This window comes from Adiantum capillus-veneris, chromosome 23, assembly GCF_014529385.1.
Source record: "Adiantum capillus-veneris isolate H3 chromosome 23, ASM1452938v2, whole genome shotgun sequence".
Lineage (NCBI taxonomy): Eukaryota > Viridiplantae > Streptophyta > Polypodiopsida > Polypodiales > Pteridaceae > Adiantum > Adiantum capillus-veneris.
In genome coordinates, this window is record NC_140953.1 from 137,031,716 (window position 1) to 137,175,894 (window position 144,179).

Here is a 144,179-nt window from a genome sequence, read left to right on the forward strand (position 1 = left end):
ATAAGACAAAAACTTTGTTTATTTTTAACATTTTGTACATTTGCTTACTCTTGGGAAGCATTGTAAGCATTGACAAGGTTTAGGTTATCCTTTAATTGTATGCCTTGCATCCATCTAGCGTCTTCAAAAGGATAATTCTTAAACTTAATAAGATATCATCGGATAGTCTTACCGCCTCTTAATACCTTGTCTTCATGTCGGAGAATGGACTCGGGCTGCAGCACCTCCTCTTGGTCCTCGATCTCCGATGGGTCTTCAATAGTTGGTTCTTGAGGTGTCTCTCCTTTGTAAGGCTTTAATAGGCTCACATGAAAAGCATTGTGTATGAGCCAATGATTGGGCAACTTGAGTTGATAGGCCATCTCATTGATTGGCCTAAGAATCTGGAAGGGACCATAGTACCTTTTTGCTAGTTTAGCATAGTACTTTTGGTGGCCCGTAGGATTCTTGCCCGTCGTGTGCCTTAATCGAGCCTTGGGAAACTTTAATAAGACCCAATCATTTTCTTTAAAGGCTTGGGCTCTCTGTGCTTGTCAGCAGCAGCCTTTTGTCTTTGCTGTGAGATAGAGATAGCATCCCTAATCTTTTGAAAAGATTCTTGTAGGTCTTGACTATACTCATCTGCAGCGAAGATCTTCCCATGTACCTTAAGTAGCAAGGGAATTTTTGATTCCCCTCAATTACATCGAAAGGTGCTTTTCCGATGGAAGTATGTACAGTGTTATTGTAAGCATACTCCACTAAAGGTAAGTACTTCTCCCATTGGGATCTTTGATCTAGTTTCATTACATAGGCTTTTAGTAGATCGAGAATTGTTAGGTTAGCTATTTCACTTTGGCCATCCGTTTATGGATGATAGGCCGAAGAGAAGTTTAGCCTTGTCCCTAAATTCTCAAAGAGACCCTTCCAGAAATTACCGGTCATTCTAGGATCTCTATCTGACACTATGGACATTAGCAAGCCATGGTACTTGAAAATTTGTGAAATGAAGAGGGTTGCCATTTGATGGGCTTTGATAGTCTTTTTGACAGGTATAAAATGAGCTTGTTTACTGAACCTGTCTACTATCGTCCATATTCCCGTATTCCCATGGATAGACTTAGGCAATCCATGGATATGCTCTCCCATGGTGAATTAGGGATTGGCAAGGGTTGAAGCAATCCAAGTTGCTTCCCTTTATCAAATTTTGTCTTTTGGCATACCACACATTTAGAAACATACTCTTGTATGTTCACTTTCATGGTAGGCCAATAGAAATATGTTTCAATTCCCTTTAAGGTAGACTGAATCCCTCTATGCCCCGCATAAGGAGGAGCATGAGATTCATACATTACTTTCTCACGTAGTGAGTTAGTAACACATAGTCTGTTGCCATAGAGAAGATAACCATCTTGTAAAGTAAATGGTTCTTCTTTCTTCCCTAATGCAAGGGCTGAAATCACATCTCTAAAGTCGGGATCAATAGCATACTCATCTATCATTGAAGATAGATCATTGTGAGTTGCTAGCTATGGAAACCGCATTCACTCTCGGCCGTCTTGAGAGTGCATCAGCTACTTGATTATGCTTGCCAGCAATGTGAGCAATATGAAAATGAAATTGTGAAAGGAAATTTGCCCACCTCATTTGTTTGTCGGAGAGCTTGGTCTGCGTCATGAAGTACTCAAGAGTTTGGTGATCCGTTTGCTGAATGAAAGGAGTCCCCAATAAATAGTGCTTCCATGAGTCTAAGGCATGTAGAACTGCAAGGAGTTCCTTTTCATATATGCCTAAAGCTTGCTCAACAGGGTTGAGCCTTCGACTCTCATAGCCTATGGTGTGCCCTTCTTGGAGAAAAAAAAATCCAAGGCAATCACCACAAGCATCACATTGGACCTCAAATGGTTTTGAGAGATCCGTTAGTGTAAGCACAGGTTGAGAGATAAGCTTTTCTTTAAGCTTTTCAAAAGCATTGTTCTCTGTAGCAGACCATGTATACCTAACGCTTTTCTTTGTTAGGTCATGTAATGGTCCCGCAATTTGTGAGAACTTTTCTATGAAGCGTCTATAGTATGCACACATACCTATAAAGCTTCTTAGTTCATGAAGATTCCTTGGTTTAGGCCATCCTTTTATTACCTCTAACTTTGATGGATCCATTTGGATGCCATCTTGAGAGATAATGTGACCTAAATACTGAATCTCTTGCAAGAAAAATTCACTTTTCTTTCGATTAACATAAAGTTTATTCTCTCTTAAAACTTGAAATATTACCTGGAGGTGTTGCTTGTGTTCGTCTAATGAATTAGAGTAGATGATAATATCATCAAAGAACACTCCAGTGAAGGTTCGATGAGGCCTAAACAGCTTCTCCATCAAGCGGTTGAATGTGGCTGGTTCATTGGTCAAGCCAAAAGGCATGACAATGTATTCGTAAAGACCAAATGTGGTGCAAAATGCGGTCTTTACAATGTCTTGATAAACTATCCTTATTTGATGATAGCCACTTTTTAGGTTAATCCTACTGAAGTAGGTCGATCCTTGTAGCTTATCAAATAGGTCTTCTACCCGTGGAACGGGAAACCTATTCTTGATAGTGATCCTATTTAGTGCTCTATAGTCGACACACATATGATATGTGCCATCTTTCTTTTGTACTAATAGAACTGGTGAGCAAAATGGAGATGAGCTAGGCCTAACCATGCCCTTCTCAACTAACTCATGTACTTGCCGCATAATCTCCTCTTGTTGAGCTTGAGAAACTCTATAAGGAGGTTTGTTAGGCGGTGAACTTCCTGGAAGAAGTTCAATTGCATGGTCATCATTACCTCGTTTAGGAGGTAGCTCACAAGGGATGTCATCAATAAAAACATCTTGAAACCCCTTGAGAAAATTAGATAACTCTAATTCCTTTTGATTGCTTTTATTTTCTTTTGCTAAAGCATTAGGTTCATTTTGAGAATCTTTAACAAAAATCATGTACACGGAAATAGAGCTCTTTATTGACTTGTTGAAAGCTGGTGTATGTACAATGGGGATAGTGTTACCCATTTCCTTAGCATCTATATACATGTCTTTTTCCCTAAACTTAAAGGAGATTCTCCTTTCAGGGAATTTAACATTGGCAGCCAGGCGATCAAACCATGGTGCCCCTAGGATTACATCCTCATGCTTGAGAGGAGAGATAAAGAAGTCCTCTTTGTCCACATAGCTTTGAACATGAAGCCTCAATTTCCCGATTAAGGGAGCGACTGAAGCTTCTTGCTCCTTGAAAGCATTGTCTGCGGGTAGGACATCTCCCATCTCGTAGGCTTGTATGCCTAGCTTGGTGGCCAACTCTATAGATATAAAATTGTGAGTAGAACCAGGGTCAAAGAGAATAAAAGCATCATGTCCTCTTACCTTTCCCCAAGCATGGCATAGAGGAGATCCTTTGTGGTGAGTTTGGTGAGTCTCCTCCTCTTGGATTTCAGCCAAGGAAGCTCTAGGAGGATCTTGGCGGTTGTTCTTTTGGGGACAAGCGCGGTACGCATGCCCTTGTTCGCCACACTTGAAACACCGGTTATCCTTACGATAACGCTCAAGCTCTTCAGGAGAGAGTTTGTTTTTACCTTTGTAAACTCCCTTCTCTTTAGCTTTGTTGGAGATGCCCTTAGGAGACTTTTGGACATTGTCCTTCCCCTTAGGCTCGTTGGAACCCTTGTTTTCCGGGGGCTTATTATTTCTTTTATCCCCCGTTTGGAAATTGATTCGAGAGGACACCATAGTATGGTATATCACCGCCGATATGGTACGTGGCCTTTGGGAGTTGACATACTCCACCATTTCTTCCGTTAAGCCCGCACAAAATTGTTGCTTTTGCTCTCCAAAATCCAACTTTTTGAAGACAGTGGCTTTGAATTGTAGGTCCCAAAACTTGTCTACATATTTGTGGATGGATTCATAGAGAGAGACCTTTAAGCTTCGCCATTCGGTGAGTACTTTGTCTTTGGCATCGATGGCCAAAAACTGCTTCATAATGGAAGCTCTTAAAGCTTTCCATGTTTGTGGAGCTTCACGATTAGCTCGTAGGCTAGACCACCATTGTGTGGGGGACTTTTGAAAGTGCATAGCTACATGGTGTAGGTACATGGTGTAGCTTAGAGGACTCCGTGAAGCCCTCATCTCCAAACGCCGCATCGAACTGTTGGATAAAGGCCAAGACTTTGTCCGTGGCACCAAAGGTACCATCATAGGTAAGGAAAGAGATGCTCTTCCCTCCCTCTTTGAATTTCTTCAGCTTGGACGACCTCTTCCATGCGGCATAGGATTTCCTATGGCCTCTTCTTTTTGATGGTTCAAAGGTTGCACCATCACTTTCTTCAGAAGGTGAAGAATTTGAAGAGCGTGGAGAAGAGGGTGACCTCTTTCTCACCTTTTTCTTGTCTTGATCTTCGTCGTCTTCACCATCACTTTCATAAGAGGAAGAGGATGAAGAATATGGAGAAGAGGGTGTCCTCTTTCTCACCTTTTTCTTCTCTTGCTTTTTATCATCCCTCTTTGAATTATGACGTGGAGAAGAGTGCGATGGTCTTCTCCGCTTTGGTGGTGATGGAGAGCGTTTAGCCCGCCGTCTTCGTGGAGCCATCTCCACCGAGGTGGCGGGAGACTCACTTATTTCTCGTTCCTTCGGTGGAGGCTCTTGAATTCTCGTTTGGGAGGGAGATGCATCATCAAGAAGTAAATTCTTGAGCCCTTCGTACGGATTCTCTTCTTCTTCCCGAATCGGAGAGAGACCTCTTTTGGTAGTCTCACAAGGAGGCTTCATAGGTGTTCTCTCATCATGGTGATGAGCTTGGAGAATCTCGTGAGCACGGAGCTGCCGTTGCACTTCACTTTGGAGAGATGGATTGCCCATGGCTTGTTGAAGCCTAGAAACAAGATAGTTAGTAAGCATTGGAGCATCATCAGTAGCTTGCTCATGAGCAAAATCAAAGTTATCAACATTAATTTCACTCTCTTTACTATTGTCAGCCATTCTAACAACTTCTAGGTGTAAACGTTTTTAGGTGTACTTTGGCACTTCAAGCCTTAGTTGCTACTCCTCTTTACCCCTTTAGAAAAAGCACTCAAGCTACTGTACCCGCGGCTCGAATACCATTAATTGCAAGGAATAGAAGAGAGGGTCTTTCAACACCAAAACAGCACCGGCTCCTGTCAAGCTTCTCATAGCTCAATAGTGGTTAAGCCGTAGCAAGCCCCGTAGGACTCCACTATTAAGACCATAGCTCTTGACGGTGATGCCCCATTAACTGCACGAAGGCAGGAGCACTGCAAGGTTGAAAAATCCCTATTCTACTTACTCACAGGAAATTAATAATACCAACAATTTATAGCTAGCTTGAGGACCTCCCTTCTTGAGCAAGAAAAGAGAAACCTTGTGCTCTGATACCAATGTAACATTTAATGGCCTAAAAACTTATGTGTAGTAGAAATTAGCATGAACATAGTGGGCATTTCATTAGAATAGATTCCTAATGAGAATTACAAGAGTGCTTGGGTGGAGAGAGCAACAAAAAGCATAACACCTAGTTAGATAGTATCAACAATACTTTCAAAAGAGAGAGAAATTAAGCTATTGACAACAGTTGAGGACCAGATTTGCATGGAGCCGGTCCCCCCTCCAAAAGGCTTTGTATTATGGTTCCTCCCATCAAGAGAGACATTGTACAATACAATTCTTTGTGTTCCTTCAAGACTAGCTAGTGCAATGAAGATGAAAGCTTCATGCACTAAGCAAAACACTTAGTAAACATAACATCAATTATCCCCATTCTCAGACCCAAGACCTCACACACCTTCGCAAGCTAGGCTCACCCCCTCCTATGTAGGGATGTGTAAAGACTTTTGGGACACACACAAAGCATCCAATTACCCCTATGGTTGACCTTTGGACACAACCTTTGAATTTTGGAACCTTAGCATTTTGGAAGTCTTAATGGGATGAATTCACCTTAGGGTCTTTTTAGCCCATTGTTGCACATGGCTCTTTTGCAGATGGCCCCCCCTTTGGATCCCTATTTTCCCTCCTTTGGATCCCTACTGTGGCCGGTCTGCTAGCTTAACCAATATTCTAGCTTTTTCTCCCCTGGCACTTCCCCATATTAAATAATCAGTTTAACATGAGAAAATCATTTAGGAGAATTGATATTGATTATTATGACAGGATCAATTCCCTGAGTTGTAATGCTATCATGATATTTGTAAAGGTCCATGTGAGTCAGCCACTGGCCATTTAGAATGCCCTAGGTATAAAGGTCGATAACCTTAATGTTAAAAGAGGCTTATCTTTAAAGAAGAAGAGAGCTCGGTTGTACGTACGCTCAAGCTACGAGCTGCTCCACCTTCTAATCATCACAGCTACTGATTTGGTAATCCATTTTTGATTCAGAAACTTGCATTGTGTCCCTCTCTCTTTGCTCTTTAAATTAAGTGTGCGCATTGTCAGTTTTGCTGTGGTTCGCAACTACGTGTCTATGAGATGTAATTGCAGATTTGAGTGCTTAAATCATTGTTTTTAGTCGTTTTGACCATAGGAGAGTGTTCTTAGACCATAGGACGACATTTCTGGCATGTTCTCTTGCAGTTTTCATGACCTTTTTCATGATGAATCATGATTTTGGTACCTTGTCGGATTGCGACCAAACTTGCTAGGATAGTGCCCCTAGGTGTCCTAGACCTCCTCCTAAAGTTTCGTTGCATTTCGAGTCCCTTCGAGTGCCGAAATGGCGTGATGACCTAGAGTTGTGAGAAAGGACATAGGAAGATTTCCCTGATCATTTAGTGTTGGTTTGCTTATTGAGGTAGTGTGTTTGCTTGTTAAGGTTCACTTCTTGAGATTGATGATCTCAAAGAGTCTCCATGCCCCATCCGAGTCACTTTCCCTGAGTATTGACATTATGTTAGTGCCAGAAAGCTATGCTGCAGACGTCCGTCGCGGAGACCTGCTAATATTGGCGCCGTTGCCGGGGATATGATCCTTAGATGGTGAGTGACCTAGTGCGTATTTAGAGCGTTCTTTTCTAAGATTTGTCTTCCATTCCATTTTCACCTTAGCAGTGAAGCAGCGAGACATGGAGTTTAGTGCTTGATAGAGTCTAGAAGTCGAGGACATGCTAGATCTATTCTTGAGAAGTAAAGAGGGTTGTGAGTGAGATAGCCAAATGTATTTCATTCTCCGATTTTCTCTATGCTTTCAGAGTGCTGTACCATTTTCCATTTCGACTTAATTTTGTACCATTTTGTTTGTTTTTATTTTATGTTTCATTTCAGTACTTAGGAGTAGGATAAGTAAAAACTACCACCATCGAATTTGGGCTAAAAGATTCAGGGAAAAAAAGGGTGAAAACCATATTTTGGTTGAAATGACCATAACTCTGAAATTCTGAAAATTTGATGGTAGAGACCTCAAAGTGATCCAAATTCAAAAATTTGTGGATCAAAGGCATCAACAAACTCTCTAGAAGCAATCTGGAAAGTTTGGCCAGAATCTGTGGAGGAACATGGATCGCGATCCTTGTACCCCAGAGACCATTTTTGGTGAAAATTGATAAGTGACATTGAGCATCAGTGGGATACTGCTCTGATCAAGTTTGCTTCAAAGAAAAATTCAAAAATCACATCAGAATTGACTGTTAGGGCAAAAATAACAAAAACAGGGAATCAGACACAAAATTGGGCAACTCTTGAGATATGGGATCCAAATTCAAAAAGGGGTGAGATTTGGCATATACAGGACATAGAGAACCTGCAGAAAAAAAATCATGAAAAATTGTTGTCAAACATGGATCGCGATCCATGTACCTTTTGGCATTTGGGACTAAGATTTGACAAGTACATCCCTGATATAATTTGAAACAACTTTGCCAAAAGGGACCATGTCAAAAAATTGGAAAAAGTTGGTCAAAATAGCCAAATACAGAAACTAGTCAAAAATCGCAGGACAGACATAAAAACTTGCTTTTGAATGAAAAAAACTAGTCCAAATCCAAAACTTTTGATACCATAGCATCTAGTAAACATGTTGATCCTAATGGTACCAAGAAATGCCAGTTTGGCTTCCAAACATGGATCGCGATCCATGTACCTCATGAAAAAATTTTGAATTTTTTTGGCTGAGATTTGAGCAGTAGGTAGTTGAGACATAGACAAACACTTTTCCTAAAAGAACCAAATGCAAAAATGTTGTATAAAGTGTTCAAAAGAGCCAGAAACAGTTCATTGTCAAGACAGACTGCCACAGCAGCCAGTAGAAGTCAGTTTTGGTTAGGCAAAACTAATCCAAATTGAAAATTTTTTGTGGAGCAGGCTACAAACATCATAAGCTATCAACACACCAAAAATTCAGATCCAAAAGTGATGGAACATGGATCGCAATCCATGTACCTTTGAGAAATTTTTGGACAGAAACTTTTCCATCCTGTAGCAGAGACCATTGTGAACAAAAGTCCGCAAAGAAATTTTGTCAAAAAAGTTCAAAAAGTGGGTGAAAAGAGTCAAAAACTGTTCAAAGATGAAGACCCTAAAACAGACCTAGGGATTGAGTTTTGTCTGGCCTAAACAAGTCCAAATCACACAAAAAGCACATAGCTAGCATTAGGAGACCGAGGTCAATCTGTGTGCCAAGTTTCAGTTGCAATCTGACACAAAGGTACATGGATCGCGATCCATGTTCCTTTGTCACAGAGTGATACTAAACTTGTGTCATGGTTAGAGGACATCACAAGGGGTCTAGTGATCTTTTCAAAAGTGAATTTGGATATAAAAAACCAAACCAAAAGCCCAGAACTGCCAAGTACTCTGAGCAAGTGCGAGAATTGACCTAACTTTCAATCTAGAGGTCCATTTTCAAAAACATTGATACCATAGGACTTCCTAATCATGCTGAATTGGATGGTACCAAAAAAACTCAATTTGGGCTCCAAACATGGATCACGATCCATGTACCCATAGTGACAGGTTGACCTACAACTTTTCAGATCAGTAGTGCATACACAAGGAAACATATCCCCAAGTATAATTTTGGAAAAAATTGAGCAAATTTGGGTCAAAAGGGAGCAAAACAGGTGACAGAGCCTAAACCATAGTGCAGACCTAGTATTGTCTATTTGACCTATTAAACCAAGCCCAAATCCAAAAAGATTTGAGATTTAGCTTGTGGACATAGTCAGCAACAAACTCCTAAGAGATCAAGTCCATATGTGCTTGAACATGGCTCGCGATCCATGTACCTCAACCTCAGAATTTGATGAAGATTGGTATATAGCGTGATTATGACCTTTTCTACACACAGTCAAAATTTGGGAAAATTTGGAAAAAAAATTAAAAAAATTGACAGGGAACATGGATCGCAATCCATGTACCTCTCAGCATAGTGGGGGTATCTGACTTGGTGATCTTGTAGACATACTTAAGTACATTCCAAATCTCAAGTTTGAGCTAAAAATACCTTGTAGACGCCAAGATACAAGCCATAGTTCCTGTGTTCTTGTCATAAAACTGTTTTGAGTGTTGTAAATAGTGTAGTTCACTAAAAGTGTTCTAACTTTTGATAGACAACACCAAATTGAGTCAGGTACATAGCTAGGAAGAAAGCTTGTGGGCAATAACACACACCTAGAGCTGCATTTTTCCAGGTTTCCTAATTCCAAACTTTTATGGTACCCAAGACTAGTTTCCAAAAAGCAAAAAGTCACAAATTCCTGACTTTTGAGAGACCTTACCAAGGGCAGAAAGGGATAAGTTGCACTCAGCCAAAGTGGGCTTGTAAGAGACTATCTTGAGAGGTTTGAGCGAGCCTTGACCATGACAAATCACCCATCACCAGGGTTTTCTACTCCACTCAGAGACATGAAAAATGCTACAATGCCAACAACAGGGGATTGAGAGAATACATAGAGGAGGGGCATCCTCTAATCAACAAACCAAAAGTGAGAATCATCAAAGCCAATGAATCCATGAGATTTCTTACGAATTACGCTCATGAGGGCTTGTATAGGTTCACAAACAAAGATCCACATATCTTCTACAGGTGTGTAGTGTCCTATGCTGGAGAGTTGACTACCCATAAGAACCTCTATGCATTCACATATACAGATGCCCACGGAGTGCAAGTTTTGATGGTAGATAAGTATGGACGTGAATACAAACTTGTCGATCCAATTGACTTAGAACGATACACATACAAGGGTACTGCGATCTCTACTTACTTTCAGATAGAAATGCCAGAGTACACATCAGAGAGGATTCCACCGGGATTTTCTCCAAGACTAGAGGAGAGAGCGACAAACATCTTTCCAAGAGACCACAAATTGGTTAGATTAGTGACTGGACCACAACGATTAAGACCATATCAAGTGGCCCAATGTGTCAAGACAAAATATGATGGGTTGAAGGATCCATATGCTCATGTCTCACTCTTCAAACAAGTTTTGAGAGGTGAACAAATTGTCGATTTTCATACTCAATATGAGGGATTTGGCTTGACATTAGAAGGGACGGCCTTGAGTTGGTTCCAACCACTAAATAGAGATGATTTTCCCAACATAGAAAAACTCTTACAAGAGTTCGTAGAGGAGTTCTCAAAAAGGGGAATCAAATACAACACAGTGTCCCAAATCTACGCTTTCAAATAGGAAAAGAACGAAAGAGTGAAGGAAGCTTTGCTTCGCTTCAAACAATACATAGACAGATTTCCTGTGAGAGAGCTAAGATGAGAGATTATTAGTTCTCTTCATAGAGGGATTGAGGAATGAAACTCTAAAAAAGGACCTACATCTGAAAGGATGCACAACGTTTGAGCAAGTTACTAGAGAAGCTCTATATCTAGTTGACAATTGTAAGACCTACGGAGAGGTGACAAACAATGCGACTAGTAGTGCCTCATCTTGAAGAGCAAATCAATAACAAAGAGAGATGTTCAAACTCCTTGGGAGCCAATCATTGATCAATTGGTCGAGGGGGTGATTAGAAGAATAAACGATGGCTACAAACAGACCATCAATGTACGACAACCTCAATTGAGGAGATGTAATACTTGTGGAGGGGATCACCCCACTCCATGGTGTAGCACTCAGCCAAAGCCATAGTGTGTGCTAGGGCAACAAACACGTATGTTGAATGATGGTAGAGTAGTAGTCAACTACGCTCAACCAAAGTATGTTCCACAACCCATGAGAAATCAATACTCCAAGGATGCAAATACGCTCATGTACATAGACAATCATCAGGAGTATGGTTTGAAGAACATTCTCACCAGGCTAGACCAACCATTGGCTAGATCACCAGTTGTGAAACAAGAAGGTCCATGCTATGAATGTGGAGGTGATCATTGGGCACGAAGTTGTCCAAACAAGGGTCCACAAATCAAATTATTTGTATTTTATGAACATTGTGGGATAGACCATCTACGCCAACACTGTGCTAAAAATCCAAACTATAGGGGGAAAGCAACAATGAACGTTGTAGGCATAATGCCTTCTTCAAGCGGATCCGAGGTAGAACCCGCCATTCCTTTAAACGTGATGACTCAAGCTCAAGCTCAAGAAGCTGCTAAAAACACAATTGTTGAGGAGGAAGCCATATTGCCTGTTCAAGCAGAAATTGAAAACTTATCGGTGTGAACACGAAGAAAATCATGGAAATCCAAATGAGACAAAATGAAAGAGAAGAGGCTACAAGAGAAAGCTGCTTTGGAAACTAAATTGAATAAAACAAGAGAGCAGCTTAGACAAGAGAAAGAAAGGAAGAAAAACGCAAAGGGACCTAAAGAGTCAAAGACTAACTCGGGAGGTTCAGTCTTGGTCGACAAAGTCTTTGAACCTTTAGATGGAATTTTGAAGGCCTATGAAGCCAGGTTAAAACCCAATCAAACCCAAGAGGATAGATGGCTGACGTATCCTCATCCAGGGTATGAAAAAGAGAGGTTGCAAATGTGCAAGGAGCTCATCCAGAAGGCCCAAGCTCTTATGGAACCAGTTCTAGATGCTCCAAAAATGGAGGTGCTAGCCCGTGAAAAAATCCAGGAATTGGAAAGTCGTGGTATTGTAAACAAAGAGGAAGAGCCAGTAGTTGAGGCACCTTTAGATACAAGGGAGGTAGAAAATATCACACATGGGGTGGGTTCACAAGCAGTGATGCCAATTCCGGAGGTAGAAGAACCGTGGCCACAATCCTTATGGGAATCAATCAGAAACCGAAAAGATGGTAGTGCTACTTTACAGTCAGCACCTGTCCCTGAGATAAACATGGATCACGAATTCTTACCAGGGGATATAAGATCTTTATATGGGGATGCCGGGCCTGTCGCATTTGAAGAGAGTGAACCACGCTCTGTACAGACTTTTCCATCTTTCATAGGAGAACTTGAAACCAAATCGGAGTAAACCACGCTCTCTACAGACTTTGCCATCTTTCATAGGAGAGCTTGAAACCAAATCGGAGGTTAAAATGGTACCTTCTCAGTGGAAAGCCACACCAAAAATGATGGATACCAAGAGCTTGCATGAATTGATTTCTTCTCCTATACAATGCACACTTTATCTCTCAGAGCTATTGAAAATTAGACCACATCTATGGAGCCAAATGGGCCAAAACCTGGAAAATATGGGGTTGAAAATCCCTTCACATAACCAGCTTGCGATCAAAAACATGGATGACACCTTGCCTAAGAAGCCACAGACAAAGCCAGTACTAGTAAATAAGGTGGGTGACTATTGCGAAGGCGAAGAAGGAAACACCACCTTACCACTTGAGTATAAAGGAGTAAAGATGGTTGCTATATTAGATAGTAGGGCAGGAATTGCCGTTGCAGCCAAAGAGATATGGGAAAAATGGGGAAAGCCTGCTCTTAGGAAAACTCGAATGAAACTGCAATTAGCGGATGGATACACGGAGAAACCAATTAGAATATTAGAATAAATAATTGTATCCTCGTGTGGCATCTAGTATGAGCACACCTTTTCCATAATGAATTTTGACGAGAGCAGCAACTTTGATATCATATTGGGCAGACCATTTATGCGTCAGCTCAAAATGGTACAAGATTGGGGCTATGACTATATCTACCTGAGAAACAAGGATGGCACTACAAAAATCAGTGTCAAAGATCATAGTTATAGAGATGTAGTGCGAACCGTGGGGGAAGCTTAAACTCCACAATTGATTTGGAAAGCAAAGTGCATATTTGGATATACGGAGCTCCTGAAAGTGTAAGTCTTAGAAGGAAGATTGCGTCCTAGAGCGTTCAGTAGAAGATGAGGCATACATTCCAAAGCCATTTCTAGAGGATTTATTTGAGCCCTTTGGATGGGATCAGATACTGGCGACTCTTGATGTTTGTATAAATGAGGTAACATACACCAAATTTTGTGATGAATATGGCTTTGAAATAACTCCCATATTTACGATAAAGGTGTTGAAGGAAGCTAATGAAGTTTGTGAGTGTGAAAGCAGAAATGGTGAAACAGATAGCTACGTTGTGGAGCATGAGGTAAAATTGAAATCAAAGAAAACAGAGCAACCACGAGAATATGTCATCATTGACATACCTGAAGAATTGACAAAAGTTGTTTCAAAGAAGCCGACTACAGAAAAAGTGCAAATGAAAGCAGATGAAGTAGAAAAGTTTCCAAGTTCAACGGAAAATCTTCAACAAACGCAAGATCAAAAGAAGAACAGGGACAAGAAAGAAGATATCGTCTGTCTCCTACGATAATCAAATTTAGCATATGCGCAGAAACAAGACTTAAAATCACATGCTCTATGAGAACAAGGGGATGTCTGACATGCTATTCTCCACCCAACCATCTCCTCTTATAGCATTCTAGCTATCTCTAGGAGCCCCTGAACTTGCATGTAGACTGGTGGCAGAGCCTTGATCTATCTAGCCACCGTAGGACCTTTGTCCTGACACTATTCTCCCCTTAAGGAAGAATGTTCGTCCTCGAACATTAAGTGAGAAAGTGTGTGTCCTCACATAAAGATCGTAGGACTCTGACTGGACTATATACTAATAGCCATGAGAAGGATAGAAATTCCTTCCTGAAGACAGTCTCAAAAGCTACCCAAGTCTGTGGTAGCATGCCCTTCTCCTTGAGAGACATCCACCATTCGTAGGCCTTGCCGTCCAAAGTCAGACTTGTCTGCAGCGCCTTGGCTGCCAGTCGAAGCTGTTTGTGACCTTTGAAAATTCCTTGCATGCCCCTCTAGAACTCTTGCATGGCGTTGCATGTGCCATGCACAAGAAGCTCTTGCACATACAATTGCTCCCACTCTTGATTCCTTCAGGTAACTAGCAATATTCAGCAGTGCCCATGAAAATGCAGGTCAGCGGCCGTTAAACTTCCTAGCCAGGCTTTGTTGTCCCTTGGAATAATGATGATGGTGTACAAATAGCCATGTCATACCTGTGTGCTCTTTCACTAGTCTCTTACTAGTGCATTATGCACATCTCGTAATGTACATCTTTCACTACTCTCTAACTAGCGCTTTATGCATATCGTATCCAGCGATGCTCCTAGCATGCCGATCATCTCATAGACGATGCACATAGCATGTCTATAAGAGTCCATACTCCCTTCATGAGCGCACACGGCTGTGTGTACCGCACTTCACAAGTGCACACGTCTTTGTGTACAGCTTGTATGTTGGGTCACTGATCACTCCCTTCTTGGAGAGACGTTTTTGTCCTCGAAAACATAGGTCAGATACCTCTTCTGAAGAGTAGACACCGCTTCGTAAGAGTGGAGACATTCTCCCAAGTTGCCCGTCTTTGGGACGAACTTTCCAACCAAACACGCACGCTACAACTTGTGCGTAACTCATGAGAGTCCAGAATACGTTCACGTTCAGGTGGTAGAACAGGAGGTTCAATGCAATCAACCAAACACCTTGGTCAACCATTGTTGTCCTGGATAAAGCGTTATCACAAACGTCTTACTTAGAAACCGTTTGAAGGCAAGAACTTTCAGGAAGCTCAAGCTTATACGCCATTGACCCTATACGTCCATGAGTATCGTTAAGGGTCGTCAAACTTGGCGAACTTAGGTACTAACTTGAGCATGCAAATACACACAAGTGCGTTGCTCAAAAGCGACTTGTTTGCAATGTTTACCGGCATATAAACCTATACCGAACTTGTACTTGCTTAACACTTTGTTTAGAAAACCTCCACATGATCGTGGAGACAGTCCTTAACATGTTTACCATACATGAACTAAGGACTCAACATAGTGCTCCCCAACTTGGCACTATTGTAAGCAAATTGTAAGCTTGGAGTAAAAACTCCCAGTTAGCCTGTCACCCATATGCGCATAGCACATCGTTGGATATGACTATCAAGCGCAGATGTTCCACACTGCGAAGATTGAGTGATATGCCCAATCTTGCCTTAGCAGCACGGCAAAACCCGATCATTGCAAACCGTACAAACTGTAAAGATCATCCAACTCTGGAGTCTTAGGTTACTACAACCCACGCACAGTCTTCCATCTCAACTGCTCAACACTCAACGGAGGAGAGAAGGACATGGAGAGACTTACGCTACCTTCATGTAGTAGAATGAGAAGAATCTCTCGCTGGAACATGTCTCCACAATTTTGAGTACACGTCAAAATTACAGAGACCCTTAGTGAGTCTGGCACTTCACTCTTTATCTCTACGAATGCCAAAAGATTGATTTTGGACACTTGACTTAGCGTATCAGCCACAACGTCAAAACATCCTTTGTTGTTTGCTATTTTACTTCCCCGTGGAAAAAGGGTACGTGCAGGTTCAATGCGATTACCACCTTGAAGATTCTATGCTCTTCGCGCCACTCCAAGAGTGTGTACTCTTTAGCACAACTTACAGGTTATGCTTGGGGCAAAACCTTAATCTATGCTCTTAGCACCACTCCAAGAGTGTGTACTCTTTAGCACAAGTGACAGGTTATGCTTGTGGCAAAACCTTAACTTAGGCTATGCGTCCTGCATACCTAACCCAAATGGTAAAAACTATTTGTGATCTGCTCATAGCATATCTCTTCATGCACATCCCAATGTACACGACTTAGGGGAGACGTCTCTCACCCACATCTAAAAAGATTTTGAGCTTACTCTTGAATCATCAAGTCATAGAACTAATGTATTCGCATGCCACCTCAAACAAGAGCTTGTCAACCACTAGGGCACATGCATCTAATGTGCATGCATCAACAAACTCTATCCTAGCCTGAAGAATACAAAAGTGCGACTACAACCATCCGTGTAAAGTTGTGTCGACTCCCTTGTTACCTTAACAAGGCTGTGTATCTGACCAATCCTTGGCTCGGGAATTGGATACCAGATACTGTGCTATAGGGTCACATAGACAATGGATTGACCAACACAAAGACTTTGTCACGACACATCATATATGAATGATTGGTACCAGTGTCAGTCCTGGAGTCTCACATATTCATCCTATGAACATGTCTCCATAAGGATGGCATACTTGCAACATCCTTGAGTACACTCAAGTACTCACATGTGGAGGATATTGGCACTCTGTGACAAGACTGAGAGGACCTCATTCTTACTCCACACCCGAATTCCCTGAATTCGTGTAACTGGGACAACCTTTGCCCCTCCAAATTCACTGAATTCGGTAAACTTCGTGAGACAATGTTTGCATCACACTATAGTGAAACAATAGTTGTTCACAACTTGATTGGAAAACTTTTGCCAATCAAGAATTGCCGAGTATACACCCTGTGTCCACTGCCTGACGAGAATGTGACATCAAAGTCAATCATTCAAACTTGCTTAGAATGTGACATCATAGTCAATCATTCAATCTTGCTTGGCGTTGCTATGTAAAGTGTGGGTTGGAGAACTCTCCACATACCCAAGCTTCACACATGAACCAACTCTCCAACATAAGGAGTAAGAGACATAGCACCTAGCCTAGTCTCATCCAACATAAGGAGTAAGAGACTTAGCGCCGAGCCTAGCCTCACATTGGACAAGCCTTATGTGTCTAACCTTACTCATGCCCTGCACAAGTAGGTAGCACAAGCTAGTGTCCTTGCATCGTACATGCCATCACCATGCCATGCATGTGATGCATGCTTTGACGCCTTGCATACCTCAAGCTCTACTTGATAACTGCCTTTGAGACATGTGTGTATGCCCTGCACACCTTCATGGTCTCCTAGGCATGCTTACTGCCTCTTAGGCAAACATGGTGCCTACTAGGCACACTTTTTTCCTCGTAGGGATGCCCTAGTACCTCCGAGACATAGGGGTTACCTCGAGGATAGCCCTATCACCGGTTAGGCATAAGGGTACCTCTTAGGCTTACCCTAGCGCGTCCCAGGCATAAGGGTTACAACTTGCCTCAAGCAAGTCAACAACATGCTCTACAGATATGACACATGCATTGATCGAGTATACCAGAGTATATGCAACTACTAAGGACATCTCCGCATCATGCTACCAAAGCCATACCCTCCTCAAGCACATATGGTTATGCCCCCTCCTCGAGAGCCATGTCCATGTCGTACATGTAGGGTAGAAGCCGTGACACACATGCAGTGTATTCCGAAGTAATTTTTCACACACATCCATCTACTACGACTCAACCAAGTGTTCCGCCGTAAGCATACCATATCAAGCAATAAGGTCGTATGCCTTCTCTAAGGGCATTCCTTGTCATGCATGATATCAAAACATCTAATGTACACTATACTTGCAGTCTTGTGCAAAGTTTGTGTACATGTACGTTGCACTCATGGAGAGATATAAATGTATATAACACAATCAAGTTACAACGCTATACTTGCCTCTGGCAAATAACATGCTCTACACATGCATGAACACATCACATAGCTCAAGCCTTGCTTGACTTATCATGCATTAGGCTCACAACTTTGTTTCAATACATGAGCTCTAGAACATGACCGAGGAGACCATTGTAATTGTGTTACTATGAGCGACATCTCTGCATCATGCTACCAAAGCGTACCCTTCCTTAAGCACACAGTGTTACCCAAACTTTATGGGCCATGTCCTTGTGATGCCCGTGGAGTAGAGGCTATAGCAAGAAGAGAGAGTACCCCAAGCAACACATAACCGTCTCTATGACTACTCAAGCATAACTGCTTGTGTCAAATGCATACGTGAAAGAAGAAAACATAACTTTAAAAAGTTACCTTGGCTTCCAGTCCCTTAGCTTCGGGTTTCCTCCAGCAATCAAGCATGTCAGAGCGTGTCCATATGAGCTGACCCAAGCCTAACCAGACATGTGCCACCTTTGGATGCTGCCATTGCCCCATGCATGCATCTATGCATGGCAATATCCTTGACGCTCCATCTTTGCATGCGACATCTCGGCATGTGAACTCGTCCCTCAATGCAAACAGTCCGCTCGAAGAGCCTACAACGCCTCCGGCCCCGCTCCCAGAGCCTGCGAGGCCTCCCAGCCGCCCTCTAACTATACCCAAGAGAGCTTTAGACCAGCTGGCTCGTTCATATGCACCCCATTTAATGCATGCAAACGTTTCCAAAGAACACGGGATGGCGAAGCCTTAAGAGCGGTGCTGCCGTGGATCAAATGCTACAGCTGCTCCGTAAACACACTGCAGGTCAAATGCCGCAACTTAAGCAACACTTGGCCATCCTCAATTGGAGTCTCTTGTGCGGCCCTTGCATGCCACCTGCAGCCCATAGAAATAGTCGACCCCTGTCCTTGGGCTCGCACGCATGCAAAGCCCCCTTTCTTTCAACAGTGGTCGTGGCCGTTAAGTTCCTTTCAACAGTGGTCGTGGCCGTTAAACTTCCCAGCCAGGCTTTGTTGTTCCTTGGAATAATGATGATGGAGCGTTGCATGATGGCGGAGGTGGAACGAGGGAGGCACAACAGCGATACCTACTTGAGAGTGGCAATCATGCGGGAGCGCTAGCCATAGGAAACCAGGCCAAGAATGTGGCTCAGCACTATTGGGCTCCCTGCTGTAGCCCGCGTCAGCATTCCCAAGAAGCTTTCACGTCGTTAACAAATGCAGGTTGATGCTGCCATGCATGCCTCCCGAGAAGCTTTCACGACGACATGTTCATGGGACTACCCACGTGCCGAGCCCTCCCCACCATCCACGCCTTCATGCGGAGCTACTCAGCCTTCGGCCATACATGCCTCAATCGAAGGAGTGCCGCTCTTAGTCCGTCATTCCAGCCTTTGAAATGGGCACTTTGCAGGCAAATTTCTCAAGGTCCTTCTGAGGAGAGGCGTGAGCGAGCCCCAGGCCTGTGAGTGTGTACACCGCTTTTCCAAGTTGCTAGATCGCCTCCTCTCAGCGAAGAAGGCACCCTCGGCTCTACGGTTCTCTTTGTAGCCACATTGCTGGTGGTAGCCATGCATACAACACGACCTGCATGGTCTATCGGTTTCCTGCATGCAGACGCTTGGGCTCCTTGATTTTGCAGGTTGCTTCACCTTCCACGTCCATGGCTCTTTTGATACTTAGAGCAGGCAACGCCCTTCATCAGTAGTCGCACGCGAGCTCTTAGTGAGACCTGCAACAGAGCATCTGATTCCCGATTAGGGCCGCACATACTGATGAGGGTGGCCTTGAAGAATTTCTGCCACCCACTGCTGTTTCGTTTTCAGTTTCTTGGCTACCCCTTCAAAGGTCGCTTCCTCCTCTTCTCTAGAGACCATGCTATGGTCACTTGCAGCAACTTGATCTCCTTGTTGTGACCGCTCCATCAAATCAGTCGAAGCTGTTTGTGACCTTTGAAAATTCCTTGCATGCCCCTCTAGAACTTTTGCATGGCGTTGCATGTGCCATGCACAAGCAGCTCTCGCACATACAATTGCTCCCACTCTTGATTCCTTCATGGTAACTAGCAATATTTAGCAACGCCCATGAAAATGCAGGTCAGCAGCCCTTCTTCTCTACATGTTTGGTCACTCTTGATCCTCTTGTGTTCCCCTTGTAGAGAAAGAGACAAGCAAACAAAAACTCGTCATAGCCTAGATAATAGAGGGGCAGACGTGCTCCATGCATTGAAGAGGAAGGGAAAGAGAGAGGCATGCTTCTCCTCCATACCCAAGAGATCTCCTAAGCTCTGATACCAATATGAGAACAAGAGGATGTCTGACATGCTATTCTCCACCCAACCATCTCCTCTTACAGCATTCTAGCTATCTCTAGGAGCCCCTGAACTTGCATGTAGACTGGTGGCAGAGCCTTGCTCTATCTAGCCACCGTAGGACGTTTGTCCTGACATGGTCAGCTGTGATAGATCTAGAAGCAACAAAGAATCTAATGACATATGGAAATTGGATCATGATGGGAAAGCCACCAATCACGAAGCTAGAGGAGATCGTGTACACAAATTCAAAAATTCTAATTCCTAGCTTCGAAGTGGCAGAAGCCATACTCAAGTTGAGTACCAGGGAGTATGAGGATACTTTCCACATAATTGACTCCCATCATATCAAAGAGAGTCTGGTCTTGACAGAAAGCTGGAGGAACATCTTCTTTCAACCACAAGGAAAATCTTCATCAATAACACCATCAAAAACCCCAAAAGCACCTCAAGTCCTTGCAAAAAAGGAGCAACCAACCCTCGCGGAAAAGGTAAAGCAAAGGTAACCATTGAAGTATATCGATATCACAAGACGACTTTACCTTCAACGCACCTACATCAAACTTCCAATGAAGCTTCTACATTAAGAGCCAAACCATCAACCATGCAATGGAAACCAAAGAAAAAAGTTTATCAACCAAAGTTTCCATCACATCAAAGCATTACGAAGAAGCCGAAGAATGTCAACCAAGTGCTAGTATCCAAAGACCACATCCAAGTCAAAGACCCAGTTTGGATACCTGAAGCACAAGTTCAACCACAACAACAAAAAGTGACAGGGTGGGTAGCATCAAATGAGTCATTCGCTGCTCAGGGCTACTTCCAAGGAAACACTAATGTTTGGGCCAAAAAGCCTAAACTAACAGCCTGGATGTACTCACCTCAAGAAAGAAGATCTACAAGGAGCGAGCCAAGCTATCAACATAATACAAACAACTCACGCAAGAGAAATAACAACAACAAAAGATAGACAAAAAGACCTTCCAAGTGGGAAACACGACCAGTTTGGGTACCAAAGTTTGACCTCCGCGAAGCTACCCAACACAAACAAGTGAAGCAATGGATGATTCCAGTGAAACTACTCAAAGCAGAAGGATTTTATGAAGGTAACAATCAAATATGGTTACCAAAAATTGTAGCTCACTCTGGAACAACCAAGAAAAAGCATGCAGTACAAGCTTCTACCCCAAAGCAAGCAAAGACAACCAAAAGCCAACAGAAGCCAATTGCAACCAGGGCTGCTGCAATCTCTAGATGGATACCTCGTCATTAATTGCAAAAGAAAGGCTTTTAGAACGGAAATCATCAGGTTTAGATACTGAAGCCTAGTGTCAATCAAGAAAAAGCAGAAGAGCGGTCACACGAGGACTAAAAAGAAGATGGGTTCTGAAGTTGCTCATGGAAACTCAATCACAAAGAACCCACATACATCAACAATCGCTTCTCATGGGAAATAAAGCAAAGGCTCCATCAGTCTCTATAGCAGCTGAAGAGCTTGTTTCACAAAGTAGTGACAACATACAACAAGCAAGTCAAGAGGAGCCAAAGTATGCCAACCTACTCGACAAAATGGTGGCATCCAAAGATAAACACCATGGAAAAGGCCTAAATTTCCAGAACTTATGGAATTGGGTTTCTGGCCTTGAACAGGTAAGTCCAAGTCGCCATTAAAAATACATGGCATAAAAGTCAGAGTCAGGCAGCTAAGCCACTAAATGAGAGAGATGTTAGTCCCAAAACTTCATGTAATATTCTCTGTGGTCTAAGCGTCTTAGTTATTCTAGGTACCGCTCGAGCTGGAAGAGTTGAGCATAATTACGTTGTGTCGCTCATGCTAGTATAGGTGAGTGTAAGAGTCAAAGCCATTGTAGTATTGTGGTAAGTGAAGGAGGAAGTCCCAAAGACACTCACGCACTCAACACATTGAGGTATGAGTGGACAAGCTTCTACATCAAAAACCCTTCTTGGAAATGTGGAAGCTATTGAGACGTCCTTTGATGTCACATGTGCTACATTTGTTCCTTGAAGCACCCATCAACTCCATCTCCTACACTACATGCTTTTGTTTGATAAATTTCTTATATGCATATAGAGTGTCCCATAATTGGCACTTGCATTAGGCACTCTTCCTTTGTTCCTCCCAAGCACTCACCTTGCATGACAAGTACTTCAAGTCCAAATGCTCAACTCCAATAAGAGCGTATACCAAAGGCCCTTTTTTCCCACCGGGTTTTGGTCCTCCAAGTTTTAGCCCCTAATGTAGAATCACATCATCTTCATGTATATATTCCTTCTACATCAGCAATAAAAAAATGGCTACCCAAATCAATTGACAGTGACTTGGAGTAAACACAACAGGTCTCCATATTCTTATCAAGAGCATATTTTATCTTCAAGGGCGAAAACAAAGCTCCATCAAAAAATGGCAAGTTAAAGAATGGCCTACAACGACACGCAATGACAAATTCTGCAAGCGAGCTATCCACAACAATCATACGTAGCTCACACAGTGCTTCAATATTGGTGACCTATTGCAGACAACTCAAATTACAGTGGACATGGAAAGCATACCTGTCATAAATTCCACGTGGCAAAAAAGGATAGTGTGCATTGCAAAGAAAAGTTGTCTCGATAATCAAAGATCAAGTTACATATCAACAACATGGCAGATATGAAGCAACCAAGGAAGGGGGGAGTGTCATCAACGCCAAAACTCTTCCAAAGCTAATGACCAACCTTGAAGACAAAGATTCAACGATCAATGGAAAGAGGAAGAATGCCATACAAAGTCAACGGACAAACAATGATAACTTCAGCAAAAAATCTCTCAACGACAAAACATAAAGAGTTCCATAATGCTGAAGCTAGTGAAGTATTACAAGTCAATGACAAAGACAGAAACATCAAAGGAACTATTCACGATAGATATGAATCACTCCTCAGGGAAAGTGACTCGGATGGGGCACAAAGACTCTTTAAAATCATCAATTTCAAGAAGTGAACCTTAACAAGCAAACACACTAGCTCAACAAGCAAACCAACACTCAATGATCGGGGAAATTTGCCTATGTCCTTTCTCACAGCTCTAGGTCATCACGCCATTTCGGCACTCGAATGGACTCGAAATGCAACGAAACTTTAGGAGGAGGTCTAGGACACCTAGGGGCACTATACTAGCAAGTCTGGTCGCAATCCAACAAGGTACCAAAATCACAATCCATCATGGAAAAGGTCATGAAAACTGCAACAAAACATGCCAAAAATATCGTCCTATAGTCTAAAAACACTCTCCTATGGTCAAAACGACTAAAAACAATGATTTAAGCACTCAAATCTGCAATTACAACTCACAGACATGTAGTCGCGAACCACATCAAAACTGATAATTCTTACACTTAATTTAAAGAGCAAAGAGAGAGGAACACAATGCAAGTTTCTGAATAAAAAATGGATTACCAAATCATTAGCTGCGATGATTACAAGGTGGAGCAGCTCATAGCTTGCACATACGTACATCAGAGCTCTCTTCTTCTCTAAAGATAAGCCTCTTTTCACATTAAGGTTATTGACCTTTATACCTAGGGAATTCTAAATGGCCAGTGGCCGACTCACATGGACCTTTACAAATATCATGACAGCATTACAACTCAGGGAATTGATCCACTACTCTGGAATCAAGATTTACACAGAGTATTACTACACTAACTCGAACAATTAATAGAGGAAAATGTGGTGTCCGGCTACGTGTCCGGCCAGATGGACGCCCGATTGATCTATCGTCAAAGAGTTGATGTCAAACTTTGCTGCTTTTTTTTCTTTGTGCGTATGGTGTGTGTGTGTACTGCATGTTTGAATGTGTGAGTGCACGCATGCGTGCTCGTGTATGTATGTGCATGTGTGTGTGTATGTAATTGTGTGAGTGTGTAAGTGTGCGTGTGTGGGAACGATATCATAGGGAATTTTATATATATATATATATATATATATATATATATATATATATATATATATATATACATGCTGCTTACGTGCAGGCATACAGAGAACGGGTGGGGGGGATGGCAACGGGCTAAGAGTGTGTGGGTGTGTGTCTGTGTAGATGTAGGATTGTGTGTGTGTGTGTGTGTGTGTATAGAGAGAGAGAGAGAGAGAGAGAGAGAGAGAGAGAGAGAGAGAGAGAGAGAGAGAGAGAGAGAGAGAGAGAGAGAGAGAGAGAGAGAGCAAAAGATTCATGTGCTGGTCCGCGTTACAGAAAGGAGGGAGAGAGTGAGCGTGAGTGAGCGAGGGGAGGGAGAAGGTGAGGGAGTTGGGGAGAGAGGGAGTGAGTGTGTGTGTGTGTGTGGGAGTGTATGTGTGTGGGTGTGTGTACATAGAGAGAGAGAGAATCGGTTCTTGCTGGCTGGTCGACGTTATAGAAAAGAGGGAGAGAGTGAGAGTCAACGAGCGAGAGGGGATGAGAGAGAGGCGGTCCAGGGAGAGAGAATGTAAGGTTCAGGGAAGGGATGAGGGGGGGTGTGTGAGTGTATGTGTTTATAGAGAGAGAGAGAGAGAGAGAGAGAGAGAGAGAGAGAGAGAGAGAGAGAGAGAGAGAGAGAGAGAGAGAGAGAGAGAGAGAGAGAGAGAGAGAGAGAGAAAGATTCCTTGCACTATATGGCGGCCGAGGAAGAGACAAGTGAGCGAGGGGAGATCAAGGGGTGGTGAGAGAGAGTGAGAGTAGGGGCTAAACGAGAGAGAGAGAGAGAGAGAGAGAGAGAGAGAGAGAGAGAGAGAGAGAGAGAGAGAGAGATTTTATTACCGTCCTTGGAGGTCAAATATGACCTATGGGACCAAAGTTACATGTGATGTAGTATGTGTATGTATGATGAGTGACTCTCGATGCTCCAAGATTGTGGTGATGAGAGTCGCAATCGAGAGCCCACACCGTGGCTGGGAGAGGAAAGTGTGTAGGTCTAAGTTATGGCTGAAAATGTGAGAGAAGCAAGTTCGGATGTGACCAAAAGCTGAGCACTCTAGTAGTGTGTGGTACTCAGACTCTCGAACTTGTAGTGAGCATAATGTGCACAATCGATTTGACTCTTCTCCATTGCCCCAACACCCTATCTCGCATCGAAGCAAATGGAAGCTAAGTCGAATGGCTGCGATAGTGCGTATTGCGGACAAGGGAATAGGCTCAAGCATGTAAGTGTGAGTACGGTTTCCTCTCTCAGCGAAGAACATGGTTTTGTAGTTGGGGGAAATATGGGTAGTGTAATGTATGAAGCTTGACCCACCGGATTTCTCCCAAGACGTAATACATTGGCGTTGTAGAAAAGCTTCATTCACTTGAGATTCAATTGAAGCATTATGTAGCAAGTGTAATGCATCCCATCTCCCTAACCACTTCTTTATGTCTTGCATCCATCCCGTGCTCAAGATCTTGCTTTTATGCGTCTTTTGAACTTTTCTGCTTGCTTCCCATGCAATTGTAGGAAGTCGATGTGAGGGGTTTTGACGCATCTTTATCATGTACTCCACAACCCTTTCCATGCCCATAACCTCAATTGGAAGAGATCCCGACTCAAGAAGTAGAAGCATATATGGTGTTTGTGTCTTAACTTGGAGAAAGTTTGTAAGAAAACGCTTTTGGACATTCTCAAACTCTTTCCAAGTAGACTTTGAGATGCTCCCGCCCCACACTTCAACTCCATAAAGAAGAACCGGTGTCACCAATGCATCAAAAAGATACTTCTTGAGAACTCATAGCACATTCATGCACACTTGTGATTGGATGGAACCTCAAGGCCAAGGTACTTAAAGCTCTCAACAACTTCAAGTGTCTCATTGTTGTACACAATGCATGGCTTCTCCTTATGGTTGGTTTTCACAAGCATAACCTTTGATTTGGATTCATTTACAATCAGCCCACTATGCAAGCAAAATTTCTCAAGGACAACCATAAGCTTTTGTGCATCTTCTAAAGTGTGTGCTAGAAGCACTGTACATTATCCGCATACAACAAAAACATGATTACCGCATTGCAAATAGTGACCTCTTCAATGCCTTCTTCTTGCATAAATTTAAGTACCATTTGTTCCAATTGATTGATGCATAGACCAAAGAGAGTTGGTGACAATGGACATCCTTGTTTAACCCCAATAGTGCTTACAAAAATTTCTGAAATTTCTCTTCCCATGCGCAATTGACAGATCACCTTCTCATAGATTCGAGAAACCGTAAGCATAAACTCACTTGGCTCTTGGAGTTCTTCCATCCTTCTCCACAAATTGTTACGTGGAATCATATCAAAGGCTTTCTTAAAGTCCACAAAACAACAATACAATCGCTTGCCTTTCAACCGAATTTCCTCGATGAGAACACGAAGAGTGACAAGATGATCAATGGTGCTATGGCATTGACAAAAACCCGCTTGTCCCTTTGCACGCTTGTCATTCTCTTCAACCCAATCACTCAATTTCATCTCCATTATGCACCCAAACAACTTTGCCATAAGAGACCCAATCATTATAGTCCGGTAGTTGGTTACATTCTTTCCATCTCCTCCTTTATGCAAAGGCTTAACCCAATTAGTACTCCAATCACAAGGCATACAATGTTGAAGTGCAAGGTTGAACATATCACACATCCACTCATGGGTAAAATCTCCCGTCCATTTGATCATCTCCGGCTTGATACCTTGAAGATCTCTTGCTTTGCAAGTGGCCAACTTTTCAAGCCCACCGCATACATTCTCAATAGTAAAAAAAGAGAGCATACATGGGAGTGAACCATAGAATGGCATTTTTTTAGCATTTTCTTGCTCATATAATTGCCTACAATGTGTGTACATATCCACTAGATTCAAGTTACCAAAATTCTCAACCCGCTTGCCACTCAAGTTTCTCCAAAATCTTCCACATGCATGTGCCTTTTCTTGGACTTGAAAAACTTGTTGCTTTACTTCCCATCTTCTTCTCTTCTTTTGAATCAATGCCTTGTATGTATGCAAATGACTTTGATAGTTGTCTTTGTCCATAGTTGCATCAATCTTTATCAAGGACTTTCGAGCATCTTGACATTCTTTATCAAACCACCTTTTGCATTATCTATCTTTGTTGTTGATACCATGGAGATGCTTTATGGCGAAGAATTCTTCCGTACAAAAAAAAAAAGCTTTCTTGAAAGCTTTCCATTTAGTTTCCAATGGTGCATCATATTGAAGCTTTGTCATCCATAATTTTTTCTCAACCATTTCAATGTACATTGGTGCCCGTTTGAAATCCATACATAGTGATAACTTCTCTTTCCTTTGGCTGAGATTATCATGCTTAGTTCCTTCTCCACATGAAAGGTCAATACATAAGGTGCGATGGTTGGATTCCGGGGTCCATTGACCAAACATAAAAATCTTTATGCGATACATGATGGCTTCAGAGAGTAGCATATCACACTATCCCCATTATGTCTCCTACATGTAAATCCATTGGTTCCACTCCACAAAGATACACCATTGGCAATGAGCATACCCGTGCTATTACACATGTGTAAAAGTAACTTTCCATAGTGATCCGGCTCTTTCTCATCCATTGAAGTACGATCATACAAGTGAACTTCCTCCAACTCCCTTGAAATGTATGGCATATCAACTTGTTGAGTATCATGTTGCAATGTTTTTGTGCGACATTATGTTAGTGCCAGAAAGCTATGTTGTAGACGTCCGTTTGATCTGTCCTCAAACATTCCCCCCTTCCTAATTTGTGCCGTCCCTTGACACGACCTTGTGTAGTGTTGTCATAGGGTTGTCTTCCGCTTTGTCTTCAAGGTTGGTCTTAGCTTCAAAAGTGCTTTGTCGTTGATGACACTCCCCCCTTCCCCAAATACAATAACATCACCTTCACCTTTGAAATAAGCAATGTCCTCTTCTAAATCAGAAAATGGTTGATCCCTATCCATGCAAGCATAAAAGGGAGAATCATTATGAGGAATGTAGCAACCGGCTACAAAAATGGGTGCTCTTTTTTGTGTCATAATTTTCAGCCATACATAACGTTTGTACTTGTCATCTTTCACAATTGATACAAAATCTTCCAATCCTTTCTTAACCATACATGCTACCCCTCCTTGTCCTCTTCGTTGCTTGAGATTCTTTGACCACATCAATGAATGTACATTGTAATCCTCCAAGCCATTAATCCTTTGTGTATCATGCTCCCAAGTTTCAACAAGAAGTACAACATCGGCTTTGCTTGTTAGTTCATCAATGCCAACTCCCACATTCCATGGGTATCCATTACAATTCCAAAAGCATATTTTCAATTGTAACTCGGTCTCATAGGTCACGCATCCCTATTTGCTTGAGGGACTTGCCTCCTCCTTGGGCACATTTTCTTCAAGAGAGATCTCCAAATGGAAATTGTTTGGAGCCCATCATATTCAACCGGAATTGTTGTGTTGCTATCTTCTCCTTCATAGTAGTCACCTACTTTGTTCAGAGGTATAGGCTCAAATTTCTTCTTGACTGAAGTGTTTTGCAATATTGGAACTTGGTTGGATATGGGCACGTTAATTCCCAAATGTTTTAGATATTCTCAAACTTCTTTCTAGGCTTCAGGTATGTATTTAAGTACTTCTGTCAAAGGTATTGTACATCTCATTGGCGTAGATAATATTGCTAATAGATTAGAGATATCTAACGCAGGAGGCAAAGGAAACTTTTGAGAAGGAAGGCATCAAATTTCCAAATTGGCCTCATACTCTCCCTGATAAGAAGGTAAAGTTTTCATGGTATTAGCCTTACTTTCTACAGATTTTTCAGATCCTGCATCCCCATACTCAGACCATATCTCCAAGTCTAGCATTTTCTGATCAAAATCAATCTCTTCGAGAGGTGGATCAACAAGATCACTCTCTTGATTTTCACGTAACTGCTTCGCAGTTTCCCATAGCCTGTTTCCCCAATCTTCATCCACTTTTGGAATGCTTGTATTTGGTATCATGCACCAAATGTTTTATACCACAATCAGCACAATACTTATTTAATGGAGGGATGATTGGTCCTGCAGGTCTGTCTTCCTTAGGATAAGGGCAATCAAGTATCCAATTATCCCCCCCACACCTATAACATGGTCCTGATGGTGCTCCTTGAGGTGCAGCTTTATATGGTCTTGGCTCAAGCCCTACTGGACGTCGACCACCATTAGCTATGAACCACAGAGTATTATGATCCATTTGGTAGTGTCCTTCTAGTAGATTTGGTGTCAACTCCATGTTTCCCATGACGGAGGACATGGAGCCCGTAGTCATTTCACTAGATTCCTCTCCATAGAGATTAACGGGAACCATAACCCCATCACTAGCATAGTCCTCTGGCTGTACATACCTCACTACTGCTGCACCTGGTAATGGTGGTTGGTTGCCTAGTGTACATGTTGTGCTCGTTTGACTGATATTGCCCCATATTTGGGATTCACTGGTCTTGGCATATATTGAGGAGCGTTTTGAACCCTTCCCACTTGCTGTGCATTGGCTTGTTCTCTTACGAATTGAATTCGGTGGTAACACACAGGAGTTTCATAATTTGTCCATTTTTGACAAAAGTCACACCACTTATCCGTTCTAGTCACTCTCTATTCTTGAAGATTTTGTTTTGGAAAACATTATGATGTCGGATGGTCCCCTCCACAGACCTCACATCGTATTAGACATTGAGGTGGTCAGAATAGTTGGTTCATCTTCTTCATGACCATCTCCATAATATCCTCAGCTTCATTGCTACGATATTTACCCGTTTCATTAGAGCTTCTGGTGCTAATTGAATCTGTTCCTGAGATTGGTTTATCCTTACCATATATGTCACGGTTATCATCAAGATCAATTGCCTCATAGATGCAATTGTTAAGAAGTTTGTACTTCTTTTTGTAGAGGTCCGCATGCAGAGATTTGTCCATTAATCCTTCCAAAAAAAATGAGACTTGTTTCTCTTACGAGGGAAGCTCTTTCTCTAGACATATTGGCGTAGCCTGTTTGCACAATCTCTAACTGATTCCTTGGTGATTAATGTGCTTACACTATGCTTAATTCCTATCTTGGTAAAGGCTCCAATGAAATCCCTTTCCAAGGTTTCAAAATTGTAATAAGCACATGTGTCTAGGGTTTGAAACCACGATAGCGCTTTCCCTTCTAAAGTAAATCCAAATCCCTCTTTAAGAACATGAAGATCAGTGACCTCCTCCGCTCTTACCACTTGTTTAAAATATGCCAGGTGATTGTAAGGATCTCCCGAGCCATTAAATTTATTGCCCACTTTTGAAAATGTTTTGGTCTCATCTTGCTTCATGTGGGTACCCCCATGGATCCTCCCAGCCTAAAACCTGAGATCATCAATGGAGTGTGTACTGAGGTCATGGGTAGTGGTCTTAATGGCACTCTGGTTGTTGCCGGATGACCACTCGATGCATGCATAGTTTCCGATCCCGCTAGTCTTAATCCACTTGTCCCAACTGGTGGATTCCTCATATCTACAAATGAGACTATGTGAGCACTGGCTGTGGGTCTAGGAATGGGAAAAGGAGGTGCACTTGGGGTAGGCATATGGATCTCCCCAGCAGTTCTATATACAAAATGAGAGGTTCCTACTTCCTCTTCTCCTACCCTTGTTATGGGGTGCTCCCTAATAAGTAAATTTTCTTACCTCACTAGACAACATTAAGTCCCACTCCAATCCATACTTGTGTAGGAAAATGGTGTCTCTGTAAGCTCCTACGGTGGTATCTACAAATACATATAGCAACTTATCTTTTGTGATGTACTGGTCTGGAGGGTGATTCCTTAAATAGAAGAATTTCGATCCTATGTCTTCTCGTCTGTACAAAACTTTGGAGGTATCATCTATGAGAACTCATCGAGCCCAAATAGTACTCACCATCCGTAGTAGTGGGTTTTCTGGTACAAACAATTTTTCTTCTATCATCCTTGTTTCATTAGGTATGGGATTGCCCAAGCTATCTACCTCATCTAGGTTTGCTACAAGAATATACATACTCCCATCTCTCCCCATGTAATGATCACCCTGAAAATTCACCCATGGTGCGTGAAGAGAAGGAAGATCCTCTACTTTGACCACAAATCGATTGATAAAGTCTTTGTAAATTTTTGCACCATATGTGTTTTCAGAGTGATAGCGTAGATGACTATCATACTCTAAGTCAATTGCTATTCCTAAAGATTGATGAGAAGAGGTAGCATCCATGCTTGAATCAAAAAATATATCTTGATTCTGACCCTCTTCCAAGTGTGTACCTAAGCTCGGAGTTCTGGCTATGCTCTCCTGTGTAGACCCCCCACTCCTAAGGTTAGGAGCTATTGGATTTCCTGATCTATATAATGTTCCTAATCTAAGGTTCATAAAGCCTTTAAGTACAACTAGAAAAGGGAACTTGTACCTTGTTTATTGCCAAGCCGCTCAATCTGTCGTGATCTGTTTGTCATCTCAATACGTTCAATCTGCAATCAAGAACTAAATTCTAAGCAGTGTTTGGCTTCTTCCTCAAGTTGAATGTGTGCATCTACTACTATATTGGTACTTTAGTTGTTGCATCAAAGAATGTGTGTGTCTAAATTTACTGAAAACTGTTTGTGCTGTCAAACTGACTAGCTTCACTAAACTGATGATATCTTGCGATCCGAGAGGAAATTTTCAGACCCGCAAAGACCGTCAGACTCTTGAGATCAAGCTCTACAGCCCTAGCATGTTAGATGACCTTGTTATGTAGGATGGCAAGAGATCGTGATCTCTTACCCTGTGAGAACAGTGATATGTTTTGATGAGCCTACCTTGTACTTCTTGATGCTAAAGGCACTGTGAGTATGTCCTTTTCCACAAAAATAACTCCATGAGCCTGATTAATGCTAAACAGTGTCTATTTTAGAAGTTTTGAAGCTGTTTGCAAGCAATTTAATGACTTTCTTTAATTTGATTCATTCCCCACTTAGCAAGAGTATCTTTTAAGCCTAGAATAACAACATAACCACTTCAAAGTCTGGCAGTATGAAGACTGACAAGAGATCGGGATCTCTTGCTCTATACACAGTGACCTATTGTGGCTTGACAGAGTGGTTGTCCACATGCAATTGAGTATGTTAAGTGTGTTTTCAATCAAGGATGGGCTTAATGAGCATGCTAAATCCAGTAATTTCAGTTGAATAGCAGTCAGAGGTTCTAATATGCAGATCACACACAAATTATGAGTTTCTTTTCAGAGTTAACATGACCAGTATGCTTAATAGACCTACCCCAACACATTCATGCAGATAAAAGGTATCAGTATGATGAATGGTAAGAAATCGCGATCTCTTATTTTAGGCCAAAATTACAGCTGTCAGATCCTGCTTTTTACCATGGCTCAATCATGCAAAAATAAGTTGTTCTATCATGTCATAATCATTCTCAACAGTTTTTAGCTCAATCAAACAAGCCGAACACCATATACGAATACTTTTCTAGTTTTATGGTTGAGACTCTCCTTTTATGGTTTTGGACCCTTTTTGCAGGATCGGTGAGACCTACCCTACCTACTCCTAATGCGGAAATAAATGTAAAATGACCGAAAGGACTAAACAACAAAATAACTATGGCACTCTTGGCTACAATGCGGAAATTCCACATTTTGTACACCAAATCAAGTATTCAAAACAATTCAAATCACATGATTCAATCAAATAGCTACATGGACAAACAAACAAAATTCACACTATGCAAACTTTGCACACATGTAACAAATCTTATAGCTTACTCTTGACAAGTTAGAACCTATGCTTGATCTCTTGGGAAGCTTGTTGGCACCTGTACAAAGTAAGCATAGGTGGGTAACTCAAAGGAAAAAGGGGCATTGTAAAGTGAACATTACCATATGGTTCTCTCTCTTGGGAAGCAGAATTTGCCTTGATCTTGCCCAAACTTTTGGAAGTCAACACAAACCGCTTTAATGTGTTGTGCACCAATGTTGCAAGTAAGATGAATCATGGTCAAATTCATGCATGAGTCAGCACAAACTTCTTTAACAAACTAAGCATAGGTGGGTAAAGCTTGTTGGCACCTGTACAAAGTAAGCATAGGTGGGTAACTTGAAGGAAAAAGGGGCATTGTAAAGTGAACATTACCATAGGATTCTCTCTCTTGGGAAGCACAATTTGCCTTGATCTTGCCCAAACTTTTGGAAGTCAGCACAAACCTATGTTGCAAGTAAGATGAATCATGGTCAAATGCATGCATGAGTCAACACAAATTTCTTTAACATATTGTGCACCTACACTGCCGGTAAGATGAATCATGGTTAGATTTACATGTGAGATTCACAAGCTTCAATGTCCATCCAAAACGATGCTCTAAGTTAGCATGGATATATAAAAAACAAAAATAGAAATATTTTTTAGCTTGATTATGAACAGGAAATATAGGAAAATCTTAGAATTTCTAATAAAATTAACCCATCAATGGGTTTAAAAACTAGCTATGTGTGTAGATAAGATGAATCATGGAAGATACTTATAGGATGGGTATATTAATAAAACCAAAAATAAAGCAACTCAATCATGACTTGAAAATACACAAAAAGCTTGGCATTTCTAATAAAATTGACCCGCTCTCAAGTTGTGTTTGCTCAAAGCAATTTCACTTGACTTTTTATGTATCTCAAAAGACAGCATCTTGAGAAGAAGCCCTTCAAGTACTTGTTGTGTCTTCAAACTAATACTCGACATGGCATATATATTCATAAGAGCATTGCTTACCACAATATTGTTTTGCAGCAACCCGTGCTTTGAAATCTTGTGTTTTCCCTTGTCAGCTCCTATTGTAGAATTTGCTTTCAAGATGCACCTGCTTTGCTGTGCAGGTACTTCACAGGGAAGGATATTCTCATGTTGTATTTGTTCAGTGTAGTTCAGAGTTTGCTCATCTTGTCCTTGTAATTAGTGCATTCAAAGATACAATATTTCAAGAAGATGGTCCTTCAAGCAATTATTATGCTTTTGTAACATTAATGGAACGTGATTTAAGACGCTCCAAAAGACTATATCTTGCAATAAGTGCATTTCAAGATACAAGATTCCAAAAAGATAGCTCCTCAAGTGATTGTTATGCCATTGCAATAGCAGTGAGACGTGCTTTGAAATTGTCTTTAAAGAGAATATTTGACAACATAATATGCCTATAAATAGTAGCACAAGTCAATTACATTAAAGTATATCTTTTAACAAGCTCTTAATATCACAATACTAATGTTCTTAAGAAAACATGTTATTTTATAGATGATCTTAGGTAATTTATGGTAGGCTATTGAATTAGAGATTAGATTCAATTTACAAGGTGACAAGGTTGTTGTATGATAAATCATTGTATCTCTTGCTGAATTGTAAGTTTTTGTTCTTGTTTGAGCAATAGAAAATTGTAAATCAATTGTTCTAGATTATCAACAACTGAATTTCTCATTAAAAAATGCTCAAGAAATTTCCTCTTTTTTTCTGGCTTTTGCAATATATCATATGAGAACTATTGTGGCAAAACTTGTCTCAAAGAAGAATTATCTTGAAAAAATTAGTATGAGTTTTTTGTCATCTTAAGTTTAATATGCTAGTACAACTGCAACATGATCTAACTAATAAATGGGTATATTATTAATTAAAGGTTTTTCAATGAAAGTATTTGTCCATATATGGTTTATTAAAGTTTCTGCTTTTGTTGTTAGTATGAGTTTTTTATCACAAATCCTTTTGTGGCCATGATTGAAGATAAGTTTATGTGTGTTTTATCTTTTTTTTAGCATATCTATATTGAAATCACCTAAGATGAATATTGGTATTGTCGATGGTATCTCATATTACAAGTTTTGAATTTTAGTAAAAAACCAATCTATATTTCCATTAGGTGGAGAGTACATGCCAATTATATAAAGCGTTTTTTGCTTGTGTACTTTCAATAGTAACTTTAATTATATTGTAGTCATTTTTGCACTTCAATAGTAACTTTAATTATATCATAGTCATTTGTGCAAAATATTCTCATCTCTCAAAAATTGAAATACTTATTAAATATGATTGATGTATAGTATTTGCTATTAGTAGTAATAATATTCTTATTTTTGAAGTACGTGTGAATATCATATGTATATAGTTCTGCCATGCAACACACACACACACACACACACACACATCACAATCATGAAATAGCAAATCCAATAGAGAGAAGAAGTGATCCCTTGCATTAAAATGAAATATCTATACATAGCTATAAAAAGTTCAAGGGTCTTCGTGATCTCCTTTACTAAGCACTCCAAAGAATGCACTCAAAGAATAAAGTTCACACATTACATGTTAGCTTTTATACCTAGTATATGATCTTCATTTGCTACTAATAAAAGCTACAAGTTAGGGCTAATAAGAGCCCCTCAATGAACCTTTTATGATTTAGAGTTTAGACTTCATGAAGCACATCAAGATAGAGACCAAAATTTTAGAGCATAATATATGTTATGGGAACACATTAGTACATTAGGTGGGAAAAGGGAATTGCCCTTAGGGGATAACTCCACAAGCTCAATGACAAAGATCCAATATTACAAAACTATGGCCAGTTTGGGTCTCTAGATTTTAGGAATGCGCTTCTTTAACAAGGTAGTAAAGGAACTATCCAAAACTAGATAAAAGATGTCAACTACATATTATCCACAATGTTGTGGCCAAGGAAAATCCAACAATAAAAGACTATTGTAGACCTTAAAAAAGATATACTAAAATAAATAAGAGTAGTGTGGTTACCATAGAATTTATGGTGGCTAGCATCAAAGTTGCACTAAAGGAAAGGGTACCCATGAAAGAGAGAAGGAAGGAGAGATTGCAATGCCTTATTTAACTCAAAGAGGTTAGACTAAAAAAGCAATATATTATCAAACAAAGTGCAAATCCCAATGGGTTGATAGGAACAAGAAACAATGAATTTTCTCTCACTAGAATTTGAATCAAATAGAAAGACAAGGAAAACACTGGAATAATGGAGATAATAAAGAGAACACACACACAATGTCAAAGCAACATAGAGGAAAATTCAGATGATGGTCTTGCAAGAATCCATGTCATCAATGATGAAACATCAATTAAAGCAACCATTATCAAATACAAGCTTATAATTATGGAGAATGCATTGACAATCACATCAGCACCTAGAACATGCTTGTAGCTAACAAGAAAAAACACAAGAAAGAGTGCACCTAGAAAATGCTTGTAGTGGTAACCAACAAAAAAAGCACAAGACAGAATGCACACACTCTTATTTTTGAAGCACATATTAATTAGCTCATAGGCAACCCATACAAGCACAATGCTGCAAAGAAAGGCATTCAAAGGCTTGCATCCATAACCTTCTGCCCTCTAATTAACCTCCTCAACCATCAAAATCCCAAAGGTAAGAAGTGGCTAGAAGGTCACTTGCTTAGAAGGAGCTTGCCAGATGCAATAATGATTGAGTGTAGACAACAAACAGGTGCGATAGAGCAACTAGTTTCACTAGCCTTTGTGTTCAAACAATATGATTGCTCAAATTTGTAAAATGCATAAATCCAAGGATGCACTAAACCTTAAGACAAGAGACATAATTGATTAACTTGAAGAAGAGGACAGCGCACATCATTGCAACAAAGACCAAATAGCTCTCTAAGTGCTCCTCTAGGCTTTGACCAACAAACAAACGCAGGTGGAGAGGTTGAGGCCTTAAAATCCCTTAACACCCATACAAGAGAATAAAAGACCGAGAAATGGAGGTAAAGAGAAAGTACGATTGACAATTCCCATTGAAAGGCAAGATAGGGGAGGCTAAGAAGAACTTGGTAAATGGAAGAAATCCAATGACCATCCTTGGCTTGGATAAGAAGTTGGATTTCTTATCTCTCTATCTCTCAAGAGGAGTGAAGTTGGAACAATGCAAAGCCAATCCTCCAAGGAAAACCCCACTACAAAAGTAACAATCTCCACCAAGGACACAATAGGAAAAGGAAAAAGAGGCAAATCTTTATTAGTATTTTTTTCTAAACAAGGGGTTAGTAAGAATGAGAAATTTGGTGTTAGCACCATATTAGGATATGGCTAGTCCACACATAGACCTCCAAGAGCCAAAAATAATCAATGTAGTTTTTGATCGTCTGCCATCTAGATGTCTAGTCTTATTTATACTTAACTATGTAGAGGAATCAAAACACTTAGTCCTCAAGAGGCCAAGGCCAAGGATGTTCAAGGAAAAACATAAAAATATAAGAACTCCTACAAGGTGGAGAAAGCACACAAAATAAAGCTCTTGGAAAAAGGAGAAGCAAGTTGTAAGTCCTCTATTGACTTTGTAAGAAGACTTAGAGCTCGATTTTTTTGTGTTGCCATCCTCTTGGATATGTGCAATACTAAATAGGCTCTGTACTGCAACTCAAGGACAAAGAGAGAGCTGACAATGGGGAGGATAACTAGGAATATTTAGACCCTATTTCTTTAATGCTTCTTTTCATCGTGTTCTCTCTCTCTCTCTCTCTCTCTCTCTCTCTCTCTCTCTCCCCATCAACTATGTATCAACTATTTTACCCACATTATGGCACTAGATGGAGCTAGCTAGATTTGCATTACATATTTGTATATTACCATACACATATAGATTGCATATTGAGCCCCTAGTAGTAGTGCTCCATCCCTTACATCATTCCCAAGAGTTCAGTCTTACATAGTTTTCCACCCCATCTTCAGGATATTGGTTGTTGATATTGTTGTTGTTATTTTGTCCTTTTTTTAATGGATATCTAGAGGAAATAGATAGTTTGTACTTTGATTTGTCTCATAGGTGGAGTTCGGCCTCTACTACACATTAATAAAGCTTTCTTGCTTGCTTTCTTTCTCTCTCTATGGTGGCAGTAAAAAAGGGCATTGTTATGTTTATATCAAGCTCACAAGATAAAGACTTGTGGCTTCGGTCTAGTGGTAATGTCTTGGATGTTCAATTGTTATGTCATGGGTTTGAGACCCCTCTGGTCTCTTTGAGAGGGACTCTATGGTTTTTGTGGTGGTTGTGGCAACTTGTCCTTTCCAAGCCCCCTCTACTCTCTTTGTTGAGAGGACCTCAGGTTTTTGTGGTGCTGGTGGCACTTTGCCCTTTCCGTAGGAGTACTCCCTTGAGTAACTCGGGCTCATAGCACCATCGCAATAACTTCATTGATAATTGTTGAGCACAGTCATCATGACTCTTGATTCCGTAGTTTAAAGATGAGTGGATAAAGAAATCAGCCCCCTAGAACTACGTTTTGGTTATGCTCCAACCATGTTTGACAATAGCTTGTCGAACTTGGGTCGTTGCCTCCAGGTTATCGTTGAGAGGAGGATAGCTCCAGCTTTCACTTATCTGCAACAAGAAATTTCCCATTAGCATATTAACCATCACCAACATTAGAGCAAGAGAAAAGTTCTAAGCACAAGCAATGTACATCTTTTGTGCCAATAAATGATCGAACAACCCCCTGAAGATGTAGGCTTTTGTGGAATGCAGCAAACTTCCACTTGCATTTCTCTGCTCCAATGACATACACAATTTTGTTGAGCAAATTAGGTACAAATTAGTTTCTATTTACATCAGCATTTTCTAAACTCCAACTGTACCCTGGGTTGCATGTTGATTGAATCTGCTATGACAACAAAAGCATATGCCTAGGCTAAATGCCTAAGGTGAGGTTTGGGACGTGCATAATTAAAATATATTTTTTTAAACGTGAAAATACTTCAAGGCAGGCCTTTGATCTTAACTTCAAATATAAACCGATAAAGTTACCTTAATCATCCCTATAGACCTTCGAGTATGGACTCAATTCAGAACGTACATAGTAGGCAGCAATCTATGACGTAAATGCATGTTCTTCATTAATTACCATTAGCATAAACATCACACTAACTAAAAGGCACACTTTTGATGCTTTGAATCTTGCAAGTGTGAGGACCCTGCACAACGCACCACCATCCCTTTATGCATTTTCAATTATTAAGTATACAAGTGATGGCATTGTTTGAACAAAGAAGTGATGGCATTGTTTGAACAAAGGCATCTTCCAAATATTTCTTACAACAAATGAAACCAATTGATAGTTGAATAAAAATAATTATGCTAACTGTTGCAAAGTTCAAATCAATGTGTGTGCTTCAAATTAGCTCAAGCCCTCCCAGGGACAATTAGTATATGGTATGAGCAACCTTTGGTTTGAATCTCATGTGCCACACAAGGAGAACACACTAAAATTACAATCAGAAAAATCGAGCAGTGCACCAGTTTCAACCATTCTTGACCCTCTCTTTCACATCAAGGAGGTCCATGCTATAAAGGCAATGCAAAACGCCCCATCATTTGTTTGATTAATGAGGTCAATTTTGGCCTCCATTTTTAGATGATTCTAATCACCATCTTAGGAACTAATCACAGCAATTAATCATTCATTCGTCCGATTAGTGTGTATGGAATTCAAGGTTGATGAATTTGAGTTAAATGTGGATAGATCAAACCTATCAATCCTATGGTTGGGTGGTGATGAGGATGTCGTTTTGGCATTTAACTTAAGAATAATGAGATTGTCTATGACCTGATTACCACGTTAGTAGTGCATCTGCCACAGTAATGTCTATCACATACTCAATGTACAATACCACAGGATGTGCAAACTTTGCTACCTAGAGACATCAATAACTGCTCAAGACAACATCACTGATAGTGTCATCAAAATTATATTTTGATGCACTTCACAGGTTTTCTCTCTCTAAAAAGTAGCTATCTAGAGAGAGAATACAAAGGTAAGCATATGAAAAAGCAATGTGTTGCAAAAAGGTATATTTTGACTCTAGTTGATGTCAATCAAAAGAATAAACATTTAAAAGTGCAAAACAAATACTCTCTCACTAGAATTCTAGAAAGAGAATATTAAAATAAGATAATGATATGATGTGTAGGAAGTGTATTCGGGCAATGGAAAGTGCCTACAAGTGAATGCTTCTCCAAAAGTGCAAAGGACAAGTTTCCAGGATCTTAACATGATTTACGGGACGTCAAACGGACTCCCAGGATGCCCAAAATGTGCAAAATACGACTTACGGGAAGATAGTTAAGCTGGGACCATGGATAGATGGACAACAAGGTGTGAATCAGGGCTTCCACTTGTCAAAAATTGGTTCTTGCCTGCCAAAAGGGGGGGGGGGGGGGGGGAATGCACCATTTTTTTCTTGCTCTCCAAGCCAGCCAACCACCACTTTCTCTCTCTAACTACTAAAAATAGCATATGTGTGCATGATGCCGAAAACATGAGCTTCATGGAGGCATATCTCATGCTTTCTTGCTCAGTTTTTAGCATTGAGGGACTCTAGAGAAGGCTCTCAACGAGATCTACACTCCTCTACTCTCTCTTTCATCTATTTTCATCTTGTTTATGTTGCCTCTCTTGGTAGCTATCTATGTACTTAGTGTATGAAGCTCATCTTACAAGCTTCCATCTTTATTTACATACACTCTAGTCCTTTTCTCTAGCAGCTCTCCTTGACTACGTGGTATTTGAGGGCTTGAGAAGAGGAAGACGGAAGAGATAAGCTTCATGTTGCTTGGGCTATGGCGATTCTATGCTACAAGGTCCTTATGTTGTATTTTAGCTCAAGCGATAACTATTTACGAGCTTTGAGCATAAGTAATACAAATGCCTTTTGAGGGGGGGCCGGCCCCCGGGGAGGTCACCTAATAAAATTGTAACCTATCACGTGAGTTCAAAAGAAGGGTATTTAAAGTTCTTGAAACTTACAGAAATATCTATACAGAAGAGCATTATTTTTTCAAATTTGAAAAAAACTTATAGATTTTAAACGAAAAGGGTACATTATATTCTTAACAAAACTCACAGATAAGGGGTTTTACAAACATGTCTTGAACGCACGTGATATGGTAGTTTTACCCATAGTGAACCCCCCGAGGGCCGGCCTCATAGACTCAGTCCTCAATGTGGTGTTTTGATTGTCTCTTTCTATGTTTCATAAGTCTCAATTCAATTGTTATGCTATTCATGTTGCCATTGTTGCTAAACATGCAAACTAAGTAAATCAAATTAGCCATACGCTTAATATTAGTATCAGAGCCATAGGTTTTTTCATCTTGCTAAAAAGGAAACGGTCTAAGGTACACTATGAATGGTTAAGTCTGCCTAAAATTTAGTGTAAGAAGACAGTGGGAGCTATTAATTGTTTCCTATTGCACTAGGGAGAGTAGGGGGAGCCATTGACTTAATAATAAACCTCTCCGAAGGGTGCCTACAGTTTTGGTATTATTGAGCATGTGGAAAGTCTCCAAAAGCTAGTCATCTAGGAGATAGCACTGTTACGCCTCACTCTTCTACTCTAATTTATAGGTGGAACTCTCACCGCGGGTGTGGGGTACTTCAAGACTCTTCTTGATTCTCAAGACATGGCTGAAAATCAGGAACATGATTTAAATGAATGGCAACCAATTGAATTACTTAATGATGAAGCCACTAAAAGGCATGAGAGCCATAAGGTATTTTGCTTACATGTTGCATGAAGCACAAAGTAATTTGCATCTGTAAGTTACCATGCAAGCGTAGTTGCAAAGCAACAATTTGATTCCTCATGCTCAAGAAGAGATAACTCCTTCTCTAGAGCAATAAGGATCACCACCAAAGGGTGGAAGAATTTCTACTCAAGAAGGGCAGAAGGCCAAGTGCTGATTTTGACAACAACAATGATGAGTGAGAAAAAAGGAGTGAATTAGACCCTCGTAGGCTCTCTGACAAAGAGATACCACCAAGATAATGCCATCTAAAGCGCTCTCCTACTCGTTCTATAAAGCGACATTGTGCTAGCTTGTAGTATGACACTTCTTCTTCAAGTGATGTAAGTAGCGATCTAAGACACCCAAGGCAAAGAAGAAGGAGATCACCTTCTCCTCCTTCTTCATCACCTACTTCTTCAAGGTATGATGCCAGTGCACAAGAAGCTAGCTCCTCTCCACCACCCCTCAAGGGGAGAGGACATAGACGTGCACATTTTGGCTTGGAAAAGATCACGTTGCCTTCAAAAGCTCAAAGGAGGAGGAAAGAACATCACCTTTCTTTCTTTTGATGGAACATATGGAAATACGAATAAGATGCTTCACTTTATTCAGCAATTTGATGCGGCTTTTGGAGGTGAGCACTTCATAGAAGGCTCTAAGCTTCGCCATGTTGCTATGTACTTCCAGAAGACATTGGTGGGCTACTCTAAGAGCTCAACAACTAGCACCAAGGACTTGGAAGGAGTGTAGATCCACCATCATGAAGCAATTCCTTCCAAAGGGAGCTAAAGATGAAGGATTGACCGCATGGAGAAGCTTCAAGTTGGAAGAAGGAGAATCTATCCAAAAGTACATAGACAAGTTTTGGGATTTACATCTCAAAGCCACTGTCTTTGTAAGGTAGATTTATATGAGCAAAAGCAGCAATTTGTTGTTGGACTTCCTAAAGATATGCGAGCATATGTTAATGCTCAAAGCCCCAAATCTATCTCCGCTATGATACACCACTCCATCGTAGCTGCTAAGATCTTTCTTCTAACTACAAATACAGTGGTAAGATCCAATGAAAGAAGAGAAAGATCTCCAATTGGGGAGAGGCCTCTCAATAACACTAATCGGGTCAAGGTTGACAAAAATAAAGACAAAGGCCTCTACAAAGGCAAGAATCATCTTTCTCTTGAAGAGATGGAGCACTACCGCAAAGAGAACCCATGCAACAAGTGTGGTGAACAAGGTCATGACTATAGAGCTTATCCTTTACGAACGGCTAAGAATAACAAGCCAGAAGCATCTATGGTCACTACCCAAGACAAGAAACAAGAAGATGATATATCACGCCCATGTTATGCATGGGGTAAGTACGTGACCAAGATTGTCTTATCTTGTTTGACCCAGGCTCCAATCATAATTTCATCTCTAAGGAGTTGTCTAGCAAGTTGGGCATTCATGAAAATGAAATGGGACTTGCAATTGAAGCTGATGATACTTTCAATACACTAGCAGTTCCAGTCACTCCTTTGATTAGAAAGCTTCGCATACATGTGCAAGGATACGTAAATCAAGAGGATTTCTTTATTTCTCCTCTTAAGTATCATGATGTTTTGTTGGGTGCACCATGGTTTCACCATATGCCCACTACTCTTCAATTTCTAAATAGAGTTATTACTTTTAAACATAGAGGTAGAGACATTAAGTTAGAGATTAATGATAAGGGACACACTATCCCCATTGTATCTCTAGATTCTTTGCATAAATCAATAAAGTCTGCTCTTTCTGTGTACTTGATTTTTGTCAAAGCCTCTATGCAATAAGTTAATTCTCTACCATCTGAATTAAATGTCTCGTCTAAAGAAGAATCAAATCTAAAGTTGTTCCTTGATGAGTATTCTGATTGCTTTACTGACTCTATCCTAGGGGAGTTACTTCCTTAAAGAGGGGAAGATGACCATAAGGTTGAGCTTATACCAGGAAGCTCGCTACCCAACAAGCCACCATATAGAGTCTCTCTTGCTCAACAAGAGGAGATTATGACTCAAGTGAATGAGCTAGTGGAAAAATGGATGGTAAGACATAGCTCATGTCCTTTTTTCTCACCCGTGTTATTAGTGCAAAAGAAGGATGGTTCATACCACATGTGTGTGGACTATCGTGTGTTAAATAAGAACACTATCAAGACACTTTTCGGTTCCAAGGATTAAGGATCTCTTTGATAAGCTTCAAGGGTCTTCCTACTTTAGTGGGATAGATCTCAAGAGTGGTTATCATCAGATTCGCATCATACCAGAAGACATTCATAAGAGCGCATTTCGTACTATTTTCGGTCTTTATGAGTTTCTTGTGATGCATTTTGGACTCACAAATGCACCGGCCACATTCAATCGAATGATGGACCGCATCTTTCATAGGCATCGTGTTTAAACATGATTATTTTTTGACGACATCATAATCTACTCCAAGAGCCTAGAGGAACATAAGTCCCATCTCAAGGCAGTTTTCCAAGAACTAGGAGATAATAAGCTTTATGTTAATGGCAAGAAGAGTGAGTTCTTTCTACAAGAGATTCGCTATCTAGGTCACATTGTCTCCAAAGATGGATCCGTATGGATCCACAAAAGTTGAAGATAATAGAAGAGTGGCCTCAACCACGGAATCTTCATGAACTCTAAAGCTTCATTGGGATGTGCTCTTAATATATGCGATTTATTGAGAAATTCTCCATCATAACGGGACCACTCCACGATTTGACTAAGAAAAAGGCATTACGGGAAGTTTGAGATCTATTGTGGCCCTTTAAGATGCCATGAGATCAAGAAAGCTATTAAGAAATAGGCCAATAGAGTGATGCCATGTTTACAAAAATGTTGGGTTCTTAAAAGAGGTCAAAAGATTCTCTAAAAGATGCCTTTTGTACTTTTTCTCCCTAAGTAGGGGAGAAGTTTTTCAAAAATTCAGACCTCCATAACTTTTGCATACAAGCTCAAAATTTGTCAAAGAACATAGATTTGGAATCTACTCATCAAGATCTTTCCAATGATATGTTAAATGATATGGTTTTGCCCAACCGATTTGAAATTCATTTTGGAGGGAAAATTCAAATTTTGAATTTCTAGCCGTTTGAAGTAAAAGAGGGTATCTAAAGTCAAAGAAATTAAGCAAGATAATTCAAAGTGATTAAATTTTTAATATGGTAGCTTAAAGGGCTCCTCTAAACCGGTGCTAGTACTTCTTGATCTCACAAAGCCATTTGAGGTCGAATGTGATGCTTGCGGTGGTGATTGCTTAGGAGCGGTTCATTTACAAGGACATGCTATAACATATGAAAGGCACCGTTTACACAAGCGAGTGTGTACTAGGAAGAAGGAATTACTTACGGTAATTCATGCTCTAGATTCTTAGAAACACTACTTACTTGCTAATCCTTTCATTATAAGGACAGAGCATTAAAGCATCAAGTACTTCATGACTCAAATGAAGCTGTCTGACAAGCAAATGAGGTGGACAAATTTCTTATCCCAATTTCATTTTCATATTGGTCACATTCCAAGTAAGCATAGCTGAGTGGCATATGCTCTCTCATGATGACCACGAGCAAATGTTATTTCAGGAGCATACCATAACGATCTAACCAACATGGTAGATGTGTATGCTACGGATTCAAATTTTGCTAATGTTATGTCTTCTTTAAGTTTGGGGAAGACACAAGATCCATATTCTCCTCCTTGTGTGGGACATCGGGGCAGTCAAACCACTACCAAGACTATTGAGACGTACTTTTACTGGCCATCAATTAAACATGATATTAAAGCTTATGTTTCGCAATGCATGATGTGCCAAAAGGTAAAATACGATAGAGGTAAACAAGCAGGGTTATTATAGTCTTTACCAATCCCAGATGCTCCTTGGGAAAGTATTTCCATGGATTTCATTTTTGGTCTTCCAAAATCGATTATGGGAATACGAGTGTTTGGACGATAGTTGATAGGTGTAGTAAACAAGCTCACTTTAGTTAATGTCATCAAAATTATATTTTGATGTGCTTCACACATTTTCTCTCTGAAAAGTAGCTATCTAGAGAGAGAATACAAAGGTAAGAATATGAAAAAGACAATGTATTGTAAAAATGTATATTTTGACTCTAGTTGATGTCAATCAAAAGAATTAACCTTTAAAAGTGCAAAATAGATACTCTCTCACTAGAATTCTAGAGAGAGTGTTAAAATAAGCTAATGATATGATGTGTAAGAAGTGCATTTAGGCAATGGAAAGTGCTTGTAGGTGAATGCTACTTCAAAAGTGCAAAGGACAAGTTTCCAGGGTCTTAACAAGAAACATACATGGAGGAGCCGCCATGGTATTCTCCAAGGCATCAATAAATGGCAATCCATGGCTTGAAGCACGCCACTAAAATGTCAGTGCCTTAAACTTTATCGATTCCTCCTCACAAACATGCATATACAGAGAATGTATCGATTTGTTAACAGTCATGAAGGTACACTTTCAACTTCGAAAGTCTTGTCACATAGAACATTATCTTACTACCTAGGGATAAACATCTCCTACAATCAAGAAAAACATGGGCTGCGACACTGAGGCCGAGTCAAGGCATCCAAGAGGTATTTCTCCTCAATGACACCTGCATAGAGATAGCCATGAATTCATTTATTGTTGCAACAACCAAGGGAAATAAATCTAGCCTCCAAAATAGCAACAACCAAGAGAACAAAATGTATAGATACAATCAAACGGATTATGTTATGAAAGAAAAATACCTTCCAGTCCATTAAGCTTGCATTCCTCAATTCATCCACATAAGGTTATTTTGTGCTTATAATTCCCTGCAGTAGCAAGTAGAAGCATGTGGTCCCTGCTCATAGCTTACAATAATTCCACTTCAAAAAAACTATTTCAACCTTTACTGCCACAATTCTTGTATGTTGTTACCAAGGTGTCTTAGCACTATCCAAGCGTTAAATTACGCCACTGCGGGAAGAGATTGCAAGCTTGAGACTAAATTATGTCAAATTCACCTTTTAAAGACCTTGCAATTCTTTCCTACAATAGTTGGAAGCATATGGTCCCTTCCCGACTGTCAGGCATAGCTAGAATTATAATGGTCTGGGCACCATATCCAAACTCGAAATCAAGCGATTGCCAAAAGAAATCGGAAGCTTGATAGGCATTGGATTTACAAGCCACAAGTTTTGACTTTTTTAGACATGGCACTGCGGGAAGAGCAAGATTGAGACTAAGTTCTACCAGGTTCACCTTTTAAAGACCTTGCAATTCTTTCCTGCAAGTTGGAAGCATATGGTCCCTTCCCGACTCTCAGGCATAGCCAGAATTATAATGGTCTGGGCACCATATCCAAACTCAAAATCAAGCGATTGCCAGAAGAGATTGGAAGCTTGATAGGCGTTGGATTTACAAGCCACAAGTTCTTACTTTTTCTAACCTGTCAAGCTTGTGATTCCTTCAAGCAAGGGCTTGAAATATGTGATCCATTCCACTATTTCGAAAGAGAACAAAAGGAATATTTTATACATGATCTATCCAACTGTAAAATATTTTCTCTGGTAATTTCTTGATTTTCTCTAGCAAGGGAGATCACAAGCTCAATCTTGTGAGCACTTAAGCTTAGAGACTTAAAAAAAGATCATGTGTGCATAAACTACATTAGAAATAATTACCTTCCAAGCACAATAGACAACTGTTGTAGGCTAAACATTCCAAAAGAGCTTGAATAATCCTTCAACGTTCCCATAAGATCCTGGTAGCAATTCTTGGCCAAAGTGAATCCTGCTATGGCATAAGCATGGTAAAAAACATGTCTTTTTTGTTCTCTGGTGCGTCGATGAGTGAAAGCAACGTTGTGACATTGAAGACCAAAGAAAACTCTTGCACACATAACTTAAATTAGTTAGACTAGAAGCACATTGCCTCTGGATATGTTATGTATGAAAATTATTGGTAAAGATAACCCCAACAAGTCAAGCTAGGGTGTAGGTTAGGTACACCTTGCCAAAAAAATGGTAGTATTGGGTGGGAGTTCAAAGATTTACACCATTGAAAGACAATTTTAACTCAAAATTTTGTATTGAATTAAGAGTCCAAAATTGACATTTGTTACTCGATACATAAAATGCTCAAATTTCAAGTGCTTTAGCCAACCATTGATTGACACCTATAACCATTGATTGACACCTATAACCGTTGATTGACACTGGATTCTAGGCACATTCCAAATAAAGTAGACTAAAACTCGGGTGGGTAATGAACTGCCATTAGGGGATGCATTTTCATTGGCTTCTCTCCACTAGCTAATGTGATAAAGCATCGCCCTTAATAGATCTGATCAAGGCCAAGTACACATTCACAACATATTTTTGGGACGGAGACGGTCATGCATCAGGCAATCATATTTTGCCCCCTCAATATGGCCATGAGATGGCCATGCAGCAAGCAATCATATTTTGTCCCCTCAATATGGCCATGAGATGGCCATGTAGCAGGCAATCATATTTTGCCCCTCAATATGCCCAGCAGCCTTTGACAGTTATTTGTGCAAGCTTGTGATTATGAAGGGAACAAAGTAGCTAATGTATTCATTATTTCTCGATATTGTTTAGGCAATAAGTACTAATCGAGAATTTTTAGATTCAGCCTAGCATTCTCTTGAGTAAGCAGGGCTTTATCGATACATGCACTTTGGGGCATTCACAATAGCCATACATGAAAATTGTAGAACGTGAATAGAAGGATTACAAGAGGAAAGACCCGCAAATCATCACTCCACCTCTTGGAAGCTTTACAAGAGCCCCATGTGAGGGCTTCTTTCCCTCAAGCAAGGCATCACCGTGTCCTGAGTTGACACATTCAACAATGGAGGTCGATCGCATGAGAAGCCTAGGCACAACTCAAATGTCTGCATTAATGGGTCCTCCGTTAAAAGGTCAACTATGGAGCTTGTTTGAATGAGAGGTGTAGATGTGAGTAAGCTATGTGACAGAAAGGACCAACAACTCAAAGAGAAGGCTCTAGATTCTTCTCTTGGTGACCAAGAAACCAACTTAGGCATAGCAACACATCAAATATGCTTGTTGAAAGTGACATTTCTAATGGAAGTGCTTATATTGCAGTGGAAACTTGTGATAGTCATGGTATAGATGGCAACGAAAATCAAGAGATGTTTAGCTTGGAAGATCATGATTATGCTAGATTTTTTAGGGATGGCGATGATGATGGCGAAGCCAAAAACCTCCTTCCAGGATCTTATGAGCTTGTAGAGATGGATGCCACTAGGATTCTTACTGACCAATCTCATTTTTGTGAGATATGTAGGAAATGATTTAAGCGGGATGCCAATCTGAGGATGCACATGCGCGGTCACGGTGATGAATATAAGACTCTTGCTGTCCTAGCAAGGTGGGGCAAATCTTCGCATAGTCCTTCCATGGTCAAGCTGAGACGGTACTCATGCCCTTATGTAGGATGCAAAAGGAACCAGAAGCACAGAAAGTTCCTACCCTTGAAAACCACTCTGTGTGAAGAATCACTATAGGTGAAGCCACTGCCTTGATGGGTGAAACTGCTGATCGGGTTGACATTCCTAACCTAACTATCATGGGTAAATAAGTCCTTACAAGTGATAAAAGCCACTGCCTTGATGGACAAAACTACTGATCGGGTTCACATTCCTAACCTAACTATCATGGGTAAAGAAGTCCTTACAAGTGATAAAAGTGGCTAGCAGCGTCCTATCTATCCAGGTAAGCTTTTCTTGAAGGTAGGAGGATGACATTAGCAGAAGAATTTTCTTTCCTTCATCTTTGCAATTCATGCACGTTGAAACAAAGCATAGAAATTAGTAAGCAGGGACAAGGTGGCCAAACGTGAAGACAAGAATTGCAAAGCCCATTACTAAATGAAAGAGAATAACTATTAAATTGAATTCTAGAACACTTGCACATAAAGAATGTAGACACACACACGCACACACACACACACACACACACACACACACGAACAACTGTTGTTGCAAATCAAGTGGTAATAGCACTCACTATGTAATTTTGTCTCTGTCTCTCCTCTTGTCAGCAGCAACAAGGTTTTTCTCTCCTCTTGTCAGCAACAACACGATTTCATAGCTCTCTCTCTCTCTCTCTCTCTCTCTCTCTCTCTCTCTCTCTCTCTCTCTCTCTCTCTCTCTCTCTCTCTCTCTCTCTCTCTCTCTCTCTCTCTCTCTCTCTCTCTCTCTCTCTCTCTCTCTCTCTCTCTCTCTCTCTCTCTCTCTCTCTCTCTCTCTCTCTCTCTCTCTCTCTCTCTCTCTCGTGCAGATGAACGCTTGTTGCTCACACTATCGTTTAAAAGACTTCTTTTTTAGAAAGCCCGCACGACCCTAAGAAAATAAAATACACTACCCAATCTTGAATCGAAATACTACCATTTTCAAATAGAAAGAAAACAGAAAAAAAGGAGGCCTCCCTCTAAAAATTCACACACTCTAATGAAAGCTCTACAAGTGGAAAGGTCAATTTTTTTGAACTCACTCGGCCCTATGTACATAGGGCAGTGCCAACAAAGCAAACTAGTCTTGCTTGGTGGGCCTTTGCGGTACATACTCTAATAGATTTTGGAGCGCAGCTGGTTAATTGGTTATTTGGTTCTGATTGCTGTCGCCTTGGGTTTTGTTGTGGTGACACGAGAAAATGAGTAGAACCAATTGATAGGCACCAATAATAGCTCAGCTTGAGACTTGATAATCATTGGGAAGAAGCAAGTTGTTTCCCATAGTGCTCCATATACGACAAATGGCTACTAAAGAGGGTAATTGAATCGAGCAAAAGGGTTGCAACTTAACCTACTTGGGTAGTTTTTTGCAGATTGCACCATTCAATCTAGTAATATCAACCATTTAGTATTTAAATCGTGGAACCATCTTTGAGACACCCATCTTATTCTCAATCAAGCATAGTCAATTTTCCTTTATTTCAACATATAGGTTGAATTGCCACATTGTGAGAAAAGAAATGCCTGTCTATTTGATATAGAGATACAATGATCAAACTGAGCATGCACTCATGAGCAAAACATATGGCTAAACTAAACTTAAGGAAGCTTTGACAAACTCCAAAATACAAAAAAGCATAAACAGAGTATAAGTATTGAACCACACTTCGTAAATCGATAACAGATTGGATTTACACATTTGCTGGTTCTGCTATTTCTTGGAGATTAGTTCTTCAAGACTGTGCATCCATTTCTACCACAGAGGCAGAGTATGTTGCATTGAGTGAGGCATGCAAAGAAGCTATTTGGCTTGCTCGCCTAGTGAAAGATCTTGGATTAGAGCAGTGTATACCAATTTTTCATTTTGATAGTTAGAGGGCTATTGCCTTGGCTAACAATCCTGTGTTTCATTGAAGAGTGAAACACATTGATGTGCATTATCACTTCAGTCATGAATGCCTGGCAAACAAGAGCCTTGATTTAGTGAAGATTCCTACGTCAGAGAACACAGTGGATGCACTCACTAAAAGTCTCTCCAGCCATCAGTTCCAGCATTGTCATGAGTTGATGGGCATTGGGTGAAGAGTGGTTCTCTTCCATTCTTATAGTATCTCACATTGGCCATCAAGTGGGAGAATGTTAGGTTTAATGGCCATGTGGCCGACCACCCATCACTAACTGCTACTAACCCTAAGTGTACAACATACACTTGTGTGAGCCACTAACACTAAGTACAATGTGTATTGTGCATTAGTGCATAATATAGAGAAGAAAGAAAGGGGACACACAGTATGTGTTGGCTCTCCACCTCCAACCTGTGTGTGTGGCTATGGTGGTGAGTGTGTGTGCGCGCGTATTCCTCTTTTGTTGTGCTCTCGGCTCCTCCCCTTCACATACGATGGGCCAAAAAAAGCCAAATGTATAGACCTAGCAAAACCAAGAGAGGAACCTAAGTTGGCATACATTGCATTGACCTATTGGGAGAAGAGGAGCTATTGATAGCAACACTCCAAAAATATAAAGATGTGTTTTCATGGTCATACAAGGATCTAAAGGGAATAGATCCAAAAATCTATCAACACATGATACTCCTTAAGAGTGATGCCAACCCTCATAGACAACGTCCTTATACATACAATGAGACATTTGCCAAAAAGATTAAGGAGGAGATAGACAAACTCAAGGACGCTAAGTTTATCTATGAGATTGGACACACTGATTGGGTATCCCCGATTGTGGTAGTGTCCAAAAAGAATGGAAAGATACCGGTCTGTATATATCTCAAACAGGTAAATTTTGCTACCATTAGAGACAATTATCCCCTACCAATAATAGATCATGTGATCAAGAGAGTTGCACGGAAAGAGGCTTATAGTTTCTTAGACCGATTCTCAGGCTACAACCAATTGACCATAAAACCAGAAGATCAACATAAGACGGATTTTACAACAAAGTGGGACATATGTGCATACAAGGTGATGCCTTTTGGTTTGACCAATGCACCTGCCACCTTTCAAAGACTAATGAGTCATGCATTCAAGGAGTATCTTAGGCAATTTTTGGAAATATACATGGATGATCTATCTGTGCATTCTAAGTTGAGGAGGGAGCACATAACACACTTGGAGAAAGTCTTTGAGAAGTGTGCAAATCTTATCGTATTTTCTTAAACCCTGAGAAATGTGTCTTCATAGTAAGGCAAGGTAAAATCTTGGGACATCTTTTAGGAAAACCTAAACATACACCTTCGCGTTCAACCAAGGCAATCAAAAAGGTTTGGGTCAAGAAGACCGTGATGCAATCAAATCCTAAACAACAATGGATTCCCAAAAGAAATTTTACCCACTTTCAAACACTACTAATTGGATCTACTTCTTCAAACACAAAGCCTGCTCATCCCAAAGAACACAAATCTTCGATGCCCAATCAGTCACTTCTCCTTGGATATCAAAGCCAATCCGACAAAACCAAAAGCAACCAGCACCAACAACATGGCAATGGAGACCAAAACAACTCTTTTAGGCATAATACTAAGTTGTATTGCAAATACATGAGAAGGGAGATGCTAGATTGAGAGTATGTATATATGAGTGAACATAATAATTTTGGCAAAAAAAATTGCCAAATAATAATAATTAGAGGTAATTTTCTTTTAATTTCAAGCTAAAAGACAGCTTAAAAAGTAATAAGTTGAGCCAGGACAACCGAAATTGACTTCTGAAAGCAAACGCCAAATCTACAAAGCAAGGGCTTCAGACATGGAAAATGTGAAAAGGTGGGCACCTATCAAATTTTGGGCCAACCTGTGAGGGATCAAAACTACAGATTAAAAGTAATTTAGTGACCGAATGTCCAAATGATGAACTGTTCAAACCGCAGGTGGTTTGATAGAAGAATATGAGCAATCAAGGTAAGTATGCATAATCATTTATAGGTAGGTCGGGAACGTATAGTCAAAATGGGGTATATCAAGCTCATTTGCATTCAAAGAGAGAGAGAGAGAGAGAGAGAGAGAGAGAGAGAGAGAGAGAGAGAGAGAGAGAGAGAGAGAGAGAGAGAGAGAGAGAGAGAGAGAGAGAGAGTTGGGAAACCTAGAGTTCTCTGCCGCAGTTTTACATGTTGTGACCACCACAATAGCTCTTATTGCACCACACTTGTCAGGTATGATCATAACCCAGTAAGAACAATTATACATATGCTACACTGCACCAAAAACATCAAATCAATAGAGCAGATCAAATCAAAGAAGGAAAATCTGAAAAATATTGCAAGACCCATTTGAGGCATCTACACATGTCAGAACCACAAAACTTTTCACCAGTAGACTCCTGACACTTGGCAAAATCAGCCCAACTAATCACAGTTACAAAAGGTTGAGGAACATGGATGTTCCCAAAACCCTAATCAAAAAAAATTTGGGCAGCAGACTCCCCATAAATTCAAAAATACAATGTGCTACTCAGATTTGCAAACCATGCTCCAACATGGATCGCGATTCATGTACCCTAAAGACAGATTCATTATAAAAACTCAGCCTATGGTTAGAGGTAGCAAGGAGGAGCATGCCATGAAATTTGGGAACAAAATGGATCACCAAATCACCAGGAACCAAGAGATCTAGTGGTTTCAGTCTGCAAATGGTCATTTTAGGTATAACCTGTGCTAAGATGATCATAAATCCAAAATTCTATCACAAATGTCTTAGAATATGTGTCAAAAACAAACCCACCAATTTTGGTAGCATTTGACCTCAAAACATGGGTTGCGATCCATGTATCTCTCAACAAATTTCTAACAGAATTCAAATTTACAATCAGTAGTTCTATACAAGAGAAATAATGAGCAAATGATGTTAGTATAGTACATAAAAGTTGATTTTGAAGCTCAAAGCAGATGTATGAGAAACCAAAGTGCCAAAGAGAAGCATTCAAACTTCAAAGATTGTGAAATCTATCTAAAAGTGATTTCAAAGTCTTTGAACTTACTGAGCTAGATCTCCAACCTCAAATGGAATCAGAGAGTATTGAAAATTATTAGGCAATTGGACAGCAAGGTGATCCTTGGACACAAATCACCAGAAGGCAAGGAAACATCAAATGCTAGCCAAGGGAATTGATCAAAAAGGAAGTCAAGAAAATAGATATGGTCAAAGTCAGAAAAATATGGCCATAAATTGAGAAATGAAGTAAACTTAGGAAAAACATGTACAAACTTGAAAAATTTTCACGAGTGTGCTAGGATGGACTATAGGAGCATGTGTGCCAAATGGCATTCCAAAACCCTGCCAAACATGGATCACGATCCATGTACTTTTTTCACCCAACCAAGAATGGACATCATGCGATCCATGTACTTTTTTCACCCAACCAAGAAGTATCAAGTCATTTGGATCTCAAAATCCCAACCAAAGAGCTCAAATTCTCTAAGTCTATATTTTTCAAAATTTGACCTAAAATCTTAACCAATGATCCAAACCCCAAAATGTTTTGACCAAAGAATCACCTTGATGTACCCAACCAGGTGGTATAATCAAATCATCAAAATGTGCTCCAACATGGATCGTGATCCATGTACCTCAGAGCCAGATTTCATATGTGATCTCTTGCCCTTGTGACTATAGTTGCCCTAGATGCATTGGTGAATTTTGGTCAAATTTGGAATAGTTTTGATAGAGTTATGCTCGTTTCTCATTTTATGGTCAAAGTTTGTGTTTTTTCCATTTCTTGAGAAACTTTTGGTCATCTCCTAACTCTAAAATCAGCTTAAACTTGGTCACAGGATGCCCCGCGGGAAAGTCGAGAAGGAATGAAGAGTGGCACCTTATGAGATCACAGATATCTCATCAAATGAGAAAGCTCACATCATCAATTAGGAGCTATAAGCAATACCCGCAAACATCTTCATCGAAAAGTTCCAAGCTGTCGATGGAATGGTAGTCAAGACCACCATATTCTCCAAGGAATTATGGACAATACACCAAAAATCTAAATTACTAGAAGGGGCCATATGCTTACATTTGGATAGCTTCTTCAGATTACTGCCATGGGGAACATATTTTCAGAGATCCCATGAACTGATCAGCTCCATTCAATACAATGGGGAAACAACACTAACAAAAAAAGATGGGGCTACATTCAAAGTAAAGATCACCACAGAGATCATCATTGAAGCTCTCCACTTGCAGCAAGGAAACTGCAACCTATTGTGCAAGACCAAGGAAATAGATAATGACAAGGCCTTCCTGAAGCAGAGGGGCCACAAATTGACATATCAAGATCTAATCTACTCCGAGATGGAGCTTCCTCTACGGTTAATATCACAACACTTCAAAGTGCAAAAGCCATCTTGTTACACTGAACCAATGTTGCATATGGCAGTAGTCATAGCCATGGGGTTGATAGAAAGAAGGGTGGTCAGCTACGACTTTGAACTTACATCCTTGAAAATTTAGTGCAAGCAAACATCAAAGGGAGTGATAAAATAAAATCATATATGAATGTTGGACCAGTGCTGACCAAAATTGCCTACGAAGCCTTAGGTGTGATTGATGAATTATCACCTATAAAAACACAGTTGGATATAATTCATAAATCCAAAAGAGCAATGAAGCTGATGGCAGGACCATCTATAGTACAACCATTAAAAAAAAAAGCAAACTAGGAAAAGCTCTAAAAAAAACTAAGCCTGATAGCGAAGAGACAGAATCAGACGTGCCACCCAGCGATGAAGTTAAATCAACAATGTCAGCTCCCTAGGCCAATTGCCCACAAGATGCACTCAAATCCTATTGGATGGCCATAGAGGTGGACCAATGAGAATTAGGCTAGAGTAAACCTAGTTTAATTAATTTAAAAACACTTCATAAAAGAACCAATAAGAATTAAGCTCTCTAGAAGATTATTGGCCAGTCTCCCAAGGGGTCCAATGAGCATTCAGCAGCCCAATGGCTTGCCTGATTCCTATTGGCCAGAAGACAAAGGGTTCCAATGAGAGATTAATTGATTTATTTAATAACCTAAAGCTCTCACAAAAGGGGAAAGGGGGACACATGTCACAAGCCTATCACTTATGCTTCTCAATTTTCATTGGCTAAGCTTTGCAGGGTCCAATGGGGTGCTAGCATGAGTAATTTGCAAGAGGGGTCGACCAAGAGAGAAAGAGAGGGTCTGATTTTGGCAAGGCATTATCACACACACACTCACACAATCTCATGTGTGAAGCAAGAAGACTCTCTCTCTCTCCTTCTCAAGCTTTAATGGAAAGCTCTTCATTTACCCAAGCTTGTGAGAAGGGAGTCCTACACCAACAACTCTTGGCTTTGTTATGCAAATCCAACCAAGAGACAAGCTTCAATGCATGCTCATCTCCTCTACCATGCTAATTACTAAGCTATGCTAAGCTTTTATGAGTGATTATGTGAGGAGATATACTTCTTTCTTGTAAGACTACTCCTTCATCTCAATCTACTCTCATACCCCGCTAGCTCTCACCATCTTTGAAGGTGTGTGAGGTCTTGGGTCTGAGACCGTGAAGGAATTGATATTGTGTTTTATAAGTGTTTGCTTAGTGCTTGAAGTTTCCATCTTCATTGCACTAGCTAGTTATTGAAGGAACACAAAGAATTGTATTGTAAAATGTCTCCCTTGATGGCGGAAACCTATAATACAAAGCCTTTTGGAGGGGGGATCGGCTCCATGTAAATCCGGTCCTCAACTATTGTCAATAGCTTAATTTCTCTCTCTTTTGAAGTATGTTCATGCCTATCTAACTAGGTGTTATGCTTTTTGTTTCTCTCTCCATCCAAACACTCTTGCTATGCTCATTAGCAATCTATTCTAATGAAATGCTCACTATGTTCATGTTATTTTCTGTTACACACAAGTTACTAGGCCATTAAATGTTACATTGGTATCAGAGAACAAGGTTTCTCTTTCCTTAAGGTACATGGGAAAGAGTTTGCGGAGACGACGTTTCCCAAACACCAAGTAGAGCTTGTCACTCTACTATGGAAGATTGATAGGACTAATGTGCAGACATGCTTGCGGTAGCTTAAGCTCTCAAGCACCAAATGGACTAGTCATCCATTCTGGAATGATGTTGTAGGGTAAGATAGGGATCCTCTACCTGCTAGAAAAAGGACTAATGAAAAGGCTTTTACTTCTCTACCCCATAGTCGAAGACGACTATGATTCAAGAGAGAGGTAATGTCATAATAATAATATCTAATTCTCCTAAATGATTTTCTCATGTTAAAATGATCCTTTAATATGGAGAAGTACTAGGGAAGAACCAGCTAGAACATTGGTTAAGCTGGCAGACTGGCCACAATAGGGATCCAAAGGAGGGAAAATACAGATCCAAAGGGGGGGCCATCTGCAAAAGAGCAATGTGTAACAATGAGCTTTAAAGACCCTAAGGTTCAGACCATTAAGACTTCAAAATGCTAAGGTTCCAAAATTCAAAGGTTGTGTCCAATGGTCAAGCTTAGTGGAATTGGATGCTTTGTAGTGTGCCAAAAAGTCTTTGCAAGCTCCTACATAGGAGGGGGTCATCCCTTTTAGTAGGGGATGAGAGAGAAACACACACACACACACACACCCACACTCATACAAGCCCCTTTACACAAAGGGCACTGGTGGACATATGTCAACTCCCTAGGCCAATTGCCCACAAGGTGCACTCAAATCCTATTGGATGGTCATAGAGGTGGACCAATGAGAATTAGACTAGAGTAAATCTAGTTTAATTAATTTAAAACATTTGATATAAGAACCAATAAGAATTAAGCTCTCTAGACGACTATTGGCCAGTCTCCCAAGGGGTCCAATGAGCATTCAACATCCCAATGGCTTGCCTGATTCCTATTGGCCAGAAGACAAAGGGGTTCAATGAGAGATTAATCGCTTTATTTAATTACCTAAAGCTCTCACAAAAGGGGAAAGGGGGACACATGTCACAAGGCTATCACTTATGCTTCTCAATTTTCATTGGCTAAGCTTTGCAGGGTCCAATGGGGTGCTAGCATGAGTAATTTGCAAGAGGGGTCGACCAAGAGAGAAAGAGAGGGGGATGATTTTGGCAAGGCATTATCTCACACACACACACACAATCTCATGTGTGAAGCAAGAAGACTCTCTCTCTCCTTCTCAAGCTTTAATGGAAATCTCTTCATCTACTACAAGCTTGTGAGAAGGGAGGCCTACACCAACAACTCTTGGCTTTGTGATGCAAATCCAACCAAGAGCCAAGCTTCAATGCATGCCCATCTCCTCTACCATGCTAATTACTAAGATATGCTAAGCTTTTATAAGTGATTATGTGAGGAGATATACCTCTTTCTTGTAAGACTACTCCTTCATCTCAATCTACTCTCATACCCCGCTAGCTTTCACCATCTTTGAAGGTGTGTGAGGTCTTGGGTCTGAGACCATGAAGGAATTGATATTGTGTTTTATAAGTGTTTGCTTAGCGCTTGAAGTCTCCATCTTCATTGCACTAGCTAGTTATTGAAGGAACACAAAGAATTGTATTGTAAAATGTCTCCCTTGATGGGGGAAACCTATAATACAAAGCCTCCATGTAAATCCGGTCCTCAATTGTTGTCAATAGCTTAATTTCTCTCTCTTTTGAAGCATTGTTCATGCCTATCTAACTAGGTGTTATGATTTTTGTTGCACTCTCCATCCAAGCACTCTTGCTATGCTCATTAGGAATCTATTATAATGAAATGCTCACTATGTTCATGTTATTTTCCGCTACACACAAGTCATTAGGCCATTAAATGTTACATTGGTATCAGAGAACAAGGTTTCTCTTTTCTTGCTCAAGAAGAGAGGTCATAAAGCTAGCTCTATAAATGGTAGGTATTATTAATTGCAATTAAGTAGAATAGGGATTTTTCAGCCTTGTAGTGCACCTGCCTTCTTGTAGATAACGGGGCATCACTATCGAGAGCTATGCTCTTAATAGTGGAGTCCTACAGGGCTTGCCTACGGCTTAACCACTATTGAGCTATTAGAAGCTCAGTACTGTTTTGGTGTTGAAAGATCCTCTCTTCTATTCCTTGCAATTAATGATATTTGAGCCATGGGTAGAGTAGCTTGGGTGCTTTTCTAAAGGGGTAAAGAGGAGTAGCAACTAGGGCTTGAAGTGCCAAAGTACACCTAAAAAGTTTACACCTAAAAATTGTTAGAATGGCTGACAATAGTAAAGAGAGTGAAATTAATGTTGATAGCTTTGATTTTGCTAATGAGCGGGCTACTAATGATGCCCCTATGCTTGTTAACTACCTTGTTTCTAGGCTTCAACAAGCCATGGGCAAATCCATCCCTCCAAAGTGAAGTGCAACGGTAGCTTCGTGCTCATGGATTCTCCAAGCTCCCCACCATGGTGAGAGAGTACCTAGGAAGCCTCCTTGCGAGACTCCCAAAAGAGGCCTCTCTCAAAAAAGGTGCTATCATGAGTAATTTGCAAGAGGGGTCGACCAAGAAAGAAAGAGAGGGGGCTGATTTTGGCAAGGTATTATCACACACACACTCACACAATCTCATGTGTGAAGCAAGAAGACTCTCTCTCTCCTTCTCAAGCTTTAATGGAAAGCTCTTCATCTACTCCAAGCTTGTGAGAAGGGAGGCCTACACCAACAACTCTTGGCTTTGTGATGCAAATCCAACCAAGAGCCAAGCTTCAATGCATGCACATCTCCTCTACCATGCTAATTACTAAGCTTTTATGAGTGATTATGTGAGGAGATATTCTTCTTTCTCGTAAGACTACTCCTTCTTTATCTCAATCTACTATCATACCCCGCTAGCTCTCACCATCTTCAAAGGTGTGTGAGGTCTTGGGTCTGAGACAGTGAGGGAATTGATGTTGTAAGTGTTTTCTTAGTGCTTGAAGTTTCCATCTTCATTGCACTAGCTAGTTATTGAAGGAACACAAAGAATTGTATTGTAAAATGTCTCCCTTTATGGGGGAAACCTATAATACAAAGACTTTTGGAGGGGGGACCGCCGGCTCCATGTAAATCCGGTCCTCAAATGTTGTTGTCAATAGCTTAATTTCTCTCTCTTTTGAAGTATTGTTCATGCCTGTCTAACTAGGTGTTATGCTTTTTGTTGCACTCTCCATCCAAGCACTCTTGCTATGCTCATTAGGAATCTATTCTAATGAAATACTCACTATGTTCATGTTATTTTCCGCTACACACAAGCTACTAGGCCATTAAATGTTACAAATCTTGTCCTAGAAAAGCTTCGGACACAATGAAGCAAGCCATCGTGGGATGGTAACCTCTTTTAGCTATAGAGGTCGTTAGTTCAGCCACACAATCATCATTTGTTCTAATGGCCGTGTTGGCCAAAAGACGACAAAGGGGGATGCGAAGCAACAAGTGATTGTATGGCACAACATGTGCATCAATCCAACCCGATGAGATGTGGCTATCAACCATGGATCCAAAGAAATCAGCAAGAGGACAATTACCCGTGTTTTTTGTAAGGATGGTCATCGATGTGACTGCATCCATTAAAGGAGGCACCCATCCAACCATGGAACCGCTCTCTTAAGTGGTGTGAAGAAAAATTTCTTCTTGGGTGTTTTGAATCGTCATTTCTTATGGGCGGTCCATGTCTTTGACTGTTTAATTGTTGAAATTGGTATTTTGTTTGTTAATTAGGGTACTTATGGCTTCCAAAGAAATGATGAAAGGTGAAAGTAAGAGAAGAAGCTTGAAGGTGCGGGAAGAAGGTTAAAGAGAAATGAAATAAGAGAGTGGGTGGAGAAGGTTTGGAAAGGTATGAGGCAATGAAAAAAAAAATGTGTTTCATTTTTTTTCAAAGAGATAGAGATCACTAACGAGAAAGAAAGAGTAGAAGTGTGGAAAAAATAAACAAGATATAATGAGCTTTTATAGGAAAATAAAAAGGGGGGGGGGGGGGGGGGGGGGGGGGGGGGGGGGGGGGGGGGGGGGGTAGGGGGGGGGGGGGGGGGGGGGGTAGGGCGGGGCAAGGGGCGAGTTCAAGGGGACGAGGTTGGGGCAGGGTCAAGGAGGCAAGGCAAGGCGAGGGCCAGCGTGCTCCGCAGGGGCATGGACGAGGGTGTGCAGGGGTAGGGGCGGGCAAGGGCTAGGGTAGGGGGCGCGCATAGGGACAAGGGTCGGCAAGGGGCACGGGCACAATGGGACACGAGGGCAAGCACAGGAAAAAGGGGCAGGGGTCAACGAGGACAAATAGGAGATGCATCCACGTGGCAGTCCACGTGGACTGTGAGCTACACGCAATCTATGTGGACTGCCACTTGGATAGCTACGTGGCATGTCGATGTTCGCCTGGCATGCCATGCATGTTCCATCTAACAGGGGTGCACCGCATTGCTATTCACGTGGACACGCCCCCTAGGCCGTCTCTTATCGCCATCCCGTGTGAACCCCTCCGTCCCCATTCCCCCTCTCTCCAAGCGGTCGCCCGCTGTCGCCCTCGCCCCGCCCCCCATCCCGTGCTGCTATCCCCATCTCTCTCTCTCTCTCTCTCTCTCTCTCTCTCTCTCTCTCTCTCTCTCTCTCTCTCTCTCTCTCTCTCTCTCTCTCTCAGGGGTGCACCTCGTCCTTGTTCACGTGGATGTGTCCCCTAGGCCGCCATCCCATGTGAACCCCTCCATCCCCATTCCCCCTCCCTCCATGAGGTCCCCTTGTCGCCCCTGTCCCATGCTCCTATCCCCACCGCTCTCTCTCTCTCTCTCTCTCTCTCTCTCTCTCTCTCTCTCTCTCTCTCTCCCCCCCCCCCCCCCAGCCCCGTGGGAACCAGCCTGTATAAAGCCGGTTCACGAGGCTGGGAAGAGAGAGAGAGAGAGAGAGAGAGAGAGAGAGAGAGAGAGAGAGAGAGAGGGGGGGGGGGGGATGGGGGCGGTTCACACGGAGAGAGAGAGAGAGAGAGAGAGAGAGAGAGAGAGAGAGAGAGAGAGAGAGAGATTGTATTATCGTCATTGGAGGTCAAATATGACCTATGGGACCAAAGTTACATGTGATGTAGTATGTGTATGGTTGATGAGTGACTCTCGATGCTCCAAAATTGTGATGATGAGAGTCACAATGGAGAGCCCACATTGTGGCTGGGAGAGGAAAGTGTGTAGGTCTAATTCATGGCTCAAAATGTGAGAGAAGCAAGTTCGGATGTGACCAAAATCTGAGCACTCTAGTAGTGTGTGGTACTCAGACTCGCAAACTTGCAGTGAGCATAATGTGCACAGTCGATTTGACTCTTCTCCATTGGCCCAACGGCCTGTCTCACATCAAAGAAAATGGGAGTTGAGCCGAACGGCTGCGATAGTGCGTACCACGGACAAGGGGATAGGCTCAAGCATATAAGTGTGACTACAATTTCCTCTTTCAACGAGAAGAACATGGTTTTGCAGTTGGGGGCACTATGGGTGGTGTAATGTATGAAGCGTGACCCACCGAATTTCTCCCAATCCGTAATAAATTTGCGTTGTAAGAAAGCTTCATTCAGTTGGGAGTCAATTGAAGCATCATGTAGCAAGTGTAATGCATCCTATCTCCCAAACCACTTCTTTATGTCTTGCATCCATCCCGTGCTCAAGATCTTGCTTTTATGCGTCTTTTGAACTTTTTTGCTTGCTTCCCATGCACTTGTAGAAAGGCGATATGAGGGGGTTTGACGCATCTTTATCATGTACTCCACAACCTTTTCCATGCCCATAACCTCAGTTGGAAGAGATCATGACTCAAGAAGTAGAAGCATATATGGTGTTTGTGTCTTAACTTGGAGAAAGTTTGTAAGAAAACTCTTTTGGACATTCTCTAACTCTTTCCATGTAGACTTTGAGATGCTCCCACCCCACATTTCAACTCCATAAAGAAGAACGTGTGTGTGTGTGTGTGTGTGTGTGTGTGTGTGTGCGTGCGCGCGCGCGTGTGTGCGTGAGAGAGAGAGAGAGAGAGGAATGGGGGCGGTTCACACGAGGAAAGAGAGAGAGGGGGGGAGGGGGGCGGATGGAGGCCGGTTCAGAGAGAGAGAGAGAGAGAGAGAGAGAGAGAGAGAGAGAGAGAGAGAGAGAGAAGGGGAGGGATGGGGGGGAGGTTTACCCGGGGAAAGAGAGAGAGAGAAAGAGAGAGAGGGGGGGGTGGGGGATGGGGGGGGTTCACACGAGAGAACAAGAGAGAGAGAGAGAGAGAGAGAGAGAGAGAGAGAGAGTAAGAGAGGGCAATGTAATTTAAAGAAAAATAATTTTAATATGGATTTTTTAAAAAATTAAATATTACTAATAACTACTAAGATCAATATAAAATGCTCTTAAATTCTCTAAACACAACTAAACACTTTCATCTTTTCAATCTCCTGCTTATCTTTTCTACTATACTATCAGGTCATGCACTATAGTCTTCCCTTCTTTCGAAAGGGATTTTCCATTTACCAACGGGAAGATTCTCTTTGGTGCTAAATATCTATAGGAGCATGTTGCGCCACAAACATTTACTGCTTTGCATGCAATTGTAATTGTTGGTTTTCAATGGAAGCATACTAAAATTACCTTACATGGACGAGTTTTGAGACAGACTTTGTGGTAAGCTCACTTGCCACTATTGCGGTTTACCGCCCATTTGTTTGCGTACATGTGGTTGCTTCATATATTATGGCATGCCAAGAGATGAGAGCATAAGCACATTAATGGTACATCAAGGAACTCACCAACATGAAATGAGGGATGGGTCGTCAAAAGGACTCACCAATAAAACCAAAGAAATGGTTGCACGAGTTCTCAGTGTGGATTGACATGCAGGCACAAGAAAGGTACAAATGTGTGTGGCAAAGAAAAATGTAACAACAACTTTGCAAGAGGGGGGCTCTAGCCGCGTACTTGGTGAGCAAAAATTTCTAAATGTTGTTGAGGCAATGGTTCCCTTGGTGGAGGACACTTGGTGAGGATGCTTACATGTTTCTCTTGTTTGGACATAATATTTCAAATTAATTTAACTCTGAAATACAGGTTTCAAACGTCCATGGTTGCAACTAGGAATGAGCCAACAAGGGAAAGTTTTTGTGTGGACTCCTTGTTGCGGCTCAAAAGAGAGTGCACCTATGATTGTTTCCACAAAAACAGGTCTCATGGGCAAGGAGCAAAAGGGGAACGGTGCTCTGTGTTCACGACGTCTACAGTTGGTCTTGCATCTGGATTGGTTTTGGTTAATCGAATGCGACGAAGTGGACCTTTAGATCTTCAGGTGCAGTTTGATCGCACTCACCGAGTGGAGAATTGGGTGATCATGGCATGCCACATTTACAATCCAAGGTTTGTTGTCTTAGGAACATATTTGAAAAGTTTGGCATATCTTAAGAAACAACCAACAATGTGTTTACTAATGTGAATGACTTACCTCACTATTGCAACTTGTGAGATGAAAGAGGAAGACATGGAAGCACAAATTCTTTTCTAGTAGTGCATAAATGAAGTAATGGAGGCTCATGGATGTGAGAGAGCGGATTTCCATGGATTCATGGCGCACAAAGCTCAAGCCAACTAAAATACAGTTCGCATCATGTTCAATGGTGGCAAAGACAGTGTTCTATACAATCAAGAGAGATATTTCCTTTTTCATTGGAAATAAAGAATGGTGGCACACACTACAAAGTACATTGTCTCTTCATGTCAACAAACTCACAAAGACATGTACAAAAGTGGTATCAAGCCCCCTTTAAAGAGGCAGCTGCAGCAGAGTCTCATCTACTTCAACAATGGTGGAGAAATAAAAATTGCATGGATAAAAAGATCTCTGCAATGGACTCTTGGTTGAGTTGGTGTGAGGTGCGTATTGCACATTGGGGGAGCATCATGACAACAATAGAGGGAAGTGTTGATGGGGTAAACAATCCAAGAACCAACCTGGCCAAGAGCAAGTAGCTGGCTTGTAGGCGAAGGGTTCAAAAAACAAATCTCATTGTATGACACATGTACTTCAGATATGGAAAATGCAATACTACAAAGCACAAAGGCAATTTCTTACTCTCAAGGTAAAAATATTGGAAAGGGTGCTTCATTAGAGAGGCTAAAGGAAAGAGTTTCCAATAGTCCAGCACAAGTGATAAGAGTAGTAAATGAGGCTACATTTGGAGCACCCATGTATAAGGCTCACACCCCTCTTGAAAAAGACAAAGAAACCGTTCGGCAAAAGCGAGGGCCATCGATTGTGATTGATGTTGAGGATGAATCGACACATAGGCCAGAGTACAATGCAAAAACAGGAGACCGCACAACACACAAAAGGCCAAGGAAGATCATTTTCACGAAACATTTAGTGGTAGTAGATGGGAGTGACCATTCCAAAGAGAAGATGAAGTTTTGTGTTTTGGAACAAAAGGTCAATAAAGCTATGTGGGCAATCAGAAGAACCCCTCTAAGTAGTCGTGTGACATGCAGTGGCACGCCCAATGGTGGAAAAAGATGTGGACAAAATATCGGGACATGTATGGTGGATCATAATATAGAACCAAGGCTAGATCCTCCTCCAACAACTTGGTTGGCTGATCTAGGAACTAATCTTACTGATGAATAAGTTGAGGAACTACTTGAAGGAGAACTTCAAGTGGAGATAGTTGGAAAAAATTGAGAGAGTGCAACAACAATGCGAACTCCTCCTAGGGCTGTAGGTGATCCTCTTCCGCTTCAACAAAAGCAAGTAGCAATGGTTCAAACTAAGAAATGGCATAAGAGTCAAATTTTGGACTTCCATTTCAGAGGAGGAAGCTAAGAAAATTGGTCTCGCTCTTTTTTTAAAGGCTAAGGTGATTGAAGAGAAATGCATTGTATACAAAGCACATGAAGTCTTCAAGGTTGAGCGTCACGCAATACATGGACATGTGATGGTGTATGAGATGCACATCAAGGATAAGCCCTATTACACATGCCCTTATTTTACCGAGAGGGAGGCCAAGAAAAAATCTTATTTGGCTTGTAAGCACTTGTATTTTTTTTCTTGAGAGTTCATGGTGGATTGAGTCAAAATGAAAACATGTTCATACATCAACCCGTGCTAAGCAAAGTACATGTGTACAGAGCTTTTAGCCATGAACGCACATATCCAAACTTAGAGTAAAGCCCAAGATGGAGGATCAAGAGAGAGAATAAAGTTGAGAAGAGAGGAAAGAATCTTTTTGGAATCTTCTCATTGGATTCCAAAAAGCGCTCGCCAGAAAATTCTCACCAAAAAATATCCCTCCCTTAGGATTGCATGTCCTTGTCAAACTTCATATACCACTACTTTGAGGATTTTTTAAGGCCATACAATGCCTTATGCCAATCCTGCCCTCATATAGTTCTCAAATTTGACTTCAAATCCCACTGGCTATTTCATGTAGACATCTTCATGAAGGTCCTCGTGAAGAAAAGTCATTTTCACGTCCATTTCAACAAGTTCCATGTCCTTATTGGCTACTAATCCATACACAAGATGCAACGTAGTCATCTTCACCACTAGAGAAAATATCTCATTGAAATCCACGCCTTTCTTTTTCTTGAAACCCTTACCAACCAATTTAGCCTTGTACTTAGTCTCGGTATCCTCGTTCGTGTACTTTTTCTTGCACACCCACTTGCAAGCAAGGCTTGTTTTCCCTCTTACTTCTTCAATTTTACTTCAAAACCCATTGGCTATTTCATATAGACATCCTCATCAAGATCCTCATAAAGGAAAGTCATTTCATGTCCATCTGGAGAATTTTGTACCATATACATGTGGTAGTGATGTGTGTGAACACACTTGGACCGCCAGGGCATTTTTTCCCTCACTAGGATATTTTTTCCCCCATGCATTGTATATACACACATCACTCTAGGGCTAACTTATCTTTTCATTGCACATCAAGTAAAACACTCTCTATTATGTGCTTTGAGCTTCCTTCATCTTCTCTAAGCTGTGTGTGTTTTCTTGCAATCCTAATTCCAACAATTGGTGGCAGAGCAGGTTGTGTCCTCTCGAGCTTAGTCGCCAGTAGCTCCAGCACACGCCTGCTCACTTTCTCCAATTTCAATGAGCTTTGGTGAGCATTCACAAGTATGCTCAAATTTCTAATTTGAGCTCATTTGGGCCTCCGTTTCCACTACAGACAGTACTGCATAGTCTATTTTGTCATTTTGTGCAAAAAACAATTCAGTGCCATTTTTTGCATAATGGCAGTTCTTTCAATCTTGTTGATGCACTAGGCACAGGAGCATTGTCTGGTAAGATCATTAGGCTCCTTTCACCATATATATTGGTAATAACAGTGAGATTTGTAACTATTTCTAATGTTCTCATAACTTTGTGCACTATATTGGTTTTTGTTTCCATCTTCCAGGTAGAGATTTGTAGCGGTTTCTTTGTCTAACATTGTATACATCTTAGCCTTGTTCGTTATGTTGCACTAAGAATAACCGTGTATATGAACGAATCTTGATTTTTTTTGCAGGGTGTGTTGCATTTCTTTCATGTCTTCTTCAGGTGCTTCTCAACCCAAGAGCGTTATTGATTCATTAAAATGCAGCAATGTGCAAGATGATAATGGGGATTTCTATTGTTTATGCAGGCCTTCACAATACAACCAAACTCAAGAGAGGTATACTGAAGGGGCCAAGGAGACATATGGCTTCTCAGGTGCACCATTGGAAGGGAAGAATCATGGATTTCAAGAAGAAAACTCAAGATGGCAAGTTGCTAGCAAAGGTAAAACCTGTGTATATAGCTTCTTAATTGAAGCTTGACACATCCTTCTCCCAGCCTAAGTTTTCTGCAAACTGTACAGTGCCCTACTTTTGCTTACATGTTTTGGATTGTCCCATTTATGCTTTTACCTCTTAGGTTGTTTCAAATGTGTACATGGTTTGGTGTATTTTTATTTTATATATTTTTACATCTAACTTTGTCGAGTGGGAGTCAATGAAATCTTTTACAGGAAATTTTTAAGCTATACATGTGGACCTTGGCAAGCTATTATTGCAAAGTGTTACCTTGAGAGCATGTCTCATAGAAGAAGTTCTTCTATAGCCAATATTATGTCACATCAAGGCAAAATGGATGCGGTAATATGTCTCCCATTAACTTAATAAGCTTGGATAGTTTGTAATGGCCAAGACCAAACAATGCGTTGGGACCAACAACCAAAAGAAGGATGGAGGTGGATTTGCATGCTACAATGAAGTGTACCTATGGGTCACACTGTTGGGTTTCAAGCCCAAATTGTCGACACCCATGGGAAACAACTTTTATAGCCATGCAGTTACAAGAGCAATTGCAGTTCAGTTTTGCATGGGAAGCTTCAAGTTCTATATATACATGTAATGAGAAAATAATCAATATAGCGTTGTTTTTACTGTGTTGAGTTCTCTCTCTCTCTCTCTCTCTCTCTCTCTCTCTCTCTCTCTCTCTCTCTCTCTCTCTCTCTCTCTCTCTCTCTCTCTCTCTCTCTCTCTCTCTCTCTCTCTCTCTCTCTCTCTCTCTCTCTCTCTCTGTTGTAGCACTCCTGCACCTAGCCATGGCTTGCCTCAAAAGGCATCCCCCATAGCCCTGCCTCATCAACTGGTATCAGAGTGAGGCCGAACTTGGCTCAACTCAGCATCACGAGAACAGTTGCCTGCAAGATTGAGGTGCTAACTGCCATCGACATAGGTGGATGCTGCAGGCAGATAGGCTGCGTTCTTATCCACTCTATCCCTTCGTGGGCAAAGTACTCACACGCGCATAGCCATATGCAGACTCATAGAGCAAAGCCCTAAATTCTCTTCTCTTGGCATTTTGCACACGCTCATTCTCTGAAACTCTCGTGCAAGAAATCTACAAGGTCCATCGATCCAGCCTAATTGTGCAAATATTTGCAGGTTGTTTTTGCACCACAGTGTAGATTTCACAAACGATTGTTGAGTTTCAACACTTCGAGCAGCAATAGAGACAACTATAGAGAGAAGACACACATTTGAGAAAATGTTATTCTCCTTGAAAATTTTCTATTGATATGCCTCTCACATGTCAAAGATGGGAGACGTGTTTGGGGTTGTGAAGTTGAGCAACAACTGGATTTGTGCTAAGAGCATGGTACATTCAGGTCTATGCATGCTTTCGATGGGTCTGGCTTCTCAACCTGCTCTACAGATGCCTACCTCAAAGATGACAACTTCCAGCATGACATTTCCCGCACCAATAGTATGGCATCAAAGTGTTGTAATATTTCTGAAGTATCACATGATAGCATGGCAAGAAAGGAAAAACATTGGATTTATAGATTTTGGTAGGTCAAGCTTAAAGAGGAGTTTTCCTGTGAAAGTAGTCGGAGCAGCTTTTGGAGCCCCTACATGTCAACGCAGAGTGTTGTCTCTGAGGACAAACCATGGGACAGTTCTTCATCAATGTGTGATAGTCGGGTTCAGGATGAAAGGTCATCATTGTCCTCCTTAAGCAGTAGTGAAGAAAGTAGTAGCTCATGCACTTTAGAGGATGTCTATGAGGTACAAAGTTCCTATAAAGGACCATTGGCTAACATGTACGCCTTGGAGGAGACTCTTCCCCGCAAGAGAGGACTATCTGGGTTTTTTGCTGGTAAGTCAAGGTCATTTAGTTGTTTGGCAGTTGTCAATGCATGTGCGTAGTGATAATAGCAAAATCTCTACTAAGTTCCAAAACAAAAAAAAAACCGACAAAGTAGATTGTTTTATTAGCAATAGTTTCCTATCACAGTTTTGTTTTCAATTTTGTCTAGTATCAACACAACCATATAGTTTTTGGTTCAAAGCCTTGTTTTCAGCTTATGAATCATCAGTTACTGCCATCTCTCACACATTTGTACGGGTTAGACACTGCCACACATACATAAATGGTAAGACCTCCCAAAATATTGATTTTTGTTCTCATCCCATTTTTTGTCTTGCTTCTCATGAGGTTATTGGGTACACCTTAAACCCAAGGTTTGGCAGTGAACCAAAAACTCCATTTGTTTTGGTAGCTAATTTTTGACCTACACCCTATCTGTTCAAGGGGGGGTTCACTATCATAGCACCAGGTTATGGATACACATAAATCCTTGGTTGTGAGAGAACCTAAAACTAACGGTTGCCGAGTATACCAAAAATTGGAGATATCATGATAGTGATGTAGTTTGGGCTTGAGGGGGGGATTGTTGGGTTTCAAGCCCAGATTGTCGACACCCATGGGAAACGGGTTTTATAGCCATGTAGTTACAAGAGCAGTTGCAGTTTAGTTTTGCATGGGAAGCTTCAAGTTCTATATATATATGTAATGAGAAAATAATCAATATAGAGTTGTTTTTACTGTGTCGAGTTCTCTCTCTCTCTCTCTCTCTCTCTCTCTCTCTCTCTATCTATCTATCTCTCTCTATCTCTCTCTCTCTCTCTCTCTGCTGTAACACGCCTGCACCTAAGCTACCCTATTTCTCTACACATGGTTTTTTATAATCCTTTTATGTAAATAGCACAGTTGAGAAGTTTTTGACTTGTAAGGGCATCTCATTCCCATGATGTATCATTGTACTAGCTCAACCACAGATCCCTATCTTAATGAAAAATTTATTTTGCATCCCATCTATGTGCATAACTGTGTATTGTAAAGTTTAAGTTAAGTTCTTTTAGTTTTCAATTCAATTAAGGTGGTGCTTTGGGTAGTTCATTAATTTTTTAGTTGTGAATGTGTCAACTTTGAAAGTCATCTATGAAGTTTTAAAATTCATTTCTCCTTATCATAAAACTCTATATCTCCTACTTTCTATGCCAGTTTCTCCCATCTACCTCCATGGCAACACCCCATGAGGCACTCCTCATGTATCTGACAAAGATGGGCCTTTATTGATCACATCGAAGTACATGTTTGAGGACACAATTGACATAGTAGCAACATCAACCATTCACATTGATGCATTCAAAGAGTTTGTACATGGAGACACACATGTCCAAATATGCAATTGTTTTAAGAGACTCGCACCATGTAGTTATTGATTAATTTTCTAAGGCATATGTACAAATCTGACAAGAAATTCATATTTTCTATTGAGTTTTTTCAAAGGGCTTTCTAAGAGGGACTGCACGATAGATGAGGATGACCTCATTGACTTGGGCACGGGGTGTATAGGCACCCAATTCCTTAATTAGGACATGGTTCTAGCTTTATTGGTGCTTGAGGACACAAAAAGGGCTAAGAAAATCATAAAACGCAAGCAAGAAGCTCTCATAATCTTTGTTGACAAGAAAGATAGGGAAGTTGAAGAGATAAGTGAGCATTTTGTGGCCTCAATGGCACTTGTGATCCTATCAGACTCTAGCCCTACAGACGACAAAGATTGAGTACTAGATGGAGATGAGGTGATGGAGGACATTTCCATCTACTCACTTTGCATGCAATGGTAATAGAGGGTGATAAATTTCTTTTCCTCAACAACATTTCAAACATTGTGGGACTTTGAGAGAATAAAAATTTCTAAATTATTTCACGTGCACTCATTCATTGAGAATGGAGCTTAGGGAATTATGGACCTCGTGCTCTTTTAATATTTTTGTATATCATGCAAAGCCACTTTCTTGGCTCTCCATTTCCTATTCTTCTTAGTCATTAGTGGTGGGGGAGGAAGGGGTTGCCATTTCCATGCAAGCTCATGTACTTTTTTCTACTCTTTTGGGGCTATTTATTCCTCTATAATTTTATCTATATTCTTCTTCTTTCTTTGTCATGTTCACGGATGATCTAGTCTTGCATCGCCTCTATACAAGAAGTCCACTTATCTGGAAAAATAGGGTCAATTAGAAAAAGGTAGGTGGTGGCTAGTGGTGGCAAGATATGTACCAAAAAATCATGTGGGACGGGTTTGTTGAGAACCTAGGATAGTTAGTGCACCACCGCAAAAGTTTGGCGTAATGGATGTATTTTTGGGACCGAAAAGGGGAATTTTCCAATCATTTTCCAGCCACCATCCGGCCAAGATATTCCGATAAAAGGGAATATTCCGGCTATGAATTTTTGGTTTTCGGCAAGTAATTTTTCTCACCAATGATGGTTTCTCCTCGTGATGAGAGCCTTAAAAATGTGCATTTCTAGAATAACAGTTATAAGGGTAAATCAGGCTCCATACTTTAACAACTCTTGATGGCAGCCATTTTTTCCAATTCAGAGTTTATGAGTTTGTCCCATAGGTTTTACAGACTTTGCTTTGTTAGTTTTGGATCAATGTGGAGTTAGTTTATGGCCATAAGTCAAAATTGATGCTTTGCATACCACCATGTCATTTTCTAATGCCATCGGCATCAGTTGATGTTTCTCAATGATCTAAATAAGGTACATTGTCTATAACCTCCATCTAGAAGCTTCATGTGTAGTAGTTAGAACTCAATTCTAACACTTTGCCAAAAAAGAGATTATTATCTATAGACCCCCTTGGACCCTAAGTCAAATGGTCATATGATCTTGTTGAAGTTTTCTCTATGTCTATGCTATGGCTCTTTCCAATTTTGGTTCAATTTGGTGTATTGAGCCAGTCGCTATGTTCAATTTTGCACTCATCTATCCCAAAGAGGCGTGCTGATCTAGGATTTTTCTTAAAGTTTCAGATTGAGCCTTGATTTTTGGTTTTTCGTTTAGTGATTTTGGTTTTCTGGTGAGTAATTTTTCTCCTGACGATGGTTCTTCCTTATAACAAGGGCCTTACAATTGTGCTTTTGTAGAATAAGAACTACAAGGGTAAATCACTCTCCATATTTAACATTGTTCCATGTCCATCTTTAAGGGGACAAAGTGTCAAATCGTAGGAATTTTCACTAAATCATAAATGTAGGTCATATATTTTTCAAATTGGCCCTAAATTCATTTCTAAGTATGTAGTGGAGTTGTAAAGCTTCTACAATATCTCAATAACATTTGATGGAATTCAATACTCATTTAAGCTCAACCCTGCATGTATTACAACTTAGTGCATAACTTCTAGTTTTGAAAAAAGTCCTTCTTTTGGGTCCTTTGAAATAAAATATGAGTCTTATGTTTTTTTCACATATTTAAACTATATTGTCATGTATATTTCATATTGTATGTACAAGAGTTATGGACAAGTTACCAAAACCAATCATAACCTACGTGGCCTAAGCCACGAGCTTGATCCAAAGCAATTTTTGGCATATGTCCTAAGGTCTACCACTAACTTGGTCAAAGGAACTTTGATACATACATCCTAAGACTAGTGTTAATAGACCCCACCATTATAACCTTTAGCTACTAAAGATTTATTAAGTTTTAAGCACTTCCTTAAACTAACAAATTAAATAGGTCCTCCTATATCACAGTCTTTCTAACTTCTCTAAAGGTTGATTGCACTATATAGTAGAAACTACGTGTTTCATGTCCGCAATTTAGATTTAGATGTCCCTTATATAGAAATACAATAATGAGCTTTCCTTTGTTTCATGGTGCCTTGTGACCATCCTTTCACTAGCCGAAATTGGCATCCAGTTATGTACAAGAACATGTCAACTACAAGAGTTCTTGGCAGCTGACCTGCATCTCAACACACATTTTTGTGGGCTTAGAAAGAGGGGGAAACTTTAGTATTTCAAGACAAGTGCACACAATTAACCATTAATTGAATGACAACATAAATTACTTCAAAACAATGACAAAAAGCAGTGTAAGCAAATAAATGACACTGTAATATGGAAAAGAATACATTGTATTAATCAAGTACATGAGCCCACTGGCTGGGCATATGAGTTGTCTACATAAGTTTTCTATAAATGTGAAATAGAGTTAGACTCTCGGGTCCCTCTCCCAACACCGTGATGAAGGGGTCCTCCCTTTTTGTTCTATTGCTCCACGTTTTTGCCCCTTGTCTTGCCTTTTATTTGCACCACCTTTCTTTGTTGGAACTTGAGCAAAAACCTTCAGTTGATTCTTGGTTGGTGAGGTTTGGTTCCACACTTCAATGTCCATTTTGCTTGGCCGGTACTTGGTCTGCATCTAACCACCACTAAGTGATTGGTTATATCTCCCCATGCATGAAATTTCACATTATCTTCTTTTGCAATACGCGTTCTGAAAATCAAACACGAACACAAATTTGTACATTATCAAAAACTAAATACAATGTGAGTGTCTTAAGTCCACAACACATTACCTCTTCCAAAAGTATTGACTAGAAGCTTACAAATGACTGTTTTGGAGGTACTAGTACTAGTTTCCAATGTTCTTGAATATATAAAATCTACTAAAGAAGAGATGATTAATAAAGAATACTTCTAATTAAAAAATCAAATCTTCAATAAGCCATTCATGGGAAAAATAAACTTGCCACACATGCTTTGCAGGAACAAACACTTACCTAAGGATCCTTTGCCAACATTGAAAGTGTGTGACCCTTGATAAGCCTTACATACACCCCTTGCATTTCACTGCATCGGCACCATGTACAATATATCTCTACTCCATTGTAATCCTTTGGTAGCTATGAGCAAGTACACTCCTTTGGTGCCTAGTTCCCACACACACACACACACACACACACAGGGGAAGGAGACGATGCAGCAACTGTGGAAAGAGATCTCAAAAGGGATAGGGAGCTAGAGTAGGAAAGTTGGTCGTGCAGGTTATGGAACTTGAAAGAGAGATCCAAACTTGGGAAGAGAGTGGAAGTGGGCCCTTGGTGAATGAAGGAGGTATTGGAGCTATGGAGAAAGAGACTGTAGATCTAGATAAAGATGTTGGACCTATGGAGGAAGGGGTTGTAGTTCTTGAAGAAGATATTGGAGCTATGGAGAAAGAGGTTGCAGATAGAAGGAGATGTTGGACCTTGGAGAAATAGGTTGAAAATCTACATGGAGATGTTGTAGCTATGGAGAAAGAGGTTGCAGATGTAGAAGAAGATGTTGGACCTGTGGAGAAATAGATTGAAACTCTAAATGGTTGGAGCAGAATCGTAGCTTGAGCGTACGTATAGCAGAGCTCTTTCTTCTCTAAAAATAAGCCTCCTTTCACATTAAGGTTATTGAACTTTATACCTAAGGAATTCTAAATGGCCAGTGGCCGACTCACATGGACCTTTACAAATATCATTAGAGCATTACAACTCAAGGAATTGATCCACTACTCTGGAATCAGGATTACACAGAGTATCACTACACTAGCTCGGTAAAATAATAGACTACAAATGTGGTGTCTGGCTACATGTCCGGCCAAGTGGGCGCCCGTTCGGTTTGTCCTCAAACACACTCTCTACAATGCCAGAGAGCATGTGAAAACGTGTAGTCAATGTTGATGTCGATGTCGATGTCCAATGTCACTCCTCTTTTGAAGAGGCACCTCACTCGTGTACGTCGATGTCAAAGGAGAAGCCATTGGATGTCGATGTCGGGTTTTGCTATCAAACGCGGTGTCTTGCCTGCTCAAAGATGTCGGAGTCACTAAAGCCAAATATCGGAGTGTGTGTGAGAGAGGATACTGATATAATGCACATTGCTACAAAGAATGTGATAAAAATTAGGTCAAATAGACACCACCGTTACATCAAAATCGTGTCAAAACCCCCAAAATGACTCCTAGGTTGCACAAATATGAGTCCAAATGAGAAAATTATGGCCAAAAATACATTTTTCGGGTGAAAAATGCACCTGCTCAAAAATCTCTTTCTACTAATCTACCACACTATGGGTTGAATGTCCTCATCAAATTAGTCCCAAATATTAACAAAATCAAATCTTAAATGATCTAGACACAAGTTGAAGATCTCAGCTTAACAATCCCATACATGGCTACAAATTTCGTGCTCCAAATCCTGTGGTAAGCACACACCAAAGCACTCCAATGTATGTTTAATCAAACGACAACACTCTAGCTGAATACTCTCCTCTAGAAACACTCAACGATGGCTACAAATGAGCTCAAATAGTGCACAAAGCACTCACAACAATGAAGCTCGCTTGTCGACAAACAACCAATCGGCCTAGAACGCAAAGATTTTTGGGTGGAGCTCTCAGTGAGGATTGGAATGTCTCACTACTCCTTATTGTTCTATATGATCAAAAGAATTGATAAGGTAAGTATGGCCAATGCGATGGGTGTCCAACCAGTTGGCTTGAACCTAACACTCCTATATACTCTCCATTATCATCTCAAAGGCCTTGGATTAGTACAATTGTCAACATATTTTTGGTATTAGTATTTCATGTTTTTATATGCATTTGTTCCCCTTACGTGAATCTAAAGTGCTCAAACAAGCCCTTTTCTATCCATTTCTTGTGTAAAGAGGACACTAATTCCTCTATAGCCTTTTTTAATATATGTGTCTCCCTTACACAAAAAATGAGTACCCAAACAAGCCTCCGTCTACTAATTTTTTGTGGAAAGAGGACACACATTCCTCTATAGCCAATTTTTATACATGTCTCCTTTACACAAAAAATGTGTACGAGAACACAATACCTGACTAGTTCAACCAAGTGCAATTTCTTACCAAATGCAAGATTTCAAACCCCAAGAGAGTGGTAATGCCTTAGTACCTCTTTGCCACAGTTTCATCCTCTTATCCCTAATTCTTTAATCAAAACTGCCAATGCGACCAAGCCAAAACAAGTAGGAAAGTTTTTTCTTAGAGTAAGCAATAGGTAAAAATAGGATCAAACAAACTCAACGTGTAGCTATTTGGAAACCCTATGTCTTCCACCTATAGGCCAGGTGGCTGTGGGAAACCACCCTTACTTACCTTTTTTCCCTTTAATCAATATAGGGAGATAAAGTGAGAGAGTTGACTAACCCTCTCACTTTCCTCTCCACTGACCCAACTCCCTATGCATCTTCTCCTTCATCCCCTTCCCGCTTCTCCTTCCCTCTCCTGCACAAGCACTACAATTGGTATCAAAGCTCATACAATTGGTATCAAAGCTCAGGGCATCTGACCCCGAGCCCCAACTCACCATGCACGCAGTGACCCCTATTGGGTTTTGGAAAGATTGGCAAGGTAGAGCTTGAAGCTCTGCGGGAAAGAAAACTTGGAAATGGTTGTGTGTGGTGACCACACACACACTCAGAATCTTGAGCAGCCAAAATCGGCAAGAGCCTTGCAAGGAGACAATCGAAATTTGCAGGCCCACAGCAAATTGAACCTCGACATTGAGCAGAAGGGGAAATTAAGCTCAAGGCATATGGAAAGGCTTCAAGGGAAGCTCATCAACACAGTGTGAAATTTGGGAATTTCAAAATCTTGAAGTCAAGCAAGCAAAGGGTCGACAGTTGACCTTGACGCCAAGGAAATAGGCCGAGCAACACTGCAGCAGGAAAAAGGTGTGGTGTTGTGAGTGCACACTCACACACACAAACACACACACACAATCTGGCAATCAGGTGTGCACAAGGGGCAGTATAGCGCTAATCACCAATTCAAAATTGGGCTGCAAAGGAATTTCGAGCTGCAAAGCAGCTTCGAGGTAAGCGTGCAGCAGGTCGAGCTCCGAGTCGAGCAGTAGGAGAGAGTGCCCTTGGGCAGCGTTGGGAGAAGGATGCCGTGAGTAGCTGCAAGAGAAGAAGTTTTTTTTTATTGATGGTGTGTTACACACACACACACACACACACACACAGTTCAGCAAGGCAATAGGCAGGAGGGAAATCGAATAGGAGCACCCAGTTGACAGCAATGAACCGAGGCAGCGTTATGCGATTAGGGCCGAACATAGGGGAAGCATAGCGAGTTACAGGATTGAATTAGCAGGCAATCGGCAATCCACACACACACACATAAACCCTGACAGCGCTGCAGATCCGAAGATGGTAAAAAAAAAAATTGTGTACGCTATTTACTTGGTGAGCCTAACGCGCTTTCCCTAAGGGAGGCCAAGGAGTGAAGCCACGTGGTTCAATCTCAACCCTCCTTTAAGATTTTAATCCAACGTTATGTACGAACGTCAATGTTTTGTGATCGTCAGGCGTCGCCCACGTTCAATCGCTGCGAGTCTGCGAGGCGAGCCTACGAAGTCCTTACTTGATATGTTTGCAAAGTGCGGCATGCTTGCAGAAGCACAGGAGATATTCAACAGGCTTCTGTTCAGGGAATATGTCGTCTATTCGAATTCACTCATTGCAGGATATACCCAGCATGAGCTTTTTGATGAAGCTCTGAGATGTTTACAATGCACGTACCCAAGTTGGTAGGCGGAGAAGCGGTGCCAACTCCTTGCACGGATCCATACGACAGGCACTGATCCAAACGAGGCCGTCGTCAATAAAGGCAAGATAGAGTGAAATGAGGAGGAGCACTAGGGTAGGGCTATCAATTGTGGGCAGTCCTCGCGTGGGCGCAGTGCCCTCCAGCCTCACACCAGACCACCTCACCATCGCTGCCACTGTGCCACCTCTCACCACCTCATCCACGACCGCATACTTCCTCCTTAGCGCCATCGCCATGGTCAGAGTACCCATTGTTTCCCCTGTCACTCTACAAGTCTACTGCTTCCCCCCCCCCCCCCCCTTTGCATAGGAGTTTTGAAGATGTTGCTTTTCAGCGTTCCATTGGAGCCATGTTTACTTGGTAAGCCTAAGCTTTCTCAGCCATGGAGTGAGCCACTTATTGCGCCACACTGGAAATTGTGAAAGCAGTGGAAATTGAAACACACACAGCGAATATAGGAACGCATGTAGTGTTTACTTGGTAAGCCTAAGCTTTCTCAGCCATGGAGTGAGCCACTTGGCCTTGTCTGAAGTGTCGATCAACATGGGTGCTGCAGTCCACTTTCTTAGCGTAACTGTATGCCACAAAAAAGCTACCAATGGCTGCACTCCAGCAATGGCTTTTGCCGTGAAGCTTTTGATTTGATTGTCGTGACAAATAGTAAACTAATCAGCTTGCTTCATGCCGAGTGAGCGTAGGTGGAAAACCCTATCTTGCAGTGGATAGCAAATGGCAGATTCTATCTTCGAAAGGCTTTAATTTGTCCTAGTTGATGATAGCAGGAAAATCAAACATATGCAAAAGGATCTTACACATGATGCTAACTGGAAAGAAGAGGAACAACAAAAAAGAAGTGGAGATGTTAGACAACTGAATATGATGGCAAAAATCATAGAAGTGATAATTATGATTGTAGTAGACATCATCGACACGATGATAGAAGTAGCCATACACATGCTCAAGATGAGAGAAGCTATAAAAGCTGAAGAGACCATGACAAGGATGCTAATCAAAGACAAATAGATACAGTTGATATACTGGCAGTGACAACGATGATGATTGCAAAGAGCAGTGCAAGAGAGATACAGATGATAGAATCAAAGGTATGCAAAAGGAGCTTGAGCATTAAGGGAGGAATTGTTGTGGTCAATGTGGGGCTCTAGTGGAGAAGTTTTTGGAAACGTCAGGAGCGTAAGAATTTCAAAGTCAATGGGAGGAGTAGTGCCGATACAAAGAAGAGAAGATAGTGTGGACAGGAGAAACATTATAGGGCATTGATCTCGGGTGCAAAATAATATAGTGTATGATTATGTGGATCAGTAATCGAAAATCTACAAAAGATATTGATAAGCAACGCACCCAACTACTTGCAAAAGAGCATCGACATGTCATATGAGCAAGTTGGAGCTTTGAGTTTATAGTGTTGCTACATACTAGGCATGTGGTACCCAACCATGGCACATGTCTCCCCTAGCACTTGTCTCCCCCTATAAGAGAGACTCAACAAATTGCATAGGGGATTTATGCCAACTTGACTACCCAAATATTCGATATGTTCATGAGTGCCTCTGGAGGTCGCATTAGAAATTATCCACGCTGCTTCGTTTTGGATGTCAAATTCTGCATTTCCTAACATATACACTAGAGAAGAGTGCAACCTAAATCTATGCTCACTAGCATTCGTGTTGCTCTTCGCCCTAAAATCAAGACTCTAGACGAGGAGAAAGTAAGCATTCACATTTAATGCTTTTTAGTGTCTTTGATGAGAAATGAATAATCAAATATCTGCAGATGGAGCGTGAGCATGAAGCTAAGTTGATTGAAGAGGAAAAACACAGAAGCATTGGTGATGGAAGACATGATACCAGAGTGAATGCGATAGTCGAGCCATTCCTTTGTAGTATGGCAACTGAAATTATGTGATGGATCAGGTAACTCAATGGAGGTTTCAAGAACACGTGCATCTACACACTACCAACTCCTGTCAAAGGGAGGGCTCATCTTCACAAAATCATTTGACAAAGGTTTGCATCCAGCACCTACTTTAGTATACGACATCAATCGAAAGTTGTGGTATGTACCTCCCGTAGGGCCAGAGGTGGGATGTGGTAAGCCTAATGCCTTTTTTTGGAATACAGTCAAAAGATTGAGCCGAGGTGTCCTCTATAGATACAAAGGGAGGACATAATCTCCAGATGCAATCACCTACAATTTTGTCTTGGGTACTACCTTGGTTGACATGTATGTCCGGAATGTCATCTCTTGAAATGCATGGATTGCGGAATATGTTGAACAAGGACTGGGCCACGAAGCTCTGGCTGGTTGTCTTTAGGATGCGAAGCGAGGACACTTCTCGCACTATGTAGGACTCCAATATTTCTATGATGTAGAACATAAAGTTAGATATGTTTTTCTTTAAGTTTAATCTATATCCTGCTTCTTTTGTTAACTCTTGTTTTGTGTATGACAGAAAGGACATATATTCAGAACAATGGACGTTTCGACTGCACAATCACAACTCTAGCTAGACAACACTGCAAGGTCCGTTTTTGTATCCAATTTCCCATGCATATATCTTTGCGAGGAATTTCAAATTCCGAGCAAACTTTTCCGAGCAATCATAAAAACGAGCAAAACCCCACAAGATACGTAGAGCTTAAATCATAATAGAAACATTTAGAATCAAATTACATATTACAATCTATCTATCTTTGTCTCTAAACGCCTCAAGCATTCCTCATGGAAACTTTAATCATCCACCCTTATATTAACTCCTTGATTATCCAAGGTTATGCTCCCTCCTCCGAATCACAGCTCATGGTCATCAATATTCAAGCCATGATATATGCTTGGACAAGTAAAAAAGTGTGTGTGTGTGTGTGTGTGCGCGCGCGCGTGTGCGTAATGTTGTGGAAGGGGGAGGAGGGTTTCTCTATACATAATATTATGGCAAGTGCTTGTAGGAAGAGGCTTGTTTTACAAAAAATGTTGTCAAGAGATGCTTAGTTTAGGGAAGTTATAGAAGAAGTAGATTTGTAGATCTTATTGGTAGGTTGGCGTGAATATGAACAGTGTGTATTTGCAATCTTTGGCTCTAGATTGTACCTTATTGAAATTGAAGATAATTTTTTTTGGTGAGTGGCTCCATTTTGTCTAGCTCCCAAAAAAGATCTTTCAATGTATTATCATGACAATTGAGAAACCAAGAGGAAAAGAAAAATATCCTTCGCATCACATACTTGAAAAGAATAGTGTGAAAGCATTAAAGAAATCCTTAAATTTCAAGTCTTTTATAAATTTCATGAAAAGGAGCTTTGTATTTTTAGAAAAGACTTTTTTGTTGAACACTTGGTTGTAGTCAAACTCCTTTTAAGCAGACGCAATAGTAGCCAAAAGGAATATACACTTTTACAGAGAATCTCACAAGTCTATGTGCACATAGGTAACACAATTGTCTTTAAAATGGAATGTAATAATGAAATGATGCAAAGTTTCACGATGTTGGTTACATTTCTTAGTTCTCTTAATCTTGTTCTTCTAACATTTAAACTTCTCATCTCTCTTCGTCCAGCCCCCCCTCCCCCCTCTCTCTCAATCATGCTTTGAGTAATTTAAAAGCATACTAGCCTAATGTAAGGGACTGTCGCATGATTCCATCTGCCAATGCACATAGTCATCAGCAGTCCAACTTGAAGAAATGGAAGAGCGCCACATTTGTTTTTAATGCCACATGAAGGATTTGATATGTGAAAAAAGAGGTTGATCTCCTCCAGTAGCGACGCAAGCGCACATGCAATGCGTGCGATCAACAATTTCAATGAGTTGGATGCAATAGCATCAATGGTATTTCCATAAACAGATTCACCGTCATCAACATCTCTACCTTAATTTTCCGTTCCGAGAGGGCTTAAACATCTTTCCCTCCCTTCTTGTGAGAGTCTTACAAGATTGAGACCCTCGATGTGCGCAACAACTTAGCTCTGATCCTGTGGCTTGCTTTTAACCTATCTGTTCTACTCATGTTGGAGCCTCTCCACTACCTTGTGGAGTTTTCCCTCCCCTATTAAGTGGTGCTCTATTTTACAAACTTTGAAAAAAGTGAAATCCTAGTGCTCACCTACATGACCACCCAACAGGCCATAGGGTACCCCCTCTCCGAGGGCTCACTGGGTTATTGGCTACTACCACCAACAACTTTGACACAACAGTGTTGCTAAGAAAGGCAAATATGAGATCCATATTCATTGGATTTGGTTGTGCAAGGAAAGGCTAAAAGCTTGTTGGAGGCAAACTTGAGGCAAGAAGGTCAACTCGCGTCATTTTGACTAGCGATCAGATATAAACAAAACCCTTTAAAAAAACTCTCTAAATGACTCCGCATCGACGTGGACTCTTTTTGAGAATTTTCAAAGGATTACGGACTCTTTCAAAGTTTTCATGGCGAGTTACAAAAGAGGAGGCCCTTATCATGAGGACTTCGTGCCAAGGGCGGGGGGGGGGGGGGGGATGAAGATCATAAAGTATTGCTGACATGAGCGATAATCACCACTTGCATGCAACACCTTTGCAATCACCTCGACCCCATTTTTTGGCGAGAACAAAGATGGAGTTTGTGTGTGTGTGTGTGTGTGTGTGTGTGTGTGTGTGTGTGTGAGAGAGAGAGAGAGAGAGAGAGAGAGAGAGAGAACGAGGTTCGTCTTCCACAGTTGCACGCTCATAGCCAAGGAATCCCTTCTCAAAAACTCAGCCTTTCTGGTTGCGCGTCAAGATTAATGACCCTGATATGCCGATGCCCTTATTGAGCAATACCTTCATCTCCACCTCCTTCTAGAGTTCCACAAAAGCAGGGAGTGAGAAAGTCTAGCCAATCTAGCCAGTTACGCTCCCTCTCTCCTCTCAGACTCAGCGCATCAACGATCGAGTTCAACAAATTTTCAGTGCCGTTGTCAGGAGTTTTTTGGAGCAAGGGATTGCGCATATGTACATACCCATGCATGGTGCATCAAATAAAGTATTGCCCATTTTCCAGAGCCATGTGGTTACGTGGGGCCCACATGTGTACAGGTAGGACAGCATGTACATAGTGCATCGATTTTCACTATTACCAGTACCAGTGTGTTTTTTCTACAATAAGGAGGAGTTGGTAGCGCGTAAAACTTCTCGAGGAAGCTATCCGCGGGCCGACGACGTGAGGTCAGCAGGTGCGTCAAATGGCATCTAGTGGCGTCAGGAGGGCGAACGAGGTCAATATTTGCACGCAGATGAGGACGGACACAACGTGGGTGTTTGCTTGTGAGAATTATGCAGAAAGGTCATCATGAGGACCTTTTTTTGGGGCCACTTCACGTGGTGGCGAGATGCATTATTGGAAAAAGTCGAGTGCCAGGTGTGCGTATGGATGCAGCAGGGTGACAACTATGCACTGCGGGGTCAGTTTTTGACCTGTTCGGGGTCCGTTTGAGGTCATCTAAAAGGCCAAGGGTGCCCAAGTAATAAAGCTAAGTGTGGGAACTGAAAAAACTGAGAGAAGACCAGAAAAAAACGTGGAGAAGAGAGGAGGAACAGCCGCAGGTGTGTTTTTGCCCATTTTGGAGCCTGTTTTGGCCGAAAACTGCTCATCCGAGGTCGGATTTGAGCACTTTGACATTGTAGACTGGGGTTTTGGGCCGTTCCGGACGCGATGGCGCTGTCCATTTTGCCAAATTCCTCACTCTTTTCCTGCTGTTTTTCTGTGTAAGTTCCTCCTATGAGCGAAGTTTCTGCTCCAGTTTGTGATTGTATCTGGCTTCTTTCACCCATAGTGTGTGAGCTATTTGCCCCATTGGTGTTGGCCCAAGCTCAATTGTATCTAAACATCAGAAATTCTCCTCTTTTGAGCTGAGTTTTTTGGGTGTGTGTGTGTGTGTGTGTGTGTCTGTGTGGAGTGGGCAAGTGGATAGTCTCTCTCCTCTCACTCCAGAGGTGTGTTCCCTGTCTCGACCAGGTGTGTTGTCTAAGCCGAGTGGTGCCCCATAGTGTGTGTGTGTATCTTCCCAAGAGTGTGTGACGGGTCGTTATAGAGGCGCTGTGTGTGTTTTCATCCCGCTCACATTCTTTTGGTGCCCCCACTGAGGATCTTCTTCGAGTACCTTCAGCTTCGAGCTTCGAGCTTCGAGCTTCGAGCTTTGAGCTTCGAGATTACAGGTTGCAGGTTGCAGATTACAGATCCTAGGTTACAGGTTACAGGGACAGGTACAGGTACAGGTGATTCACACAGGTACAGGTAGCTGGAGTACAGTGATATACTAGCAATGATGTCATTTGCAGTTGTTGTGGGAATGCATCACTTGGCGCCTATTTGAGCGCATTGTCTGCTGGATTGTACGTTACTTGTGGAAACTGTCATTGTACGCATTTGTGGAGCCATACTTGGTTGTATTTGGCAGTCCCAGCCATTTCTGAGACTTGGTCTGGAAGATAGTCATTTCTGAGACTTGACTATACGCGATTTGCATTAGCTTTCGTGTGAGGGTCGATAGCGTGAGGTTTTTATTGAGCTGGGGGATTCTCAAATGTGGAGATCCTTTCGGTGATACAGGTAGCTGGAGCACCCTTTTCGTGACCTCGCCATAGGCTATGTACTAGTGAGTCCTACTTGATGCTCGGGTTCTATTGTTGACAGTTTATGCGTACATAGACAGTCTATATTTTGGGTTCCTACTGCTCTACTTCTGGGGAAACTCTGTCGAAATTTTCCCAAGTTATGATGGCTGGTTTTTTGGTATTTTGAGCCGTTTATGCTGTTATGCTGCTGAAATTTTGGCAAAATCAGAGGTTGAGTCAGGTGTGCCTTCTTGGGAGCTTCATGGTTGGCTTTAATGGATGATCAAAATGGCCCTCAGTTCACTCCTTTTCATTTAACGCAAAGAATTCAGATTAATGTTCATGTGTCCAGGAAGATCTTTTTCCAGCAGCGCATAGTCTTTATGTTTGGGCCAAGAAGATTGAGAGAGATCCTGGAATGTCCTTTGCCTGTTGTCATTCCGATGATCAACTATGAAAACTCATTTGATGTGCATGTGTTTGTCCTTATCTAAAGTTGAGCTCCATTGAAGTTTCTAGGGATTGGGAAGTGAAAAGTTTTGGGTTCTTGCACGTGTGTTCGAAGGGGTTCTCAAAGCATCATAATTTGGGTAGCCATGGCTTTCTCTTATCCCGAGTTTCATGGAAGAAGTGATGAAGATGTGGAAGAATTTTTGGAAAAGATGGAGGTTGCCTGCATTAGCAACCAGATTCATGACCCTACGCAAATGTTACGCCTTCTCCAAATTTGTTTGAAGAGTGATGCACGAGCTTGGTCCAAAGCATTTGAAGAGGAGTTGCGTATGGCTGATCCACCTATAAGATTGAGTTGGGACAATCTAAGGCATGGATTGGAAGTGGAGTTTGTGAAGATAGAAGACCCTGACAAAGTGTGGCAAGAAGTACAGGCTTTGGTGCAAAAGGAAGGTGAGCCAGTAGATGCGTACATACGTAAGTTTTCATTGGCATGGGAGCGAATGTGCAAGGCTTTAGCACCACAGGTACCCCCGCCTGACATGATGAAGAAGGACAGGTTCTTGGCTGGTCTTTGGGAGAATATACGTTGGAGAGTGGAGCTAAAGAAGCCTAGGACATATGAAGATGCACTAGAGGTAGCAAGGAACAAAGAGTGGAAGCTGAGGAAAATGAGCCAGTTAGGGGTGGAGTCTTTGCCAATGAGGTCTGAATTTCAGCCTATAGAGTCTTTACAAGGGCGCATGTCAGGGGTTCATCATGAACCAGTGGTTCCTGTTACTACTCAGGTTATGCCAGCAGTGGTCACTACAGCAGTGCAAGATGATGGCCTAAGGCAAGACATGAGGCAAGTGGTTGATCTGATGAAGAATCTCAGCCTAAACATGCTAGGTCAAGTGGGAAATAATCGAGGTCGAGGGCGGTTTGCAAATCAGCCAGGAGGTGAAGAAAGACCTAGGAATGGTGCTGGACAAAGTAATAGTAGGTTTTGGAGGCAGACGCCCACATGTTATAATTGTGGAGAGTTGGGTCACATCAGCCCGCAATGTGATAAGCCACCAAGGATGGGGGGAGACATGTATCCATTGCCAAGACAGGTGCTAACTAGGTCAAATGATTATGGCATCGAAATTAAGGGAGACGAAGGAACCAGTGGACTGACCCAGGAGGAAAAAGGGAAGACAAAAGTGCTAAGTGTAGTCACCTTGGAGAAGGCATCAAAGCTAGAGGATACATTAGTGATGCCTATTGGGAAGAGGACCACAGAGGATAAGGAAGGAAGAAGTGCCTCAGGTCCTAGTAAGAAGAAAGGAAAGAGCCATGAAGGCGAGGATGTCAAGGCCAAGAGGAAAAGGAGAGCTCGTCGAAAGTTTCATGTTTCAGATTTTCCACTAGGGGATGGGCAATTAAGCTATGACTTGAAGGAGGATCTGACGAGCAGGAAGGCAGATGTTACTTTTGGACAGCTTATAGAGATGGTGCCTAAGCTAAAGCGACAGTGGAAGAGGATGGTTAACCCAATGGAGAAAGAGCCAGAGAGAGGTTCAGTGAAGGTGTTGGCAATGGACGAGCTACCAGACATTTGTCCAATAGTAGATGTGTGGCATAAAAGGAAAAATTTGGGACAAGGTTATGTGGATGGCGGAGCCCAAATATGCGTCATAACACACTCATGCGTTGAGAAGATGGGTCTCACAGTGGCTGGGGTGTCAGGTTTTCGGATCAGATTGGCAAACCATCAAAAAGTAAAATGCTTGGGTGTTGTAAAGAGCTTAGAAGTGGAGGCATATGATGCAAAGGCAGTGGTTGATTTTCATGTGATGCCAGCAGGGTTGGGAGCATATCCTATTATACTGGGCAGACCATGGTTACGTGCAGTGGGAGCTGTTCAAGATTGGCGACATGGTACAATTAGCCTCTATGGAAAGACAGGTACCAAGAAGCTTTATAATATGGACACAAGGAAACGATTAGAGGAGCTTTATGAAGATGAGGATGAGTCTAGTGATGAAGACTCTTCCACGGTGACAGATGAGGATAGTGATAGCACTACCAGCAGTGATGAGGATGCTGATGTTGCATTTCTTTTGATGGACAAAGAAATCCAGGAGATTGGTTTAGTCGCATTTGCGAAGGAAGTTGAAGATGAAAGTGAAGGGCCTTATGAAGTGATTGAAGGGCTGATGCAAACCAAGGTTGAGTTGTCAAAGAAGCAGGAATTGATGACACAAATGATCAGTGGAGACCTCTCAGCTATGGAGAAGGATATATATTTGCATGTGCTGGCTAGTTTTCCTGATTTGTTCATTACTTCATATGAAGAGATCAGAGGGTTCAAGGGTGAAGAGATGCATATAGAGCTGAAAGAAGGTGCTAAGCCAGTGCGGCAAAGGCTAAGAAGGATGGGTCAAGAGCAAATGGAAGCCTTGCGGGTAGAGGTGGACAAGTTATTGAAGGCAGGGTTCATAGTTCCAGTGGAGACCACAGAATGGGTGAGTCCAGTTGTAGTCAGTCCAAAGAAGGATGGGAAGTGGAGAATTTGTGTGGATTTTAAACCCTTAAACGCAGCCACTAAGAAGAACCCATATCCTCTTCCATTCATCGATCAGATCTTGGATTCAGTGGCAGGTTATGAGAGGTACAGTGTGTGTGATGGTTTTTCAGGCTATTTTCAATTGAAGATTGCTCTTAAAGACCGCACAAAGACAACTTTTATTACGCCATGGGGCTGCTATTGCTACACAGTATTGCCATTTGGGTTGTCAAATGGACCATCTTTCTATCAAGAAAGAGCAAATTGGGTGTTGGAACCATTCATTGGTAGTTGTGTTAAGGCTTTTATGGACGACTTCTGTGTCTATAGCAGTAGGGCTGAGCATCATGAGAAGTTGCAGATGGTATTGGCTCGATATGATGAATGTGGAGGACAACTAAATCCAAAGAAATGTCATCTAGCACAGCCAAGGGTGAAGTTATTGGGCCATATGGTGTCAGAAAATGGCATTGAGGCTGATCCAGATAAGGTGAAGTCTATTATTCTTCTTCCATCACCTATGAGTACGAAGCAATTGGCAACCTTTATACACAAAGTGAAGTACATGGCACGGTTTATTCCATTGTCTTCGCAGCTTCTTTATCCATTACAGCAAGTGGCAAAGCATGATCCATTGCAATGGGATGACAAGTGTGAAGAAGTGTTTCAAGAGGTGAAAGAGGTGTTAGGGGGGTTGTCAGCCATGCAGGCTCCTGATTGGGAGAAAGTTTTTTATGTAAATCCATCAGTAGGGGATGATGCCATTGGAGCCATGCTATTGCAAAAGGGGAAGGGCAGCCATTATATGAGGCCAGTGTATTGTGCAAGCCGAGTGAAGTTGGTAGCGGAGAGAAAGTTATCGGAAGTAGAGCTAGTGATGGCCAGTGTAATATTTGCTTGTCGACGATTTCGTCATTACTTGCTACCACGGCCTTTTGTTTTCTTGACGAGTTATGCCTTTTTGCCACAGTTAATTAATGGTATTAACATGTCAAATGTGGTGAAGAAATGGGTAATTGAGCTGCAAGAGTTTGAGTTCTCTTTTCTAGTGGAAGATAGTACAAGGGCTACCCTAGCTGATTTGTTGACCTACAAGGAGAATCCCCTTATTGTTAAGGAAGAGGTGGTGAGAAAGGTAGTTGAAGAAGTGCCACAGATCAGCAATGCACATGTGTTGTTCTTTGATGGTTCATACAGAAAGAGCCATGATGCAGCTTCAGGGGGTATAGCACTTTATGATCCAGAGGGGAAGCTAGTATGCAAGAGAGGGTTCAAATTGGATGCTCATAGTAACAATGAGGCTGAATATGCTACATTGGAAGCCGGATTACACATTTGTTTGAAGCATGGGGTTCGAAGGTTGAGCATAAAAGGTGATGCCTTGTTAGTGGTGAAGCAAGTGCTGGGTGTGTGGAAGAGCAAGAACACCTCATTGAAGGAAATGTGCTTCAGAATTAAAGGCCTGTTAAAAAGGTTTGAAGCATGGAGTATCAGACACATTGAACGTGCTCTAAATGGAGAGGCACATGAAGCAGCTCAAGGCATGATTGGGGAGCTATTTGTGTTGAGGACCACTTTACCTCTTTATCATGGCCGGGAAAGTTTGGCTCAAGAAGAGGAGTTTTTTCTAACAGGAATCATTCCAAAGGAGATTCAGAAGTCTAAGAAGTATGGCTTTGTGCGTAGAGCATACAGGTACAAATTGATTGGTGATGTCTTATACATGAAAGGGGCTGATCTCGTGTTGAGACGTGTACCTTGGCGGGAGGAGCTTTACAGAGTGTTGGAAGAGAATCACGAAGGCGCATGTGGTGGCCATTTTGCTCTAAAGATCACCTTGCATAAGATTTTGCAAGAGGGGTATGTATGGCCTAGTTTGCACAAGGATGTTCACCATTGGTGTAGGTCTTGCAATAGGTGTCAAGCATTTGGGAAGAGAGTGTTGAAGCCAGAGCTACGAAAAACCATTATGGCGTTTGATGTGTTTGAAAAGTGGGGGATTGATGCAATAGGCCCGTTACCTATCACAAGCAGGGGCAAAAGCTATATCTTGACGGCAGTGGACTATCTCTCTAGATGGGCAGAGGCTATAGCAGTAAAACAGATCACTGCAAAGGATGTGGCAAAATTTGTGTATGATGAAATATGTTGCAAGTTTGGGGTGCCATTAGAGCTACTTTCAGATAAGGGGCCAGGATTTAAGCTAAACTGCTAGACTTCTTATGCACAAAGATGAAGATTAGGCACCAGCATACCACTCCTTATTACCCGCAGTGTAATGGCTTAAATGAAAGGTTCAATGGTGAGTTGGTACAAATTCTTTCTAAAGTGACAGAGCACCAAGGAAAGAATTGGGATTTGGAATTGCCTAGTGCATTATGGGCTTACCGTACTTCGGTGAAGACAGGTACAGGGTTTACTCCATTTCATTTGGTGTATGGAAAGGAAGCACTATTGCCTGTGGAGGTAGAGTTGCCTGCGGTCAAGATGTTAGAGAAGTTGCTTGGGCCGCCTAGTGATGCATTCAAAGAAAGGCTTTTGCAGCTACAAGAGGTCCAGTTGGATAGGATGAGCGCATTGGAACATTATGGGCAGATGCAGGATAAGGCTTTGGCAAAGATAAATGAAAAGGTTAAAAGTAAGGGTATCAAGAAACATGACTTGGTTTTGCGCTACAATAGTAAGCTGGACAACACCTTCCAAAAGAAGTTTCAGATTAAGTGGGAAGGCCCTTTCAAGGTAGTGGAGTGTTTTCCAAATGGCACATATCAGCTGGCTAACCTGGATGGTGTTCTACATACGTCAAGGGTAAATGGATTGCGTCTTAAGTTGTATCATGCCAGGTTGATGATGGTGGAGCAAGATGAGCTGTCTGTGGATCAAGCTGTGTTGGTGAGGGATGAGGAGACCTGTGATGCGGCGAGTCTCATATCTCTCTTTGCTGCTGCTGATCATGAATGATCTAGCAGGCTAGGGGATGGGCAAATTATGTCAAGAGTTTTTTGGAGCAAGGGATTGCGCATATGTACATACCCATGCATGGTGCATCAAATAAAGTATTGCCCATTTTCCAGAGCCAGGTGGTTACGTGGGGCCCACATGTGTACAGGTAGGACAGCATGTACATAGTGCATCGATTTTCACTATTACCAGTACCAGTGTGTTTTTTCTACAATAAGGAGGAGTTGGTAGCGCGTAAAACTTCTCGAGGAAGCTATCCGCGGGCCGACGACGTGAGGTCAGCAGGTGCGTCAGATGGCATCTAGTGGCGTCAGGAGGGCGAACGAGGTCAATATTTGCACGCAGATGAGGACGGACACAACGTGGGTGTTTGCTTGTGAGAATTATGCAGAAAGGTCATCATGAGGACCTTTTTTTGGGGCCACTTCACGTGGTGGCGAGATGCATTATTGGAAAAAGTCGAGTGCCAGGTGTGCGTATGGATGCAGCAGGGTGACAACTATGCACTGCGGGGTCAGTTTTTGACCTGTTCGGGGTCCGTTTGAGGTCATCTAAAAGGCCAAGGGTGCCCAAGTAATAAAGCTAAGTGTGGGAACTGAAAAAACTGAGAGAAGACCAGAAAAAACGTGGAGAAGAGAGGAGGAACAGCCGCAGGTGTGTTTTTGCCCATTTTGGAGCCTGTTTTGGCCGAAAACTGCTCATCCGAGGTCGGATTTGAGCACTTTGACATTGTAGACTGGGGTTTTGGGCCGTTCCGGACGCGATGGCGCTGTCCATTTTGCCAAATTCCTCACTCTTTTCCTGCTGTTTTTCTGTGTAAGTTCCTCCTATGAGCGAAGTTTCTGCTCCAGTTTGTGATTGTATCTGGCTTCTTTCACCCATAGTGTGTGAGCTATTTGCCCCATTGGTGTTGGCCCAAGCTCAATTGTATCTAAACATCAGAAATTCTCCTCTTTTGAGCTGAGTTTTTTGGGTGTGTGTGTGTGTGTGTGTGTGTGTGTGTCTGTGTGGAGTGGGCAAGTGGATAGTCTCTCTCCTCTCACTCCAGAGGTGTGTTCCCTGTCTCGGCCAGGTGTGTTGTCTAAGCCGAGTGGTGCCCCATAGTGTGTGTGTGTATCTTCCCAAGAGTGTGTGACGGGTCGTTATAGAGGCGCTGTGTGTGTTTTCATCCCGCTCACACCGTGTCTCTTGCTCACTAGCACCGCTTCTCTCTACCACGCACTCTAAAAGTCTCAGAAGCTGGTGACAATTGGCGCCTCATGAGAATATGATCTTCCTGCACTAGGGCTCCCCCTCCCCGTGCCCCCCCTCTCTCGCTCTCACGGACACACTCAGCCACACGTTCTCCTCATTTGAGAAAGTTAGCTAGCCCTAGTGTCCAATTTGACGCTTAAACGAGCTGCTAGTAGCCGTCTTGCGTTGTACTGCCATACTGTGTGCACCTGTGCCTCGTGCTGCATGCCCAACACTATCGCCCAGTAGCACGATTGGCATGTTGTGGAGGCAATGCATCCCGCTTCGCTGCAGCAGACTAGGGAGACGTCTTATCTATCTCGAACACGTACGCCAACATGACTAGTGATTGCTTTCCTCAGCTTTGCCGTGACAAAATATGCCTACTGTGTGCAGCCGTCCGACGCAGGTGCCTGACTCGAATTACCTCCCACGTATCCTGTTGCAAATCCACCTTCTAATCATGAGCCCGTAACACCGCCTTCTTAACCACTTACCCATTCCCACCCGCACTAGCCAACTTACCCAACTATTTACCACTTTCAACACTCCATGCTACCCGTCTGTTGCCCATACCTCTGCCCTATGTAGTCTGCACCAATATGTGCCTTTGAGTTGGCAACACAAATAGATGTAGTCAAACCCTAGTTCACGACAGTGTGGAAGGAGATGTACCCGAAAATCATTGCATTGAGGCAACGATTTTGCAAAATATAGAGGCATCAAGGTCTTGACGTAGTCGGAGTCTAGCTCGCAGTAGTTTGTGAGGGGCCGTTACCCGGAAAACGCTGCAGCAAGGTGGTGTGGATAGGGTAGAGATGCATCTATATAGGGAGATAGAATATATATGATAGCAAGGTCTTCCCTCTCCTCTTCTCTTTCTCTCTCTCATATTTGGGAAGCTCCAGCCGGCTCATATTTAGCGTGCAAAGTGACATGACACACTCACACACGTATAGAGGTGCCTGGCACCTGCTCTTCCCCATAACTTCGACCCCTGAACTCTCGCCGGCCTCTCTCTAATGCAGCGCTAAGTGCTGGTTGCCAGATTTCCACCCATCCTCCTTGAAGTCCTCATGAATATCCTCCTCGAATATCCCTCAGGTTGCCAGCTGGCCGGCGCTGCCCCTATGAGACCATCTTCAACAAACCTTCATTATGATCAGCTGCGCCTGCTGTTGTGAGATGGAATGACGCTGGCAAGAATCCAGCTCTAGCGGTAATTAAGACATTTGCCTGATGGTGGTCTCCATCGATCACGACTACATCAAGCCTACCCCAGGGGGGGGTCCTCATTCCTCTACATTGAAAACTAAAGCTGGTCCTAGTTTAATGTCATCAGTCCACCAATGCAGGCCTCTTCATGTGAGTTTCCATGTCAATATCCATGAGGAATCTGCAGCAGTCATGGAGGGATGGATCAGCTCATATTGGGCTCCTGCACTCCACCTATCACCAAATTGCAATGCAGATTGCCTTCGGAATTGCATGATGCCGGACGGCCACCATGGAGTCTCCACCCACTATCAAATTGCGGGACCTCCCCCATCAAGGGTCGACAGCGATCAACACGGGTCTTTGCACCCTCCTGGCCTGCTGCAACCAGGAATTGGTAACGGCATTAACGGAACGCCAGAGACATATGCAGGCCGGAGCAGCAACAGCAAATCACCAGGTCCTCGCTACTGTGTGGAGGATCAAGAGCGTAACTTGGAGCAGCACATGCAGTGATATAGACAGCAAAAGCAACAACAACACAGCTAGTACTGGTACTCATGTGATTGTTGGAAGAGGGGCAATGACATTGTACAGAGGCGTGAGGAAGCGAAGCTTGGGCAAATGGGTGTCAAAAATCCGGGAGCCCAAGAAGGAGACGTGCAAGCATTCGACTCTGACGCATCATCCAAATATGGAGCGCCGGTCTCCTGCTCCCAATCGGACTCTCTCTCTCTCTCTCTCTCTCTCTCTATATATATATATATATATATATATATATATATATATATATATATATATATATATATATATAACTCTTTGAAAGAGCGCGCGCCTCTTTCAGGGAGTTCTTTTAGAGAGAGAGAGAGAGAGAGATCTTACCAGTTTTCAAGCTTCAGTCTAGTCTACAGTGTTCAAGAAAAAATCAAGGGAAATTTACCAAAATACCCCTCTAATTTGTGGAAATTCCCAAAATACTCTTATATCTATTTTGGTTGGACTGTTCAACATTTTCTAATCTTTATTCCTTTTTGACAATTGAGATCCATTTTCGGGTGCTTAGCATGTAATTTGTTACAAATTACCTCACAAAAAGTTAATTACGTCTAAAAATAATGAAACAATTCATCCTGAAAGCTTACATAACCAACTCAAATTCTAGTTTTAACATCTTGTACGATAGACAATTAGTCATCTTATGAAAAGCTACAATTTTTTTTTTTGTGGAAAAATTTACTCTCACAACTAGGGGTATTTTGGAAATTTTAGAAAATTTGAAGGGCATTTTGGGGAATCTGGGGGTATTTTGAGAATTTTAGAAATTTGAGGGGTATTTTAGGGATTTCCACAAATTAGAGGTGTATTTTGGTAATTTTTTCAAAAATCAATTTCACAAACATCTAGGAAAGATCCAAAGAGAAATTTTTCAAAATAACGGCATTTTTTACAATTAAACTATATTTTCTTGAATTTTCAAAGCGGATTTTATCTTCTTTTTCTCCCTTCAATTGGTTGTTCTGAGTTTTCAATCGGCTCATTGCTAAGAGCCTTGGCTCACTGTATGTTAATGGAATTAATAAAATAAAGTAAATTTTGTTAAATTGTGGTCTTGCAGCTAACTTGGATTTTAGCACAATGAAGGGAACATGAGGCAGAGATTAGCTTTTTTCATCTGCATTCACGTTTCTTTATAGGGCAATGGTTGCCGCTCGTTCTAGAATTAGGAGACAATTTCCCTTTCGTCTCATTTTCCCCTTCAGCTACGGACTAGCGAGACTTCTTTTTTAAGATTGATTTTACTAAAGTTATAAATTTCTAGGGGGACTCAGCTCTAAGCTAAGGCACACTTTTCCCGAACATTGGCTTCAATGGCTATCCATTTGTGCACAAGCGGTAGCTAGCAATGTTACGTTCCCGTGAGAGCTGCGAGCAATTGTGTGATTAAAATTTTATGAGAGCTTGAAAAAGTACATCACGAATGTCGGTTTGCTTGTCGTGGTCTACGATTCCCAGCCTACTCCACCTTTGCGCCTAGGAGTAGGGTCGTAAATGGTTGCCAACCAGTTATGTCCTTTTAACAAAAAATTTAATTCTCATGGAAATTAAGAAAGATCGCAATTGGTTGCCACCCAACCTTCATGTGAAATGGCTTAGAGAACTCTGAAAACTGAAAGAGACACTGACTCTTTCAAAGATTTGTGTGTGTGTGTGTGTGTGTGTGTGTGTGTGTGTGAGAGAGAGAGAGAGAGAGAGAGAGAGAGAGAGAGAGAGAGAGAGAAGACCATGCAAAGTAGTTTGGTTGTGCTCACGCGTTGGCTTGGTTTTCATGAGGACTAAGACTTAAGTGGGAGAATGCGCAAGGTGAAGAGAAAGAGAAGAATGATAAGGCAAAGATTGAAGTAGATCTAATCATCTTTGGTCTCTCAAAGTGCAAAGACCTTTTTTTGGAGATTCTCTAGGCTCAACATTTTGTTGTGAAGACATTTTGTATCTACTGAAAATAGATTGCTTATTATCCTGATGATAGTGATACTGTTTCTCTTTTTTTGTAAAAGAGAGAGAGAATGAGAGAGAGAGAGAGAGAGAGAGAGAGATCTAAGCATCTTCTCTCCCTTATTAGCGCTCTTCCTAGTGGACATACATGGGAGCTCTTGGTTTGGCAAGTCTTGATATCTGCAAAACAATGCGTTATCAATACGATGCAACCCTTTCCCTCATCCAACTAGCAAGATTTCCTTACCACCTTGTCTTGAGCAGACACAAGCTCAAAAGAGACTGAAATTTGATGCAAACAAATTATGGCCTTCTTGACATCCGCTAGATTTTCCCAAACAATGATCCAAAATGAAAAGGAGTCGCATCTTCCTTCTTTGTCAACTAAGTTGTTCAATTGATGTATATTTAAGTTTTTAGAAAATATATTTTTGCTAGCAATGGTGAAATGTATAAGAATGACTAGATTTTTATAACCATGATTGGGGAGCAATGGTGCTCACTTTTATTGTTTGGGTTTAGAGAAAGCTCTCTCTCTCTCTCACACACGCACATATGTCTCTCTAAAAAAAAAAGTATACATATACTTGAGAAACTCACTTAATAACTTTGCTAGGTTTTGAGCTTGCTCGGATAAGTTCTCTCGATGTTTGGTAGAACTCCTTGTTTGCTTGGCTCAACACATAAATGCTACGAGGCAGTGCACAGCTTACGTTTCTTATAATATTTGGAGAGACCACAGTGCCAACTCTCCACCATACTTTTGTATGGCACTTCTGCATGATGTGCACTGTATATTTGGCATTTTTACTTTGTGCCTAGCTGTAAGACGAAATGTTTAACTATTCACATTGATTTTTTGTAGCTTGATTCCTTCAACTTGCACAATTGGATGACACCCGTACACAACTACCAGGTTGGTAGTGCAATTCAATTTTTATTTATAGTCTATTGATGCTTTCTGTGAGCATGCACAGTCTGTAGCACGAGGACAACCCTTAATCACACATCTCTCTCTCTCTCTCTCTCTCTCTCTCTCTCTCTCTCTCTCTCTCTCTCTCTCTCTCTCTCAGAAATAAGAGAAAATTGACTATGCTTTATTTAGAGTAATAAGTACACATGCAATTCTTTTTTTCACTACAAGAGGCTATTCATATTAGCGACGCTCACACAGCGATGCTCAAAAAAAAAAAATCCCGGCGTCGCTATGAGCGTCGCAAATTTTTTTGTAAATTTGCGACGCTCATAGCGACGCCGGCTGGGCTAAAAAAATAATCGAGCGCGCCCAAAAACTCAGATCTCAGATCTGAGTTTTTCGACACCCTCAAGCAAGGAGCAGGTAACGCTCTCCCTCTCTCTCTCTCTCTCTCTCTCTCTCTCTCTCTCTCTCTCTTTCTTCTCCACACACACACACACACACACACACACAAGGAGAGGAAGGAGAGCCAGGTATGCTCCTTCCCTCTCCTCATTCTCATGTTCCCTTCCCCTCTTTCTCTCTCCCTCTCTCTCTCTCACACACACACATAGTGTTTTTGAGAGAGAGAGAGAGAGAGAGAGAGAGAGAGAGAGAGTACAAACAAAAACAAAAACGCACACACACATACATAAACAAAGAATGCACACACACATTGAGAGAGGAAAAGAGAGAGAGAGCATGCATAAACAAAAAACGCACGCATTGAGAGAGGAAAAGAGAGAGAGAACATGCATAAACAAAAAACGCACACATTGAGAGAGGAAAAGAGAGAGAAAACATGCATACGATCCAAAAAAACGCACACACATTGAGAGAGAAAGAGAGAGAAACTAATTTAACGTCGTAGGAAACTAATTAAAATTAAAAGACCTAAAGATCTAGCCGACGAGGAGTTGAACTCAAGAACTATTATTCAAGAGGGAATGGCATAATCAATCTATCATACTTGGCATGGGTGATAGAAAGGTTATACCATTATCTCTTTTTATTGGCACACACATCCACACACGCGCACACACACAAGAAGAAGAGAGTTATAATGTCGTAGGAAACTATCTTAAAAGACGTTAAAGATTAGGTTAGATGTAGACTTACGTTAAATTAGATTTAGGTTTATTTTTAACTAGATTTACGTTTATTTACGCTAGATTTAGATTTACGTTATATTAGATTAGATTTAGGTCTCCATAGACTGCGATGCCTGCATGAAGCGGGTGAAGAAAGCCCTCAATGGAATATAGGGTATTGCTGCCTTCACTCATGGTGGGCTCCGTCGATCCAAAAGTACTGGTGAAATGTCTTCAGAAGATAGGGAAGAAGGTGGATCTTCGGGGCGGCAAGAGTCACTACATCCCCGACACAATGACCATCTATACAACCTCTAGTCATTCAACAGCAACTTCAAAGTTAGTAACAAGAGCAAGAACGGTCTAAAGGGCCAATTGCTGTCGTCAAATGTGGATGGAGATGAGGCAGCGTCACCGCTGGAAATTAACTCTCACATCTTTAGTGATGAGAATGCCAACTCTTGCCGAGTTATGTGAAAAATTATGTGTTAAATCAGTTTTAAGGTTCTTATAATCCCTGTTAGTTTAGTTCTTTGTTTTTAATATAACATAATTTACGTTAGATTTAGATTTATGTTATATTAGATTAGACTTAGGTTTATTTAGGTTTACCCACACACACACACACAAGAAGAAGAGAGTTTTAACGTCGTAGGAAACTATCCCAAAAGACGTTAAAGATTAGGTTAGATGTAGACTTACGTTAAATTAGATTTAGGTTTATTTTTAGTTAGATTTACGCTTATTTACGTTAGATCGAGTCCACGCAAGAATTACTTACGATTTAGGGTTTAGAGTTAGACGAACAGTGAAAAGATCTACTGTGAAAAGATGTTAAGATGCTGTGAAGTGCTACAGCTAGAGAAGAGGCAAAGGGGTTTTGTCCACTACATGCAGTATCATGTAGACGTGGGTGTGTAGATTTCTTGTACCCACAAATATAGGTATTGACCAATAAAGACGAGATTATAACCCGGTGGGAGAGAGAGAGAGAGAGAGAGAGAGAGAGAGATAAGACGAAGAATGCCAATAGAATATTAAATTTGTTGTCCAGGTTATAAGATTTTTATCCTCATTATGAGTAGTGACGAGGATGTGGGACCGTCCAACCGAAACACCTATCTCTCAACGAGGGTCTTATGTCCTTGTAATCAATGCAAGCATGCTGTGCGACGGGCAAGACGTGTTTCTTTGCAGCACGTTCACGAATTTGGCGAGTTCGATCCATCTATTATAGATCGAGTTGTTGCCAATTATAACTCGTCGGACTCTGACGCTGGCCAACAAGCAGCAATCTTGCAACCCAATAGACGTGTTCGCAGGCGCTTTGGTCAAGCAGCATATGTGAGGCCACAAGATGTAGCCTCTGACAGCTCGGGGGATGATCATGCAGAGCACATTTCCAACAAGGCAATGTTTGAGCCCGAGATTGATGAAATGATCGAGACGATCATGGATTCAGAAAGGCTTATCTATGATGATATGAAAAGTGAAGCCGATACGCCATTGTATAATGGAGCACGTATGTCTAGATTGAAAGCACTCCTGGTTCTTCTCAACATGCAGCGCTTTTCGGGTGATCTATTACAATTAGTTTACTTTAATAAAACTCTAAATGTATAATGATCTGATAGATTTTTACACGACTGTATCGTATTTTTATGTTGTGTAGATTGCTGAAAGAGCACATACTACCAGCTGACAATCTGATGCCAGATTCCCGAGATGAAGCAAGAAAGATTTTGCGAAACTTGGGGATGGATTACAATTCTATCCACGCTTGTCCTAATGACTGCATTCTTTTCAGAGGGGAATATATAGACATGGAGAAGTGTCCGAAATGTGATTCCGAAAGATATCGAGTAGATCTCCACGGGACAAAAATTCCACAAAAGGTTTTGCGACATTTTCCTCTGCTTCCTCGCATCAAGCATTTCTTCGAATGTAAGTCCATGGCCGCCCTAGCATCATGGCATGAGGAGAATAAATCTTCGGATGGTGTGCTACGAATTCCTGCAAATTGCGCAGCCTGGAAACATATAGATGGAACATGGTCGGATTTTGCCAGGGAAGCTCGAAATTTGCGCTTAGGCCTGGCTATGGATGGCATAAATCCATTTGGTCAAAGATCAACATCTTATAGTGTATGGCCCGTTGTCATCGTCAACTACAACATTCCCTCGTGGTTGACTACGAAGAAGGGGCACCTATGGCTAAGCTTGATTGTGCGAGGGCCATATAAAGTGGGGAATATGGATGTGTATCTTCGTCCACTATTGGAAGAGCTACAACAATTGTGGATTGGCATAGAGGTGGTGGATATGAGCCGACACACAGGACGACGGAATGCTTTGATCAGAGGCATTCTAATGTGGACCATGCATGACTATCCCGGGCTAACAAAATGCTCATGTGATCTATTGACACTCCTCACTCAGACACTGTAAATCTTGTTTTTTCCCATAGTTGATCTATTATCATGTGTATACATGCAGGGCTTCAAACAAGCGGATACAGAGCATGTGTCACATGTGGACCTAGACTGAATGCACGTAGGGCACCCTCACTGAAGAAGCAAATCTACAAAGGTCATCAAGCGTATCTTCCAGAGAATCATGTGTTACGCGACGGCTTTTTGGGAAGAGAGCCACCAAGGATGTCTGCACCATGGTTAGAGCAGAAGGAGATGTGCGATGATGGATTGCCTCCAGGGATGAAGAGACTATCTCTATGGTACGAGTTACCATACTGGCCCCGACTCATGATCAATCACTTGCTCGATCCAATGCACATATTCAAGAATGTGGGTAATCTACTATGGGACCATCTGACCGGCAAGAAAGATACTTTGGGAGCCAGAGTTGACCTTAGAAATGTGGATCGTATGGAGCAATATTGGCCGCAAACAGCGTCTGATGGATCGATAAAACTCCCTAAAGCACCATGGATTTTCACAGGAGCCTAAGAACGCAAAGTAAAAGAGACCATTCGATCTTTGCGGACCCCCACTGGCGTAATGCACTCGCTCCGAACGTGTTTTACTAAAGAAGGAAAGCTTACCGGTTTGAAGTCACACGATTGGCATAAAATGTGTCAGGTACGTTCATAGTGGACTTTAATATCATTGCATAAAATGTGGACTTTAATATCATTGCTGCACATACTTTACAGTTTATTTTACCGGTTGCCATTGAGGGATGTTTGTCTCTCGACATCCGTAACACAATCTACAAACTTGCAAAGCTGGTGCAATGGATCTCACAAAAGGAGATCAACGTAGACTCCATACCATTCGCCAAACTAAATGCTGCGGAGCTTGTGTGCATGTTTGAGAAACATTTTCCTACTACCATGCTAACCATTCAGGTGCATCTTCTTGTTCACATAGTTGATGAGGTGGAAATAGCTGGCACAGTTCATTCCAGATGGATGTTCTTCTTAGAACGTTTCATGAAAACGCTTAAGGAATATGTGCGTCAAAAGGCACGTCCGGAGGGTAGCAGGGCAGAAGGTTGGTTGGTATCAGAGTCCCTAGTGTACATTGGAGAGTGGCTAGACGGATTTGATAAAGCCCAGGACACGCTATGGCGAACCATAGATGATGAGCGCATATCTGGGATTGTCATGTGCAATCTCGGTGTTGAGAAGAAGATGACGGAAGATCTAGAGGCTAAAATCAACCGATTTTGCATGCTTCACAATCCAGTGATGCAAAAGTGGATTTCACAATATGAGGATGCAAAGCAAGAGCGACAAAGGGCACGAATCGAGTGGAGACGGGGAAGACGACCACCGATGCACTATCCAGCGGTTCTGGAGAGCCTACCAACCTTCATGAGCTTAAGATGGTTGCACAACCAATTGAAAAGCGCACAACAATGCGGTGACGAAGTGACTGAGGAAGAGTGGGAGTACTCTCGGGGTTGCGCGACCAAGGTAAGTTTGCAATGTACGACTAGCAAGTGACTTTATTTATAAACGTTTGAACGGCCACTCATAATCTTTGTTCGTTGTAGTATAAGTCATACACAGCAGCATGGTGTAAAGGTCGACATTTTAGGGTGGAACGAATCGACAAAAAGCGTTTTACTCAAGATTGTGGAATCATGGCAAAATTTGAACAGTCTAGTCGACGACGTTTCTCTGATGCAGATCCTGTGGTGGCGGAACTCACTTACTTCGGCACGCTGCAAGAGATTTTGAGGATCGATTACAGAGGATTTTTTGTCGACTTGTTCGACGTGCAATGGTTCAAGATAATCATGGAGGGTCGCAACGCTACTGTGCGTAGAGGAGAGTCTGGTTTTCTTGAGGTGGATTCTACTAAGAAATGGACTGACCTAAGAGACACTTTTGTACTGCCCGAGCATTGTGAACAAGTAAGTATGTAAATAGTTAACATCCCCCTTTTACAAGTTATGTGCTTGAAAGCTCTCATGTAAGTTATGTGGCTCTGACAGGTAATATTTCATCCTACAAAGTCTACATCAAACTGGTGGTACGTCATAGAGGTAGCCCCTCGTAGTGCAAGGACGTATGAAGGCTACCATGTGCCAATCACAACGGCATCAATGGAGGAGATCAGAGAAGATGCTCAATCAGAAGCCGCTGCGGTGGTGCCAGACGAGCATCAAGATGCTACTACTCTATATGGGGTGCATGCAGAGGAGCTACAAAATGAAACAGAGGATATGTGTTTAAACGGAGAGCTCTATATAGATATAGGAAGTTATGCTGAGTTATGCGAGGATAAGAGAGAGATCTCTTAAAGCCACAAATATTGTATTTGAACAATTTTGCTCCGTGTTGTAAAAGCTTTGGCTCTCTAAGTACCTTCCATGGTGTATAACACTCTTTTCTACTCGCGCTCACATCTTTTGATTGAAAATTCTGAGTTTTCGACTTGCCTCTTCTATCACTCAATTCATTGCGTCATTGTATTTATATGCGTCATTACGTCATTGTATTTAATGGTCTTTGCATCATTGTCTACTCTATTCATTCAATATTAAGTTTAAATATTCGTGTGTTTAATGCAGGTATGCATGATGAGGAGTTTCTTTCTTCTTTGTCACCGCAGCAGAGACAGTGGTACGTGGAGCGTCATCGCTCTGGCGCATCATCGCGCGTTCCTACTCCATCCGCATCTCCCTCTCTTTCGGAGCATTCTGCGCGCTCCGAAGCTTCGGCGTCGACGAGACGAGCTTCACACTCGTCTAGACACAGGCGCTCTAGTGGTGGCGGTGGCGGTTGTTGTGGGGATTCCGCCACCGATGCCTCCACACCGCCTCGTGTTCGACGAGGCTCTTTACCCTCCCCTTCTTTGCCCGCCCCCACACCAGCCACAGCATCGCCATCTACGCCAGGTTTTGCACGGCTGACTGTTCCTAGAAGCTACACACCTCTACCTACTCCGCCAGGAGCCACCCCACTCGACACTCCTCGCTTCGGGGCCCAGACGCTGGTGGAGACACCTGACGTCCGTACCCCCATCGACACGCCGCTAGAGACCCCTGTCGGGACACCCAGGTTCACGCGTCACCGGCCAGAGGGCTTGTCTTACTCCGTCGACTTCAGCGGCGGAATCATCATGGATGATGACGGCAAGAAGGTGATCTCGCGCATGCGTGGTCTTTGCTCTCAGCTATTTAGACACTACATACTAAACAAATGGAGTGAAGTACCAAGTGATTTAAAAAACAGAGTCATCAGCATACTTCATGATGAGTTTCCCGTTCCAACATGAGATCAGCGCTTCAATGAAGACCTGATGAAGATTCGAATGCGCGAATACTGCAAACACAAGCGTTCCGAAGTGCAAAAAGCAATCAAGAATGGGTGGAACAGGCCAGATTGGCTGGCCAAAGAAGATTGGAAGAATGCGAAGAAAGCAGCACGCGAGAATCCCGACAAGTGGAAGCAACAAAAGGATGGAGCCAGAGCGCGAGTAGAGGCAGGGAGCTCGCACCACTTGGGGAGCGGTGGATGGGCATCATTTGAGGCCGATTTTGTAAGTGTTTTCACATTGCTCTTTATGTTCAATAGTTAAGGGTTTATGAGTTTTTTAATTCTAACATAATGAAATCTTTGTATGTTTTGACAGTGGTCGATGACAAGACGTGATCCCACACCGTACGAGCGCGAGTACACAGGCAGGAAGGGCTTAAACGCCCTATTGGACATTCTCAGTTCTCGCGGCGGCATGGTTAGTATTAGGGTTTACTCTTTTCTATTTTTTGTATTGTTTTATAAATGTCGTTATATGTTTATACTTACTGAAAGCTGTCTTATTGTCTTTTTTTGCAGAATCCGACAGATACGCCGCTTGGACGCGATGAGACGTCTGACTAGACGACGTCAGTTTAGCCGTAGCTAGATAGCATTAGTTTAGAGTTTCTCATAGCTTATGTATCATGAGACGGATTTTATACGTCTTTTTGAACCATGTATATTATTACATTTGTCTCTGGAGTTCTTTTTGCCAATCAATTCTTTATGCCTATGATGTTGTACAATTGTCATTATTACATTTGCCAATCAATTCATTTTGCCTATGATGTGTACAATTGTCAATTTTGCAAGCATGCGTCTTGTGGGTGACTATTTTGGGTCTATTATCTACCCTTGCACTTTTTTTAAAAAGTGAATCAAGTACAATATGGTTGATGGGTGACAGGGCATGCCACCAAAAAAAATTTCTCTCGGGCGTCGCTATAACCGTCGCTATTTATGGCTCTGTAGCGTCGCTATAGTCTTCTGTGTAAACGTCGCTATAACCGTCGCTATGAGCGTCGCTATGAGCGTCTCTATATAGCAATGCTTATAACGATGCATATAGCGACGCTCTCGTAGCGACGATTTTAGCGACGCCGGGGGTTATAAAAACCCAGTGTATTTCCGTCGCTAACAGCGTCACAAGAGCACACAACCTCTTGTAGTGTTTAAAGTTTGTCAATGTCATGAAATTGCACCATTTTATAAACAGCTATAGAGTTAATCAATCATCATCTATGCAATTCTTTTATATATAAAAAATTAATGCACTTTGAACTTGTTTATTTCAGTGCTAGATGCTTGATGTTGAGTTGTGCATGTACTCCTGTTATGTTCTATAGCAATGCCCACCAAGCAAGACTAGTTTAAAACAAAGTTGTGTGTGTGCAAGGTACTTTTTCCACCACCCTCCACCGACTCCGAGTCCAGAGCTTGAGTAAAGAGAGACCGCCTTTTTTTTTAAAGATAGAGAGAGAGAGAGAGAGAGAGAGAGAGAGAGAGAGAGAGAGCATAACAACGGTTGTAAAATCTGGCTTCGAAATCGAAATCGGCATCTCGTCTCTGCCTCCAGACTCTTCGTCCGATTTCTTCGGCTCCGACATCAACATCGACCTAGTTTCTTAGCATCGAGTCTACTTACTCTCATCTTTCTGACATCAAATCTATTTGCTCTCAGTTTTCAACTTCGGCACGACTCTTGGGCATAAAGAAAGAGAGAGAGAGAGAGAGAGAGAGAGAGAGAGAGAGAGAGAGAGGCAAAAACTCTACAGTTTCCTCAACATCAGCTCCGGACTCTCCGATTTTGACACACACAGTGTGTGTGCACTTTTTCGGCATTGATATTGACCTCGACCCCGGAAAATTTCCTCAACACAGGCTTCGAGCATAGGCGTCTGCAGCTACTCGGCTAGCCACTTCCGTCTGGAGGCAAAAGGTGACATTGACATTGACATCGTCATCACTCTCAAGCAGAGAGAGAGAGAGAGAGAGAGAGAGAGAGAGAGAGAGAGAGAGCTCCGACTCCCTGACATCAGCGATGTACTGTTGCGCATCGGCACATCGATTTTCGACACCATTTCTAGCGCACTGGCTCGACATTCTTACACATTGCGAAGGATTCCTAGATATCCAACCCGACACCGGTTTCACGCGGACGACTCATTAGGGAATTTGGGAGATCATTTGGAGGGCCTTCTAAGAAAATACAATTTTTTGCCTTCCTCTCTCTAGAAAATTTGTGTGGTAAAAGAAAAGGTGTCCTCATCAACCGTTCAAAAAGTGTACTTCGAAGTGGATTCTTTTGACAGAGTCATAACGGCTGTAATGATTGATAGAATGTCCCTTTTCAGTTATATTGAATGCACCTCGTCATATAGGAAGGAATTTCTTTTCCATACAATGTATGCAGTAGGTAGTCTAGGGAGTAATGGCGTTATACTCTTTCGTTCCTTGATTTTCTTGACTGTGCATTCATGGCTTCTTCATCCACCACCTCAAACCTTCTCACTAAACGTCATAAATATCATCTACACGTTGATTTGAGTCCTGAATATGAGCCTTTATGCAAGTGAAGTAAAACAAACACAACAGTAACACAAGCGGAGAAAGCAAAACTCAGAGTAGAAGGAGCAAAACACATAGATTTATGGACAAATGGCTCCCTCTATCCTTTGAATCCTATGACCAATGCCTCCCCTGCATTTCTAAATCCTACTACTTTATTGACCTTTGCAGGTGACGGACAGAATGGTTTACTTGGCTACTGCAAATCTGTAACTAGGAAATCAAAAATTTAGAAAAGCATGGTTCACCATAAAGCAAATGAGATTATACGGCTTTATACTTTGCATTGTGAGGACCAAAAAACCCTTTTGCAGCGCACACAAGAAACATTACAGATACTGCAAGAAAAAGAGTGTAACTAACAAAGGAAAGATACAAGCTTAGGTGCTCGTGTGTGAAAGAAGAGACTACAAAATCGTGAAACCTTGAAGGTTGGCTCTGGAGGTCTCAAGAAAAGAATACAAGCATTGAGGTCAGGATTGTGAACCTTTTAGTTTATTTCAACTATACATTGTTTTTTCTTAGGTCTGTTATATTTTCTATGTAGACATGCTATATATCCAGACAAAGAAAACATAGATCCAAAGGCAAATGTAGGAAAGCAGTTGAAGCCTTTGATAACAAGTGGTCTCGCAAAGGATATAATGCATAACAAAAAGTATAAGGTTTTGCAGCGAGATGTTGTTGACTGTTTTATTACAAGGACTGTAGTGCCTGCAAGTAAAATACTAGGCACACTTGACTCCCTTGGTGTTAGTAAGAGAGGGTACTCAGCTATTCAACAGTCTATCTCCTCCATTTTTCTGAAGAATGGAATAAAGTCTAAACTTCTACCAATAGCAAGTGTTTGGAAAGAGAGACTTCAACTCAATCATGCACAGACAAATTTCGTTGGATTTCCCTTTCATATTGATGGTATTTATAGAGCTCAAGGAACAACTGTAACCTATGATGAGTACAACAATATATTCATGGACCTCACTTTGTTGCAAACTAAAATGGTTGAGTTATACAATGTAACATTTGAAGAGACAGGTGGCGTTCTGCATTTTGTTTTGAAGCTAGATGAGTGTGAGATCCTCAAAGAGAAGAATTTAGAACGAGTCACAATAACATTGATGAATAGGGGATCTTTCAAAATGCCCCACTCATGATCCTTCATACTTGAGTGTTCAATCAGAAACAAACATATGGTGGTTTCGTGCTTTTCAAGTATTCCATTTCCACTTTCTCTTCAGCTTTGGTGAGCCCTCTTGAGATTAAATTTAGATTTACTTTAATGTCTCATGCAGATTTAATCTTGAAGGTAAAGAAAGAAGACCACAACATTTTATATTGGGTGTTCCATCAAACCCCTATCCCTGATATCATTGACAAACAAATGAATCAAGGAAAGGTGCTGGTTGTCAATGGGAGGGGAGACTTCCAGGTCCAATGGCATCTTGCAGGTCACCTTAAAACACTGAAGTGTATGTATAATTGTGGAATGGGTGCTATGTTTAAGGCTCCATCCTTGTATTGTATGGATCCTGCAAAGACGATGGACCCAAAATGGTGGAGAACGGCACCTACTCGCCACAATGAGGATCCTAATTTCCACCCAGTTCTAGATATTCCACTTGTCAATGTTCACATTTGTACCATGCATGCTCTTTGCAAATTTTGGAGAAGTTGGTATATCTGTACATTGGGTTTGCTTGGAAAATCAAGAACTCAAAAGAACAGAAGGTTGCGGTAGCAACACTTGAACTAGTTTTGTCGGAGATGGGTCTTCATGGGGGCAGTGTGAAAATCCAGCGGGACGAGAAAAGGTCAACCAATGATAAAGATGTACCTTGAAAACCATCTATTGGTGGGATCAAGGCACGTCGTTTTTTATCAAAGCACCAACAGGCGCCAAAGATAAGAAGCTAACCAAGCGTGGAAGGATATATCAATCCACTTATGTCAGCAAAATTGAGTTTCAGCAATGGAAAAATCTCCATATGGCAGTGAAGGACCAGGAACCCACAACTCGCAATGCCAAGGGTAAAGTGTGGTGTTGCATCGATGTGCTCTTTCAGATGTGTGACAAAGATGAGTGGACACAAAATGATCTAAACAAGTTTAAGGAGAACCTTCAGCTACTAAAGAAAGCATTTAGGTCAGCATGGACTGAAACTCAGATTACTCATTACATGGTATTGTTAACACACCCTTTTAAATGATAAGGGCTAAAAGGTTGTTTAAAATTCCTGACAACTTGTTTTATTTGCAGCACATCATTTTCAATCACTTACAATACTTCATTCAAAAGTATGGAAACCAGGCATATGGAACACCCAAGGCTTGGAAAGGTCTCATTACACGGCCAGGAATGCATATTTCAGACACACACGTCATGGTGGCTCTCAAGATAAGGCAAACAATTTGAAAGAGTTGTTCCAGTGGTTTTATCGCAGAATCATCGGCTGCAACAAAAACATGTATTAGACTGTTCGGCAATAGCACAAGTAATTAGGCATTTGCAACAAAGGAAACGGAAACGAGTAGAGGCATTCAACAACTCTAGTGCTCGTGAAGGCCAGAGAAAGTGGGGAGAGACAATGCAATATGGTAACCATAGGTGGATCAAGAGATTTTGATTTTAGGTAACAACATGTACAAGAGATGCCTAATGAGCTAATAGATACAATACAAGTCACAAGTCTCTCAACTTGATGACAGATTGTGGATATCTTTTGGCACATTACCCTTGTATCGGATCATTAAATGTTTGCCATAATCTAATATTTCGTTTGGGTTTTGTTTCCCCAATGTGAGTGCCATTGTTGTGTATGTGTAATAATAAGTTGCACGACCACCAGTGTACCCCGAACAGTATCCAAAACATTATGTAGCAAAAACCTTATCGATGAGGATAACTTTGTTTGCATTATGTGGCAGCATTGGTCCACCTAGGAAGCATGAGAGTGGCTTGAGGGCGAATGTTGCAGTACTTCCCTCTTGGGACATTCCATTGTGAAATACTAGTATGAGTGCCTCACAGAGTCTCGCAAGGTATTGTCCTAATGTTGCATCCCTTCCACGATGCTCTCTTGTCCGACGGCGAAGAAAGTCATCCTTTTCAGCAATCCATGACTGTACATAAAAGTATGAGTTAGAGAAAGACAATATTTTTATTTTTATTTTTTTGTTTGGAGGGGGGGGGGGGCTTACCATGTATCTCTCATCTTGCATATATAAGTCATCCTTCCATAGGTCCACTGACCTCGTGAAATGCATAAACCAATCCTCTACTTTGTGAGTACCGGTTGATGGCTTGAGGTTGTTTCTAATAGCTTGGAAGGTGGCCTCATCTAGGTGTGTCTCTCTATACTTTTTTGCCTTGTCAAAACAAAGTTTGATTCACTCCATTGGGTTACTAGAGGTTTCATGCCTCATCACTATTGTCATCAGATACAAATCCACTCCTCCCCTCTTGAAATTTGGAGAGTGTGGCAAGTGCAAAGTCCTCCCTTAAAGAAAATATACTTTGAATGTCATGGAGAAAAATTTATGATCTCTCACCAAATTTGAAGTCTGGCAGTCCAAGAAGCATCAATGTGGCTTGTTTCTCATTAAAGCCAGAGACATCTAAAGGTAGTTTGATGTCAGATGTTTTAAATGTAAGTATTTTTCTTTGTTGCACCTCTTTAGCCTCTACCTCAAGATTAATATCCTCCTCAATCTCAGGAACCTCATTGGACTCCAAGTCCTCATCATCTTGTTCATCGAGTGGTAGATCCTCCTCATCCATTACCTCTGAAGGATCATTCAATAGATTAGCAAGTAGAGAATTTAAGAATAGAAGGAACCCAAAGGATTCTTTAATTAGCTTGCAATATCGTTCATGCATAGGAGTGAGGGTCTATAGATAATAGGCAGTTGATGGTACTTCTTGTATGACCATCTTGTGGAATTACAATCTTTTAAGTGCACCACCACCATGTCAGCAAGAACCACCCTGCCCTTGTGAACCTCAAGCTCAAACTTGTCTCTTTCATACTTGAGAAAATCATTGTGTTGAGCTATAAGGTCATCCAGAATGAATGGGGCATTGAAGATAGAAGAGACTTTGTCGAACATTTCAGCAGTTCCTACAGATACTGCAAAATCAAAAAGTCTTTCATCCACACGTGTAGGATTTTCAACCCCTTGCTTACATTTTGTAGTTGGTTCACTGGCAGAAGAAAGATCAATGTTTCTCTTTTCGGTGCTAGTCACTTGAAGCTTTTGGCTTACAGGCACTTCTTCCTGTTTTGAAGCTTCTGAGTCATTGGGAGGTTCCTCTGTCCCCACAACATCATCTCCAAGAAATGTATCTTTAGCAACAGCAAAGTCCATATCTCTCTTTAAAGAGCCTCTCAGCAACTTAAGTGGTCTCTCTTCTGCTTCCTGTTCACCTAAGACAACTTCTAGATCCACCCTTTGCCTCTTCATTCTGTGGGATCTTAATCCTAAGAAAAACAAATTACAAGCAAAAAAAGGTAAGTATTGGTAAGTATTGCCAAGGTCGGTTGGTTCAACTCTCTCTCTCTCTCTCTCTCTCTCTCTCTCTCTCTCTCTCTCTCTCTCTCTCTCTCTCTCTCTCTCTCTCTGTGTGTGTGTGTGTGTGTGTGTGTGTGTGTGTGTGTGTGTGTGTGTGTGTGTGTGTGTGTGTGTGTGTGTGTGTGTGTGTGTGTGTGTGACAAATTGGTCTCACAGGTCATGTTTTTTTTTAATAGAGGTTACTTAGAGCAACTCATTTTATTTAAGTTCAACTCCTTTATCTCCCTGCTTTTTGGCCCCTTATATGCTCCACGGCGCACGAAGAACAATTAGCAGACCAATACTACATTTATGCATACCATAGGACAACAAATAGAGGGAGGGGCTTCTCTCTCACTCTAAGTTGGTCTTATTTGACTGCTTATCACCCAACATAACCATTTAATGCGCTACGACACGCAGACGACAATCGACTTACAAAAAACCCATTTGCACGTCAAAAGTCCTCGCAAATTGTAGCATCTATCTCTCTCTCTCTCTCCCTCTCCCTCTCCCTCTCCCTCTCTCTCTCTCTCTCTCTCTCTCTCTCTCTCTCTAAAGAAAATTCATAGGGGTTATCTTTTCCTAGGCTTGGCATGGTGACCTTCAAGATGCAATTTCTGCGTACCTCTCTCTCTCTCTCTCTCTCTCTCTCTCTCTCTCTCTCTCTCTCACACACACACACACACACACACACACACACACACACACACACACACACATATCATTCATACTATCGTTGCCGACATGCACGGAGAATAACTACATGCTTTACACGTGGCAAACGGCTAAAACTAACTAGTGGGCATTTATTGCACCGTATACTTTTGATTGAGAGGTCACTTTCACACTTAAATGGTTGCACAATATTTGTTGGCAGGCTTATTGTAGCACCTCAGAGAGAGAGAGAGAGAGAGAGAGAGAGAGAGAGAGAGAGAGAGAGAGAGAGAGAGAGAGAGAGAGAGATGGAGAGTAGAAGAAGATACAGTGTGCAGCGTACAAACTTCATCGAGAGAGAGAGAGAGAGAGAGAGAGAGAGAGAGAGAGAGAGAGAGAGAGAGAGAGAGAGAGAGAGAGAGAGAGAGAGAGAGAGAGAGAGAGAGAGAAGGACAACAGCTGAAAGAGAAGCGCACAAGGTGCGAAATGAAGAGAGTATTACTATCCACATATACCTACACGTATGAGAGAGAGACAGAGAGTGCTGTGAGTGTTTATTTGAAAGCTTAACTCAAAATTGTATGTTATTGAGACTGATACACAAGCCAAAATAACAACCTTCCCAATATTTATTGGGTTTGCACAATGGTGCACAGACACAACTCTACATTAAGCTAAACGTCTTACACACGCCATAGGGAGTGGCAATAGGTTTGCAATCCTCAAGTCCAAACTTACATAGCAATGTCTCTATGTAACTTTTTTGACACAAGGCAATATCACCATCACACTGCTTAAATTGTATACCCAAGTAATGATACAACAGCACCAAATCTTTCATCTTGAAACTAGCATTCAAATCAAACTTAAATTCAGCAATTTGTCTCTCATTTGGTCCAGTGATCAGCAAATCATCTACATAAAGAACCACAATGAGAAGTACATCACCCTCACGCTTTACATACAATGTGCTTTCTGTTGGACTGTTACGAAAGCCTCGTTTGACCAAATGAGTGTTAGCCTTCTCATACCAAGCACGAGGAGATTGCTTCAACCTATGCATAGTAGTCATACGACAAGTGGGAGAAAAAGTCTCTTCATAATTTATGCTTTTTGTTGTGCATAACCCTTTGCAACAAGTTGAGCCTTATAGCAATCAATCTCACCATCCGGCTTGCGTTTCAACTTGTAGACCCACTTCGTACCAATGGCCTTTTTGACAAGAGGCAAATCACATAAAGTCCATGTGTCATTTCCTATAAGTATATCATATTTTGATTGCAGGGCAACCATCCAGTTTTTTGAATTATATGCTTCATCAAAAGATAGAGGTTCATCAACATCATGTAACCTAGACACAGCCAAACCATAACAATCTGATGCATAAGATGCATGGTGAGAGCATGAACATGTACGACTAGAAAAAGGTGCATCCAATTTATTGTCATGCAATGTATGCACCAGCCATTTTGGCATACCTCTAGCCTGCTCATTTTCAGCCCTTTCCTCATCAAGTACATCATGTACATCTACATCAATAATAGGCTAATCTGTAACATTTTCAGAAACCCCCATAGGCTATACATTTGCCTTATTGGAATTGACATTCATACTTCCACCACTAAAAAGAGGCAACAAAGTTTCATAAATGTCGTGTGAGCTTACATTATTATCTCGAGTACATGACAGCAAGGGTTGAACAAAATCTTCCACAAATACAACATCCCGTGAAACCAGATTACGTTTTGTTTGTGGATGATACAACCTGTAACCTTTGCTTTCAGCACTATAACCAACAAAAATACATTTGACAACCTTATCATCCAAATTTATGCGCTGTGTTTGTGGCACCAAAGCATATGCCAATCAGCCAAAAACACGCATGTGCTCAATAGAAGGCTTTCTATCATGCCATGCTTCATATGGAGTAATAGACTACAAAGCTTTAGTAGGACACCTGTTTAGTACATAAGTGGCACACATGATGGCCTTAATCCAAAAAGAATGCAGCAAAGCTTGACTTTTGACCATACATCGTGCCATTTTTGCAAGTGACCTGTTTTTCCTCTTAGCAACACTATTTTGTTGAGGCACATAAGGCATTGTACATTGGTTTTTTATCCCACAACTAGCCAGAAATGCAGTAAATTCATGAGACATATACTCCCCCCCTTGATCGGAACGGAGGGTGCACATCGTACATTTCGAGACATTTTCAGCCATAGCCAGAAATTGTTTGAAGCACATAAATACTTTGGACTTCACTTTAAGCGGAAATACCCATGCATGCTTGGAGTAATCATCAATGAAAGTCATGAAGTAAAGGTAATTGCCCAAGGACGGAGTTTGCATGGGCCCATAAGCATCACTTTGCACACGCTACAACCTGCATGTGTCCCTAACTGAACCGTCCTTTGGAAACTTAGAACGTTGCATCTTCCCCAAAATACAACCTTCACAAATGTGCTTGATAGGTGCTTCAAGAGGCGGCAAAGAAGCAACCATATCAGATTTTTGCAAACCTACTAAACTGGCAAAATTGTGAGGTCCCCAACCCTAAGAAGATTTGGGGCGACTTGATAGATGGCCTTCCTTTATTATCCTTTTCTATTGACGACACCCTACTCCGTTTCCACAAAGTAGAGATACGAGCAACAAAAGAGAGGAAGTCCTCTATCCATTGTTTACGTGGTTATAAGGGTCATACGCCACAAGCCAGGTCGATAAATCTAGGATTCTAATAAAAGCTACTTCCTAACCTAAAGATGAAATTCCATTGACATATTTAGAATCCATAAACAACGCCTTTTTATCCATGTTTAAGAGGCACGACCGCCATCCATAGACCATAAATATGATATGAGACTTAATATAAACTAACTAGTAATCTCATAAAAAGTACCCGATTAATTGGGTCCATAGCTTTCAGGGACACGTAGATTTGGAACGTCTTAACTCTTGGCACAATGAGTCTCTCGACTAATCGAGGCCACCCATCCTTGACTGGCAACCTGAGCCAGCCCCCACTTTCCATCCCACACTCACACTTTTCATCTTGTTTTCTAATTGCTACCACACCATTTTACATATACAAACAATATTCCTTAATTAATTCCAAACACAGATTCTTTTATACAGGCCTTCAAACAATATCAAAACAATTCAAACAAGGACTAATGAAGATAGCCCTATAATTCAACAAAAATATTTCTCATGAGTTGTCACTACCCGCGGACTTCCTCTGTCTAACCAACAGAGCCTTTGCAAAGGATTTATTCGCTAACCACGAGGCATCTTGCTAACCGCCAGGCATCCCGCTACTCGTGAGGCATCCAACTAACCGCGAGGCATCCCACTACCCGCGAGGCATCCCACTACCCGCGAGGCATCCCGCTAACCGCGAGAAACAAAAGAGAACTGACAACCTCAGCTTAATCTCCGCTAACCACGGAATCATCTTACTACCCGCGAGGAACAAAAGATATTCTTTCAACAATTCTTCTCATTAAATGACTCTTCAAATATGATCAACCCATTCTTCATATCAACCAATATCAACTTATCAAACAATAATAATTTATCAAGCAATAAATATTTAACAAACATTTCTTTCACTAATCTATGAAAACATATGCTTGTTTCTTGTGATTGAACAATCACGTTTCCGGTCGGTTTAAGGTAAGGTCTAAGTTTGTCTTACCCGTCAACATGAATACTATGCAGAATTATAATTTTTTCTTACCGGATTTGGAGCACGTGCGACTAACTCCTGTGTTGGAGATTGGGCGGCTTCGACTTCTTCTTCGGTTGATGCTTCCGCATGAGATACGTTTGGAGTAGACACCTTTCTTCCCACCTTCCTTGGTGGTGCAATGGCATGGGCGTCCTTAGAACTTCGCGTTACACGCTTCGGAGCCATAGCTTCGGAATAGAGAAAAAAGCGCGTTGTTGGAGAGAGAAATAGAGAGAGTGTGTGTTCACAAACCGGGAGACAGCACGTCGACGATTGGAGATGGAGATGGCTTGAAGGTGAGAGGTTGAGGGAGAGAGGCTTCCTCCGGTGCGTCGTTACAAGAGATCTTCCGCTTCTGTAGATGTGTGTGTTTAAAGTGAGAGGAGAAGGGTCCTTCATATAGGCTTTAGGGGGGTGCTAAGATGTTAACCCTCACGGCTCACAGACACCCTATCACCTACGACGGACGTTCTAACTTACGGCGGACGTTGTATTATTTACTTGTAGAGTCAGGTACCGGGCTTGTCGGTCCAATAGGAAAAGGGTAAGACTGATCGCCGATGAGAGGCGCACTCTAACTGGAACATTCAAGGGATTAGTTGGCTAAGCATGGGCGCCCAAGTGTGAATGGGGCGAGCTCATATAAAAGTCAATTAAACCTAAAATTTACTCATTCTCTCATTTGTGCAATAGAAGAGTGCTCTTGCTCCATCTCCATCTCCATCTTTTTCTTCTTCACCTCCTTGTGTGTGTGTGTATGTGAGAGAGAGAGAGAGTGTGTGTGTGTGTGCGCGTCGAGCATTGCGACGATGGCACGGCGGCGGTGAAGCGGTTGAGCGCGGCGAAGCGGCGTCTCCTTCTTCTTCGCGGCGAGGAATCCTCCACGAAGCAAGCGTAGAGCGGTGAGTGACACACCATCGCTTTCTTTGAGCTTACTAGTTTAGGCTTGTTGTGTGCTTGGAGCCATTTGTGGCTCGCACACGGTGTATTGGCAAGTCCTTTGCTTCGACAGTGCGGCAAGGAGCGCACATAAGAATACTGAGAGGGTCTCAAGAATAGGAGAGGGAAAAGCTCGCGCTTCATCGCGGCTTTAAAAATAAATATATATATATTATTATTATTATTATTATTATTTTTTACTTTTTTTTATGACGTTCGCGAATCTTATGTGCGATTTTAAGAAGCTCTATACTTACAAGTTCCTATTCTATCTTGAGAGAGAGAAAGAAAGAAGTATCCTAATTTTGACTCACCTCTCTTTTTTTCCTAAAAATACTATCTCTAAGCTTTTTCTTCACACATAGATTAGGTTCCCACATAAACCTATTGTTCCACATAAAGAAAGATCATAAATGATTAGATTCTGAACCCGATTTTCAATCCAATTGCTCTGATAAACTCATGATGACTCAAAAAATCGAGAATCTTGATTACTTTGCAAAATAAATGAAATGACTTATATGGATAAATGTTGGATACATTACAAAAATTCAAATGACCAAAATGTGTATGCCAAAGATTTGCATCTGAAATAGCTTTTGAATCCACAACTACATTTGCAAAAATTTTCCAACACTTGTCATACAAAGTGAGCTTATACAACACACGGTATAAAATGTCAGATGCAACAATTTCACCACCGAAACTAAGATCATGTACAGTACATCTGTCATCCATAAATTTTACTACAAGACCAAGTCTAGCAAGTGCAAATACAAACAAAAGATTCTTCTTGATCCCAAGTACATAAAGTGCATCAAAAAGTGTAAAGGAACTACCATTTGCAGCAGTAAGCACAATCTTTCCAATTCTGTGAACCGGATAAGAGGCATTGTTGGCACAAGTAACTGAATTCCCGTGAGGGATAGACTCAAGAGAGGTGAACAAATCATGATGTGAGGTAATGTGCTTTGTAACACCACTTTCAAAATACCACACATGTGAATCTTCAACAACTGACATGCATGCATCATGGACAACATCATTATAGGTACGCTCTGCACGAAAAGCCCATTCTGCATCAACATCAACATCACGGTCTCCTTTCATAGAAGACTCAACAATAGCTACATTTGTAGTGGAACCAACATTTGCATTGGAACCACACTCTTTCTTCTTAGCCTATTTGGCCTTCACCTAAGCACACTGCTTGATTAAGTGATCATTAGCTTTACAATAATGGCAATGCATCTTCTTTTTGCCCTTATCACCATAATTTCTAGACAAATTGCTACCAGCGAAAGCATTAGGAACATGTGATTTTCCACTCGCATAAGAACCATAAGAAGTGGCTGCATTGTTGTTACCACCTTTTCTTTGAGCAGCAGTAAAGGCATGTTCAACTGCATGCTGTCTAGTCCTTTTTCTTTTGGAACGTGACTCTTGCAACAGCAATGTGCATAATGCATCAAACTTGACAACTTCAGGATTTCCTTCGGTCATAAGTCTCCAAGTACTAGCAAAAGTCTGGTAAGAATTTGGCAAGGCATCAAGAACAGTGTGCACAAGGGTACTGTCAGACCATAGTTGAATGTCATTGACATCAAAATATTTTGTACAAAATGCCATTTGTAGGGAACAATTGATACAAATTGCCAACAACACTAGCAATAGCGTAGGATTCTGACTAAGGATTAGGCTTTAGCTTAGTAGTAGATGGACAATCCCTTCTGACACTTCTTGGCCTAGGAATTTCTTTTAATCCTTATCAAGATGTGCAAGCCATATTATAAAAAAGGGAAAGTAAGACTATGTCTCATAGAAGCAAAGAATGGTAGAAAGAAAGAAATCATTATCTCCACACCTTTCCATCTATCTAAAAAGCAAAAGCTATAGAAAAATATGTATGTGCATTGTGTAGATCCTGCCTCATTTACTACAATGTGCACATGGATCTTATCTTCAAGGTGACCATGTGTTCACTGTTCATCCATATATCAATGTTCTGAAACATGGAAGAATACCCCCTTCTCTACTAGATACCCATGAGTTATCTCTTTTTAAAGCTCCTCCTCAATGGAGCTAAGGCTAGACATCCAAAATGTCCATGGCACACTCCACAATTGCCATTCCTCTATGCTTTAGGGATAGAGATGTGTAAGAAGTATAGTAGCACAAAACAAGAAAAAAATATAAAAATCATAAGAGCAAAGTACCACAAACAACCCAAAGCCAACTGGAAATAATAGCCACCATATGAATCACTTACAGTTATCTTTGTACAGAAGAAGATTAGAGCTCTCGAGATGGAGATGAAACTCCTTGTGTATGTAAACATGTTGCACTAAAACTTCCTTTAGTGCCTTCTTGGCTCCAAAAGTACTAAAATGTTTTGCTCTTTCTTTCCAACATGACAAGAATTGGTTTTTTGAGGAGTATTTTCTTCTCCCACTTTGCTACATTATAATCTAGCTACCCTTGGCTATGAATGTTGGGATCCACTATTTGTGCTCCTTTAGTGTGGCATAGGTGATAATGGTTTCAATGGATGTGCTAGGGTGTTTAGATCAGGTGGACTCGATTGCTTGAGGAAGATGACATGCAGAAGATGAGTGAAGAGAGGATAGTAGGAAGACGAGGGAGAAGAAGATAATGGAATGAGGAGATAGGTGGGGTGAAAGAGACCTTTTTGAGGTAAAAGGACCACGTGATGGAAAGTTACCTTAGATTTTCTTTCAAAAAAAATCATTTTAAAAATTCAAAAGCAATTTTAAATACGAAGTTTCCGTTCCACCTCTCATTGCCCTAGAGAACTCTCTCTCTAAATGTTAAAAGGCAAAAAAGAGACCTCAAACTTCCCCTAATGTTTAAATACATGATCCATACCCAAAACTTCATTTTATCATTTTTCTACATTTGGTGGCATCATGTGTGGGGAACTATTCCCTCTAGATCAAAACATGGATGATTATCATGAGAACCCCATCCATGACATTGATGTGTGGATAAACAGTAACCACTTGGCCACTTTGTAGATAAGATTCATGTGCACATTGTACCAAGTGAGGTAGGATCTACACAATATATATATATATATATATATATATATATATATATAGAGAGAGAGAGAGAGAGAGAGAGAGAGAGAGAGATTTTCCTGTAGCTATTGCTCTTGAGAAAAATGGAAAGAAATTGTATAGATAATGATTGCTTTCTTTCTACCATTCTCTTCTTTGTGAGTCATAGTCTTACTTTCTCTCTTTTATAATACGACTTGTAGGTCCCTAGAAGGATTGAGAATAAATTTATATGCCGAGCAGTTCCAAAGGGGATTATGAATCTACTTCCAAGCTAAAGCCTACTCTCTAATTAGATCCCTACTCTATTGCCAATACGGTTGGCAATTTGTATCAATTGTTTCCTACAACTAGCATTTGGTACAAAATATTTTTAAATTGGCTTGTTCTGAATTGGTACTTTTGGACGCCATACCAATATAGTCCGTTGCGGATACTTCTTGTTAATAATTGTTCGTGGAAGCTTTGCTTTCGTAGGGTTATTTGTCTTTTCTGCAGTCAACTCCCTTACAGGAATTAAGCTGTCTTTCTTGAGCCAAACTTGATATTTCCGCCCTTGATGAAATTGCGACTCGGATAGATCTGTACCTCGCACCCACACTTGCCTGGTTCCCTGCATGATTTTTGGATTTTGATAATACATTTCTTGCCATCCAAACCTTGATTGTTGTTGATTAGTGCGTTGCGGATGTACAGACTCCTGTCTCCACATTGACACATATTCATCATAGGACAAGAAGGCTTCTGAAAAGTTGTCATTTTTGAACAGTGCTTCATTAGTATCCAAATCAATGAATACTCTGTTAACTTTCATCCACAAGACTGCTAAGATACACGGCGTTGCTGATCTATTTGGTGGCAACACATGGAACTTATGAGTGTACGTGTGCCCCTGCACTGTGATTGGTAACATAATAGACCACAAAGTGGTCACCTCATCACCCGATGCGACTTTCAACTTGTGTGTTTCTATGAACTGCATCATTGGCCCAAGTTTTTGAAAGAGCTCAAAGCTGATGACACTCAATTTTGCCCCAGTGTCAAGCAATGCATAGGTTTCTACTTGTTCTGTGCCTGCATATGCTTTTATGTAAGGACTACACCACGTGTTCTCGTCCCGAGCCATAAGGTCTGTGATTGTCCTTGCTAGTTCTTCGCTTTGTATATCCGCTTCAATTGTTTGGATTGTTGGAAGAGGATATTCTTCAGTCATCATTGGTGTGACCATGTTTATTGTCCTCAGAAACTGCTTTCGCTTAGCAATGAGTTCCTTGGCTTCTTGCTGTGCCTGGTCATGAACTCATTGTTGTTCCTGTCTATAGGCTTTGCCATAATGCAAATGAAACAACATCCCAGGAGTTAGAGGTAGATGATACTTTTTCAAACGACACCCACTAATCCAATTCGGCATTTCTTTTCCATCTAGTGTCGACAGTTTTACTGCTCCGCTAGACGAGATATCTTGGATCAAATAAGGCCCCATTCCTCTTTTCTTTAGTTTCTTGGCATGCTGTTTAAGGGTGTATACCAAGACATAGTCCCCCGTTTTAAAGTCCTTGTTTTTGACATGTTTGTCAAAAAACTCTTTCTATTGTCTTTTCTTGGCAAAAATGGTTGCTACCGCATTGAGTCGTAACTTGTCTAGTTTTTCTAGGTCATCTAATTGTTCTGAAAGCTCATGGCCCGTCCAGTCCAACCTTTTAGCTACTCTTAGCGTTGGAATCAAAAATTCAATAGGCAGTACTGCATTTAACCCATACACCATATTAAACGGTGTAGGATTGAGTGTTGTTTTATATGCAACTCGATAAGCCCATAATACTGAATATAGCATTTGATCCCAGTCCGTCCTTGTTTCACTAACCAGTTTCGTAAGAACTGTGCACAATATTTTGTTGGTCGCTTCTGCTTGGCCATTGGCTTGTGGATGGTAGGGTGCAGATTTGCGATGAATTACCATAAACTCATTCAAGAGATGTTCGATAACTTCATTTACAAAGTGCATCCCTCTATCACTCACCAACTCATTTGGTAGGCCATATCGTGTAAACACATATTCATATAAGAATTGTGCCATGGTTCTTGCATCTGCCTTTTTTATGGCTTTTTCTTCCACCCATTTGGTCATATAATCAGTGGTCACTATGATGTATTGTGCTTGTGAACGATAAGCTGGTGGAGTAATAGGACCAACAAAGTCCAATCCCCATTTAGTGAATGCTCGAGCACTCATCATTGGTCTTAAAGGCATGTCGTCTCTCTTAGCTGGCATCTTAGTGCATTGACATTCATCACACCTTTTCACGAATTCTGCTGCATCTTGAATCATGGTCGGCCACCATATGCCTGCAATCATAATGATTTTTACGGTTCTCTCCGCCGAAAAATGACCTCCTGCTATGCCTGCATGGGCTTGCTCCAATAATAGAAAGTAGTCATTTTCATGAGGAACTATCCTCAACTGGTCATCGGGTCCTCTTTTATACAATTGGTCACTAATGATGGTATACCTATTCGCTTCGATTTGTAAAGCCTTTTGTCGGGCTTTAGACCAATCTCTTGGCAACTCCCTATTAGTCAAATATTCCACAATAGTATGACTCCATGTGGGTGCTATCGTCACTTGGTATAATATGGCATAATCCACAGTGGTATTGGCTGTGCAAAAGTTGCATTTCTTGATGTAATTAGCTACATCGCCTGCCATTCCATGCCAATACACTCCAAGTCTTCATAATCGTTCATAGGTTGTTTGATTTCCTCGATGAAATCCCCTTGTTTGTATATGGGCCTCCTCTAGATACGCGTCGTACTCCTCTGGGCCTATACACAACCTTAGAATCCCATTGTTACCATGATGATACATTCTTCCCGCAAGCATAGTGTAATTTTGTGCTTGTCTAACGTCTTCCACCGTGTGTCTTTCGTCAAGATTCATTCCATATGTCAACAATGGAATAATCTTCTCTGACCACTTCGGTAACATCTCTATATTAAATAGGTATGCGTCTGGGAGATCATCATCTACACTAGTAGCCTTTTCGCCATTTAGTAATCGAGAAAGGTGGTCTGCTGTTTGATGAGTTTTTCCTTTCTTTACTACTACCGTAAAATCAAAGTCCAGCAACACAATGAACCATCTTACAATTCGTCCCGTGTTACAAGGTTTGTTTACTAAGTACAGAAGTGCTTGATGATCCACAAAAAATGTGAATTTGTTCGCAAGCAAATAATGACGAAATTTCTTTACTACGTATATCATACCTAATCCCTCTCTTTCAGTGGTGGTATAATTCTTCTTTGCACTGTTGAGTTGTCTACTAGCATAATTGATGGGAAAATCTGTATGACCCTCTCCTGGTTGTGCTAATATACAGCCTATTGCAAATGCCCAAGCATCTACATGTACATGGAAAATCTTTGACCAATCCGGTGCTTTTAGAATTGGTGCAGATACCAATGCATCTTTTAATTTCTGGAATGACTCCTCACATTCGTCGGTCCATATGAAGATCGTGATCAGACTATACAAGGGTTTTTCTATTACAACATACATGTAGATAAAACGTCGGTAGTATCCACAATGTCCCATAAATGATTGTACCTCTCGTACAATGTTTGGTCATGGAAGTTCTATGATCACCTTTACCTTGTCTTCATCAGTGGTAATTCCATTAGCCGATACTATGTGGCCTAAGATCTTGCCTTGCCGTACCATGAATACACATTTTTTTGGGTTGAGGCAAATCCTATACGTTCGGCATTTTTCGAATACCTTTCTAAGATGATCTATATGGTCTTCTCTCAATAGAGAATAGACACACAAGTCATCCATGTAAATATCCAAAAATATTCGCAAGTATTCTTTGAAAGCATGTGTCATTAATCTCTGAAATGTGGCTGGAGCATTGGTCAAGCCAAATGGCATTACCCTAAACGCATATATGCCCCATTCAGTTGCAAACGTTGTTTTGTACTGATCTTCTAGCTTAACCCCCAATTGGTTATAACCAGAGAATCCGTCCATAAAGCTATAGGCCTGCTTGCCTGCTACTCGTTCTAGGACGTGTTCCGTGATAGGAAGAGGATAGTTGTCCCTTATTGTTGCTGCATTTACCTTCTTGAGATTCACACACACCCGTAATTTCCCGTTTTTCTTAGGTACCACCACGGTTGGCGACACCCGTCAGTGTGCTCTATCTCATAAATAAATTCAGCATCCATAAGTTTGTCTATCTCGTCCTTGATCCTTTTGGCGAATGTCTCATTGTACGTGTACGAACGTTGTTTGCTTGGCTTTGCATCCGACTTCAGAGGGATTGAATGTTCACAAATGTTAGGATCCACCCCCTTCAGATCTTTGTATGACCAGGAAAATACATCACGAAATTCTTTAAGCGTTTTGATCAGTAAGTCCTCTTCTTCCTGGCTTAGATCAGTGGCAATGTAAGCAGGTCGAGGACTTTCTCCCGGCTTTGCTAGGTCTATTTTCTTGGCGTTCTCTTGTCCATCATAGGACTCGTTGGGTTTAGGCTCTCTCATCGGTTGCTGGACCACCAATTTTCTCTCCTAAATGGTGTACTTACAATAGTGAGGAGGTACATCTATTTCTTTACTCCCCTCACTAGCGTTCAATCCATCGCTACTTTCCATCTCAGTTGTCCATACGCTTTTCAGCTTTTGTTTCAAATCATTGTATTTCTTTTTCCGCTCAACTTTAGTTATAATTGGATCTCCAAAGACATCCAATTTTTCCCTTGCAACTCTCTTTTTTTCCTTGTTGGTTTTCTTAAGTTTCAACAGTCTTGCCTTGAAACTTGGGTCTTCAGCCATCTTAAGAAACCTTCCTGACACTTTATCCTTAGCACAATCAACAGCATGAATGTTCATAAGGAAATGTCTCTTACTCCTGAACTCAGGCATAGGTCTAAACCTAGTTGGTAGATTTTTATGGTGTCTTCTACTCTTGTATCTTTTTTGGCGTCTCGCACTCTGGTTCGGGAAGTTGTAAAAGATGTCATTTTCTTAATCCCGATGGTCGTCTTCTTTCGTATTTTTCGACTTCTCGTCATCCGCATTATCTTTGTTTTTACATTGATCAGAAGAATCGTAAAATTATTCTCCATCCTTCTCGATGTTTTTAGTGGGGATGTCCACATAACCCACTATCTTAATATCAAGTTTCGTTTCCGTTTGATTGACCCTCGTATTCTCGGTGTCTCCTTCGTTCTCATCTTCCTCCATCATTTTGCTCAACATGTAGTATGGTACGGTATCGTAGCCATTCTCGTCACAAAATTTTGTTGGAGTGACTTCATTGATGCAAACATCCAAAGTAGCCAAAATTTGAGACTATTCTAGGGGTTCGAGCTTCTCTTCAGGGAAAGGCTCTCGTATATAGGCATTGTCTTCCAATACCCTCTCTAGTGTCTTTTCATTGTGGTCAAATTCACTACATTGAGATGCTTCGCACATCCATATCTCCTTTTTCTTACAGAACCACGCTGGGACTTCTGATCCACTAATGGTGGCTGAGTCGAAATCTTCCATAGGTGTTCTCGTGACATCATGGTAGCTATGATTCCTCATATTTACACGTGTAGTGGTTTCAGCATGTCTTAGATACAAATAATCATACCCCCAGTCCTGCACCATCTTGAGTTGCCTCATGAACGGCCTACCAAGGATAATTTCATAGTTGTTTTTCTTGCTGAAATCTACTATGGTAAATGTATGTTCATACTCTATTCCACATGAAGATACCACAATTGCCTCAAGCAATCCTATAGGTCTTTCTACGTGCCCATCCGCTAGTTGCAATTTCATTCTAGTTGTTCGTATTGCCAGTTTTCCCCATTTTTCCCATAGCAATTTAGTAGCAATGGAAATGCCATCTCCACTATCAAGTATGGCCTTAGTCTCTATGCCGTTATACTCGATTGGTAGAGTAGTGTTGCCGTCTTCACCCTCACAATACTCTCCAACCTTGTTGAGAGGCATTGGTCTAGTGTTGACTCTCTTCGGTTCGATGTCATTAAGCTCAGTTTCGAAGAACTAAGAGGCGTCCTTATACCAAATTTCTCAAGACATTTGCCTACTTCCGTCCACATGCTTGGCCTAGTATTTAACAATTCTACCAATGTGATTGTACACTTGACCGGAGTAGACAACAAGTCTGTCAAAATTTTAGTGCCCAATTGATTTGACCCTCCTATTCTTTGAGAAGGTACCCTTCAAATTTCCGCCCTTGCCTTGTAGTCTCCCATGTATGGCGGCAAAGTTCTGAGTGATGCTGGTCTGCTATCTTCTGATGCAACTGAACCATCATCCCCTTGAAATGATTTAGTGTCCAAATCCCATGGTGATTTATTCAAGTTCAACTCCGAGAAAGGCGCTGACTCGATTGTTTTTGTCTCATATATTTCTTGAGCTTTTCTCACCGTTTCCCATAACTCTTCAGGCCAATTTTCTTCCACAATGGGTGCATATGGTGGAAAATCCTTCAGTGATTCATCAGTGCTATTAGGCACGACTCTTGCATCCTCTACATCAGGCAAGGATTTAACTTTTTCAACCTTGTCAGGTACCCTTTGTTCAGTTTTGATAGGTGTTTCATTGTTTGGTGGTTTGATTATTCTATCCCTCACTTCCACAGGTGGAGGCTCTAGTAAGGCTTGTGCAGTTTCAATCAACTGCTTGCACATCTCTAGTCTCTATTTTTCTAACTTTGGATATGGATATGTCATCCACCTTTGCTCTAGAGTCTGTCTGTTTTTCAATCTTGCTTCATAGGCTTGCAAGATTGCATCCAAGGGTTCATTGACCTTACCTACCAATACAGACCCTCCTGAGCTTCCACTCCTAGGTCCCTCCGTCGATTTTAGAGAGTCAAACTCCCTCTGTTGTTTCAATAGCTCTCGAGCCATTGCTATCTCAGCTTCTACAACCTTTTGTTTTCGTTCACTTCTAGCTTTCATTTTTGCTCTTCGTTCTTTCCAAGGATTATCACGACTGACACTAGACTTGTCAGTCTTGATTTCCTCTTGATTTTCATCGTTACTCTTGGGTTGATTGTCATTATTCCTTGTTTGGGCTCTCGTTAAGACCTTAACAGGAATCGTAGTTTCATTTTCCGACCCTCCACTGGAAGGCACTGCTTCCAGCATGTTCAAAGTAGTCTTTGCTCCTTTGCTCAGGTTCTTAGGGCAATCGTGAATCAAGTGAGTAATTCCACACTTGGTGCAATATGCGTTGACTCTAATGATTTCATCATGAGGACAGTCTCTTAGCCAATGGTCTCCACCACACTTGTAGCAGAGTCCCTTAGGCTCTTGAGGTGTTCCTTGAGCTCCTCTTTGTTGGTATGCATGCCTCTACCCACCCATGCCTCCGTTAGCTATAAAACAACAGTGTTCGTTCATCCAAGTTGTTTCTCCTGCTGCCTGTGCAGCTGTTGGTGGTCCTGTACTTCCAATCATGCTCCAAGGTTATGGCGTTGTGGGTTCTTTCGGTGGATAATAAACAAGATTTGCAGCATATCCATTGGAATCATCGTAATATGCATGCATAGGTACCAAAGCCTTCTCTTCTGGTTCGTTTACCGTTGATGTGTATCTTATGCCTACATATCTTACCCCTGGTAGAGGTGGTTGTTGCCCCAATACTGTTTGTGGTCTTTCAACACTTACAGGTCCGGGTAGGTTGCCTGCTTGATACCTAGGCATCGATGGGAGTTGAGGAGATGCTACCTGAACTTGGGGAGCATATGGTCGCTCTCTCACATATCCCTTGTTATAATAACACTCCTCTGTCACATGGTTTGTCCATTTTTATTCAATAGCACACCACTTTGGCTGTTTAGCCTGAGGCTTGGCATACATATTAATTTTTCTTAGCACTTCCTCTACAAGCTGCTCCTGGCTTATAGCTACTTCTCCTTTTGGTGTTGTCTTAGCGGACTTGCTTCCACTTTGTTGTAAGGATGAATCGTCGTCAAGATCCTTGAATTCACCCTCCTTGTAGACCGCACAGTTGTCTACAAGGTAAAGAGCTTCCTTAGTTAACTCATTTAACGTCGTGCTCCTCTTCATATGTAAGTCCTTCTAGAGATCTGCATTCCTTAGTCCTTGAATAAATATAAGCATAAGTCTGGACTGAGTTGGCAGTTCTTCCACAGGGCAGAACTTCACATATCTTTTTAGTCGTAGGGCTGCCTTTCGCACAGATTCCCCTTCTTTCTGTTTGAACTTATGGATATGTGAGATTGTATTATGAGCTATCCCCCTTTGTGAGAATTCCTCAATAAACTCGTCAAAAACCTCCTCCATAGACTCAAAATCTCTACGCTCCACAGAGTCAAACCAAGTAGCGGCATCCTCCTCTAGAGTAAGCCCAAACCCTGCAAATTGAGTAGGGAAGTCCAACACTTCTTCAGCTCTAATTACACGCACAAAGACTGCTACATGATCCCTAGGATCTCTGTTTCCCGTGTATTTCTTGTTTACCCATTTTTGCACCTTAGAAGGTCTAATTCTATGATGGTCTACAAATCTCATCATTGGTTCTCCTCATCCTACTCGATATACCTCCTCTGGCCTTCGATAGTGGGAGGGTTCCTCTCCTAGAGGTGCCCCTAAGCCATAATTTCTAACAGTTCTTGCAAGAGGTGGTTCATCTTTTCGAACTCGTTTTATGGGTTGTCTTTCAGGCTGTGCCGACTCTTGAGTTTTTGGCTTACTCTTGCCTTGATACTGTGAATAGAGTGGTGGTTCTTGTAAATCTCTTAACCCTCTTGCAGCTGGATAACCATCTCTGTTTTGGTTTTGTTCTAATGTCGCACTTTGTTAAATCCATGCCTGCAATGATGGTTGGGTTGCTTGTTGGTTCTGGTAGTTGAACGTCTGTTGTCGGTTAGAATGTGATGTTGCATCGTACTCTTCTGCAAATGGATTTGTTGACTTGCTAGGGGTATAGGTGGACCTTGGTACTTCCTCGGGGGCATATGTTGGTGTTTTTGGAACTGTTGCCTTTTCTACCTCCTCTGGGAGAATACGTTTGTATTCTCGCCCGTACCTGTCAACAAAAATGATATCCTTCCCCATAGCAATTTCATATGAGAACAAGTAAAGAACCTTATCTTTGCTGAATTCATTTGGGTAGGGTTCTTTGCATTGAAAATAAGAGACTACTCCCTCGCTCTCATGTTTGTAAATTCCCACATTCTCATTATAGGTAGAGACCTTGGTTGTTTTCTTTTCATACATAAAAAGAGCTCCAGGTCGATCAATTTTTGGAGGCAGTCCTTGAGTTTCTTGGACCATTTTTCCTTTTGCCACATTATCACCATATCTGTTGTAATCCTCAGGGTTGCTAACTATCAGGTAGTGGTTCCCCTTTTCATCTCGGAATCTGTCTCTATCATCATAGACTTGAATTATCTCTAGTCTCTAAGACGGTCTTTCTTCTATACAAATACACTTGCGTCCTCGATAGTCAGAATAAACTAGGGATCCCCTAGAGTTTGTTCCTTCCAAGAAGATTATAGTGAACTTGGCATCGTTCAAAGGGTTCTGGGAGGTACTTCCTCCTAGCATTGGTCCTTCACCAGAGAAACCTCCTGGTTGTTGACTCCCCATCATGAAGAAGGACTTATCTGATGAAGTGTCAGTATCACCACCCTCCTCAATGATCGGTGCTAATGGATCTAGCCTTGTCTGAGTTACACTCTCCTCAGTGGACGTGGTGCTTACTTGACTTTTGACACTTTTAGCTCCTGACTTAAAAAAGGCTCATGACCTTAAATACATAATACTCAAAGCTGTATTGCAAACTTAAAGCTTACCTGGACTCCTTCTTCCTGTGCGGCTCTGTGATGTTCTCCTTCTAGGATCTACACAAGTATGGTTAGTATGTTCACAAGGGTTTTCCTTGAACCAGGAAAAAATTTTCAATTATGTACAACAATCACTTTTTTATGACAACTGGTCAATCTTAGCTAGTTTGTGTTTTTCTCCCCAATGGGTGTTTCAAGGTCTTTTGGTGGTCCAATTTCAAATGTGAAATGATGGCTGGGATCTATGTGAAGAGTATGTCCTAGCTGTATAGTCACAATTTGCAAAAAATGTATGAATCACCCCTTTCTGAGTCTATCGCGATAAACTGACAAATTCCTCAGTATAAGTCAATTTAAAATTGTGACGTCACCTTTGGGTTCCCCTTACTCTCTAGAGTCTATCCCTCAAGTTTTATGAAATTTGGACACTTGGTTTGGGTTTTGGGCCAATTTTAGTGTTTTTGTCAGAGCCTAATTCTCTATCTGGGCCATAGATTCACTTTCAGTGATCTAAACACCTTGAAATTTGGTGTGTATGCCATTTAGGCTCTGCTTAAGCTATCCCTAGGAGGAATTTGAAAAATAAGGTCTCTAGCCCCTACTTCCCTAGTCTATCGCGATAGACTCATAAATTTCTCCAATGTTGGCCTTTTTCACAAGTTCTCTCCACAGCTGGTTTCCCCACTCCCTATATAGTACATTGACAAGTTTATGCACAGTTTGGACATTTGGTCAAAGCCTTCTTGCCACTATGTCTTTGAATTCAGACTCTAAACACCAGTCTTGAGGTTTGGTGGTCAAGATGGTGTCCAAATTCATTCAATTTTTGTGAGCACCCTTGTATTGATGTGTTCAACCTGTGGTATAAAGGGTTTTTCCAGATTGTTAGTCTATCTCCAAATCACTAGTCTATCGTGATAGACTCACCAAAGAGCAACTGGGATGTGATTTTTATACTGTTTTTGGACAGTTGTGTTCCCTGTGCCCATATAAGTCTATCGCTTGAGTTTCACTGAATTTGGACTCATTTTGACCTTGGACTCAAACACTTGACAAATTTCACTTTTCTACGGCAAATTCACAACTCAAATGCACTTAAGGTGATGCAAATTTGATGACACTTCAACTTAAGCTTGTAAATATCAGTTGTACATCATGACACAATCAGTTTATCCAAGGCTAATGGTTATATCTCTTTTTGGCCTCTTTAGGTTCACTTAGTGTTTTTATGGCAATCCCTTGTTTTTTCTTGTTGGTTTTTGTCGCAATTTAACGTTTTCTCAAGCACTGGATCATAAGTCCAAATGCCTACCCTAATCACACCCTTAAAGAGTGTATGGTGTGGGTTTTTCTTTCAAGGCAAGCAAACAGCCTCATTGTTTCTTCTCTTTGTTTGTTTTGCATTTTTACTGCGTTCTTCTACACTATTCGCACACAAACATCACTTAGAACTCAAAACCATAAATTCTAACTCCACCCTATCCTACCTAACTAACTCTAACTAGTCGTAGACCCTTGGCAAGTACAGGCTTCCTGGCTATCCACTAGACCTCAAGATATCCTCTCCTGGATCTTCTCTTAAAATTTAAGCTCTCTCTAGTCGAAACTAAAGTAAGCTAACCATAACACGAGTGACATAGATCTCCCTACTTAAGGTCTTGTGTTTTCGGAAGCGGCGCCAATGTTTTAGGGCAAACTACTCCCATGTTCATGCTCACAAGCACAACACAGACAACATACTTGTCATCCGGTGACACGACTAACCCGTAGGTGCACGGAGGCAATCTCATTAGCTTGTCAGGTTGAGACCAACCTACACATACGCACTTCTATGATGCATCAATCACTAATCCTTGTTAACTCCAACCCACTCTATCCCTAGACGCTCATAACACCGTTTACACATCAAATGAACTCGGAATCGCTTCAAACTTGCTAGGCACCATCCCCTCACTAGGATACACTTACCTATAAGTCCAATCTCACCAGATTATAACCCTAACTACCTCGAATATAGTCGCGATAGACTCACAGTTCATAACCTAAAAGTGTGCAAAACCTAAGTCTATGAACATCTATGCATAGCTAATCTTGCCCTCGTTCCATAAAGTACTTGATTGTTGAAAACAGACACCGTTTGTGCTACTTACAAGCAAAACAAGCTCGTGGGAAGATCCCTCGTGAACAGCTCGAAGATGCGAATGCGTGCGTGGGCACGTAGCTCTCGGAGAGGCTACCGCGATGGTGTGGTCGCTTCGTGAATCTGGTGAGGGAGATACGCGTAGCGAAGAGGATAAGATCACTCTCTCTCTCTCTCTCTCTCTCTCTCTCTCTCTCTCTCTCTCTCAGACTCGTACAACACAGGATTAATAATTCAAATGTTATTCAAAAAATGGTTCTAAGGTGACATTTATACTTTAGTCACCTTAGCTCAAAATGTACATGGGGTTTTAATTGAGTTCTACTAATCATATTTACAAAGTGGAAACGCATCTGGGTCCCGGCCGACTAATTAATCTTTACATAATCCAGACAAGTGGATCAAAATGATAAGACGTCTTTGACATAAAAATGGGAATTTGATAGGCTTTACAAGGTGCACTCATTACAAAAGTTGGACAAGTTGGGCTCCAACACATGTCCTCAATATCATATGATTTTTGTATGTTCAAAAAAACAAAGTGCTATCATACCACAATCTTGTCATCCCCTTGCTTCATAACCCTATAAATAGCTCAACACGGTTTCCCAAAATCACCCACCCATCCACACTTACAATGAGTAATAGGGATAGAAATATGGGTTATACATGCTCCCCTTCCTTAATTCTTGTGAGCAAAAGAGAGGAAAAGAAAAAAGAGAGAAAATTCCATGAGCAAAAAAAGAGGAGAAGGTAGAGGAGGAAGAAGAAGAGAAGATATAGGCAAAATTTGAGTTAGTTTTCATCATCTCAGCTCACCTTTAACAACACCCAGCATGGTTGGTAGAGTATTTAGGACCTTCAAGGGTAGGTAATGTAAGCTCGCTGGATGCCAAGTCTTGCTATCTTATTATATAGATAATAAGAACCACATTAATAAATGTCATACTGTGGGATGGAGGCAGTGACGTGACTAGTGTATGCAATCTACAAGAGGTTGTCAGGATCTTGAAAAACACGCTTGATACTTATCTACCCAAAGCTACACTCAAATGCATGTCAGGCAACAAAAACTATAAGAGACAACCGCAAGCAAATCTCATCGATTCACCAATAATACAAAGTCCAAAGGCAACCAAACATGTAGGAAGAATAGGTAATGACTAAGGACACATTCTTATGGCATATAATCCCCCTTTCAACCACTTGCCAAATTCGTGCTTATTATCTACAAAGCAGATTTGATCGAACTATTTTTGGTCTTAAATGCACTTTAGCTTAGCAATATTGTCCGTATACCCCTCCTATGCATAAAATACAATTTTTATATGTAAAACTTGAGTTATGAATGGATTTAGAAGAGGATTAACTACAACAACACCATAGATTTATCATGAGAAACTTATAATGTTGCACTGAGTTTTCATCTACAAACGCAATGGAACACACGGTGCTTCAAATAGACCATTCGTGAGAGAGTTAAGAGCTTCAGAAGGAAGAAGTAGAGTACAGAGTGCTCTATAATCACTTTACGTGCTTATTATCCAAAATAACTTACAAATATTTATAGAAATTGTCTTGTATACCTTAGCCATAAGGTTTTAAAATGTGAAATTGGCTCAAATTTCGGTAAGTGGGGAGGACTGGAAATAACCTGGAAATAAGTACAATGTGGAAGGTCTTGGCCCCCAACTACCAAATTTACATTCTTGAAATCATGATCAAAATTAAATTTTGGACATGATGGGATGTTTATATAAAATTTGGAAAACATTATAAAATTGGGCTCAGGAAATGCTCAAAAATGTGTTGTTTGGGTTAGCTTGCTACTAACATTTCCCCCCTCCTAGCTTGAGTCATGCGAGACATAGTTTCAAATGGCCAAGTAATGCTTTGGCTTACGATCTCCATGTTTCTTCTTGAGTGCATCCAGGGTTTCATAGTACATTATCCTAAGCTTTTTGACACCTTTTGCAAGGAATTGAAGGTCAATAGGTGTGTTTAGATCCATTGCAAAGTAACCATGAACCTTGCCCGTAGATTTTCTATGATAGGGCCAAAGATCTTAGCTCTAAAGGTAAAGAAGCATGTGTAAAATGCTTCTTCAAAGGTCTACATGTAACATGACGGAAGGAACATGACCCTTGCATATAATCCATAACTGTCATAACATCTATCATCTAACCAACCCAAATGATTTTCTCATATTAAACTGATCATTTAATGTGGGAGAATAAACGGGAACAAGGATTAAGATATAGACATGTGCTTATAGATCTAACTCAAGACGGGGCCAATGGTAAAGGGGCCCAAATGAGAGATGGTCTATCAAAGAGCAAGGCTAACCAATAGAGCATAAGACCTTAGGGTTAGCTTCATTGAAGACCTCCAATAATTATTGTAAAAGTCCTTTGACCTAGGTAAGCTAGGGCTGAGCTTGAGGTGGAAACCCGGCCCAAGCTTCAGGTGCTTGAGGTGCTTGAGGTGCTTGTCATGCTTGATGACTGCTTGAGGTGCCTGATGACTGAGATGCTTGCGGTGCTTGATGATTGAGATACTTGAGGTGCTTGTCATGCTTGAGATGCTAGGGTTGTACTTGAGGTGAGAAACCAGCCCAAGCTTGAGGGGCTTAAGGGCCAAGCTTGTGGTGAGAACTAGGCCCAAGGTTGAGGGGCTTGAGGTGGCACAAAAATCAAAGCTAATCCCTACAAGGAGGGGGTGAGCCCTACAAGAGGGGGGATGAGAGAGAACACACACACACACACTCACACAAGGCATGCTTGGTACAAAGAAAGCAAAAGGGACACTTGTCAAGTTCCTCCTCATGTTGCCCTCATTGTGTGCCTGAAGCCTATTTGTTGTCACACAAGGCATGCTTGGTACAAAGAAAGCAAAAGGGACACTTGTCAAGTTCCTCCTCGCGTTGCCCTCATGGTGTGCCTGAAGCCTATTGGTTGGCCACCCAAGGGGTCCAATGATAAATTAGAGGATTTCATTAATTGTTTTTACATTTATCAAATCCTCTCTCTCAAAGGGGAAAGGGGGACACTTGTCCCAAGGCTACCCTTGCTACTTGATTTACCTCTTGCTTGTGATTGATTAGGCCTGGAAGGGTCCAATGAGCTTCAAGCATGAGCTACAAGGGGGGTTTGACCAAGGAAGCTAGGGGCTTTATTAGGGGGTATACTCTCCCACACACACATACACACACTCTCAGTGTGTGAAGTGCAAAGTGCAATAGCTCCCTCTCCTTCTGAAAGCAAGTAGAGAGGTTGAGAACCTACACTAACACCCTTGACTACGGAGTGCAAACCCAACCAAGAGCCATGCTTCAATGCTTAAGCTTGCCATCTTCTCCATCTTCATTACTATGCTATTATGTATGCTAGCAAGAAGAGTGATGATAAGTGAGGAACTAATTCTTTCTCCTATGAAATGTTTCTTCTTCCTAATCCCTACCCTCATTCCCTGCTAGCTCTCTCCGCCTTCGAAGGTGTTTGAGGTCTTGGGACTGAGGCTTCGGATAGTTAATGCTTTCCTCAAAGTTTATGTTATGCTTGTGATGCATGAAGCTTTCCATCTTCATTGCATCACCTGGGTCACAAGGAACACAAATATTGTATTGTAACAAGTCTCTCTTGATGGGAGAAATCATAATACAAATGCCTATAGGAGGGGGGACCGGCTCCACATAAATCCAATCCTCAACTGTTGTCATGTTGTCTAAATACTCTCTCTTGCAAAAGTATTGTTCGTGCCAAGTTAACTAAATGCTATGTTTATGTTGCTACCATCAATTATGTTCACCCGCTATGCTCACAAAGTAATTTCACAAAAGTACTCTCTTTAAATTTCGCTACTCTCAAGTCAATAGGCCAATCCCATTACATTGGTATCAAAGCATTTGGTTTCTCTTTTCTTGCTTAAGAAGAGAGGTCCTCAAGTAGCCTATAAATGGTTGTTGTTAATTATATTAGGGTAAGTGGAACTAGGATCTATTATTGGTTTTGTTGAGCACACTATGTGGGATATGGTGCACACCTCGGGAGCTTTGGACTTAATAATGGAGTCTTTTTAGACTTGCCTACAACTTTACCATTATTGAGCCATAAGAAGTCCAAAAGGAGCTAGCCCTTGGCAACTCTTCTATGTTAGACCTACTCCACTACTCTCTATAATTAGCCACTTCAAGCCGTGGGTGTATATATTTAAGAGCCGATTTTCAAAGTCTAAGAGGAGTGGCAAATAAGGTATTGAATTGCCAAATCATACACTAAGTACGTATACAAATTTTGTTTACATGGCTGACAATAACCAAGAGAGTAGAATGAACATTGATAGCTTTGATTTTGCACATGAAGGTGCTAATGATGATGCCCCCATGTTTGTGAATTATCTCATAACTAGGTTGCAGCAAGCTATGGGCAACTCTGCTTTGCAAGCCAAGTTAACAACTTTGCGCTTATAGGATTTCCCTTCCTCTCCAAGAGGAGAGAGAGCTTAGGAGGCCTCTTGCAGAAACCCCCAAAAGAAGACTCTCTGCCATACGAGAGGAGGAATCCAAAGAGAAAGAAAAAAGCAATGAAAATTTAAGTTCCTCTGAAGATGTGGCTCCATGAAGACGGCGGTCTAGATGATCACCCACTCCTCCCAAGAGGAAAAGATCAACACATAGTCCTTCTCCTCGTCACTCCGAAAGGGAAGAGAGGAAACAAAGGAAGAAAAGGGCTAGAAAGAGGTCACCCTCCTCTCCTTCTTCTTCACCTTCCTCCTCTTTCGGCAAAAAGTATCATATTTATGGGAGGGGGGGGGGGGGGGGGGGGGGGGGGGGGGGGGGGGGGGGGGCCTAACCCGAGTTGATTACTTGTAACGATTGGTCACCAATGTGCACTAGGACTCGGATGAATTTAGGGGATTTTTTTATCAGGTCACACATCAAATTTTGCATCAAGTTGGTCATAGATAAGGGCTGATTTGGAGTAGGTCAAGGGTTGATTTACACCAGCTTTGGATGGGTCTGAATTAGAGAGTAGCTAGAGTGCAGGCTGATCGAGCACATAGTTTGACAGTCAAACTAAGATACATTGATGGTACATCTAGTTATCAACAGAAGTGGATTCTTAGTACATTGCCCGTCACTATGCTACACACTCTTTGACTAGTTTCACTCCATTAGATCACGTGAGATCTAAATTTCATATGTAAGCTAGGGCTATGATAGTTTTCTTCATTTATTGTCATATAAGTGTAGAAAGGGGGGTCATATTCCCTAATATGAGTCATATATAGGGGTTTTATCAAAGTTGTCTGCTCACAGGTGGCATCTCGTTTTGTATATAGAGTGAATCCCCGAGTCTAGAACTTGGTCTTGTTTGGCAGTTTCCAGCTCTATTTGCACAAGTTCATCTTTCTTCTCTTGCTCTTGTGTGGATTCTGGTACAATCTCTGTGGTTGGAGGTTCTTGTGAAGCCTCTTCTTGCATCTTCTCTTGTTTTTCTTCTTGAATCGGGAAGAGGGGTTTAGTCAAAGTTTGGGGGACTTTTGTAGCTATCAAGGTGCCCACCATTTTAGCTTTGCTTGTACATGTTGTTTCACCCTCTCCTTCTATTCTCTCATTTTCTTGTCCATAAAATGTGTTCAAAGTCAATCAATAGATCTTCACCCTCCCTATACATTGGATTTTTAGTGTAGAGCTTGTGAGGGTTTTGCTACCAATATTCTTCAAAATCACCTTGAAGCCCTCTTTCTCTTTTGAATTCTTTGTTTTCCTTTTGAAGTCGAAGTGCATAGCTACATGATGTAGTGATAGCCGGCTTTTGGAAAATCAAAGAAAAAAAGAAAAAAAACTCATTTCCCCCCCCCCCCCCCCCCCCCCCCACTCTCAGTACCCCCCCACCGTAACTCATCTTTCCCTTCCCACCCCGCGGCATCAAATAAGACTCTCACACTCTATCCCCCAATTTCTTTACATACCCTCCTCCCCCCTTATTTCCCCCCCCCCCCCCCCCGATTTACCCTCCCCGGCCAGGCAGAAATCAAGAAGAAATTCCCCAACCCCTCTCTCGTGCTCCCTCGGTGTGAGCCGCGTGAGACCACCCCCCCCCCCCCCCCCCCCCCCCCCCCCCTCACTCTTACACTCACCCCTCTCCCATTACGCATTACCCTCTACCCTATCCTACCCTTCCCCCCCCCCCTCTTTGGCCCGCCAATATTCCATGCCCCGACCCCCCCCCCCCCCCCTCCCTCTTCCCCACCCTTCTTCGGCCTCATTCTCTCCTCCCCCCCGACCCGCGGATATACTCCCCCCCCCCCATTGACTTAGTTGTCCTTCGTCCTTAAGCCCATGCAAGACACACCACCCTCCCCCTCTCCCTCTCACCCACGCAAACCCATGCCCCGCCATACCCCTCTCTCCCTCACTCTCCCTCACACACTCTCCTTATCCCCTCACCCTTCCTCTCCTCCCTCTCACGGTAGGACAGCACGCCAAACTCTCTCTCTCTTTCTCATCCGGATGTCGCCAGCGCAAGTGTTCTCTCTCTCTCTCGCCTTGCAATAGCAGCACCTACACACACACACCCCACCACACCTTCCCCCCCACCTCTCCCCTCTCTCCCAAGCGCAATCCGCAGCATACCCTTCCCTCTCCTCCCGCTCACGCGCAGTCCGCAGCCCACACACCCACACACACTCGCCTTGCGGCAGCAGTTGAAACACACACACACTCACACACACACACACACACACCACCACCACACGCCCCCCCCCCCCCCCCCTCCCTCTCCTTCCGCCATGCGCACACCCCACCACACTCCCCCCCCCCTTTCCCATGTTCCCACGCACGCATGCGCACGTACATATACCTATACGCACTCATCCACAAGGAAAATACACACACACACATGCTCCCACACATACATACATACACACACGCACAAAGGCTTATGACATCGACAAACGGAAGAAGAAGGATCCAAAGCACGCGCCGCCAACGACAAAAACAGAAAATGCGCCGAAGGCATGTCCCGGCCAACTCCGAAAAGAAGTACGCTCGACACCAACGCACCGGCAGCTCGCTATTCGCCGGCAACACGCAACCTCGATGCCATCTCAATAATTTTTAGATTATTTTACCATTATCTTCAGTTTCACCCCAAGCCATTGTAAATTTCCCTTTTGTAAATATCCTCTCTCTAGGGAGGGTAACAAAGTCCCACCTAGAGATTCCCATCTTTTAATAACCTCCCCCCCAAAAAAAAACAAAGCAAGGGTCAACCACACCGGACCCACCACTTGCTTTGTCTCCCCGATTAAGATTACCCTAACCACACTGGGATTACCATAATCCAAGCAGCCAACACCTATAAATTGGCACTGAGAGGTCACTATCGGGGGGAGGCAACTTATGTGGAACCAAGCATTCGGTAGAGTGTAGTGGGAGGGATTGACACCATCACCATCACGGGGAGAGGGTTTAGGGTCTTGTGTGTTGGGTTTTCCTTGGAAATTGCACCATGCAAAGGCACTCACACCCATCTCTCGACTCCAATGGTCGATACACACACGTATGCACGCTCTTGGCAATGAACATTTGCAGTCATTGAGTCGCCCTAGAGAACGCACCAAGTAGATTGCACCATCTCTTTCCCCTACCTCTCTACCACCACGGTGTGCCACCTTGTAAATATTGTAGAAATAATTCACCCTCACACCCCCGAGGTTGTTTTCATCAATTGCGAGTTGTTCTCTCTCTCTCTCTCTCTCTCTCTCTCTCTCTCTCTCTCTCTCTCTCTCTCTCTCTGTGTGTGTGTGTGTGTGTGTGTGTGTGTGTGTGTGTGTGTGTGTGTGTGTGTGTGTGTGTGTGTGTGTGTGTAGGCTTACGGTGTTCATATCATCGTGGGCTTTGCATCCTAGCCGCTCAAAGCTAGGTGGTGCCCCCTGTTCGCTTTACCGTGGCAGGCTCGAGGCGAGCCATTCGGGCCCCGGCATTTTAGAGGCCGTCGGGGTTCAGGGTCCGCCTTGCGTCTGTCATTTGGTGCCCCCACTGAGGAGGGCTTTTCTAAGACCCCTTCAGTTTACAATGTTGAAAGTGACGCCCACTATCAATCATGGACGAGTGGCTAAAGGAATTTTCTAACTGGAGGACGGAAGAAGAAGAGACGAAGGAGGCCCTAGCCGCTTCCATTGAGGTGTTGCTGCCAGGCTGCAGTGTCATCAACATTCAAGAGGTAAATTCTCCATCTCGTATCGCTCGTTCTAACTATAAATCGAAGGCATCAGGCAGGAGATTGGTGAGGTTCCATCACTGTTGTAAACCAAGGCACACGGTCAATGAGTGCCAGCAACGAAGGCAGCGGAAGGGCTGAAGTCTTCTACATTGACATTCATCGCAAGGAGGTCATTCACGTCAAGGAAGGAGAGCCGACGGTAAGGCCTCTTTTCCCTAAAGAAATAGCAGTCAAAGATAAAACCCCGAAGTGGCCTAAAGGGGCTGCTCGAGCCAATGGCAAGGAGAAAATAGGCTAGCCTGGAAACACATGACCCCGAAGGGAGAAGCATCTGGCCAAGCAAGTGCTTCAATCTCAGAGAGCCGGGTTGTACCCACTTTGTCAAAGAAGAAGTCACCCGAAGGGAAGCGGCAGAAGGTCGCCTACCGATTTGCACGACGCATGCGAGTGCTACCAATCCACTTCGACAATCCAGAAGAAGAAGTGGTGAGAAGGTTCCCATGTCCTAGAGAGGAGTGGTTCGGCTACTGCTCTCGCTGTTTTGGGAAGCGAGTGGAGGACCTTCCTCTCCTCCCTGTACAACTTATCCTGAAGAAACTCTCTACCACGGGAGAGACCCAGTGGGCTGGAGATGAGCTGCAGCTGAATGGAGTAGAATTCATGCAACACGCCGATTACAAAAATTACCTACAATTGCTGTTGGCCAAGAGACTGGAAGCGGTCAGACGCGTCGCCATCACCCCGTACGTGCTGAGCAACGAAGGAAGGGTAGAACCCATGAAAGGTGACGACCTCTTGTGGATGTGCCGACTCATCAACACTGGCACGGTAAGAGTGTAAGTAGGTATTTCACCCTTTGTGCATAATGGAAAACGGGCCGACGGCATTCCCGTTCAGATTCCTGCAGCATATGCATGTGAACATCTATGTGGATAGGAAAGTCTTCTACCAACAGAAGATCGTCTACCTATTTGGTGCGGCAGTACTAGGAGAAATCCTCAATTCCCCGAACCCCATCATTCTCCCCATACTAGATTACCATCATTCCTTTAATGTCTCTATTTTTATCATGTTTTAGCCTATCCATTCACCCCTGTAAGAAACCGCTATGAGCAGTTGCTGTTGATGTTTTTTTTTTTTTAAAGGGTTTGTAATTCCCCGAGTCACCACCATGGCAAGTGTTTCTTTCCCCACGTTCTGTGGAAAGAAGGGTGAGGATCTCACCACTGATTTTTTGGATGATTTTGACATTGCTTGTGTCGTCTCCAACAAAGATGACGACGCTTCACGACTCAGAATTTTTCCTCTACTGATGAAAGTAGAGGCCAAGTCCTGGTACAATGCATTGCCCCAGGCTACCAAGAATGCATGGGATGTGTTAAGGGCTACTTTTGTAAAGAGGTTTGGTGGAGGTACAACCTCGGAGAAGCTATGGCAGCTATTCACAGAATTAAAGCAGGCAGGCCTGCTGGAGTACGCCACCTATGAATCAAAGTTTGTGGACCTATGGGAGAGATGGGTTGCCACACTGGAGGAAGGCGAAGGAGCGCCTAATTTCCTGAAGAAGGACCGTTTCATTGCTGGTCTATGGTCGCCGCTTAGAGAGAAGGTGAAGGGAAGGTTTCCTGCAACATATGAGTTGGCAGTCGAAGTAGCCCGCCTTAAAGACAAGAAGCTGCGCATGCAAGCAAGAGTAAATGAGTCAGAGGAAACAAGCTCGGCCCGACCAGCCCCAGTGGCTGCAACAGCCAACCATAGAGTCCAACCACAGGAGACAGCAGAGGAGCAGCAAGACCTATTGAATCGCATCACCACCCAACTAGAGAGTTTATCCATGCATCTGGTGCAGCAAGAGCATGCATCTGGCAGAAATCCAGAAGAAGGAAGAGGACAACGAAGGTAGAACCCAAAATACCACTGTTACAATTGCGGAGAAGACGGCCATGGAATGTACTACTGCCCACACCCAAGAAGGCAGAATTTTAATAGAGGGGGGAGACAGAATCAGATCTCTCCGCCAAGAGTAAGACCACCACCAAGACAGCCAGGACCAATCCGAGCAATCCAAATCCTGCGACCACCTATACAATAGCAACCACCACCCCAACCTCTCATTCCGCCACTACCCCCACCACCTGCGGTGAACCAAGCGGTGAGTGTCATTAGCTTAGAGGCTAAAGGGAAGGTGAAGGTAGAAGAGTCAGCTCGAGAGAAACAGAAAGGAAAAGCGAAGGTAGAAGAAGTGGATGCTATGGGAGTGAAATGTGCGAGGCACGAGGAGGCATCTCAAAAGGAAGAGAAGATGAAAGGGAAAGCCGAGTCTAGCAAACAAGCAGCTAAACCGCGGCGGAAGATAGACATAGTGGACTTCTCACTAGGTGAGGAGGCACAACCCTATGACTTAGTTCAGGATGTGTTAATGCAGGGCCCGAAGATAACGTGGCCCCAATTACTCCACCTTGCACCCAGAATGAGGAGGCAATGGACGAAAATGGTAAGTACCAGGAAATCAAAACCACGGATAGCTGGGGCTATCTCTGGGAGGGATCTCGACGACATCTTGCCAACCATGGACGCTCACATCAAAGGGCAGCGGATTTCAAACGTCTACATAGATGGTGGCGCGCAGATATGCGTCATGAGTGAAAAGATGATGCACCATCTAGGTCTAAAGGTAAGTAGGCCGGCACCCTGCCGAGCCAAGATGGCAAACAATGTAAGAGTAAAATGCGTAGGCATTGTAAATGCGGTCAAAGTAAAAGCATTCAATACGGAAGTGGAGGTAGACATCTTTGTCATGCCACACAAAGGGGAGGGCTACCCCATCATTCTTGAAAGGCCTTGGCTTATGGCCATGGAAGCAAAACAAGACTGGAGCACCGGGATGATCCAGATGAAAGATGCTAAAGGGAAGTCCATATTCTATGACATGAGGACTGGGAAGCAGCGCAATATGATCTTGGAGGCTTCAAAAGACGAGTCCACCAGCGACTCCTTGTCTACCTCAGGAGAAGACACAACCACCACCGATGGGAGTGACAGTAGCATCGAAGTAATGGGAGTCATTCTTAAAGACCCAAACAGATTAACACAATCTGAAGCAACCTCAGCAAATGGAGAGGGACCATTAGGTAAGCAGTCATTGGAAGATGCAAGTAAACTACAAAAAATTCTCTCAAATGAGTTAACCAATGAAGAAAGGAAGGAGTATGTCTCTATGTTAGGCAACTTCACTACTTTGTTCATTGATGGCTATGATAAGATCACAGGAATTACAGTAGTGCAGCACCACATAAAGCTCAAGGAAGGCAGTAAACCCGTAGTACAGAAGCTCAGAAGACTTGGAGTGATTCAACAAGAGGCATTGCTTAAAGAAGTAAGGAGTTTGCTACAAGCAGGTTTCATCTACCCTCTCGAAGACTCAGAATGGGTCTCCCCGGTAGTAGTCACACCAAAAAAAAATGGTAAATGGAGAGTCTGTGTGGATTATAAACCTCTCAATGCAGCCACGAAGAGGGACCATTTCCCCCTCCCGTTTCAGGATGAAATACTCAATGAAGTGGCAGGTCACGAACGCTACACAGTATGCGACGACTACTCGGGATACTTCCAGATTAGCATTGCGGAGGAGGATCAGAAGAAGACAACCTTCATCACACCTTGGGGATGTTTCGCCTACAGAGTGATGCCATTTGGCCTCACCAACACCCCAGCCACATTTCAATGCTATGTGACCTTTGTTTTCTAACCCTACTTTGGAACATCAATACGGGTTTTCATAGATGATTTTTGCATCTATAGCTCACGAGCCCTTCATCTAAGCAAAGTCTATGATGGCTTAACCAGGCTACAAACCCTGGGTGGCCAACTCAACGTGGACAAGTGTCACATTGGTGAGAGCAAGGTCACTCTCCTTGGTCATGTAATTTCAGCAAAAGGAATCGAGGATGACCCTACCAAAATTCAGGCTCTAGTATCTTTATCATCCCCCACCACCGCCAAGCAGTTGGTTTCTTTCCTTCAGAAGGTAAGATATTTAAGCAGGTTCATTCACCTGCTATCTCAAGTGGTCCTTCCCCTACAACAACTCACCCAAAGGGATGTTTTCTCATGGAGTGAAGAGAATGAACAACAGTTCACTGAGGTAAAGCAAGTCCTATCTAAGCTTCCCACTATTTCACCCCCCAAGTGGGACGAGCCATTCTATGTGAACCCTAGTGTGAAAAATGATACTCTGGGAGAAGTACTAATGCAAAAGGATCCCAAAACTTCTTTCATGCGCCCTATTTACTTCTCTAGTCGGGTCATGACCCCATCAGAGAAGGGATTCACCGAAGTAGAACACATGGTTCTGGCACTAATGTTTGCTACTACGAAATTCCGCTCCTATCTCTTGCCTAGACCATTTGTAATCCTGACAATGGAAGAGGTTTTTCCTTATGTAATGCGACACATGGACGTCTCATCTAGGATCTCAAAGTGGTTAATTAGACTACAAGAGTTTGATTACACCATGCAAGTAGAAAAATCCACCAGGGCTAGTTTAGCAGGAATTCTCACTCATTGCCACTACGAGAGGAAGCTGAAGGTCAACACGGAAGCAAAGGAAGGAACACCAGATAAAGAGAGCCCTAAGATAGAGAGAGATCACTCTCTTTTCTTTGACGGAGCATACAAGAGAACAATGGATCAGTCTGCAGCAGGCATGGTCATTTTCAATGAACAATAGGAAAGAGTATTCTACATGGGACAGTTATCACACTCCCACTCTAACAATG

At 41.8% G+C, this 144,179-nt stretch overlaps 1 pseudogene; it reads left to right on the forward strand.

Annotated features, from left to right (window-relative positions):
• The first annotated feature begins 69,222 nt into the window (after positions 1-69,222).
• LOC147428670 (uncharacterized) lies at positions 69,223-69,842 on the forward strand (annotated as a pseudogene).
• Positions 69,843-144,179: the final 74,337 nt, after the last annotated feature.